This window comes from Schistocerca serialis, chromosome 3, assembly GCF_023864345.2.
Source record: "Schistocerca serialis cubense isolate TAMUIC-IGC-003099 chromosome 3, iqSchSeri2.2, whole genome shotgun sequence".
NCBI classification, from domain to species: domain Eukaryota; kingdom Metazoa; phylum Arthropoda; class Insecta; order Orthoptera; family Acrididae; genus Schistocerca; species Schistocerca serialis.
In genome coordinates, this window is record NC_064640.1 from 51435859 (window position 1) to 51580037 (window position 144179).

Here is a 144179-nt window from a genome sequence, read left to right on the forward strand (position 1 = left end):
TGCTGCTGTAATGCATGCAGCGTGCTTCAGTGATTAGCCTCGCTAGCTGGCGTACTGCAGGTCTCCAGCTCGAACCTGACCAACAGCAATTATTTCTTAGTTAGCATTTATCATTTCTGGAAGGTTCTTGTAACATTTTATGATTTTAAGGTTTTGTATTCTGGAATATTTAACTTTTTTATATAAATAACCGCATTTACGAATGTTCGGTGTTAGTATGCATAGCTGCACTTTTCGTCCAGGAGACAAGTTCTGTTTTGGCTGTACATTGGTTTCAGTAATAAAAGTGCTTTCAGTACTAACTGTTGAAATTAATGTCTGGCCCTGCCTTCAGATTTGGACTTGATTGTGGTTTAGACGTGACAGCCTTTAGTGAGGATGCCTGATGCTTCAAAACATCGACGTCACTAAACCTCCAACTGGACAATATAAAAGCCATCACCAACATCTACAGAAATTGCAATACAACCAGTACATCGTTCGTAATTTCCATATATTCATGAGGCAGATAGATTGCAAAACAGCAGTAAGTCAGCTGCGCATCAGGCATCCGTCAGTGTTTCCCGCAGATGTTGGTCAGAACCCGAAAAAGCGGCTGAAAAGATGGTACGACTATTCAGATAGAACATGTTACATGATAAGATATGTTTGGCAAATATGTACCTTTACTTGGACGGTGCAACCAAGCATTTGTTCGAGAACTACGAAGAGAACTTCAAAATATGAGACAAATTCCTGACTGAACTTCTGCTTAGCAGAAGAAGAAAGTAAAGAACGGGACCCACCGACATAGGAAAACGACACAGTCGTACATTCAGTGTTTTGGCCCCATGCCACTTCGTGAATCCTTATATGACAGAAGCAAATAAAATTTGATACGTGAAGAAGGCATGTACCAAGCTATTCTGGTAAATTCATCGAGGGTGGTAGTGCATGGGAGAAACACAAGAGAAAAGGGTCGGAGAACAGAGGTATTAGTGACTATTGAATACAGTCCCTATGGAAGTGTAAGTAGGCTGTTTAGGTTTTTTTATTGGTAACGCCACCTCTGTATGAAAATCACTGGCTGTGCTGTGCGCAGTCTGTGTCCAGTTTGCATTGTTGTCTGCCATTGTAGTGTTGGGCAGCGGCAGCTGGATGTGAACAGCGCGTAGCGTTGCGCAGTTGGAGGTGAGCCGCCAGCAGTGGTGGATGTGGGGAGAGAGATGGCGGAGTTTTATAATAATTTTTATAATAATAATATAACTGCTATATATATTATGATGATATTAAGCTGGCAGTAGTGGCGCTCGCTGTATTGCAGTAGCTTGAGCAGCGAAGATTTTGTGAGGTAAGTGATTTATGAAAGGTATAGTTTAATGTTAGTCAGGGCCATTCTTTTGTAGGGAATTTTGAAAGTCAGATTGCGTTGCGCTATTGTGTGTCAGTTTAAGGACAGTCATGTATAATTGTTCAAAGGGGACGTTTCAGAAGTTGTGGAAGACTAAAACGAATTTGCCTCCCACGTGCGACAGATAATAATAGAAGAGATACCAAAGTGTACGTCAGCCACGAATGTCACACCGAGTATACAAGAGAAAGCGACCTTAAATGAGGACCCGATACGTCTAGAGGTAATAGAGAAAGTTGAAGAAGGACCAATCGCCGCCATCAGCCGAACATGTGAGGAGTTATAGTCTCGGTCATGTCTTACTTATATCGTAGCCGTCAAAAGGCATTCCAGGAGCCGCCAACGCAGGTACAATCAGTTCTTACACGAACTAGAATCCTCCGCAGAATATCGGACATTTGGGGGACAGAGGAAGAGGGCGGTGTGATTCCATTGTGAACGCCCTGGACACGTTTTACGCTAACGCCGAGAGAGAAGGCGGGTTTTCATCGACTACCACGCCGCCAGACGTCAATTGTCACTAAAGTTCTGTTCACGCCAGTCATCTGCAGATAATTATAGCTGACCTACGGGACGAAGGTCACCGTCGTACCGTGGAGGAGGTCACTCCCCAACAACCGGAACCGTCCCACGACGGCCTGCAGCCGCTCGCGTAGCCGCTGACTCCAGCAAAACCAGGCGATGTAACCATCCGTGGCGGTGAGGCCCCTACAGATGGGGTCCTCCATGGACAACAGTCATCAAGACGTCAGGGAATAGCACTGACACCATTATCGACGGCCAGTCCATCCGAGCGCAAGTCGACTTACGGGCTTCTTTTTCTGTAATGTCGAATGATTTTCGGCTTCAGTTAAAGCAATTCAACTGAAGTTCGGAAATGGGAAATAAAGCAAGCCGACAGGAACATGTGTTGCAAGAATACCGGTCAGTGACAGGACACAGTCCTTCGAATTTGTAGTTTCACGGAATTTAGACGTCTTGTTACACTCAGATAGGAAATTTACTAAATCTCACGACCACCCACAACGATCTAATTCAAGATGGTCAGCTGTGTGCCCTTGACAAAATCCGAGCTCCGCTACCACTAAAGACAATGAAGTGGGTGAAACTACATTCGAACTACTAATAGCAACTGGGCTGAACGAGGATCATGGGCGAATGTTTGCCATTTTTCAAATCCGTAGTGGAGAAAAGTTATAACGACCCATGGTAAAACGCCGTGTCAACACTGGGGATCATCTACTAATTAGCCAGCCCTTGGGCAGGTTGTCGCCGGCCGAACGATGCTTAATTCTGTAGAAAGTTAAGAGTGTAATCTCTTGTGTAGAGGTGTAAAGGGTAACAGGATTTAAACTGGCATCTCGTTTTTTTTTTGTTTTTTTTTTTTTTTTGTAGTTCAGAAATGGGAGCTGTTACATCCATTGGCAATTTTCCCATAAATCTAAAAACATGGACATTCATAAATTTTGCCTGGAGAAGCACATGTTAGCATGTGCAACAGAAGTAAACGTTCGTAATAAATTCTTCATAGAAGTAATTTTATACCGAGCAGCTGCAGATAACTTCAATTTATTCATAAATAACTTTGAATCTTTTTAGGCGTATTTAACAGCAAAAACCAAAGAAATAGCCTTTGCTCTTGATTCTGATGTATAGTTTCCTAAAAACTCTTCCAATAAGAATTTATGACAATCAGTAACAATATCATTCAACGTAATTTCTACTGTGATTTCACTACTATTGTTGCTAATAGTTTAAAAACAGCCATTGGTAAGACCTTTATACACAGGTCTAATGAACAAAATCTTATTACGAAACCATTAGTCAAAATTGTCTCAGACTATGACATGCAGTTCGTTTGTTAAATGTTAATATTGAACAGAATGTAAAATATACTAAGTATGAGTTCGGGAGGGTAATCTGAAATAAATGAACTGAAGTGACACATACAGTGTTTAAGGCATGAGGTAATGATACGATACGTTATTTATAATGTGTTTACTCTATTCGAAAGCTGTTTTTCCCCAAAACTAAACGACGTTACAGCATTCTACAAAGATCCCATAGATTACTCAAGGAATAAAGGGATACAAACAAGAAACTGTACCTGCCAGTGAGAAACATCATTGAAATTGACGCTGTATCTCATTACAAGACATACTACAAAATGCTGAAGATAGTGATACGGACATTAAAGCAAATACATTACGGAAAAGATTATTACATCAGGTAACAAAGTAATGCAATGTCGGTCGTAGAAACCGAGGGGAAGCGTAAAAACACACATCAAGAAGGGCAGGTAGCATTAAGAGTAACTGATAAATTGTTAACACTTGTTTGCAGTGTTGCAATGACCTTTAATAAACTGCTACTGAAAATTTAGACTTGTCCGTTTCAATGGATGCTGCCATAGAATATATCAGGCCACACATTACAAATAACTTCAGAATATTACCCTCACTGCCCTAGTAGAAGCAGTGCCCACCATAGAACCTTTAAAACCAAAAAAATGTGATGGTGGTTAATTTAAATATCGACAAGATTAACTAAAGAATGTGCTTGTGAGTTTAGTAACACAGTAAGTCATCTGTGTAGACAGACATTTATTAGTGGTATATTTCGTGAATGGCTGAAATGTGCTGAATTTGAGACTTTGTTTAAGAAAGGAGATAAAGAAATACCATAAAATTTCTGGGGAGAATATGGCAAGGCGAGAGGAGGAATCGGAACAAGGCAATTCGGCACGAGGCACTATTGTCAACGAATCTATTCTACGGCCGATACTTATTCTACGGAGTCCGCCTGCTTAGTTATGTGGTAACATGCTTGCGACCCATGCACTGGGCCCGGATTCAATTCCCGGCGGGGTTGGAGATTTTCTCCGCTCAGGGACTGGGTGTTATGTTGTCCTCATCATCGGCCACAAGTCGCCCAATGCGGCACCAGCGGAAATAAGACATACACTTGGCGGCCGACCCAGAATGGCACATCCCGGCTAACAATGCCATACGATCCTTTCATTTCATTCTACAGAGAAGTATCGCTTCACGGAGGCTTGTTAATGCCTTTCGTGGCAAATTTGTTTCGAAAACTATTGCACTGACAAGAGACGACAATGAAATGAAAGTTACATTTATTTTAATTGATGAGGCTAGGAACATGTGGCAGCAAAGTATGACACATATTTGCTACTATTGATGATGGTTTATGATGAATGTCCTTTTCGCACGAAGTTTAAACTAATGTCAACATGTATTTCGTGACTATTGTATTCACACGTTGAATATAGAAGCACTGCGTGGCAATTGATACTATTTATTTTGTTTTTTCATCAATGTCTGGTACCAGCTTCTGACCACTGCTAATTCGAAGATAACCTTTTAAAGTGAAGTCCGTCAGTGAGCTTCTGTGGGTAGATTTCGTTCTCGTCATTGCGGAAAAAAGATGCTGAAACAACATCGACTTAACCGTAGCTGCAAACTTTTGAAGTTGTGGAAATGTATCTCGAAAAAATTTATCAAACAAATCAACAAGACTAACTTTATTATGAAACTAACCACTCAACCGCCCGTCACACAGCAGGTCTAAGTTCTAACAGTAGCTAGACATCCTGGACTGACCTATTATAAATTGATACTAGTGTGCGTAAACTTCGCTTTGAAGTTCCTGACCCGGTCATAATGGTTCTTTGCATAGATTTTAAAGGAGCTACTCTCTTTAAGCGCTGAGCCATTAAATATACAGGGTGAGTCACCTAACGTTACCGCTAGATATATTTCGTAAACCGCATCAAATACTGACGAACCGATTCCACAGACCGAACGTGAGGAGAGGGGCTAGCGTAATTGTTTAATACAAACCATAAAAAAATGCACGGAAGTATGTTTTTTAACACAAACCTACGTTTTTTTTAATGGAACCACGTTAGTTTTGTTAGCACATCTGAACATATAAACAAATACCTAATCAGTGCCGTTTGTTGCATTGTAAAATGTTAATTACATCCGGAGATATTGTAACCTAAAGTTGACGCTTGAAACCTCCGACGTTCAGTTGCGTGTTGTAACTAACACGGGCCACGGTCGGCGAGCAGCATCTGCAGGGACTTCTTTCTGCGGGGTACGTTAAAGGAGAATGTGTACCGTGATGTGCCTACAACCCCAGAGGATATGAAACAACGTATTGTGGCAGCCTGCGGCGACATTACACCAGATGTACTGCGGAGTGTACGACATTCATTACGCCAGAGATTGCAATTGTGTGCAGCAAATGATGGCCACCACATTGAACATCTATTGGCCTGACATGTCGGGACACACTCTATTCCACTCCGTAATTGAAAACGGAAACCACGTGTGTACGTGTACCTCACCCCTCATGGTAATGTACAAGTGCGTCAGTGAAAAAGACCAATAAAAAGGTGTTAGCATGTGGACGTAATGTGCTCTTCCTGTCTCTTCTGTACCTAAGGTTCATCACCGTTCCCTTTGGATCCCTACGTAATTCGGTGCTCTCCGATACACACGATCGAACAGCGGAGGAGTGGTACTCAAGCGTCAACTTCAGGTTACAATATCTCCGGATGTAATTAACATTTTACAATGCAACAAACGACACTGATTACGTATTTGTTTATATGTTCAGATGTGCTAACAAAACTAACGGGGTTCCATTTAAAAAAACGTAGGTTTGTGTTAAAAAACATACTTCCGTGCATTTTTTTATGGTTTGTTTTAACCAATTACACTAGCCCCTTCCCTCACGTTCGGTCTGTGGAATCGATTCGTCAGTATTTGATGTGGTTTACGAAATATATCCAGCGGTAATGTTAGGTGACTCACCCTGTATACGCATGCGTTTATAACTAGGGCGAACGTAACACGTTGCCATGGCTCTGACGACAGCGCACAGCTGCACTTCCTCTGTTCTACATAATGACGCCTGACAGCCACATTTTACCGCGAGCGCTCAGCGCTCACTACTCAGGCGCCGAGCTAGCGTGAGCGCGGGTGCCCGTCTAACCGCCTCCTCAACAGACTGTTTGAAGGGAATAAAGCATTTCTCAGCTATGGACATACAGACAGGCTACTGCCAAATCGTTGTTGACGTGACTGACTAAGAAAAGACTGTCTTTATAACACCTGAGACTCTATGTGAGTTCAAAGCAATGCCATTTGGATTATGCAACTTTCCAGCCACCTTCAAGCATGGACAATCTGATTCCAAACCTTAAATGGACGACATTTATTTGCTCTCTGGATGACAGTCTCGTTTTTTCGAAGACATCTGAAGAACATCTAAGGCAAAATGAAAGTTCCTGGCAGATCACAACTGTATGCGGGGAAATAGATGGGGTCAAGCTGTGAGGGCGGTTCTCGAATCGTGCCTGGATAGCTCAGTCGGTACAGCACTTGTCCGCAAAAGGCAAGGATCCCAGATCCGAGATCCAGTCTGGAACACAGTTTTTATGTACCATAAAGTTTCAAATCAGTGCGCGCTCCACTACCAAGCGAAAATTAATTCTGAAAACGTGTAAGCCGCTTTGCAACCATGTTGAAGTGCTTTTAGACAGTGGGGCTCCTCTTGATTCCAAAAAAGGGCCATTTCATTATCCAACAAATAAAAAATGCTTGGTACACCTACTTGATGGCGATGGAGTCTGTCCCGGCCCAGAGGAAATAAGAGTAGTCACAAATTTTTCTGACTGCTAGGAACATTCGTGATGTGAGAAGTTTTTTTTCGGAATGTGCTCATACTACCGGCGATTCAAGGAGGATTCTGTACCAAGGGACGTCCTTTGCAAGAACTGTGGAATGGAGGCACCAAATATCGGTGGAACGAGATGCAAGAAAGATCTTTCCCTGTTGTTATGGAGACACTAACATCGCCTCCATTTCTAGCATTGTATCACGAGGATGGCGAGACAGAACATACCAACGCTAGTAGCTATGGCGCTGCAAGAGAACTCCCGAAGTCTGCAGTGAACTACTCTGAAACCGAGAAACACTACCTTTATTCCGCCGCAAACAGTCCACGTTTGTGACGGACCGCCATTCTATATCCTGACTGATTCGCCTGAGGGATCTGTGAGGTCGACTGGTGAAATGACCAATGAGGCTTCAGTTGCGCGACCTAATAGTAGTATGCAAAAGCAGACATAAACACAAGGACACAGACTGCCTCTGAAGGAATCCTTTGGCAGAATTCGGAGGCACCTTGGTTGAAATTCTTTCGTCGTTAGATGACACGACACTGCTGCTGAGCATAGGGAAAATCCAACACTGCTGAAAGCCACACTAGCTATGTAGAAAGGGGAACCTACCCAGGGAGAATTCCAATCTATAATTGGAACATTATATACGAGGAACTATGATACAATGGGGCAGAAATAATTGCTCATCATCCCAGCTCATCAAAGATCATCTCTCCAGAAGTATTTTCACGACACTACAATATCTGGTTACCTGAGATTCGTGAAGTCTCTGGAGACAATCAGACGCAGGTATAACTGGTCATGTGTTAATCTGTTCATCAGAAACTGCAAGGAATGCCCGCGATGGAAGCGTGTCTGATACCAATTCCACCTGCAACACTGCCATTCCATCAAACTGGAAAAGACCTCTTGGGGATGTTCTCGAAGTCGACACAAGGAAATAGTAGGATAATGGGCTGCACTGACCTCCTCACTGTCTGCGCTGTCACCAAAGCTATGCCGACTGCGAAGCTCCGGAAATTGCAAAGTTCCTTGTAGGAGAGATCAATTTGAAGCACGGGTCGATCCGTATGATGGTCTGTACTCGTGGAAAAGTTTTTCAGTCGAAGCTAGTATCAGCGGTAATATCACGTTGTGACATCTACAAGATGCCAACAGTATGGCACCCACAGTTGGACGGCATTTTTAGTTAGATTCGAGCGGAGAGATTGTGATGCAACACTGCCCATTGTAAGATTCGCAAACAACACAAGGACTCAAAACACGGCAGACTTCACACCATTCCTTTTGCTCCACGATCGTGAGGCCGAAACGACAAAGGATACATTGTTCCCGTTAGAACCAAGATCACTACGTGAAACACATAATCACCAGGACTGAAGAAGAAAGACAGTTGGCTCGCTAACTGTCCCTGGACGTCCAGGAGAAGGTCGTAGATCACTATAACACCAAGCTTCGGCCAATGAGATGCATCCCGGGAGACTCGATACGGAGTTTTGCGCCTGTGCGGAAAGTGGGGCTATCGGAAAGTTACTAGACGCCACTGTCGGCAGTAGCGTATCAATCGTCGCTTGTCGGACGTCACATACCAAGTCGAGGATTGTGATCCTTCATCAGAAGGACGAAAGTGCAGAGTCATCGTCCATGTCCTCCGTATACTGCTCTGCTAGTCCTGAGACGCAAATACACGATGAGGGGTTTTTCGTTCAAGGAAACTGAAGTCTCACTCGATGATCGCGAAACTTCGTCGGGATTGGCTACTTCTACGCTAATCATAGTGAAGAACATGTGACAACACGATCAGATTGCGAGAAGCTTGCAGCACTGCCAAACAGATGACTGCTGACGAGATCTACATCTAGGATGGCAAGCTGTCAAACAGCGGATCGCTGATTTTCCAGGAGAAGGGGCAACGTCGGGAACTGTGGTGCGTGCAGTTTTACAGTAGTGTTTAGCGTCTCTCGCTGCCTTGCGGCGGGTAGCCAGTTTAAATCCAAGCTCCAGTAAATATTTGTTACTTAATATTTATCATTTCTAGAAGGTTTCGGAATTTATTATGTTTATATTGTTTGCATATCCTGCTACATACAATATCTGTATAAACAGCAGCACTCTCCGTCCAGAAGGCAATTCTGGTTTGCATGTATGTTGATACCTATAATAAAAGTGATTACATTGCTAAATGTTGTACTTCATTGACATCCCTGCTTTCAAATTTACCACTTTAAAGTACAAAGATATGTAGAATTGAAAAGACGAGTGACGATGTACAGCGATTTGACATAAAATATAAGTTTATAGCTGTGATTTTTGTTATCTTGATTATTTACCTGGTATTTTCTTTCATAGTGATGTGGCGGATCATTATTAACTCTGACGCAATTGGTAACCCCACACGTCATTTTACAGCTGTTTAAGAAGTGGGCGTATTTAAATTATACTGTCATAATTTTGTGTAGTTAAGCTTATGTAAATATTTCTTTCCTTTCTAGTGGAGCTGTCTGATTGCTATGGATGTAAAACAATAAAGGATACATGTGTCAACCGTGTGTGACGTTATGGTATATACTGTTTTGTCAGTATTACCCAATTTGTAGGTACAATCGACGAGCTATGTCTTTGACACCTTGCTATTGCCTGACAGCTGCTGATATGGACCACGAGTCTTGGAAAATTGTTGAGGTTTCTTAACGTATATGCTGTACTCAGTGACTGTTTTCTTCCTAATCGGTCGAGGAATGATTTGTCTCATTATTCTGCTATGCCTTGCAAGAAACAGAATTTCCTCACAGGTTCTGATCATTCTAATGACTATGATGATTGACAATGGGTGATAAAAGAGTCAAGAAGACAATTTACATGTTCCTTAATGTATAAGAATGCAGATATTTGTGGTCCGTAACTGATTAAGTGGTTCAAATGGCTCTGAACACTATGAGACTTAACAACTGAGGTCATCAATCCCCTAGACCCTAGAACTACTTAAACCTAACTAACCTAAGGACATCACACACATCCATGCCCGAGGCAGGATTCGAACCTGCGACCTTAGCGGCCGCGCGGATCCAGACTGAACGTAACTGATTAGTTTTATTGTGTTGAATCATCTAAGCCTACCCTAGGTAATCCACTATAGTTTTATTGATTAACACTGAGGTGACAAAAGTCATGGGATAGCTCTTAATATCGTGTCAGCCTCATTTCGCCTGGCATGGTGCAGCAGCTTGACGTGGCATGGACACAAATACTCGCTGAACCATGCTGCCTGTATAGCCCTCCACAACTGCGAAAGTATTGCTGGTGCACGATTTTGTTATTGAACTGTCCTTTCAGTTACGTCCCTTAAAATTTCGAAGAGATTCATATCGGGTGATCTGGATGGCTAAAACTTTCGCTCAAATTGTCCGGAATCTACTGGCGTGTGGGATGTGCAGTTGGAGTGATATGGAACCCCTGATACGTCTCGATAGGACTCTGACAGGTGACACGTACGTAAGCATCCTGTCCGATCACCTGCATCCATTCATGTCCATTGTGCGTTCCGACGGACTTGTGCAATTCCAGAAGGACAATGCGACACCCCACACTACCAGAATTGCTACAGAGTGGCTCCAGGAACACTCTTCTGAGTTTGAACACTTCCGCTGGCTACCAAACACCCCAGCCATGAACATTATTGAGCATATCTGGGACGCCTTGCAGCGTGCCGTTCAGAAGAGATCTCCACCCACTCGTTCTCTTACGGATTCATGGTGTCAGTTCCCATGAGCACTACTTCAGACATTAGTCGAGTTCATGCCACGTCGTGTTGCGGCAATTCTGCGTGCTCGCGGGGGCCCCACACGATACTAGCCAGGTGTACCAGATCCTTTGGCTCTTCAGTGTACTTAATTACTTAGTAAATTACATTGCATATTGGTGTAAAATATTTGCACAATATAGTTGTGACTAGAACTGAGTAATGGGTCAGACATTACGGATGTAAATTAATTATTTGGTTTATTACATTGGATATTTGTTTAAAGTACTTGCACAATATTTTTATGGCTAGAAATGAGCAATGGCTCAGATGTTAGCTCTCTGTGCCTCCAGAGATGGTGATCTCCTGTCATTACTGCCTCAGAAGTCCTTGTTATGTGTCGGTGTACATGATAAACAAGTGTGTGTCGTTCGTTCGCCGGTTAGGCCGAGCGGTTCTAGGCGCTTCAGTCTGGAACCGCGCGACCGCTACGGTCGCAGGTTCGAATCCTCCCTCGGGCATGGATGTGTATGATGTCCTTAGGTTAGTTAGGTTTAAGTAGTTCTAAGTCCCATAGTGCTCAGAGCCATTTGTCGTTCGTTCCAAGCAAGAATTCATTTCTTCCTACATCAGGAAAATGATTCGGTGTTCGGATACTATATTTTTTATATTTCATTTTAACCGCAAGTATAGTAGTCATTTTAACATGTTGACAATCATCACTTTCCACCGATAGAATCACATCTGAATAAAACATGCTTTTCGTATCATACGGATTTCAAATTTTTTAATTGCGAGGCATCATCAGTGGAAAATTTCGTAGATGCTGAATTACATGTGTTCTTTTCGGTTTTACGGCTGTAATTATTCTGATCACTGTCATACAAAATTTAGTTTCCGCAGACCTAGGGAATAAAATTATGGTAATCAGATAAAACTAAAAAAAGAGCGGAAGAAAGTCTCTCATTTTACGTCTAGAACACATTTTTTTCTGTCTTGTGTATTAGCGGGTTTTTTTTTACGAGAATTACAACAGAGGGTTTATCTTATTCGTTGTGTTAACCCTGCCAGAGTACACCAATGAAATATTCCCACGAACTGTACACCAGGGTTACAGCGACCCTCAATTATTTGCTGGAGAAGCTGCTTGAATATAGAATATTTTATAATGAAACTGGACTCTCATACAATAAATGCATTTTATTTCACCACTATTATGTACGTATTCAACACATATTAGTATTAATCGATCCAGAATTCGAGACTAAGTAGTAACTATCATGAACGCTTTTCAATGATGAATTTTGAAAGTGATCCATACGTAAAGACTTACTTGCAGTTTAATTTGATGACGATGCTGCTCAATTAGCGATATGGACACATCATACAAACATTTTGAGATTTTCTCAATTATTTATAATTCCATTAGTTAATTATTTCCATCCTACTGGAATGTGTACTAAAATGTTGTCTGCCGCTTGCAGACCTGTTCTATTAGGGCCAGTTGTGTTCCAGGCATGATTTTCCTTGCCGTGGACGGTCGTATTTTCTTCATCGCTGTCTGAAGATTCGGCAGACTCATGAGTTTCACCATTGTCCATAACTGATGCCGGATCATCAGCTTAAGAATCATTTTCACCTGGCAAGTCACTTACGTAACTTTCACGACTGTGTTCTTCTAACAGTGCTTCCTGTATAGCATCTGTCTTTAGTGAAATCTATTTTCTATGTGCCGTCTTCAAAAAATGTATTTTACTCCTTGTGACAGATCGGTTACACAATGAGTACTCCAGGGTCACAGTGATCCTTAAAAACATATTTCCGTGAAATTAATTAAACAGCAATGTTACACAACTAAGGACGTTCGTCATCTACTAGGTCTCACTCAATGGTGAATTTACATCGCTGGCAACTGACTGCGTATGTGCGGTGCCGCATGCACAGTAACAAACAAAAAAAATCTAGGGTCATTATAACCCTGGTGTACACTTCTAGGGTTAACATGTGTGACGGTCAGATTTGCACAACTGTTCAGGGGAAACGATATGCCATTTCGGATCCTTGGTGCAGAGGCACAAAGCACTAGATTACACAGGTTTCTAACATGGTCGGAACTGGCTACTTACAAGTCGCCATTCATCTTCCAAAATATTAAAAATAATCCACACCCGACGTCTAGGCGCCCCTCTGAACCTATAACAATAACGATACCAAAATATACGTCAATATAAAAGAGTAATCTAGAATTTACTGGGAGACGATGCACAATAAAGCATATGTAATTATTTCTTAACTTACTTGACTCTGGTACCGACATGTCTAAAATGCTCATAAAAAGGAACAGTTTATGACAGACAAAATGTGGCCACTGAAGTTAAACTTGCCGTGTCCGCGAATCAGAGGCGAACGTTATGTACCAGACTTTACAGCCTTAAGCGTCCATAAACATGCATATGGAAGCCCGCCAGAAGTGACGTAAAAATTGGATTCATCGTAAAGCTCTAGACTCAGTTTCACTTAGCCCAGAAACGCACGTAACTGTGTGGGACGAGCGCATTTCATGTCACTAACGGACCCTAGCACATGTTTAAGAGCTAATTTCGGCGCCCTGATAGGGTATCCGTTACATCAAAGATGAGTCTGCAAATAGAAAGCAAAATTACAGTGTTCAAACTGGTTTCCCTCTCTCGCTTGGTAGAACGTAAGCTTTACAACATGTTCTTTTTTGTTTCCTTGATGACCTATCGACGTGCTCCAGCACACGTTTGCGCGACAAAGTGTTTGTCCTATTTATGTATAGGAGAATTGGCTATACGTATCACTATTCATTCGTCGATCAGTTGGAAGTTATTCTTCCTTAAATAACAACATCAATGGTTGCAATTAAATTAAAGTCTTTTGTGAGTGCATTTACTTATTTCTGTTTAGAAAGAGACGTCTCAAGAACTTCTAGCGAACTTAAATTTTGCTTTAGACAATACGTATCCATTTGTCCATTATGTTAATAGGTACTTTAGGTCTGTTACTTTACACTCACATTCGTTAAACTGCATCAACTCGCAGTTAACAACCGTGACACAGTATCTGCATGATATTATTGGAAATCGTATCTTCTAGACTCCATATCGCATTCATATTTGCCACTAAATTATCTGTTGTAAATGTGCACTTTTCATCGCAGCTGAACATTCTCACTGGTGCTAGAATGTTCATATTCAAGGTCGGTGCAATGACAAGTCGCTAGGTAAGGTGGTTAAACGTAGGGTCTCACGCTACTTTACCATCACTTCAGTTGCCCACACTAGCCACATATCAACTATGCCAACTGAATAGGGAATTGTTAGTAAAAACGCGTAGTAGTAATTGATTATCAAACAATTCCGTTTAAATTCGTTCTGTTGAATAAGGGGAACAAGAAATAATCTTACTATAACCGATTGTAATTCTAAATAGTCCGCCTCCGTAGGGTAGCGATAGTGGGACTGCCTACCACGAAGGGGGCCCGGGTTCGATTCCCGGCAGGGGACTGGGTGTTGTGTGTCCTTCATCATCATTTTCATCATCCCAGACTTGCAAGTTGCCGATGTGGCGTCACCTAAAAAGGACTTACAATACTGCGGCCGAACTCCCCCGAATGGGGCCTCCCGGGCAACAATGCCGTACGATCATTTCACAATTAAAAATAGATATTACACTGTTTTCCTTGTAGTATTTTCAAAACCATCTGAAAGGCGAGTTCTGTGTGAGTAGTTAATGGACCGTATGCCAATAATTTATTATGCATAAAGACTGCAAAAAGACTACGGCTCTCGTGAAGTTTGCTGGGATGACGAGATGCACCTCTCGAAAGCAAACCGCGAACGAGTGGACGGCACGTGCTGCGAGATGAGTCGTTATGTATTTATGGTAATATTAAAACGGCGCGAACGGCTTAGCCGGTAGCGTTCACCCATAATCCATATTTACTGCTGCGCACTAGTTAAGTATTCAGAAACTCGTTAATCACGCTCATGTCTCATATTTTGCGGTTTATAGGCAGTGCGCTTACTCATAAATGGCGGAAATTTCCGCCATCCTCATGTCACTGCAGCTGCCGAGCAGACTGCACACCGGGCCTCATGTAATTTGACACTCGATTTTCATCGATTATCGATCAGCTGAAGAAGCGCTGCGTGCAACTTCAACAAAAACACTCATAAACTAGAAATATTTTGTGAAGTTCCAGTACATTTTCAAAATAATAACTGTTAATTATTCGAATCTGACTAATGACAGGTCGAAATAAAAGTTCCTCTTGCACTGAACACACGTATGGAATTCATACCAAACTACTGCATACAACAGATGTTGCCACCAAAAACAGAATGGATGCTGCTTGCTGTCAGAGCCCCTAATAGCACCCGTGCTTGACATCACATCCACCAGCTATGTACAGAGAGTACGTTCACTGCACGAATGCAATGGAAAACACATCTCTGACGACATATGTAACTACTTATTACGACAACTTGCTCTAAAGATTAGGATCGCGTGCTCCACTCACCAGACTTGCATCCAATCAAAAAGCTTACTCTAGTTCATTTCGTATACCTCCCTAATTATTTTTGCAAAGTTAAGTGGCTTAAAAAAGATGTTTTAATTTAGCTGTTCTGACATTCTGGTAACATGAAGAGCATTTTGTTTCCTTCGCCGTAACTTCTGTGTTCAGATCATTGATAAAGGCTGCTGTCGTGAACTACATCTAGCTGCTTCATTTACATTTCATTTTAATGCCTACCACCTACACAAGAATTGAGTTATGCGTGCGAGGCATATGCTACATAACTGATCAGTCAAGGGTTCACATCATCTGTCGTTACTGATAACCCGTGTTCAGAAAACAGACCATTTCGAGTCTGTTCTCTCCCAAGCACAGCTTCTTATATCTGAGATGCTGCATGTAACCGAATTATTTCGCGTATAATTCAACCGTCTGTGACGACTTTTTGTGAATTTTTAGCACTAATTACTATACCGGAAAATATTTATAAGACTGACGCGGAGCTGACCATTGTTAATGAACAAAACTGCCCATCACAGGATATGTCAGAAACTGTGATGGACCAGTCGGCTGCTGTCAAATGTCAGTGTATGCACATTTCCAACATGCTGTCCAGAGTGCGGTGTCATCAAGTTTGAGTGCGTGAGAGGAGAAAATGTGGTTAGTGGCCAGTCGAATGCAACACAAAATAGTGTTCACGATAATGTAGTGCGTGTTCGTTGCTGAATGTTATAGCAAGCGCAATTTTTGGGAACCGTGTGCGGAGTTCATTGCGCAAGACTTTGACTCAAGCTTTTCTGTCAGAATCTCTTGCAAAACTTGCAATACAAAATTTAGTGGCAAAATAGTGCGAAACAATCCCTATAGTGATTAAAAATAGTAACTATCCTGAAAGAGTTCGAACACTAGAAATCGCTGCTCGAGTCCAGGAAAGCCTCAAACAAATTCCAACTAAATCTCAACGCCGTTTATCAGTGCAAGTGGGAACTGAGATATCGACTTGTTACCAAAAATGTTTTCTACGTGTATCCTTACAAATTTACGGATGTGCTTGGGTTAAAGCGTCCAAATGAACCTTTGCAGCTTGAGTTAGGGATGTGGTTTCTGAGAGAAGTGCAATCAAGACTTTTAGATTTTCAGTTCTCTTTCCTTCATATCAGGCCTGATCAACCTATCAGGATTTGTGAATTCGTAGAAGATGCGCCATTATTCACCAGAAAATCCTCATCACTACTTTCATCAAATTGCTGATGCCAACCGGTGAGCTCAGAAGCTGTTTGATCAACATGTGGATCAATTCAGAGATGATAACAGACTGTACGAACATTTTCAGCAATGCGCCTGTGCACACGGCATTGACAACCTCGTCACGATTGCAGAGGTGTTCGGTGAGGAGAGAACAATCAGTACAGTCACTGCAATCCCCCTGGTCATCTCGATCGTCTGCTCTCTTTTCCTGCGATTTTTACCTGTGGGGCAAATAGAAGAGCCAGGTGTCCTCAGGTAAATCTCAGACACTGGAAGAGCTACAGCAAAACACCAAAAAAGCTATTTCTGCTAACCCGCATCAGGAGCTGTTGCGAGTGTCTCACTGTTTGATAAATCGATAATAGCGCTACACTGAAGTCAGCGATGGCTATTTTCAGCATCTTCTGTGATGTTCATTAACGAGGGTCATACCTGGCTCAGTCTTCCTGTAGGTATTTTCCTAGCCAGTTCCACTTTGTCCACCCTGTATTACACGGTTTGTGTTTCTAAACGTAAATTTTGAAGCAGTAATATGAACTACAAGAGTTGTAATGGTAGGAAAAACATTGTCAACAAGACGAAGAATATGATGAACAGCAACAGGTTAAATGGATGTTTCACATAGTACTAGTTGCACATTGAGGTGGTAGACATCAGTTTCGACGCAGAGAAACTAAACCCCGGTAAACAATGAGGAGCACGTCTACTGAAACAAACATAAATCTTCAACACTCTTTTTTCTGAGCATAATTAGACGACACAGGGTGTATAGTTCACAATAAATTATCTGTCTTTGAAGTGAGTGAGATGCGCAAGTTCTTTTTGGTGTCAGCCACAGAAAACTCGATAATATTACAAGATTCAAGGTAAGTGGATCACGAGGAACTTATTGTCATTAATTGCACAGAGACTGTGCCGTGCCAAAATACCGCAGCCCTATAGGTCTGCTGTGTAGAGACTAGGTCTCAGCTGCTTGAGGACCACTGCCGGCAGTTGCAGAAGCGAAATTTCCAGGAAGATCGATGGGCGCTGGACGACAGGTCGTGAGAAGACTGCTAGAGAGCTTCTAATTGAAGAACCGTTTCAGTAGCTGGCGAAAACCCAAGAGACTTCGCCAATGGAGAATTGACTAGTCGTAGGTGGGCGCCGGTCTAAATACTGTTGAGGAGCAAGGATTCAGTGAGACCTATTTTTCAGCATCTGAGCCAGCAGAACTACGTAAGTCAGCGCTGACTGTACCCTCTTGGAGTGATGTCGATGCTTCCACTACCCAAGCCGTACACTCGGAATTACCGTGGCGGTGTTTATCGTTGTAGCTCCTGCGACTTTTGGCACAATCCTATCGTGGAGCAGCGTTGTTATCCTGGAAGATAACAATCGATGACATAGCGTGCCTCCACCTATTAGGAGAGAGAGAGAGTGACAAATCTCGTGTCCTAGAAGGTGGTGGTGCCGCTGCTGATATCCTGTGGAAACGGAGAAGCTGGAAAGCCGTAAGGCGGTGGGGGGGGGGGGGGCAGTGCTATGTTAATGTCAATGAGAGTGGGCACCTGGCTCGTCGGAAGGCTGATGTACCCAGGTCCTGTAGCCTGTGGCTGAGGCAGCCAACGGTCGCCGCCGATGCTCCTGCCGTTCAGGAGCTCAACTCTGGAACACAAAGTTGTGGGAATTTTCTGTCTCGGCAGCCATTGCCCCTCGAAGGCCCAACTGACTGATACGATTTCCGCATCAGGGGCCATCAAACAGTATGCTAAGCAAACGTTCCATCACGATACCAGGCGGTACACATCGTATCTCAACCAAACGCGGTCTCTCATCTTGTGGCAACAGATGGTTCATTTGTGTGAAATGTAATCGAAAATCTTCCATACTCGCACTCTTCGCTTGTGTGATGGAAAGAAAGAGTAGATGTATTTCTTAAAACGGGTATGTTTGACTTTGTAGGCTTTCCCAGCGCAGAAATTTTGGCAGTCTCCGCGTGTCTGCTGCTCGATCCTAAAATCAAATGAATCCATATTCCAGCAATCCACTTGTGCGCCATTTTCTGGAGAACGCTGTGACTGTAGAGTGCCGCTGAAAACTGATTCCAGGTCCGCACGTTTTCATCCAATACAGGACTTAATACAGTAAGCGGCGTATTTACCATCCACCACTGTTTCTGGCCCCAAGACTATGCTGGTCGCGCAGTCCCTAATAGAACGCCAGCATCAACGATGTATCTCACGCGAAGACGACCTTCAAAATCTCGGGCCGGCTACACCTGAAAGCGTTGTTTCGATGTGAGATAGTACGATGTTCCATGTCCGGCTGAGGCTAAGCCCGTGTCTTTATTAATCAAATAATTTGCCTCTTCATAAACATTTTTCCAAAACCCTGAAGTACTAGCTACCAGAGTCTTTCAGATTTTCTCTCATGTCCCTCGTTTAAACAATGTTCGTCTATTACCGAATTTTCAGGATGTTGTAGTCTCGTGTGATAGTGGCATTCCACGCACCTCTCCTGAACTATGCGAATCGAACGGCCAATGGAAGCCTTCCCACACTGATGCAGAATTTTATACATACCAGGCATTTTAAGTCCTAAATTATCTTTGACAGGGCCGAGTAGTGCCTTAATCTTAACAGGTGGATGGAACACACTCTCGGCGTTAAAACTCCTTAAAATTCTTTAAGTTTTTAACGATATACACCCAGCATAAGGATTAAAAACCCCAGATCAGTGCTCCTCTTCCTGCACCTCCGGGGATGATATAAACTCCACAGCTCGACAAATTTGTATCTCATAGTATGCATTTTCCGTGAATACGTCCGCCAAATGTGCAAGGTCCTGGGTTAAACTGTCCGCACCGGAAATAGCATAAGCCCTGAGTTCTTAGCCTGCTGATACAGATCACTATGTGATCGCTTTCTGTAAATAATATGTCCCAGAGTAGCATTATGTTTCTTGTAAAACACGGCGTCCGAAAATGGAAGCGTCCCTCCGTTTTCGACCTCCACGGTAAATTCAATGAAGGAGTGAAGGCAGGTGAAGTAGCGGAAAAATCGGTTAAGAGCATTACGTCCATGAGCCACACTAGAACGGTATCGTCAATATATCTCCAGACACACGTTGGTTGCAAGTCGTAAGTCCTCAGTGCCCTAAGCTTCTTAGCCACCCCTTTGTTCTGCTCAAAAATGCTGCCATTAAATGGAAAATACATGGATGTCAGGACATGACGACAAAGCTGCACTAGCTTCTCATCTAGTTTTGTACTACCGAGACTCAAGGAACTTCTAGCGGGACTCGTGTGACTAGTGGTAAATCCAAAGGATTTCAGCCGTGGAATAAATTTGAACTCAGTGACATTTTTGTCTGTTATCATGAAGTAATTGTAGTGCATTGTTCTTGTATATAAGATGCATTTAACTCTCTTTGTTGGAAACGCAATTTTCCATGTCTTGAATGTTTCTATATATGAAGCTAGATACATGTGTACGTAGGAGGAATAGGTACAGTAGATGATATATAGATGATACAGGTTAATTTGTGTTTTATGTCGGATAATCACAATCTCACTAGAGCAGAATATCCAGGAAAGCTCTAAGCATACCCAGATACAAGTCCACTTCATGCACTTCACTGTCAGATCGTGCGAAATATTCATAGAAAGGCAACTATGTGCACTACTATGAAGACCACCTATTCATCACACAATCATCTCAGCTTAAGCCTCACTGTTTTTCTTGCATGTTATGCTTACAGTTTTTATGGATTTTCTGCTGAGGTGAGATTGTGATTATATCTTTTGGCTTCAGTCAGTTTAGTTTTGCATTTAATTCTGATTTATGACCTAGGAAGTGAAGTGATTTTGTAACTGATGGTTCCACTAGCGAGTTAGTGTTACATAGGCCTGAGGATGATTTTGCCAATATTTTCTGATGCATGACCACCAAATTAAGTCCTCGAGTGTGCATCAAATGTCGTTTTCTTCTGTTTCCTATTCTGATTCCGTTCTATGTCTGTGAGTATGTGAATTATTTTCCATCAGTTTGTTTGACTGAGAGTGATGAGATCAAGGTTAATCATCTGTGAAAATGTGTGTATAAATGGGAATGCTCAAAATGTTTATAAGGTATGTGTTTCTAATGAATGTGGTTAATGGCTGAATGGTTTCGGATGATAACTTGTTATAAAAGTTCATGTTGTGCATTTCTATAATAATAAGTCAGGGGAGGAATGGTCAATGAGATGATCACATGGTTCACTTCTTCGGTGAAGTCTTTCTTAGGTGTTCTCCGTTACAAGACTATAGTGGTACTAGCTGTATACCTTTGAGGTGGTTTTTGAAGTAAATTTTACTTGTTTTACTGATTCCCTGTAGGTGCGGTTGACAATGATTTTTGTAGATGTATTGGTGTTTTAGTGATTTGAATGAGTTGAATTTGTTGATTTTTCTTCACGGAGAGGTTGCAACGTCAAGAGTGCCACAGGTAAGTGACATAGAACTGTTACTATCCTCCATATGCCTAAATGAGCTGACGGACAAAGTGAGCAGCAGTCTGCCGGTATTCGCTGATGATGCCGTTTTGTACGGGAAGGTGTCATCGTTGAGTGATCGTAGGAGGATACAAGATGACTTAGACATAGTTCCTAGTTGATGTGACGAAAGACAACTAGCTCTAAATACATAAAAATTTAAGTTAATGTGGATGAGTAGGAAATGCAATCCTGTAACTTTCGAATGCAGCATTAGTAATATTCTGCTTGACAACGTATCATCGATTAAATCTTTAGGCACAACGTTGCAGAGCGACATGAAATGGAATGATCACGTCAGGTTAGCAGTCGGGAAGGCGAATGCTCGACTTCTTTTTAGTAGGAGTGTTTTGGGAAAGTGTAGCTCATCTATAAAGTAGTCGGCGTGTAGAGCGCTATTGACGTCCATTCTTGAGTACTGTTCGAGTGTTTGGGGTCCCCACCAGGTAGGATTAAAGGACGATACCGAAGCCATTCAGAGGCAGGGTGCTAGATTTTTTATTGGTAGGTTCGATCAACACGCAGGTATTACCGAGATGCTTCTGTAACTCTATCGGGAATCTTTAGAAAGAGGGCGACGTTCTTTTCTAGGAACGCTATTCAGAACATTTAGAGAATAGGCATTTGAAACTTGCTGCAGTACGATCATACTGATGCCAACATAAATTTCGTGCAAGGACCACGAACATAAAATAAGAGAAATTAGGACTCGAACGGCGATGTGCAGACAGTTGTTTTTCCCTCGCTCTATTTCCTTGTGGAACAGGAAGGGCAACATCACGTAGTGGTACAACACACCATCTGCCACGCATTGTACTGTGGCTTGCGAAGTATTTATATAGATGTATATGTTTTGAAATGATTTTTAAATCTTGGTTATTCAGTATAGTTGAGCAGTAGTTGAGAACGGTTATACACGACTTACAATTGTTCCGGAGGTTATTATGAGTTAGTATGAATATTTCGAGTGCTTGAAATAAGCGGACTGTGGCTATGTCAGAAATGTTTATAATGTATGAGTAGTTTGCCGATCTGAAATAAGTTCATTATTGAGTACGTTGTATTTTATTCTCTGATGCGGAAAGCAGTGCATCTAATTGAGGAAATGAGTATGGAGCTGGTAACCTTAAAACGATGAAGAAACTCTATGTTTCATGTAAACCTTGAAGAGACTTTCATTTTTCCACAAGTTTAAATCAAGGGTGACTAACGATGCTTGATTTTCATTATTTGATTGTCACACTTTCTACTCAAGGATTGAAAAGCAGTGTGTGAAACATACCATGACTAACTTAGTATGTTTATTAATTTGGAGACAGGAATATGAAGGTTTATCAGTTATAGGTGTAAGTATACAGGGTGAGTCACCTAACATTACCGCTGGATATATTTCGTAAACCACATCAAATACTGACCAATCGATTCCACAGACCGAACGTGAGGAGAGGGGCTAGTGTAATTGGTTAATACAAACCATAAAAAATGCACGGAAGTATGTTTTTTAGCACACACCTACGTTTTTTTTAATGGAACCCCGTTAGTTTTGTTTGCACATCTGAACATATAAACAAATACGTAATCAGTGCCGTTTGTTGCATTGTAAAATGGTAATTACATCCGGAGATATTGTAACCTAAAGTTGACGCTTGAGTACCACTCCTCCGCTGTTCGATCGTGTGTATCGGAGAGCCCCGAATTACGTAGGGATCCAAAGGGAACGGTGATGGACCTTAGGTACAGAAGAGACTGGAACAGCAGATTACGTCCACATGCTAACACCTTTTTATTGGTCTTTTTCACTGACGCACATGTACATTCCCATGAGGGGTGAGGTACACGTACACACGTGGTTTCCGTTTTCAATTACGGAGTGGAATAGAGTGCTTCCCGACATGTCAGGCCAATAGAAGTTCAATGTGGTGGCCATCATTTGCTGCACACAATTGCAATTGGGGTAATGAGTGTCGTACACGCCGCAGTACATCTGGTGTAATGTCGCCGCAGGCTGCCACAATACGTTGTTTCATATCCTCTGGGGTTGTAGGCACATCACGGTACACATTCTCCCTTAACGTACCCCACAGAAAGAAGTCCAGAGGTGTAAGATCAGGAGAACGGGCTGGCCAATTTATGCGTCCTCCACGTCCTATGAAACGCCCGTCGAACATCCTGTCAAGAGTCAGCCTAGTGTTAATTGCGGAATGTGCAGGTGCACCATCATGCTGATACCACATACGTCGACGCGTTTCCAGTGGGACATTTTCGAGCAACGTTGGCAGATCATTCTGTAGAAACGCGATGTATGTTGCAGTGCTCTCCGATACACGCGACCGAACAGCGGAGGAGTGGTACTCAAGCGTCAACTTTAGGTTACAATATTTCCGGATGTAATTAACATTTTATAATGCAACAAACGGCACTGATTACGTATTTGTTTATATGTTCAGACGTGCTAACAAAACTAACGGGGTTCCATTTTAAAAAAACGTAGGTTTGTGTTAAAAAACATACTTCCGTGCATTTTTGTATGGTTTGTATTAACCAGTTACACTAGCCCCTCTCCTCACGTTCGGTCTGTGGAATCGATTGGTCAGTATTTGATGTGGTTTACGAAATATATCCAGCGGCAACGTTAGGTGACTCACCCTGTATATGTTTACCATCACGCCACTTAAAGACTCTTGGTTATTTACCAACATGATGATTTTCAAGATAAGGTGAGTGAACCCTGATGTAAAACCTTGTGATGATGCATTTTGATTAAGTGTAGAATGTTTTCGGGAATTCTCTGTAGTACAGTACACTACGTGTAATTATGTTATGATACGAACTGTAGATGACTATGAATACTACGTTTTGTTTGGTTTTACCCCGTTGATTGAGTTGAATGTAATTTGGCCCATCGGACATGTCAGACAGTGTATGTATGTAAATCCGTTGTTCTCTAATGGTACATTGTTTCACTGTGTTGGAATGTCAAAAATGGTTCAAATGGCTCTGAACACTATGGGACTTAACATCTGTGGTCATCAGTCCCCTAGAACTTATAACTACTTAAACCTAACTAACCTAAGGATATCACACACATCCATGCCCGAGGCAGGATTCGAACCTGCGACCGTAGCAGTCGCGCGGTTCCGGACTGAGCGCCTAGAACCGCTATACCACCGCGGCCGGCTTGGAATGTCAAACACAGGGTGAAACGTAAAGGCGATTACATGCTTATGATGACAATAAACACGTGTATAAGAGGTGAGCGTAAATAATTTCTAAGTTAGATAATTTGTTATATATTAGTAGTATATTTTCTCGTGAGTGTGTAACGCTGGCATCTTAAATGACGATTTTCTGGTGGTTTACAGGTACTAATACACTTTCTGAGCGTTAGACAAATGTAATAATGTATCAGATGGACTTGCATTTAAAACGTCTGTGTATGTCCTTGTTGTGAAGTTGTGTTGTAGTTAGGGTGGGTGCTGACTGTCCCTGGTTTTGTATGGTGTTTGGCTTTTTTATTTCTATGTTTTTCTGGATTGCGTTCTTCAAGTTTGCACGTAATAACTTACACACACGGAAGTTACGACATATTAGCTCCACTTACACACACACACACACACACACACACACACACACACACACACACACACACAAACCACACAGAGCAACAATAGATACTCCCACTACCACCAAAGCAAAACGAAAAACGAGCACATCCCGAAATAGAAAAACGAAGTAAACGAAATAACGAGGTGGCAGTGTACATAAAAACTTATATATACTTCCGGCGAGCGAACGTCCTGTGTACAAAATTTAACACATGTGCGTAGAAGAACGTTAAGAATACATAATGAGTAATGATAATAATTTAATACTGTTTACAGTAGCAAATCAGTGCCTGAGAACTATACATGATCTCAGCAAACAGAATTGGAAGAAAAACCATGTTGTTACGGTGACTGCTAAAGATAATTTAAAATGAACCGAAACACATGTTGTCTGAATAAGATATTTATTACAGTCGCTACAAGCGGTACTGACCTATATAAATTGAATAAGAGAAAATATACAGCAGTGTATGACAGCTAGAAACGTCGGACCGAGTTCACAATCGATAACAGCCATGAATTTCTACCCGATAAGTCAATAGGTAATAAAGAATATTTTAGAAGAGGTTCTTTGACCTTTATCACCAATTTCAGCCACCAGCCATATGGTCAATGAAGAATGGACAGGGCAGACTCATTCTTAACCTACCGATGTCAAACGACAACCCAGCATCCGACCAGCGCAGATAGAACGAACTTTATCACCAAGTATAACACCCCGCTGTAGAACAAACTTTTCGAGGATGGAGGACCACACGCCAGTCTGTTTTTACCGCGGTCCTCCAGGAAATGTGCGCAACTGCAGAGAAAGAGTACTAAGCAGCAGGACGTCAACAAACACAACAGTCCTATTGATGCCACTCATCTGCGGAAGGTTATTGTCGATCTGTGGACAGAAGATCATCGGACGAGGTAGCTGCCCAAAGCCCCATAGCCGTTCTCCAACGCCACACGGAGGCAGCAGACGCTCTCCTAACCAGTGAGTTCCGTAAAAGTAAGCGACGGGCCGCCACAGATGAAAATCCTTCATTGACAACACTCTCAAATGACAGTAAATCTCATAGACCCCATCATCGACGGCCAACCAGTCTGAGAGCGAATCGACAAAGAGGCTTCTTTCTAAGTAAAGTCGAATGCTTATCGTCAAAAGATAAATAAACGAAAGCAATTGCGCTGAAGATCGCAAATGGGAATTAAGTCCAGCGAACAGGAATGTCTATTCCAAGAATAGATATCAATGAAAGAACACAGCCCTTCGAACATGTGACGGTTACAGACTGTAGTCATAATTTTATTCTCTGATGAGGCTCCTTTTAGAAATCACAAGCAATCATAGACTGTGGAAGATAAGAGATCCGGATCCACGAAGCTATGCCAACAAGTACACGTAACAGAGATTGCCCTGGGTGGTTGTCTGCTGTTAGACACAAGACTGTCCTGCCATCGTCAACAAGAAGTTGCCGGCAGCTGGGTCGAGCGGTTCTAGGCGCTTCAGTCTGGAACCGCGTGACCACTACGGTCGCAGGTTCGAATCCTGCATCAGGGATGGATGTGTGTGATGTCCTTAGGTTAGTTAGGCTTAGGTAGTTCTAAGTTCTAGGGGACTGATGACCTTAGATGTTAAGTCCCATAGTGCTCAGAGCTATTTGAACCATTTGAACAAGAAGTTATTGTCATCAATCGAGATGCACAACTTAACTGCGAAGCTTTTTTGATTGCAAAAACTCTCTCAGGCTCACAAAAGTAATATACAAGCCAGCGTCGATCATAAGCACTGTTTGCAGTAGTGGAGAACTTTGGATCACAAATATTTTTGACCAGCCACAACTGATCCCCAAAGGACAGGGATGGCTGAACCAGCCCAGGGCAGCGGCTTAGTGTCCGCGACAAGGTCTTGTATTGGGCTACCACTGCAGAAAACAAACAGAAGAACCTACCGAGTAATAGCGTTCCTTCGCCAATTTTTGGATAATTTCAAATCTTGATTAGCGAAGTGACAAATCAAGTGGCTCGTGATAGAACACTGAATCATCCATCAACTAGCCAGGGCTAATATAGAGCTGCGCTGACTGAAATATGGATAATACGGGAGGAATTGGAGATGGTGCTGCAAGGTGACATCACTGAACCTTTATGAAGTGTTCGGTTCTCTACAGTGGTCCTCGTCAAGGGGAAGGACGGCACATGGCGTGTATCCATCTATTACTGACGACTGAGCGGTGTCATGATGAGAGAGGTTTATCGGTTGTTGCACATTGACGACACCCAGGACTGTTTATCAGGTGCTTAGCATTTCTTTACTATGGACATGTGGACAGACTACTGGCAAATCCAGCTTGACGAGGTCGACCAGGACGGGATTGCCTTCATAACCTCTATGAGGTCAAAGTCGGGCCATTTAGGCTATATAATGCTCCAGCCACCTAGGAAAATATAATGGACAACCTGCTTCGATGCCTTAAATGGACGACGTGTCCTTACTATCTAGATGACATTACAGTTTTTTTCGAATACATCTGAAGAACATCTAAGCCACTTGACAACCATACTGAACAGTTTTCAGATTACATGAATACGAGAAAGTGCCTCTTTGTCGTCCAAGGAATAAAAATCTTGGGGCACCTAGTGAACAGCGATGGAGTCCACCAAGATCCAGGGGAAATAGCAGCAGTCACAGATCTTCCGCCCCTTTGACACATGTCAGAAGTTTTCTAGAAATGTGCTCGTACTGCAGGCGACTAATAAAGGACTTTCGTACCAAGGCATATTCTTTGAAAGACCTACTGCAGGGAGACGCTGAATTTTCCTGGAACGAGGCACAAGAACGATCTTTCTTTGTCCTTAAGAGAATATAACATTTTCTCCAGTCACTGTGCGATGAAAGCGCTGACACCGAACTCCGCACCCAAGCTAACAGTTTTGGTATAAGAGGAATTCTACTGAAAATTCGGGAAATTGTTGAAGAGGTTATATCTCATGTTTCTAGAGATCTCGGCAAATCCTAGAAAAAATACTCTAAAACAGAAGAAAAGTTCGTGCAGTTGCCTGAGCAATCAAGAAGTTCTGGCTGTGTTCATTCCTGGTCTTGTTTGTTCGGCAAACCATTCACCACTTTGACTGATCACCATTCTCTACGGTGGCTGACTAACCTGAAGGATCTATTGGGTGGACACGCGTAATAGCACTGAGTCTTCAGGACTACAGCGACATATTTGAATACAAAAGCGGACGCTAACACAGGGACGCTGACTGCCTCTGAAGGAACCTATTGGCATAACACAGCAGCGTTGACGAAATCTCAGTCATAGCTACATTAAATGTCTCTGATGCTGAAGAAAGGGAAAAACTAGTATTGCTGAAAACCACAGATGCCGTAAACCAGCCTAATGAGTATTCCAATTAATAAACGAAACATTGCTTAAGAGGAACTGTCATGTGGTGGGACAAAAATGGCTGCTCGTCATCCCAGCTCATCTGTAGCCCGTGATCCTGCAGTATTTCCTCATCGCACTAACATCTGGCCACCTGGGTCTCCTAAAGACTGTAGACCGAATCAGACACATGTATCACTGACCAGGTCTCTAATGATCCGTTACACACTATATAGACCACTGTAAGGAATGTGCAACAGAACGTGACAAGTAAATAACAGGACGTCCAGTTTAATGTCCGATGCTGTGAAAACATTCAAATCGGCATGCGGTAAGAAGCCGGTCGAAAATGGCTACCAAGCTCGGTGTGGGTGAGGGACCATAATAGACATTAGTAAAACTGAAGAAAGGAGGGTCTCGGTGAAATTCCATCTCCAGAAAGGTATTAAGAATGACAACGACGACCCACAGTGTCTGCCGCAAAGGCCAGCACTGGTCCATCCTATCTTGCCCGCTTATACAGTGCGTAAGTCCTTATGAGATAACGTTGTCGAGGTTTTACTTGCTCATAGTCATTGCATTTGTAAATTGTCCCCTGCAGGTAGGAATCTTTCCTCTGTTCCTTCGGCATATCCTCACGCAGGTGGGTAGGAAATTTTCGGAAGGGGTCTGCCTCTAATACAGCATTCTGACTTCCTTCTCTTTCTCTTTTAGCTGAAGAACGTTCACTACTTCTATAGGTAAGCGAGACGAAGCATCAGCTATGACATTTTCTTTGCCTGGGAGGTGCCTGATCTTGAACTCATATTGCTGTAGTGTTAAAACCCATCTCATGAGCCTATCATGCGTGAGTTAGGCACTGAACAAGGATTTCGTTGTTTTTTGGTTACTCAGCACAGCCATTTTCCCTCCAGATAGGAAGCGCCAGATAAGTTACATGCCCACTCTAATGCCTACAATTATATCTATGTCATCATATAATTCTGGCATTGGCTGTTAAGCACTCTGCTGTGATCCTCGGAGTTGTTTCACACTCACAATCCGTATAATTCTATACCCACGCCAATACTTCAGGTATTTGTCTCAATATGCAACTGTTGCACAAGATCTGGATGATCAGAATCAGGGCATTACATATTTCCTGTATCATACTTTTAAATTATCCTTGGTACTGTTCGTCCCACTTCCACATACAACTGTGAGTTGTGAGGGCTAATAGGTATGGAGCACTGCCATGTCAGCATGCACCTGTCAAGCAGTCTTCAGGTCAAGCCGGACGGAGTGGCCGAGCGGTTCTAGGCGCTTCAGTCTCGAACCGCGAGACCGCTACGGTCGCAGATTCGAATCCTACCTCGGGCATGGGTGTGTGTGATGTCCTTAGGTTAGTTAGGTTTAAGTAGTTCTAAGTTCTAGGGGACTGATGACCTCAGATGTTAAGTCCCATAGTGCTCAGAGCCATTTCAACCACTTTTTTCGTCAGGTCAGATGATTCCTGTATGTCCTGCAGTTTTGCCAGGTCTCTCAGTATTCCATCAAGGATGATTATGCACCGTAAAAATTTAATATTCTCCTGTCTAAACACAGAATTCCTCAGATTTACAGTCATTCCGTTGTCGAAGAGGTTCTGTAATACTCTCTCTAAGCTTTTATTGTATTTCTTCCATTCATTCGCGGGTACTGGCAAGTTGTTAATGTGCGAATGGATGATCACCTATCTGGTTAAGTTAAGGAGTCTCACAAAGTCTGGGGTAAATACCCTAATACGAAGTCGGTGTCGTATCAGTTGATGTGTCGTTCCAGTGTACAGAAAGACAAAATACTGTCGACTGAGCAATTCAAGTACCTGGGCCTGAGGTCCAGACTCATCATAGTTGGCACCCTGTCACACCTTTACAGCAACTCACCCATCAGTTCGGGCTGATCCCTTTCCTCTAATGAAATTTTGTTCAGTTTTCTAGCCTTTAGTGCCAACGGCCTGATTCGTCCTTCTCAAGTACAGGCACTAAACGGTTATCATAGCGACTCACTGGTGGTTCTATCACACCATCTTGCAACATTCCGTCCAGTTCTCTTCCTAAAGCATCACGCTTAGCTTATGGGATTAGGTTTGATTCAGTGTAGTAGCGAGTATGTGCCTTTCCCTGAAACTCATAGGCAACTCCCTTGTTCTCTCCAGGTTGAAAACACAGCTTCATGCTTGCTCTTTAATTTCTGCCAGTCATCTTCAGGTATTTATAGTGTATCAGTCATCTTACCTTTTGTTCCTTTGTTAAGACTGAAATCTTGCGATTGTTCATGCTTTTTATCTTTATCTCTTTGTTTGCAGTGCATTATGTGCATTACTAAGCTTCTGATACGGTGGAATGCATAAAAATAACCCCTGAGGATCGCATACTGCACTAAGTTCTGCCTAGTCAACCACATCGTTAGTCTGGGGCCCAGTTTGCACTGTCTTGTTAATAAATCTAATAAGTCTAATGGCGCGTGCTTACAGACACCACAATCCCATCCAAGAACAACAGGGGTACATAAACGAGGTGTTATTGGCATGCATTGCCCAAATATGACTTTCCCTAACAGAAGTTCAGTCCAAACTTGCGACTTGGTAAGCTCACTTGTCTTTCCTGTCACACCCAGAATCCTACAACCATGTAGCGCTAATACTGATATCGGACTTCATTCTGTATTTGTTGCATTGTTCCTTCACTAATCACCAATAACTGACTAACTCAGTTCAAAACTGCAACGAGCATTTTTAAAGGTATATCATATTCCACGACGGTTTTGAGTCCTCTAAGGGTAAACTTATGAGTACAAAAGGGGCTAGACAAGACCATTTGTGCTCGGATACACTTGCTTAGAGAGACGAATTTTTCAATTGGACAGTGTCTATCGGAGATAGCCGATATGAAAAACATTTTTTACAGAGTAGAGTAAAACGGAAATGATAATATAAATAAGGAGACGTCCAGTTTAATGCCAGGTGCTGCGAAAATGTTCAAATCGACGTGCAGTGAGAGTCTGGTAAGAAACAGACGCCATGCCGAGCGCTGATGATGGGCCCCAGTAGAGCTTTATAAAACTGTGGAGAGCAGGCGACCCGGCGAAATTACAGCGCTATAACGCTGCCGTGAAAGCCGGTGTCACCCCACGATGCCTGCCGAAACGGCTGGCAGACGTCTGCCTGCCTAAAGAAAACTGGGATCTGCTAGGAAACGAAATTGACAATCGCAACCCAGTAGTTGAAATGTGTATGTCCTGTTTCTATACGGAATAATTATTAATACATTCATTTCATACACACAAAGTGGGTCTGTCTTCCATTAATGCAGCGGGGGAGCAATATCACTTTTTCAAAGCCGCCGTCAACAGAAAAAGAATACTGAGCGCTAAAGTAGCGAGAGGGCGGTGCCGGTTAATGATTGCCTAATATAAACTCTCATTGTGCGTGCCAGTCTGGAGACAATACCGCTCTAAGAGAATACTTATTCCTTGACTCTCGTTACTGGAGGACACACAAAACTTCGAAATCGACAGGCTTGGGTGTAGCGAAGTACGACATCGGTGAGATGTTGTATATAAGTTACCTCGTTCGATTGGTGCACGGTCTCCTTCTCAAAGAACAGTTCGTAGCATAGTTATTTCAGTGTAAATGATTTGTGCTGGAGCTCCCGAAAAACGAGTAACCCGTCCTCAAAAGCTTTCGAGAAGATCGAGCCCAGCTCTGTGTCTCTTCAGCGTCTTAGTTTTAATTTCAGGAAGCGTTTCCGCCGCTCAGTCTCCAGTGAGGATGAACCAAGCAGCTGAAGCATAGGCATCAGGGTTCACAAGCATCGCTGATGGCATGACAGCTGCCACAGAGATCCGCCGTAGCTACCGGCTGATGCCGAATGTGGTCACTTAACCTCGCATCCCGAGCGCTGTCACTAGGCACACTTCGCTATCAGTGAAATCGTCTTAAGCGTGGAAATTGGCGTCTTTTGTCTGTTAGTGTCAACAAGTGACATTGTAACTAAGACCTACTACTAGAAGCTCTCACGAAACATCGAAAAAAGTAGAAAAATTAAAAATCAGGCCTCAACACAGACCAATAAACGAATATTATTCACTTCTACGGAGAATCACATAACAGAACCACTGAACTAAGTGCTGTACAGTCTGTAATTACTTCTGCTGCTGGCTGATTTTCACTGGTCAACAAGTGGAGCACTAGGCGCTGACTCTCTCAGTGGTGTCAGCTGCGTTATCAATCGTTGCTGGAAGCATATCTCCACCCACTCCAGCATCACTCGAAACTCTCAAATTTCCCCTTTAACTTTCGTTTACGAGTAAAGTAGGTGCGCGGTGTGCGCGACACATTTTTCGTAGATTGCCCCCAACGCGAAAAGGAGTATTCACCATACATTCGATAAAATTGTATCTGTCGAGCTACTTAGAATTCCCCAAATGTCTAGTCTGCATTGACTACTCTGTGGACAATAGATAACAACCCGATGGTGGAACACTCCATTTCGTGTCTCAGACACTCCTGACGCTGGTTTCTGGAGATGTCCTCATGATAAGAATAGTGCGCAATCAACAGATGAATCATCTGTCGGTTGGTTGAGACATGTTGTAACTTACGTCCTTCCTAGATATTAGTGAAGGATTTATAAACCCAGCGACACCTACATCAGATATTCCACCACCTTAACCGGACTCCATTAGCAGATCCGTTGCTTGTTAAGATCTCGACCTTGTTCACCTCGCTCTTCTTAAGCCAGTATAAAGCACTTCACGTTAATATGTATTAAGAATATACTAGTCACAAGCAGCGACCGGAGTGGAGTGCTTCGAAAGGACGTTGAAAGCCGTGTGAACACGTCTCACTACCGCCAATGAGCTATTTCTATATTGAGCATGGCAGGTCCCAGGCAACGAGTCAGAATTCTGTATTTCGATTTTATATGTGAAACAAAATACACTAGAAGCCAGCAATAGCGTCTGCACTCATCAGAAATTTTCTCACTTGCCCCCTCATTACTGAATAGTGTTGAAAAAGTGAGTATGGTACCAGGTTTTACACTTCTTTCACAAAGATAATTATTATTTTCAAATTCCTGTTTTGCACCTTCAGCATAGAAAGTTTCGCATTTTTCAGCTCATTGTTAATGAGACATTTGTATAACACATCAGATGAACTACTTCACTGAAGTGAATATATGGTAGTACTTTTGGCTGATGTAAGTTCTGTTTCCCAGTCTTGGAAAAGAAAAGCTGTGCCTTTACATTTCAGACAGTGACTGTAAAAAAGTGTTGCTGTAACTTCGAAGGATATTGAGCGCTTCTAGTGGAAATTCGAGGCCTGACGAAAACATACGAGACGATTCGCACCATTTTTCGTGGTTTGTTAACGCACGTCTCCTCCTCGTCTGTGAACTACGTTCTTTCGTTATGCCCATTTCAACTCGATCGGTTCACTACAGACGAGTTCCTACGCCTTACCGCAAAATGTCGTGCAGGAAGTCTGCCACAAGAGAAATGAGACTGACGCATAACTTTTCTTTTTAATTTTCCAATAACGTTGAAATACAAATGGTTGGCTTCAATTTAAGAGCAGTTTAAATCCATATAGCGTGCATTCATTCCTCCCACCGCTCCAAACATTTCTAAATGTCATTTTCAGTGAAGCTGCACCAGGGATCCTCCGATTATGCCTTCCGGCTGTGCACAAAAACACGCGTGTCGTTAACTGCCGGTCCATCGCCACTCGCTTGATGTATTTTAGTCAAACTTGTCTCAGGGTAGGGATACAGTTCAACGTCACTTGCTAGTATACCAGCAAAAGCAGTTCCGTACTATTGCAACAGTGTCGTTCCTTTTGGTTAGATCTTGTGTTGGCGATATTTTTGTAAACGACCGATACTCGAAAGTGAATCATGAATGATTTCTTGTGTGACAACATTCTTTGCACTGAGAAACATCGTTCTTTCCTAAAAATAAATAGCCTCTAGAAACGATAATTTGTTCACGAGATATTAAGAAACTAAGAATTTAGGACTATGATCCCAAGAAAACCACTGAAGCCTCTCATCTCCAACCCAGACACATTATACTATTTAACTGAAAAAAGTAATTAACCTACCAATTTCTGGAATAAGATTTTCCGCAGATTCGAAAACGGTCATCAGATGTTTTGTTCTTTTTCTGTTTGCTGTGTCTGTGCACTGAAATGCAGTCTCGAACAATGACTACGCTTCCAGTGCCTCACCTGCCTGCAGTTAGTTTTAGGGTCTGGCATCACCCACATGGCCCGACGGACCGCTTGCGGGGAAAAGCGTGTACCTTCCCCTTCGATCGTAGTCGCCACGCCAGCGAACTTGAAGCAACTCATTAGGGATGCGACCGGAGGCGCTATGGTCGAACTGGCGCTGTTACTGCCTCCAGCCCGGTCTGGGCAGACCAGCCGTGAAACCAACTTCCAGCAGGAACTCCTGATCGGCATTCAATTATCAACTTTCACAGGAAGAAAACTGTGTAACGTACACTCCAACGCGTTTTCACTCATTGTTTGAACAAACCGGAAGTTCTCCTTCTTCGAAGTGCCGCTAGTTTACCGGCGAATCTCTTCCTGCTGTTTACAACTGCCTGGACGGGCCAGCCGGATGGCGTCCTCAGTGGAACGCGATCGGATAAACATCATAGAAAGCCACCATCCACTTGTGTATGGCGAACTGTTCAGTCTGTGCCACCTCAAATTTTTCATCGATGTAGCTCGGCTCCACAGTAAGAGCGCGAGTGATTTTGTGTGGACGCACCTATATTTTGGGAGGGCTCTGAAAAATGCAGTTATTAATGACATTTCTAAAATAGACTATGATGAATGTCTTTAACATGTCTAATTATGTGAAACAGATAAGACAGAAACTCAGTTAAAGGCACATTGAAGCTCTCCCGTTCTCACTCTCACATCTAGATCCGCAACACAGCCCAGTTCTCTATGAAAGCTTCGGGTGGGAGATTTCTACCCAAAGCAAGCCGGTTGAAATCTAGGTAATGGAGCACATTTTTATCGGCAGCATTTCGCCGGAAAGGGGAGTTACCGGTATAACGTTTCTCATCATCAGATTTTGTGCAGAATTCCAAACCTCCTCACAGAGCCACTTGACGTGAGGACGCCTAATACCGTCGACGGTGGTCTGCGGCTGGTCCCGGCGGAGGTTCGAGTCCTCCCTGGGGCATGGGTGTGTATGTTTGTTCTTAGGATAATTTAGGTTAAGTAGTGTGTAAGCTTAGGGACTGATGACTTTAGCAGTTAAGTCCCATGTGATTTCACACGACGGTGGTCTGTCCGTGATGTGAAACCAGTTCGGCGGTAGCATTGTTGCTACTCTCATGGAGAAGGATGTGTGTGGCCGCTACGTTTCGACATCCTTCTTGCCTCTCATCGTCATTAATGATCACGACAAGACCGCATGCACTCATCGGCTGCCGACACTGCACAAGTCCGCATAGGACACCTCAGACAAGGGAGCCACGCTGCCGAAAAAGTGTCCAGTTGAGAGGCTCGTAGTAGCCAGCCACTTGGAAATGAGACCAGGTACTTCGAGTCACTCACCTAATGATACTCAACTATCCAGACTGTTAACTACAACCTTGCGGAGTGACCGCGTGGTTAGAGGCGCCATGTCATAGATTGCGCGGCGCCTCCCGCTGGAGGTTCGAGTCCTCCTTCGGCCATGAGTGTCTGTGTTGTTCTTAGCATAAGTTAGTTTAAGTAGTGAGTAAGTCTAGGGACCGATGACCTGTGCAGTTTGGTCTCATAGGAATTCACACACAGACTGTCAACTATACGCATAGATACCGATTAAAATGTATTCTGAAAATTCAAAGATATCGATTACATACTATGAATTCACGAACATATCACATGTTGATCAAACATAAAAAAGTGAAGAAAGGAGATGCGATAGGTACCTTGATATCAGTGCTGAAAACCTCCACGTAGTAATTTAGAAACAGGTTACACAGTTCACGAAAGGTTAGATATCGTACAGTATTAGTCTCGTCATCAGTTACAGCTGGGTTCAAATTAGCTAGTACTCTTAACCTCTGCCCCTTGTTCGAATATTAAGGAAAGTCAATCATGCTGTTAACATTTTCAGTCATTAATCCTCAGTTGATATTTAAATGCTGTTCGTCTTCAAGATAAGAAAAACAGTTACTCTTATACTGCAACTGAGTTTGGTTCAAATGGCTCTGAGCACTATGCGACTTAACATCTGAGGTCATCAGTCCCCTAGAACTTAGAACTACTTAAACCTAACTAACCTAAGGACATCACACACATCCATGCCCGAGGCAGGATTCGAACCTGCGACAATTGCGGTCGCTCGGCTACAGAGTGTAACGCATAGACCCGCATGGCTACTCCGGCCGGCAACTGAGTTTGGTTATCGGTTTTAACCACATATATTATCTAGGAACCTTCACTTGGTTTTAAATCTACTATGCTTTATGCATGTCTATTGGCTCATGTGTAAGCACGTTTGGACTCAAACTTCTTTCATACGTTTTCAACCAACTGTTTCTCACGACCATATTATTCACCTGCACGTAATCCATTGTGACAACTGCCCACCTTGACACCGAATACCGCCTGGTTGCGTTATAGATGCGTGACGCAGTAAGAATAGCATTCAAGCAGAGCATTGGCTGACGGGGAATTATTCTAACCTGATATGCACCGCAGACACGGAAATCAACTGACATAACCGACTTTGGCTAACTGTTGGCGTGTTACTTCGTGACTTTCTAGCAGCAAGTGACAGAGTGTTGGACGTCCACGCCTCTCCACAGAACGAGGAGGTCGAAGGCTTCTTAGCTCCGTAAAGCGGTACAGGCTGCGATCTGTGGTAGATATGAAAACAGAATACTATGCTAGTTTTTCGGATCACACAGTTATTCGCACATTGTTATAAATGGGGATCCGCAGCAGTCGATACCTAAGCCTTCTCACGTCTATTACGACTGGAGTCCTCACGGGATCATCAATATGGGACCGTGGGTCAGTGGAAATTCGTCGCCTGGTCGGCTGTATCACGATTCCTATTACTCCACGTCGACGGTTGTATCTGGATATGCCGCCCATGCGAACTGCTGCTCAAAAGATGCACTGCGCCGCAAACGCAGACCTGTGGGCGTAGCATTACGATACGGAGGACATTCATCTGGGCCTCCATGTAACTTATGGCAGTAAACCAAGACACAATGAATGACAGCTGTGAACTACGTCGATAATATTGCGGACAATCTGCATCCCTTCATGCTTGATGTCTTCCCCAATTGCGACTTCCTACAACAGGATAACTATCACTATTGCACTGCCAGAACTGCACTGCAGTACTTTGTGGAGTACGATAGTTAACTCACATTCATTTCTTGATCACCAGATTTGTGTGATATACCACGTCTGGCTCGCTCTCGGGCATCAGCTCTGCGTTGACTGGCTACCGGTCCGCATTTTATGAGAATTTGGCTTCACGTGCGTAGACATACATGCAGAAACCTACCAAGGACTTTCCGAATACATGATGCACAGTGACGCTGCGGCATTGCGTTGCAAAGGTGCAGTAACACTGATCATAATATTTTGGCTCATCAGTGTATGTACTTTCTGGTTTCTATATTCTAGCCCTGTCAACAGTTTATCACTCGTTCTAAATTCCTTAAGAGATAGTTGAGTAACTACTGGTTTGCGTGTTTGGTTCTTTCTTGACTTCAAGATTGGAACCGAAATTATCTTTCTTTATTAGGTGTCAGTTTATACTTTCTTCAGTATTCAATTAGGAACATATTCTTTCATTGGTTTGCTTATTAGCTTCTGTAGTGAAGAGGCCAAGCATCAGGACTCTGAGATAGTGCTGAATTTTGCTTCGTCGTGGAGAATGCTAGAGACAATCCATCGTTTTGGTGCAATAATCCGCTGTGGGCTTGGTAATGTTATCAGACACACCTGCTTCAGTCCACGTGCTATACGCGGCTTACTGTAGTTACTGGATACGTTTCTAATGTCTGTCTATACTCTTCTGAGAAATCGTTAACTTAGTTGTTGAGTGAAACTTCCTGGCAGATTAAAACTGTGTGTCGGACCGAGACTCGAACTCGGGACCTTTGCCTTTCACGGGAAAGTGCTCTACCAACTTTACAAAACTAAAAGTGAAAAAAGAATTGGATGTTCGTCGACACGAACCTATCACCTTATTATTTCACAAAACTTTCAAATCTTATATATATGTGTATAGTAAGGTGGGGTAAATCCGACCTAGTAATTTCTTGTGGCTATAAAACGCTTATCCGAGGTCGGATCTTAGCGTTATGGACGTTAAATTACATGTAATATAAAGTAACAACTCTTTGCAAGATATTTTTGTTATACGAGGTGCATTCAAGTTCTAAGGCCTCCGATTTTTTTTCTCCGGACTGGAAAGAGATAGAAACATGCGCATTGTTTTAAAATGAGGCCGCGTTCATTGTAAATACGTCCCAAAGATGGCAGCACGTTACGGCACATGGAATTTTAGCGCCAGCGGCGAGAATGAGAATTGTTTTAAATACTTAAAATAGCGACGTTTTCCTTACTAGAACAGCGTTCAATCATTCGTTTTCTGAATTTGCGTGGTGTGAAACCAATTGAAATTCATCTACAGTTGAAGGAGACATGTGGTGATGGAGTTATGGATGTGCCGAAAGTGCGTTCGTGAGTGTGACAGTTTAATGAAGGCATAACATTGTGTGACAACAAACCGAAACAACCTCGGGCTCGCACAAGTCGGTCTGACGACATGATCGAGAAAGTGGAGAGAATTGTTTTGGGGGATCGCCGAATGACTGTTGAACAGATCGCCTCCAGAGTTAGCATTTCTGTGGGTTTTGTGCACAAAACCTGCATGACCACCTGAAAATGCGAAAAGTGTCATTCAGGTGGGTGCCACGAATGCTGACGGACGACCACATGGCTGCCCGTGTGGCATGTTGCCAAGCAATGTTGACACGCAACAACAGCATGAATGGGATTTTCTTTTCGTCGGTAGTGACAATGGATGAGACGTGTATGCCATTTTTCAATCCAGAAACAAAGCGCCAGTCAGCTCAATGGAAGCACACAGATTCACCGCCACCAAAAAAATTTCGGGTAACCGCCAGTGCTGAAAAAATGATGGTGTCCATGTTCTGGGACAGCGAGGGCGTAATCCTTACCCATTGCGTTCCAAAGGGCACTACGGTAACAGGTGCATCCTACGAAAATGTTTTGAAGAACAAATTCCTTCCTGCACTGCAACAAAAACGTCCGGGAAGGACTGCGCGTGTGCTGTTTCACCAAGACAACGCACCCGCACATCGAGCTAACGTTACGCAACAGTTTCTTCGTGATAACAACTTTGAAGTGATTCCTCATGCTCCCTACTCACCTGACCTGGCTCCTAGTGACTTTTGGCTTTTTCCAACAATGAAAGACACTCTCCGTGGCCGCACATTCACCAGCCGTGCTGCTATTGCTTCAGCGATTTTCCAGTGGTCAAAACAGACTCCTAAAGGAGCCTTCGCCGCTGCCATGGAATCATGGCGTCAGCGTTGTGAAAAATGTGTACGTCTGCAGGGCGATTACGTCGAGAAGTAACGCCAGTTTCATCGATTTCAGGTGAGTAGTTAATTAGAAAAAAAATCGGAGGCCTTAGAACTTGAATGCACCTCGTACTATCAACAGTTTTTGGGGTATCCGTATTTTAAGAAACGTCCATTCTTGCCATTTGCAAAATGGTCTGGTGAATTCGACCCCCTAATTGTTTGGCTGATTTTGCACAGGAATAGTTTTAAATGAACAGTTTTTTGGGAAATATTTATAAGCAATTATGTTTCTTTCATAAATGAACAAAATGTATTCAAAAAATAACAGCGTTTAGAGTACTAAATGTGCTGAAAGTTAAATGAATGTAAATTTTAATTGAAAAAAAGATGATTTCCTTGCACCGCGGTGCAACAGCAATGTCGATCTCGGAATGTTAAAATCACGAGCGACTGCTCGTAATGACATTCCCATTTGCATTGCAGCAACTGCTCACCGAATATCGTTTTGATTGCGTTTTGTCGTTTTTCGTTTGTAATTTCGTACCATTTTCCTAAAAATAAATAAAAATTCACTTTATTTCCATAAATAAACAATTCCATACACATAAACGACAAAAAATTTGCGGTCGGATTTACCCCACCATGGCATTTTTCATTTAAAACACATAGAAACAATTTACACGAAATTTCCAGCAGAAACGATACATACACTGAATAGGTCACTAAATGAGCTACAAAATCACTTACTGTTTGTTTTGCGATCGTTTTATTTAATAAGGTAAATCTAGTGATGGAAATTGCACAAAAATTAAATTGAAACAATCGAAAACACATTTCTTGTCTTTTGAGTATCTAAATGTCAAATGCGGCCTAGCTGTCAAGGTGACATTTTCGTTGTTTCGAGTTCTCTATACAGGGTGTTACAAAAAGGTACGGCCAAACTTTCAGGAAACGTTCCTCACGCACAAAGAAAGAAAATATATTATGTGGACATGTGTCCGGAAACGCTTACTTTCCATGTTTGAGCTCATTTTATTACTTCTCTTCAAATCACATTAATCATGGAATGGAAACACACAGCAACAGAACGTACCAGCGTGACTTCAAACACTTTGTTACAGGAAATGTCCAAAATGTCCTCCGTTAGCGAGGATACAAGCATCCACCCTCCGTCGCATGGAATCCATGGTGCGCTGATGCAGCCCTGGAGAATGGGGTATTGTATCACAGCCGTCCACAATACGAGCGCGAAGAGTCTCTACATTTGATACCGGGGTTGCGTAGACAAGAGCTTTTAAACGCCCTCATAAATGAAGGTCAAGAGGGTTGAGGTCAGGAGAGCGTGGAGGCCATGGACTTGGTCCGCCTCTACCAATACATTGGTCACCGAATCTGTTGTTGAGAAGCGTACGAACACTTCGGCTGAAATGTGTAGGAGTTCCATCGTGCATGAACCACATGTTGTGTCGTACTTGTAAAGGCACATGTTCTAGCAGCACAGGTAGAGTATCCCGCACGAAATCATGATAACGTGCTCCATTGAGCGTAGGTGGAAGAACATGGGGCCCAATCAAGACATCACCAACAATGCCTGCCCAAACGTTCACAGAAAATCTCTGTTGATGACGTGATTGTGTGCGGATTCTCGTCAGCCCACACATGATGATTGTGAAAATTTACAATTTGATCACGTTGGATTGAAGCCTCATCCGTAAAGAGAACATTTGCACTGAAATGAGGATTGACGCATTGTTGGATGAACCATTCGCAGAAGTGTATCCGTGAAGGGCAGTCAGCTGCTGATAGTGCCTGCACACGCTGTACATGGTACGGAAACAACTGGTTCTCCCGTAGCACTGTCCATACAGTGACGTGGTCAACGTTACATGTACAGCAGCAACTTCTCTGACGCTGACATTAGAGTTACCGTCAACTGCACGAAGAATTGCCTCGTCCATTGCAGGTGTCCTCGTCGTTCTAGGTCTTCCCCAGTCGCGAATCATAGGCTGCAATGTTCCGTGCTCCCTAAGACGCCGATCAATTGCTTCGAACGTCTTCCTGTCGGGACACCTTCGTTCTGGAAACCTGTCTCGATACAAACGTACCGCGCCACGGCAATTGCCCCGTGATAATCCATACATCAAATGGGTATCTGCCAACTCCGCATTTGTAAACATTGCACTGACTGCAAACCTCCGTTCGTGATTAACACTAACCTGTTGATGCTACTTACTGATGTGCTTGATGCTAGTACTGTAAACAATGAGTCGCATGTCAACACAAGCACCGAAGTCAACATTACCTTCCTTCAATTGGGCCAACTGGCGGTGAATCGAGGAAGTACAGTACATACTGACGAAACTAAAATGAGCTCTAACATGGAAATTAAGCGTTTCCGGACACATGTCCACATAACATCTCTTATTTATTTGTGTGTGAGGAATGTTTCCTGAAAGTTTGGCCGTACCTTTTTGTAACACGCAGTATGGTAACACTAATGCTAAATAGCTCCGCTTTGCCTGTTTCTCACAAACAGAGGGCGGTCGGGTTTACCCACCCGGTAGGATTTACCCTGCCTTACCACTCATATATATATATATATATATATATATATATATATATATACACTCCTGGAAATTGAAATAAGAACACCGTGAATTCATTGTCCCAGGAAGGGGAAACTTTATTGACACATTCCTGGGGTCAGATACATCACATGATCACACTGACAGAACCACAGGCACATAGACACAATGCACAATGTCGGCACTAGTACAGTGTATATCCACCTATCGCAGCAATGCAGGCTGCTATTCTACCATGGAGACGATCGTAGAGATGCTGGATGTAGTCCTGTGGAACGGCTTGCCATGCCATTTCCACCTGGCGCCTCAGTTGGACCAGCGTTCATGCTGGACGTGCAGACCGCGTGAGACGACGCTTCATCCAGTCCCAAACATGCTCAATGGGGGACAGATCCGGAGATCTTGCTGGCCAGGGTAGTTGACTTACACCTTCTAGAGCACGTTGGGTGGCACGCGATACATGCGGACGTGCATTGTCCTGTTGGAACAGCAAGTTCCCTTGCCGGTCTAGGAATGGTAGAACGATGGGTTCGATGACGGTTTGGATGTACCGTGCACTATTCAGTGTCCCCTCGACGATCACCAGTGGTGTACGGCCAGTGTAGGAGATCGCTCCCCACACCATGATGCCGGGTGTTGGCCCTGTGTGCCTCGGTCGTATGCAGTCCCGATTGTGGCGCTCACCCGCACGGCGCCAAACACGCATACGACCATCATTGGCACCAAGGCAGAAGCGACTCTCATCGCTGAAGACGACACGTCTCCATTCGTCTCTCCATTCACGCCTGTCGCGACACCACTGGAGGCGGGCTGCACGATGTTGGGGCGTGAGCGAAAGACGGCCTAACGGTGTGCGGGACCGTAGCCCAGCTTCATGGAGACGGTTGCGAATGGTCCTCGCCGATACCCCAGGAGCAACAGTGTCCCTAATTTGCTGGGAAGTGGCGGTGCGGTCCCCTACGGCACTGCGTAGGATCCTACGGTCTTGGCGTGCATCCGTGCGTCGCTGCGGTCCGGTCGCAGGTCGACGGGCACGTGCACCTTTGCCGACCACTGGCGACAACATCGATGTACTGTGGAGACCTCACGCCCCACGTGTTGAGCAATTCGGCGGTACGTCCACCCGGCCTCCCGCATGCCCACTATACGCCCTCGCTCAAAGTCCGTCAACTGCACATACGATTCACGTCCACGCTGTCGCGGCATGCTACCAGTGTTAAAGACTGCGATGGAGCTCCGTATGCCACGGCAAACTGGCTGACACTGACGGCGGCGGTGCACAAATGCTGCGCAGCTAGCGCCATTCGACGGCCAACACCGCGGTTCCTGGTGTGTCCGCTGTGCCGTGCGTGTGATCATTGCTTGTACAGCCCTCTCGCAGTGTCCGGAGCAAGTATGGTGGGTCTGACACACCGGTGGCAATGTGTTCTTTTTTCCATTTCCAGGAGTGTATATATATATATATATATGTTGAGAACGCATAGGACGAACTCCAGGCGAAAAACAATTTGTGTAGTTACCATCAACAACAAAAAACAAAACAAAAAGAGAATTATAGAAATTAAAGAAAACGGTATCCTGGCAGAACAAGCAAAATGGCATCCGCGCAACTTGTGGGTAGACGCACACTGAATTCCAAGGCAGTCAGGCATGCTCCAGGCACGTCTTCACGAAGAATACTGTATTTTCACGGTACATTGGACCGATTCCTGGCATTACACAATCACACCAAAATCACCTTCCCATACCTGGGACACCCCAGCTGTAGGGGGGATAGAAGAAGGCAATACTCAAAAAGTTGGCATAATACTGACGGTATCGCGGATGGTGCACGAGAAAAGTAAAGCGATCTTGTAGGAACGTCCAAAAATCAAGAACACTCTTACCACCTTCACAGAACAAGTATGAGATCGAGAGGCCTTTTATCCAAATCACAGCACTGGTCTTCGTACGTGAGCAGTATGTCTCATCTGGGAACAGAAGAGATTTCCGTGCAATGGCATGGGGAGTCGTACGTAGAAGAAAGGCGAGCATCTTCTGAATCAGCTGCCACACCTCTGCAGAAGATCCATACATCAGTCGAGATTCGTCCGTATCAAGCGTGCGACAACGAGGACACAGAGGAGAATCTGTCATTGTTATGGCATGTAGACGAAGTTGTGTCATGGATTCTCCATTAACGACCAGATACCAGGTCGCACGAGCGCTCGTGTCGAGGAGGATATGGAGCACAGGATGCCAAACCGCGGGCCATACGATCGTAGGATGTCGGATTTCACAACATTCCGCGTATGATTTCTCATCATTAGGCGGTAAACATCACATGCGGTATGGTTTCTGGTACTAGGCAAGTCGTCATGGACATAACTGTATTCGATGAAAAAGGTCCTGATATATGAGAACGAGGAAGAAATATGGGCCACTGCAACAGGTGCCACTCGAGAGGGAGGGGCAGTTCGTCATTCAGGCTTCCCGACAATCCGGTTCGGCGGTGGGTCCATGACTTAACCCATCGTACTTACATAAAGGTCAGCTGCTCTCGCTTGGACGTTGGCAAGGCAGGGCCGCCATCTCGAGGAGTAAGTGTCAGCGTGTCGTAGCTTTCTTTGAAGATAAGACCAGCGCTTACAAATTAGCCGAACGCCGCCTAAAGTCTGTGTGCCATTGTCTTTGGCATCGGTAAAATCTGTGCTAAATGGAGTAGTCGCGAGACTAGATGAGTGTTAACAAAATACACCCTTTGTAACATGTCCAATGCTCTCAGGAGGTTGCCACGAACGTTCGCGCGGATAGCTTGAAGCAGGCGTTTATAGTTAAATGAGATCGTGTGCTGTATATCACGAGTGAAGGTGATCCCCAAACATCTGAGCTAGTCCACTAATGGCAATGGAGCCACACTCTCTGCTGGAAGACCTCTACCGACGGACATAGCACTAGATTTCGTCAGGTACACACGGCTGACCGCAGCAGTCCCGTACTGGCTCATCCATGCCCGTGTCTATCGCACTTCATCCTCCGATGGAACCTAGAACACCACGTCATCTGCATAGGCGCGGCAGATGAAATCATTCCCCCTCACAGTTATCCCTGCGAGGCGGCTCCTCAAACCGTGTAACAGTGGCTCAAGGGCGATGGCGAAAAGCAGCATAGACAGCGGACATCCTTGACGGACCTACCGCATGATATTAATAGGGCCCGCCACACGGCCATTGACCAGCACTCGCGACGTGGCACCTCGGAGCAGCCGCAAGACGATGTGTATAAACTTGTGGGGAAAACCCATCCGTCGGAGTACTTTTTCTAGAAAGGCATGACTCACTCTATCAAAGGCGTGGTCGAAGTCCACTGTCACTAAGGCACTACGACGGCGGCAGGTCGTGGTCAGGGCTATGACGTCACGGTAATCGCTGAGTACCGTCTGAATGTCACTGTCACCACCAAAGCACGTTTGATCCAGAGCGATGACTTGAGGAATGACGCGCCGAAGGTGAGCGGCAAGAATCCGGACAAAAGCCTTGAAGTCACAATTTAACATGGTCAACGGCCGATAATGCCCAACTCCCCGACCTCCAGATGGCTTGGGGACCGGGATAAGCAAGCCTTCTACGAATTCGGGTGGGAGAGGAAGGTCAGGGTTCATCAGTTCTTCATACATCGCAGTCCAGCGTGAGCCGATGATGTCGTGGAATGTGCGGTAAAACTCCAGCGGGAACCCATCCGGACCTGGAGCTTTATTCGCCGCACCCTTATGAAGAGCATCGGTGACGTCATCAGCCGTAACTGTCGCTGTGAGAATCTACACAGCAGCCTCATCCAGGGTACCGTCAAGGAACGGAGGACATCAGTCGTTACCGCTATGTTCTGGTCCTCTGCTGCATAGAACAGGTTGTAGTGATCCACAAAGGCTTTTACGATGTCATTCTGGGAAGTCAATCGACGACCATCTGGCATGTTCAGGGCGTTGACCAGCTTTCTCCGACACCTCTGCTTCTCTCGGGTAATATGATGCTTGGACGGGGGCTTTTCTAGTACAGAATCGTGACATCTTGCTCGTACTAGTGTGCCTTCAAGGCGAAGACGCATAAGAGAAATTATCTTCGCCTTAATACGTTGCATTTCAGCCTGTCGTTGAACAGAGGGGGCATGGTTTGAGATTTCCCGGAGAGTTGTGAAATAGTATTTCATGGTATGTCGTTGCCACAGAATTTTGTCGCGACCGTAATTCATCATCGAAAGACGTAAAGCCGGCTTGGTGCAGTCGAGCCACCACTGGAGTGGTGAAGGATGTGCTGGAAGGCGTCTCACACAGTTGTTCCACGTCGTCTCTACGACTTGCCTGCATTCCAGAGCCTTGAGATGCGTGACATTCAGCTTCCACAGGACTCGACCGCGCCACACTTTCTGCCTCTGGAGCGAAACAGTGCAAATGTAGGCATTATGGTCGGAAAAGGTGGTAGGCCATAACTCAGCGTCAAGCGTGCAGTTACGATTCCTTGGGAAATGTACACACGGTCAAGACGACTTGCTGAATGGCTGGTGACGTACGTATATCCAGGCCGATCACCATCACGCGGTCCCTAGTATATCGGCGAGTTTCAGTTCATGCACGAGCAGCTTGAGGCCCTGGCATGTGGTGAAATTGGGATGTTGGTCCTTCTGGGATAACACACAATTGAAGTCGCCGCCAAGAATAATATGGTCGTAGCGGCCTACAAACAAAGGAGCGACCTGTTCTGAATAGAATCGCGACTGTTCCCGTCGCTTGGCCGTGCCCGAGGGAGAGTAAACATTGATGAATCGGACACCGTGTGAAGTCACAGCAAGACCCCTAGCCGATGGTAGATAAATCACGTCGTCTACCTCAGTACCTTCCTTTAAAAGAATAGCTGTCCCACTACCTCCGTCAGCACACAGCGTGAGGTAGGACACATAGCCAAAGATATTAGGAAACATCGCCAGGTGAACTTCCTGCAAAAGAGGAACATCGAGGTCCGACGTCTTCAACATTTCACGGAGCAATTGTAGTTTGATAGGGGTGCCAAAGGTGTTGACATTGATGGAGCTAATCCTATAAGCTTGTCGTGTAATTGGGACTACTGGGACGCTCATGTAGGCACGAAGAGCAGCAGCAAACAGGAATGTTGTCCCAGTAGGCTGCACATCCCCATCCAGCAACCCTGTCGATTAGCAGTCGTGGGTTGGAACAGCAGCATTCGCTGCTGTCTCAACGGTGGGTGTTTCGTCGTCTACATCATCAGACTACGCAAAAATGAGTGGATGGTGTGCGACCGATGGAGTACCTGTGGAGTCCGAAGGCGGCGTCACGTCGGCGGTGGAAGAGTGACGCTGGCTCAGGTGCTGTTCAACGTCCATAGGTAAAGGGTCTGGTGCATGCAAAGATGGTTGTACCTCCGACGGGGTGCAGACTGGTGCTTCCACCACGGAATCGTCCATCGGGGAAACATGTTGATAGGTGTGATCCTCATCGTCTTGAGACTGCGTCCTGCAGGTGTCAGACGGGGCGATCCGCCGTTTCCGACGTCTCTTCGGCGACCGTTGCTGGCGCACGTGATCTTCAGTGTCAGAAGACGCCTAGGGATCCGGATGTTCGGGCACAGAAGCATCGGTAGGCACAACCATGGAGTCAAAGGCCGTCCTCTCTCCTAGAGATTGCTCACCAATGCGCATGGCGGGAGGAGGAGGCAAAGGCGTCGGTCCTTCCGCAACAGCCTGAGGCATTACCGGAGACGACGATGTGGCAGTAGTAGGAGCCAGTGGTGATCGCAGTCGGGGGTCGTCATGGAGAACTTCGACAAACGTCAGCGGTAGCGTCCTTGGAGCGGTCGTGGCCGGCAGGTCCCCAGGCGGTAACTGCGTGATTCTGCGTTGCAGACAGCTGGAACGGAGGTGTCCTTCTTTGCCACATCCCGAGCATGTCTTCCGCTGGCCATCATAAATAATAATTGCACGGCAGCCACCAATATATAGGTAGGATGGCACATATTTGGTTAGCTCTATGCGGCTCTGTCGCACGCCATTGAGAACCGGGTATGTAGTGAACTGAACCCACTTTCCAGCTGTATGACTAATCACCTTTCCATATGGGCGGAATGCATATACTACTACCTCTGAAGGCACCTCGAAAGGGAGTTCAAATACACGTAACGTCGGCAGTCCAAGTCCCACGTGTTCCACACTTACATCACCGATGTGTCCATCAGAGTGACGGAACTTAAGACCACTTCGAGCTGCACTTAGAATTTTGTCACATATGTCTTCGTTAGCCAATTTCACGCATACCACACTGCTTGCTGTAGACAAGTGGATGCCAACAAGATCGTTGCAATCAATCTTGACTTCATCTCTGATAAACTGTTCGATTTCCAGCGCTTTTGATCGGGCATAGTCAGGTGCAGAGCTAATCTTCAGTGTCGATTTTCTGTGGTCATAAGCCATTCTCTGTCGAAGGAAATATAGCGCGGTAATACGGCAGAATCACGTAAATAACTCCGCGAGCGAGCTGTGCAGCGAGGACGTAAACAAGACGTCCGTGCCGCTAGCGTGCCGAAAGGTTACTGCCTACCAACTGAGCTGCCAAGCACGACTCAAGACCCGTCCTCACAGCTCTACTTCCGCCAGTACCTCGTCTCCTACCTTCCGAACTTTCATTCTGGAAACATCCCTCAATCTGTGGCAAAGCCATGTCTCCGCAATATCCTTTCTTCCAGGATTGCTAGTTCTGTAAAGTTCGCAGGAGAGCTTCTGTGGAGTTTGGAAGGTAGGAGACCAGGTACCGGCGGAAGTAAAGCTGTGAGAGCAGGTCGTGAGTCGTGCTTGGGTAGCTCAGTTGGTTAGTCGGCTGTGTTAGTCGGCTGTGATGCAGTGCCGAGCAGCGCTCCGCAGGCGTTGTTTGTTTACCCGCTAGTGCGCGGTTGCGTCGTTGTATTGCCTTATCGTACCGGTACCAAAAATGGCTCTGAGCACTATGCGACTTAACTTCTGAGGTCATCAGTCGCCTAGAACTTAGAAGTAATTAAACCTAACCAACCTAAGGACATCACACACATCCGTGCCCGTACCAGTACCGACCTGCCATGGCGTTCTAATATCGACAAGCTACAATCAAACTAACGGTCAACGCATCGTACACAAGACAGAAGGACCATGAAATTGAACTGTTTCTTCGAGAGATCATGCATATAGAACCGCAAGAACAGGTAGGCATTCATCTGTCTATTGTATCTAGCACAGTGTACCTCAAAATGATTGACGAAGCGGACTGTGGCAGTCTCCTCCAACGACCTGCAAACTGCTTTCGCTTCTGCCACGCAGACGGTAATGTGTGCGTGGTAACAGTTAGCCATGCTGGTCTGGGGGTGCGTACCGTGCGCATCTTTGAACAACCGTTCGAAGTTCGCGCCAACCTCGTCGTTGATGCGCTACGGCCATATGGCACAGTACTGAGCCACACAGAGGATAAATGGAATACGTTTGAAACGTAGCCTGTCCTTAACGGGGTACGTTAAGTGCCCATCATATGTTTTCGTTGGCGGCTGCCGCGCAATTGTTATATATGATGGCCAACCGAGGACCTGCTCGGGGTGCGGCCAGGAGGGCCATGTTAGAACTGTATGCAGCGCCGCCTCGTTCAGGTGCCCCGCAATGAACTTCCCCAACGATCATCCGGCCGGAGTGTCCGAGCGGTTCTAGGCGCTAGAGTCTGGAACCGAGGTACCGCTACGGTGGCAGGTTCGAATCCTGCCTCGGGCAAGGATGCGTGTGATGCCCTTAGGTTAGTTAGGTTTAAGTAGTTCCAAGTTCTATGGGACTGATGACCTCAGAATTTAAGTCCCATAGTGCTCAGAGCCATTTGAACTATTTTTGAACCCCAACGATCTACGATGACCTCTCTCCCGCTAACGTATGTGGAGGCGGCACGACATGATGACGGATGATCTAAACCTGCTACCACCTCAAGCCGCTGCTAGCTCCGTTGGAGAGTCAGCGCCGCCGCCGCCGACGACGACGACGACACCAACGCAGCCAAACGGTGCAGAGGTTCATGCAGACTCTGCCCACCTCGGCGTCGCGGCCACCCAACCGCCTTCACTGTCCGGATCGGAGACAGGGATTCCCTATGACCGAGACCGTGTCGAGCCCCGCCCTCCAGTGGATTTCGAATCTCGGACTCGCAAGAAAAAATCACCCAAGCGACACAAGAAGAGGCGATTGTCAGTTGAAAAATGGGACAGTGATGTGAGAATGGCGGAAGATATCGACTACGTTGACGCGTCTACAGTTGCAACGGATTCCAGCCGCCTCATTCATCAGAAGGCGCCTGACGATAAGGAACACTCTCCTACATCTGGTAGCCCTGAAAATGAGGCGCATCAAGTCGAGTCCAAAATGTTGGATCCTGTGAATGTGGTTAGCCACCACCGAGCTCCCAGTCCTCTCTTGGTGATTGGACAGACGACATGGAGGCCGAGGATGCACAGCACACGTCGATACCTCCTCTAGAGCCCATGGCTGACATTGAGCCCGGAGGGCTCTGCTACTCATGGGATGAAACGACACAATAATGCACGTCATGCGGCTGGATGGCTGTGTGTTGTGCGAGCTCACCGTTGGCTTGCCCCAGCACACTACCTCCATCACTTGATATGTCTCAATCATACCGTGTGGGAACAGTCAATGTCAATGTTGTCCACTCCACTGTCAAAACCCCCATGTTACACGACACAGTCGGAGGGGCACACTTGGACATTGCCCTACTCCAGGAAGTCGGCCCCGAGCTGCTTCTAGACTTATATGGCTACACCACCTACAGCCTACCCTCTGGTGTTGGCGCAGGAGGATCGTCCATCCTTCTACGAAATGGCATGGATGCGACGGACGTGACATACTTGCCGAACGGGCGAAGCATCTCTCTCACACTTGGCGCAATCCGCCTCGTTAACGTCTGCGCTCCCTCCGGTACTTCGCACCGCGGTGACAGGCATGTCTTCTATTAGGAGGAGGTAGCCCCACTTTTGCAAGGAAATGTGGACCATTACATAGTGGGCGGAGATTTTAATAGTGTTTTGCTATCCGAAGGCCCGCATCTCGTGGTCGTGCGGTAGCGTTCTCGCTTCCCACGCCCGGGTTCCCGGGTTCGATTCCCGGCGGGGTCAGGGATTTTCTCTGCCTCGTGATGGCTGGGTGTTGTGTGCTGTCCTTAGGTTAGTTAGGTTTAAGTAGTTCTAAGTTCTAGGGGACTTATGACCACAGCAGTTGAGTCCCATAGTGCTCAGAGCCATTTGCTACCCGAGGACCAGATACCGCATTACGTCTCATGCCCGGCTCCACAAGCACTGGTACGTGACCTCGCGCTCCACGACACATCGCTATTACATCATGGGAACCAGCGCGGATATACCCACTTTACCGGTCGCTCTGACAGTCGTCTGGACCGGATTTACGTCTCGTGTGCCATCCGCACAGCAGCCCGTGAAGCAGAACTCTGGCCGACGGCCTTCACGGATCATCTCGCGTATATCTGCACTATCACCTTACCCCAATAACTCTCAAGACGCAGCAGAGGCCAGTGGACGCTGAACGTTACCCTCCTTCGCGAGGAAGCGTGCCAGCAAGTAGTTACTGACACATGGCTTCGTTGTTTCAGGCGCCAGCCCATGTATGCTTCCACGTTGCTGTGTTGGCTGGGATGTGTCAAAACCGCACTCCGCAAGACCCTGATGGCCTACGGGCGTGACAGATCGAACTGCCAAAGAACAACATCGGAATTTTACTATACAGCGTTAAGTGAGCTGGCGACGCAACCGCCGTCTCCCGAACTTCAGGTGTCCGTACAACGCATCAAAGCTCGTCTACTTCGCATCAGGGCAGAGCAGCTAGAAGGTGTCCGCATCCGTGCGTGAGTACAAGACTGCACCCCCAACGAAACGGCATCAGTCTATCACATTGTGCGTGAGAGGCGCCACCGCAAGTGACTCCAAATGTTTCAAGAACTGATCCGCCCTGATTTTATTGTCCCCAAGGAATTCACAGACGACATCTTGATCCCAGTACCTGAACCGAAAGGTGGTTGTAAGCGACAGGACTTTCGCTTATTCACACTGATCAACAACGACTACAAGATCTTCGCCCACATCCACCGTGCCCGTCTCCACACCGCTATCGGGAAAGCCATCCACACCGATCAGACATGTTTACGTGGTTTTAGCAATATTCATACAGCGTTAGGAGCATGCCGCGACGTAATTGCTTTGACGGCGACCAGCAAAATACGAGGCGCCCTTGTCGTCGTAGGTTTTGACCACGCATTCGACCGCGTCGACCACGGCTTCCTAAGCGCAGTTTTGGAACACATGGGCCTCTCTCCAGAGTCTACATAGGTGGTTCTTGGACTGGTCCACGGAGCGCGCTCCCGCATCATAGTGAACGGTTACCAGTCTGGTCACATTGTTGTTGGACGGTCAGTGCGACAAGAGTGCCCCTTGTCGGGTATAATATTTGCGGCAGCGCTTGAACCAGGTTCACATGGTCTACGGCATTTCCACGTGGGACGTGACCTTTCGTTTTAGTGCATTCGCTGATGATGAGGTGTTCCTGGTCAGATCAGAGGATGAAATGCACATGGCGCTTCAGTAGCTACGCCAGGAGCGCTATCAACGTGAAGAAGGCGAAATACATGGTTGTCGGAGGGGGCTTTCCCACGCAACGGCGGTGCCCTTTGATAAGGTGTCCGTACTCAAATGTTAAGGAGTGCAGTTCTATAGCAATGTAAGCCTCACGGCGGCGGCTACGTACCGCCGGCTCCTACACCAGATACGTGCTCTGCTGCAGGACAACAAATTGCGTCGCATGGATATGCTCCTCAGAACACGTTATGTCAACACCTTTCTTGTCTCAAAACTGAACAATTTTGCGCATGTCCTTCCCTTGACGGTTACGATGGCCTACAGATTTCTAGTAGAATATGGACATTTCGTGTGCGCCGGCCTTGTTTTTAAAGTCTGATACGCCACCCTGACATTTCCGCAGAGGGCGGGCGGTATCGGTTTAATTCATGTCAATAACCATGAGCGATCGCTTTATCTCAGCACTATGCGTCGCACGTGGACCTCGGCCCATGACACTCTGACGGGCGCCCTGATAGCTGAAGTGGCACCACACTCTCTGCATCCCCCGGTTTCTGTAGGACACATTTCAGCGGCACTTGCCCACATCAGAGAGTTCTCGATTGACCTCAGCTTCTTACGGTCAGAACTTCCGACGACACGGATGCCCTGCACGAAAGACTGTTATCGCCTCTATCAACAGCAGCAACCTATCAATAGGGTCGCACACATCCTGAATTACCTTGAACACGGTGTGGCGAGCGGTACACACGCCTTTTCTACCTACGACAGTGCGTTCATTGGGGTACGTGGTTGTGAATGGGAGGTTCGCTGTTCGTCAGGGGCTACATTCCATTCATCTGACGGACGACCCCTTGTGTCCGACATCCTCAGTCGTTGACTCGGATGCACGCCGCCTGACTTGTGCCGCGACTAGCGAGTGCTGGCTACTGACGCAGTGCATGCTGGCATTACTCTTGCGGCGATTGCCGGAGTCTGTCTCCCCTGATGATATATTGCGCCCCGAAGGCAAATACTTTCCATCGACCTGGACGAACGCCGTTAACTGGCAAAAAGGCATGGCCATTTACTATATATTTTGCGATGCTTATAAAGGGACACTCGACTTTTGATACCTACTGATGACGACACATGCAGCTTTCAGCCGCCAGCCGAAGTACCGAATCCGTGTCCCAAATTATTTAGGTTCAGTATTTGCGGATCCTCCTGCTCAATGGGGAGCATATGAGACGCTGAAAACGACGAAGAATCCTCTAGCATATTGTTCCTCTACGGACGTCATAGGGGGGGACCCCTACCAACAGGCGAGAAGACGACTCGGATGCTCGGCTACGGCACTTGTAGGATCTTTTTTAACGAAACAAAAATAAATCCATAGTACAATTAAAAAATAAATTAAAAAAATTAAAAATTATAAAAACTGAACAAATAATAAATAAAACAACATAGACAGTCCCTCTACATCCTCTGCCTGATCCTTCGATCCTAGAACACGTTGCATGGACATGCGGCGGAAAAAAGTTGGTAGAGCACTTGCCCGCGAAAGGCAAAGGTCCAGAGTTCGAGTCCCGGTCCGACGCACAGTTTTAATGTGCCAGGAAGTTTAATATCAGGGCACACTCCACTGCATAGTGAAAATTTCATTTTACTTGTTGAGTACTTAACCAGTAGCTCTCTTTTCCCACCTTTACAGGTTGTCGAACCTTGACTTCCTTACGTAAAGGTTCCTAGATAATTTAAAATTTCTCTGATGAGCATATGAACATGTTATTTAGACCCAAGAGCTTATCTGAGGGTTGTGGGATAGGTGAGTGAGTGCCGCAGTAGATCTAGTAAGTAATATTATACGACGTCGACACTGTCTCAATGGTGTAAACAGCCGGTGGGGTGCGCGATTTAGTTATTAAATTGGAGTAACTAACTGCTGAGAAGACCGCAAGGCGTGGACGGTTGATTGAGACGCCAGCTGTACAATTACCCAGTCTGCATCAGTAATGAAGTCTGTGTTGCTGACAGCTTTGGTAATACGCAACTCCTGGGACATTATGTGGATCAAGGGGACAAGTAGATGATTAAGTACATTTCATGTTACACGTCTGCAGACGCCCTGTTGGAAGAAGTGAGACAGTAATTAGGAGTATATACACTGAAGCGCCAAAGAAACTAGTGTAGGCATGCGTATTCAAATACAGAGATATGTAAACAGGTAGAATACGGCGCTGTGGTCGGCAACGCCTATATAAGGCAACACGTATCTGGCGAGTTGTTAGATCCGTTACTGCTGCTACAATGGCAGGTTATCAAGATTTAAGTGAGTTTCAAAGTGGTGCTTTAAGTCGGCGCAATAGCGATGGGAAGGTCCACTCGTGTACCCTTGATGACTGAATGACACAAAGCTCTACACCTCGCCTGGGCACGTCAACGCCGACATTGGACTGTTGATGACTAAAAACATGTTGCCTCGTCGGACGAGTCTTATTTCAAATTGTATCGAGTAGATGTACTGGTATGGAGACAACATCATGAATCCAAGGACCGTGGCCGGCCTGCGTAGCCAAGAGGTTCTAGGCGCTTCGATTTGGAACCGCGCGACCGCTACGGTCGCAGGTTCGAATTCTGATTCGGGAATGGATGTGTGTGATGTCCTTAGGTTAGTTAGGTTTAAGTAGTTCTAAGTTCTAGGGGACTAATGACCTCAGAAGTTAAGTCCCATAGTTCTCAGAGCCATTTGAAACATTTGAGCCAAGGACCCTTCACGTAAGCAGGGACTATTCAAGCTAGTGGAGGCTCTGTAATGGCATGCATTTGGAGTGACGTGGGGCGCCTGATACGTCTAGATATGACTCTGACAGGTGACACGTACGAAAGCATCCTGTCTGAGCACCTGCATCCATCCATGTCCACTGTGCATACCGACGGACTTGGGCAATTCCAGCAGGACAATGCGACAACCTACACGTCTCGAATTGCTACAGAGGAGCTCCAGGAACACTCTTCTGAGTTTAAACACTTCTGCCGGCCACCAAACTCCCCAGACATGAACATTATTGAGCGTATCTTGGATTCATTGCAACGTGATGTTCAGAAGAGATCTCCACCTGCTCGTACTCTTACGGAGTTATGGACAGCCCTGCAGGATTCATGGTGTCAATTCCCTCCAACATTTCTGCGTGCTCCCGAGGGCCCTACACGATGTTAAGCAGGTTTACAAGTTTCTTTGACTCCTCAGTGTAGTTAGCACGTGTGGGTAGCTGTATGACTGCATAGGCACCTTGTTGATAGGATGTAAACAAGGAGACGTCACAGGAATAGTGTGTCAAAACCAGACACTCTAACGATATGGAAACAGACTTAAAGAATGGCGGTGATGTAGTTTGTGTGCCAGAGAGTTCTGCTTTGGGCTGCAAACAAGTCACATATGAAGCTCTGTACAGTAACGGGGAAGTACTGCCAGCTTGCTGGCGGTCGCCGTACTTCCCATCAATCGTCTGCTGACCGGTACAATATACTAAGTTGTTTCTGTTGAAGAAGTGATTTCAACAACCTCGTGTATGTGACCAGCTTTAAAAGCGACCATTTCGAATCTTCAGTAATCTTCAGAGGAAGGTAACCAATATTAGTTCGGAAAACATCGACTTTACAAGAAAAATCCTACGACGTGTTTCCGGAGAGGGAGTTTTTGTTATCGTTAATTCGCGTAATTTTCTTTTTTTCTGAGGTCTTCTTGTACTTTCTCAGTTATACCTTAATGCTTTTTTGTATTTTTAATATTTATTCTGTTTCTTTATCACAGTACGATATGGATAGGGACTCTGCTTGCTGTAGGCGGATACAAGGAGGATTAGCTGTTGTCTATAAACAGCTGGAGGCTGCACTGACCACGATCGATTGCTTCGGGTTACTGTTCAAAGCTGCAACGTCATCAAGGAGCCGTTGACGAGACCTACGACACCTTTGGTGCCGTTGAATCCCCTGGTACCTGGTTAATGATGCGTCTTCTGATACTCAACATCTGACCAGCTCGTCTTCACTCATGAGTGAATGGCGGGCAGTGGTGGGTGGGTTCTCGTGTCACTGGGTGAAAGGCGGAAGAAGGAATGGGCCGCATGGCTGGTTCCTTATGCCTTAGCACCTGGTAGCAGACGCCATCCGGTGCTGATAATGTTTTTGGGCAAGAACGGGATACATCTCTTTGGTCTGCGACCGATATTCCTGAGCCGGCCGAAGTGGCCGTGCGGTTCTAGGCGCTACAGTCTGGAACCGCGCGACCGCCACGGTCGCAGGTTCGAATCCTGCCTCGGGCATGGATGTGTGTGATGTCCTTAGGTTAGTAAAGTTTAAGTAGTTCTAAGTTCTATGGGACTGATGACCTCAGAAGTTAAGTCCCATAGTGCTCAGAGCCGTTTGAACCATTTACCTGCATAACGTTGGAGCTCCCAGTGGCTACCATACCCACCCTTTGTACTTGTCCTGCTGGACAGGAATATCAAATGGTTCAAATGGCTCTGAGCACTATGCGACTTAACTTCTGAGGTCATCAGTCGCCTAGAACTTAGAACTACTTAAACCTAACTAACCTTGAAACGTCCCCTTTGAACAATTATACGTGACTGTGCTTAACCTGACACACAATATTTTGTTAGCGCAACGCAATCTGACTTTCAAAATTCCCTACAAAAGAATGGCCCTGACTAACATTAAACTATACCTTTCACAAATCACTTACCTCACAAAAATCTTCTCTGCTCAAGCTACTGCAATACAGCGAGCGCCACTACTGCCAGCTAAATAAAAGATTCAAACTATGGAAGGCACTAACTACTGATAGGGATAGTTAGCAAACGAAAGAAATTAATAGAGAACAAACAATGTATTTACCTTGATCATGTATAAATATAGCAGTTCATGACAAATTACAAATCTCCGCCATCTCTCTCCCCACATCCACCACTGCTGGCGGCTCACCTCCAACTGCGCAACGCTACGCGCTGTTCACAGCCAGCTGCCCCTCTACAATGGCAGACAACAATGCAAACTAGCCACAGACTGCACACAGCACAGCCAGTGATTGTCATACAGAGGTGGCGTTACCAATAAAAAAAACCTAAACAGCCTACTTACATAGCCCCCATGCTCCCCACAAAAAATTTTACAAATTTTTTTTTGGGCAGTGGCCAATAATGATTTGATAAAATTTTTCATATTTACAATAACAAAGAAATCAAATGCACACACTTATTGATACAATGTTGGTCAAAAGCTAAAAATTTCTCACAGTCCATAAAGACAGTCCTCATCATTCGTCATAACAGTAATTACAGGTTTTTTTTTTCACAAAGTCTCATTAGTAAAAGAAATTGCACACAGAAGTAGTGGATTTCCATGCAGTCTTGAAGAAGTAGTGTTGTCCTTCCAACGGAAAGACAGTGCTGACTCTTGACATGCATACAGGTAATGGGCCACAATGGAGCAAACCCACAGCAGAGTCATTCGAAGTTTTGAAGAATATTGGTAGGTAGGTCATCACAGAGCAGACCCACTGTAGTCCTGGTAGAGATTACGGTTTTGGTGGGCCACCAGAGGTGCAGACCCACTGCAGTCCTTGTAGAAATAATGGCATGGTGGGTCATCATAGATGCAGACCCACTGTAGTCCTTGGAGAGATAGCCAGCAGCCATCTGTTGTGACTGTGCAGGTGCACAATCACCGTTGAAAAGTCTTGCGGATAATATAGCAAGTCCATAAACCACCACTTGTGCACTCACAAAGTTTTTGAAATTGTACTTAGAACCAGCAATGCTGTTATCCAGTCCCTTGCTGAATCATTAACACACGTGCAAACACTATCAGTCCCTACTTCTCACGTATTGTCCATGTACTATGACCAACAGAAACGTGTGCAGTGAAATGTAACTAACAAGTTAATAATATCATGAACTGGTGTCAATTACAATTTTATAACATGAGAATACAATTACAAAGGTACAAAACACATCATTAAAAACATAATAATACAGATAACGTTTGTAGTAATAGGGGCTTTACAAAAGAAAGAAATAGACATATACGTCAGTGTTACAGGAATTATGACATGAGTACATACATAGAAGATCAGAATAACTTACGAAACATCAACTTCACACATGAGCATTTAAACAGAATGAATAATGTCTAACATCTTTACAAAGTAAATAACATATTATTAATGCCAATTATATTTGAGGATAACAGTATTCCTCATCATAGTGAATGTAGCTTAATATTAAAAGAAGAAAAAATTCTATGAAACTACACAGAGATAGGAAGAAAACAAATACACAAGGGTACACAAACACATAGTGGGATAACACCAATAGGAAAGGACAGGGTTCGTTTTCAGTGTAACATTTGGTACTGCAGTCCATCCCAAAACTTCATTCTATAGATCTTTCGTCTTATTTCAACCTTTGCTTCCACCAAAAAAATCTTATCCAAGCATGCTTTCTGTATTCTGTTCATATTTCTTTCAAAATAATTATTTCTGATTGTACAATACTCATTTGGGCCCAAACCGTTTTCATGTAACTTTCAAAGCATTCTTCCCCTATTCTCCATAGTTCCTTTCTTATATAGTCTACCCCCTCTTAAGCTAACTTAAATCTACTGAGCTCAGATATTAAACTAAGGAACGAGGCAATGCAGCAGCACAAAACAATTAATACAAACAGCAATGATAAAAAATACAAAAGGCAAAGCAAGCAGCATAAATTACAACTAATATAAGGCAATGAGCAGCAAACAAAACAAAAAAAAATAAATCTGGCTTAGCAGAGTAACACAAATTAAAGTTCAGTAGCACTATGCCTGGCAAACAGCAGCTTATATCTAAACATGACATAGCTCAAGCAGAAAAAATATTACAGTAAAAACAACAATGCAGATAAGGGAAATGTATATTCACATCTTAATATCTATGTAATTAAAGTGGTGCACCACAAATTATTCTACAAAAGAAATTACCAAGTACTTGAAAAGAAAATTATAGATGCAGTTACTGGTATTAGTCCCTTCTTATTGTTCTCTCCATTCGAAGAGCTCCTTTTTCGAAGAATGTGGATCAGAAAATAATTATTTAATAAATCTGTTGACAGAAAGTGTTCACATTAGCAAATGCATTTAATTTTATTTTATGAAACCAATGCTGCAACACAGCTGGAAAACAGATGTCAAATGAAATAAGCAATTACGCAAACCAAATCATAAAAATATCATTCAATAGTCATGTGACATTTCATAAGTTAGTAGAAATTCTCTCAACTCTCGTAGAAAGACGCTTGTCGTAATCAGGTGTGCAGATGTAAAAATATTTCTCGTCATTTCATTAGGCATTTCAGTAAATATCATAAATTACGAGCTCCACATTATACTTTCAACAAGGAAATGTCAATACCGAGGATAATGGCCTTCCCTTTTTTTTTTTCTACTTGTGCTTCCGGAAAGGCTAATGGCTTTTTTTTTCGGGCGGCTGTCGCCCAGGTGGGTGCCCGCGACGCATTATGTGCAGGTGGTCACTTAACTTTCTTACGGAAATATTTACGACACCAGTTTCCGCTACGGTGACAGTCTCACATAAAAATATTTCACAGGTCAAGAATTAGCGTTGCAAATCTGTAGAAACAAAATCCTATGAATATAACAGTGTCCAAAAAATGTTCAGTGGCATTGAGATACATTCACACATGATTCACACATGTCATAACTCTTAAAGTACGATTCTTGGTTTCCAACATCCTTTTTCACAAGTCAAGAGTCCCTACCCACTATTCATTACTCCTTACCTTATTACACATATACGTATCCATCGACACTCGTCAATATTTCGTCATTATAAATATGAAGCATAATCAAATAACTCATATAGCCTCAGCCTATTAATCATAAACATACCTCAGCAGCATAATACACATCGTCGTCGTAAAAATAACATCATAACACCTCAGCCAAATCTCAAAATCGTCGTAGCTTCCTCCAATAATTAAAAAAAATTCTCTGCTCATGTCAAAAGTGTCAGCTGCCTCAAACGTACTTTAAAAATCATGATCTCATACCAAATACATCATTCAAAGCTCTCATAGTATCACAATGATTCCAAAAAAATATGAACAGTTTACAAAGTACAGACAAAATACAGTTTCATAAGTATGAAGTTACCCAACTGTGTATTGCGTAAACATGTGTCACTGATGTATTAAAAATAATGTTTATCTCTCAGTTAAATGATCAGATAGCTGTGTAATTTGTGTGTTAGAGAAATATGGTACCGATGTGTAAAGTTGTATAAGCAAATACCATATTAGCTAGGGTTCCTTGTGGTTGCCACACACATGGTACACAAAGTAAGCGTGTACCCCCCTGAGGATTTATGTAATTATACCCTCAGGTGTTACAGATTACAGCAATGGAATGAAATGTATCACGGAAAACTTTCTTTGTAATTCAAAAATCTTTAAAAATAAGTGTTTTAAGTATAAGATTAATCACTCAAATGCGTGTCCTGTAGCGCTAAATGCGCGTCTTGCTGTAAGATAATTCTGTGGAAGTGTCGTAGTTATCGTCCTCTGTAAGCAAAGTTCTGCTAAAGTCAATGTACTTACCTCATGATACACAAAAGTGAAATGCTTTGCGTATAGATATCTTAGTTATTACGCTTATTGCCGTGATGAAGAAAGTACTGTGCTGTAACGTATTGTTGTGCTACGGAAAAGACAATCTCATTGTTGCTGTACCACAAAAGTTACTACTAAAACATGTTTTTCTTCCTAGAAGAATTCAGAAAACTGTGCAGATATAAAACAGATACACTGCAAAAGCAACATTGTAAATTGTCACTCATTAGTAGCGTCGTGATAACATCGTGTAGCTGTCACATAAACTAACCTCTGTGTCATCTGGTATCTCTCAGAAAGCACTTTAAATACAGAATGTATTTTCAGGTAGCCAAAATGTTGCATTAAAATCTCATTAGCAGTACTGGTAAATGTTCCAAGTATGTGAGCCTTATAGTCGTTACGTAATCGTACAACTAACAAGCAAGAATGTACACACACAATAACACTGTGACGTCTGTTCACTATAACAATGCATTCGTCATTTCTGTTTAAATAAGTTCTCTTGGTTCTTGACTGGATATTTCACTTCAAACATTGTTACATGTTAACAGATTCTAAATCTGACAAAGCATACTAGAAATGTGAAGTGAAAAGTTATATGGCAAAGACAAAGGTAAAAAGCAGATTATCTCTCAATAAACGGTTTTACATGTGAAATGTGGTGTAAACCTTTACTCTTCATAGTACTCAGAGTTTGAACTTGAATGCAATTGTCAGGCGGTATACGTCGGTAAAGAATACTGGAGTTTTTCTCAAGGTTAGCGTCTATGTTATTTTTCCCTGAGCCAGCCGGCGCACGCGGGTGCCTGCGGTGCGAGTCATTGTCTGCTACCTCTTTGTTGGCGCGCGCCGTTATTGTGATTTGGAGACCTAACTTCTACAAATTCATCGTGACGAGAGTGCTCTGCTCTGTTTAAAGCTCGCCAGTTCTGATGCAATTCAGGTCTGTCGTTATGATCGTATCGTCTGTCGTCATGTCGGTAGATTCCATAGTTTCTTTCTTGTCGGTCACATGGTGGAGAATTTCTCCCTGAATCGTAACAGCGCGCTGGTCCGTTGCATCTAAAGTTATTCTGTCTCCCTTGATAGTATTTATTTTGGTTCCCGTATTGTCTGTTTATCTTATTGTCTCTGTGATAGTCATTACCACAGAGAGGTGATCTTTCCCTGTAGTTATTACTACTCTGCCAACGGTTGTCATACGGGTGGTGTCTGTTTTGGTCACGATTTGTGTTGTGAGAATAGCCTTGTCGTGTAAAGTTATTACTTCTTTCATCGCGGAATTGCGACGGATGTGACCTGTAATTGCTGTGTTCCTGGTTTCGCGTTCCGCGATTGTCAGTGTCAATTTCTAATTCTTGTAAGAGTCCCTGAAATGCTTCAATGTCGTCTTTGCAACGTCCTGCCAAAATAATATGTCGTAAATGTTCAGGCAGTTTGATTAAGCAAATGCGGATGAGTTCTGAGGGGCTGTATGGGTTTGAAAGATACTGATTCTTATGCAACATGTCTTCAAAATATTTCATAAGACTGGAAAATTCAGATTGTTCGAAACGTTTCATCATTATGATGCTATGTTTTACACGGTCTTGTGTGGCTTGAGACCAATATGCTGAGAGGAAGGCATGGTAAAACTCTCCTTCACTGTGGCAATCGTGAATTACCGATCGCATTCTTACAGCTGGTTCATTCTCCAAGTAGCCACACATAAATTCTAATCTGTGTTCCAACGACCAGTTGGGAGGAAAACAATGAGAGAATTGATGGAGCCATGCTTGTGGATGAATGTCGTTGCCAGAATTCTTAAATGTTTTGAATTTACGTGTAGTAATGAACAGCTTATAGTCAAAATCATCATGTCGGCGAGTAGCATATCGGTCATTGTTACGTCGTGTCGGCGGTTCCATATCGAAATTCGGTGCACATTGCCAGTTTCTTTCATAACTTCCGAAATGCCCTGTGTTATTATTTTGCGTCTTTTTCGTATTTCTAAGTCCCTCTTCCCGTGTTGGAGCGCGAGTGTCCTCTGAAATACGTAATTCTTGTATTACCTGTGTCAGCTGATCTTGTACTTCCCGGATTTCTCTTTGGTGTTGTGTATTAATTTGATTCTGATTTTGTTTGAATTTTCTTATTTGTTCATACTCTTCTGTGTCAGTGAAGGCTACGGGTCTTGTGTCATTCAGATCATCATCTACCTTTGTAGATAAGTTAGCGACCTGATCCGAAAGTTCGGCTACTTTCTCCGATAGTGTACTTATTTCTTCAGTGTGTTTTTCTGAACCAAGTTTCAGAGTATCTACTGTGTCCTTAAAGTTTTCCTGAGTTTTTGCAAGTTGCGTAACCGAATCGGTAGATGCAACTGAGTCAAATTTAGCTTGCAAGGTCTCATGATTTTCATGAAGAATAATTTGCAGTTCTTTTATGGCTGCTTCGTGATTCTGTAATGCATTTTCATGCCGCGAAAACATAGGTTGAAAATGCTCACAAATTTGTGTTTTTACGTCATTACAGACTTTTTGACATTTCGATTCAATGTTATGTAACTCAGTAGTTAAATCTTCACGTGTTTGTTCAAGTGTTTGTTCCAATGAGTCTAACTTTTTAAGATTTTGTTCCACTGTGTCTAACTTTTGAAGCTTTTGCTGTGTTTGTCTCTGATTTTGTTCCATTGTGTCTAACTTTTTGAGATTTTGTTCCACTGTGTCTAACTGTTGCTGTGTTTGTCTCTGGTGTTGTTCCATTGTGTCTAACTTTTCAAGCTTTTGCTGTGTTTGTCTCTGATTGTGTTCCATTTGTTGCATTAATTGCAATAATAATGTATTAGCGTCTGGAATCTGTTTCTCTACGCTTTTCGGCAGTGCATTTGCACCGGCAACATTCACATTTTGACAAGCAGAAAATGTGTCTTGACTTATTTGAGAAAACGGTGATGACCCAAAACCTGAATCTACAGTATTTGCGAAATTGTGTCCTGTCATTTCGGATTCCTGAGGCGAGCTGTTGCCGACCGATCGATCGATAATGCTTCCCTCTTCACTAATTGTTTCACTGTCCACGCTATTGTTTGACGCCCGCTCCATTTCCCTATGCACAGTTACCAAATTACTACTTTGAACATTAGTAAATTCATTACTCGGCGGCGCTGATAACCTACGCTCGTCGTCACTATTATTTCTCAGTTTAGTTTGGAGCCTAGTGTTACGTTTTTCACACGCCATAATTGTCACAATATTTCACACAACAACACAGAAAAACACAATTTGAAGATCAAAAATAAGAGAACACATTAACATAGCACTGAAAATAATATCTAGTTAATTGCAGCTGCGAAATACCTGGTGCAAATCTACATGCATGCCACAACTGTTTTACTGTACAACAATGAAAGACTGCAACTACAAAGGAGATTTTCTCTACAATTACGCGCTAGCAATAAACAAAATCTACACTAATTACACAAACTACAAGAAAAAATCAGGTTTCCAGTGAGGTATCCTCGGCTAAGGGTCGACATATGAAACTTCCCCTTTGAACAATTATACGTGACTGTGCTTAACCTGACACACAATATTTTGTTAGCGCAACGCAATCTGACTTTCAAAATTCCCTACAAAAGAATGGCCCTGACTAACATTAAACTATACCTTTCACAAATCACTTACCTCACAAAAATCTTCGCTGCTCAAGCTACTGCAATACAGCGAGCGCCACTACTGCCAGCTAAATAAAAGATTCAAACTATGGAAGGCACTAACTACTGATAGGGATAGTTAGCAAATGAAAGAAATTAATAGAGAACAAACAATGTATTTACCTTGATCATGTATAAATATAGCAGTTCATGACAAATTACAAATCTCCGCCATCTCTCACCCCACATCCACCACTGCTGGCGGCTCACCTCCAACTGCGCAACGCTACGCGCTGTTCACAGCCAGCTGCCCCTCTACAATGGCAGACAACAATGCAAACTAGCCACAGACTGCACACAGCACAGCCAGTGATTGTCATACAGAGGTGGCGTTACCAATAAAAAAAACCTAAACAGCCTACTTACAACCTGAGGACACCACACACATCCATGCCCGAGGCAGGATTCGAACCTGTGACCGTGGCGGTCGCGCGGTTCCAGACTGTAGCGCCTAGAACCCCTCGGCCAACCTGGCCGGCTATGCAGGTAAAAGAACCCCCACGGAAACAGCATGAAGGGTAGGAAAGACTGCCTGTGTGCTATCGGTACGTTTGCCGGGGAGTCTCGTCCTTAACGTGGAGGATGCTCTGCTGGCGGCTATCTAGCGCACTGGGTGCAACCAGCTGCAAATACTGCCACATGTCAGCACTAACGAGGCCTACGTCGGGGTTCTGAGGCTATCGTCGTTTCCTTTCGTCGGATGGCTGATTTGGTGAATGCAACTAGCATCGCACACGACTGCAGGCAAAGCTGACTGTTTGTAGCATCGGACCCAGGGTCGATCATGGTCCTCTGCTTTGGAGTATGGTGGAATGTCTAAACCAGAGTATCAGACTACTCTACGACAGTATCGGATGCGAAATTCTCGACCTCTGCTATCGAGTGGAGAGTTGCAGGAATCCCCTTAATAGGTCAGGCGTGCACTACACGAATGTAGCTGCTACTAGGGTAGCGGAGTACGTGTGGCGTGCACATGGGGTTATTTTAGGTTAGAGAAAACCCCTTGAGACCATAGACGAATTTATTGCTAAAATAGAAGTTACTTTGACCACAGTTATCTCAGAGAATGCTCGTCCTGGCGGATCAGACACAGAAACTTTAATATGAAGTTAGTAAACTGGAGGAACGTCCAAGGAGAGGCACCAGAGTTAATATCGCTTAGTGAAGGTTATAATGCTCAGACAGTACAAGGAATAGAAATTCAGATAAGTGAACAGCTCGAAATACTAAGCCCGGATTGGAATAGGATTCTGAATGTGAATTAATGTGAGTGAAGGTAATCGTCAGCGGTTGGTCAAAATGGTAATCGGATGCTTTTATAGTTTTTAGGTTCAGGAGCTTCTGTGGTAGAGCGTTTCAGTGAGTACTTGCAGAAAACCATTAATAATTTTCCTGACCATGACGTTGTAATACGAGGTGACTTCAGCTTGCCAGGTGTAGATTGGGAGAGGACGCTAGCAAAACTGGTGCCACAGACAGGGTCTCGTGTGACATTTTTCTAAATGTCTTGTCCGAAAATTGCTTATAGCAGGTAATCAGAGAACCTACAAATGAACATAATCTCTTAGACCTCCTAGCAACAAATAGACCTGAGCTTATCGGATTAGTTAACGCAGGGGAAGGTATCAGTGATGATAAGGTTGTGATAGCTACTATGACTGTGTTTTACATGGAATGTCAGTAGAGTTAGAGAAATGTTTTGTTCAGCATCTACATCCACATCCATACTCCGCAAGCCACCTGACGGTGTATGGCGGAGGGTACCTTGAGTACCTCTATCGGTTCTCCCTTCTATTCCAGTCTCCTATTGTTCGTGGAAAGAAAGATTGTCGGTAGGCCTCTGTGTGGGCTCTAATCTCGCTGATTTTATCCTCATGGTCTCTTTGCGAGTTATGCGTAGGAAGAAGCAATATACTGCTTGACTCCTTGGTGAAGGTATGTTCTCGAAACTTCAACAAAAGACCGTACCGAGCTACTGAGCGTCTCTCTTGCAGAGTCTTCCACTGGAGTTTATCTATCAACTCCGTAACGCTTTCGCGATTACTAAATGATCCTGTAATGAAGCGCGCTGCTCTCCGTTGGATCTTCTCTATCTCTTCTATCTACCCTATCTGGTACGTATACCACACCGGTGAGCAGTATTCAAGCAGTGGGCGAACAAGTGTACTGTAACCTACTTTCTTTGTTTTCGGACTACATTTCCTTAGGATTCTTCCAATGAATCTCAGTCTGGCATCTGCTTTACCGACGATGAATTTTATAAGGGCATTCCTTTTTTAATCACTCCTAATGCGTACTCCCAGATAATTTATGGAATTAACTGTTTCCAGCTGCTGACCTGCTATATTGTAACTAAATGATAAAGGATCTTTTTTCCTATGTATTCGCACCGCATTACACGTGTCTACATTGAGATTCAACTGCCATTCCCTGCACCATGCGTCAATTCGTTGCAGGTCCTCCTGCATTTCAGTACAATTTTCCATTGTTACAACCTCTCGATATACTACAGCATCATCCGCAAAAAGCCTCAGTGAACGTCCGACGTCATCCACAAGGTCATTTATGTACATTGTGAATAGCAACGGTCCTACGACACTCCCCTGCGGCACACCTAAAATTACTCTTACTTCGGAAAACTTCTCTCCATTGAGAATGACATGCTGCGTTCTGTTATCTAGGAACTCTTCAATCCAATCACACAATTGGTTCGATAGTCCATATGCACTTACTTTGTTCCTTAAACGACTGTGGGGAACTGTATCAAACACCTTGTGGAAGTCAAGAAACACGGCATCTACCTCGGAACCCGTGTCTGTGACCCTCTGAGTCTCGTGGACGAATAGCGCGAGCCTTGTTTCACACGATCGTCTTTTTCGAAACCCATGCTGATTCCTACAGAGTAGATTTCTAGTCTCCAGAAAAGTCATTATACTCGAGAATAATACGTGTTCCAAAATTCTACAACTGATTGAGGTTAGAGATATAGGTCTATAGTTCTGCACATCTGTTCGACGTCCCTTCTTGAAAACGGGGATGACCTGTACCCTTTTCCAATGTTTTGGAACGCTACGCTCTTCTAGAGACCTACGGTACACCGCTAGAAGAAGGGGGCCAAGTTCCTTCGCGTACTCTATGTAAAATCGAACTGGTATCCTATCAGGTCCAGCGGGCTTTCCTCTTTTGAGCGATTTAACTTGTTTTTCTATCCCTCTGTCATCTATTGCAATATCTACCATTTTGTCATCTGTGCGACAATCTAGAGAAGGAACTACACTGCAGTCTTCCTCTGTGAAACAGCTTTGCAAAAAGACATTTAGTATTTCGGCCTTTAGTCAGTCATCCTCGGTTTCAGTACCATTTTGGTCACAGAGTGTCTGGACGTTTTGTTTTGATCCACCTACCGCTTTGACATATGACCCAAATTTCTTAGGATTTTCTGTCAAGTCAGTACATAGAACTTTACTTTCGAATTCAGTGGACGCCTCTGGCATAGCCCTCCTCACATTACATTTCGCTTCGCGTAATTTTTGTTTGTCTGCAAGGCTTTGGTTATTTTTATGTTTGCTGTGAAGTTCCCTTTGCTTCCGTAGCAGTTTTCTAACTCGGTTGTTGTACCACGGTGGCTCTTTTCCATCTCTTACGATCTTGCTTGGCACATACTCATCTAATGCATATTGTAAATGGTTTTGAACTTTGTCCACTGATCCTCAATACTATCTGTACTTGTGATAAAAATTTTGTGTTGAGCCATCAAGTACCCTGAAATTTGCTTTTTGTCACTTTTTTAATATTTCTATTTACAGCTGAAATCGTCGATGCAGTAACCGCTTTATGATCGCTGATTCACTGTTCTGCGTTAACTGTTTCAAATAGTTCGGGTCTGTTTGTCACCAGAAGGTCTAATATGTCTAATATGAGTGACAGGATACAAACTGCAGAGTATCTGGGTAATCAGTATCAAATATTCGGTTCTTAGGACAAATATGTGCAGCACAAACAGGAAAAATTCAAAAGCATCGTTCAATTTGCCTCAGATAAGTATGTTGTGAGGAAGGTCGTAAAGGATGTAAAAGATCCCCTGTGTCAGAAAACTGCGTCTTAAACAAAGAGAGCTTCAGCATAGATTTAAGGGAAGTCGAGACCCAGCTGACAAACGGAAACTGAAAGAAGCGAAAATAAGTTTTAGGGGGGCGATGAGAGAAGCGTTTGTGCCTTTGAAAGTGAAATTTTGTCAGTCGACCTGTGTAAAATTCATAAGAGGCTTTGGTCTTACGTATAATCAGTAAGCGTTTCAGAATCAGGTAACTAAAAGACCATACTGGCACCGAAACGGAAGATAACAGCGAGAAGGTCGAAATACTGAATTCGTTCAAATGGTTCAAATGGCTCTGAGCACTATATGACTCAACAGCTGTGGTCATCAGTCCCCTAGAACTTAGAACTACTTAAACCTAACAAACCTAAGGACATCACAAACATCCATGCCCGAGGCAGGATTTGAACCTGCGACCGTAGCAGTCGCGCGGTTCCGGACTTCGCGCCTAGAACCGCGAGACCACCGCGGCCGGCACTGAATTCGTTCTTCCGAAATTGTCTCACCGCAGAAGATCGTAACACAATCTCTTCTTTCAATCATCTTACGAGCATTGAAATACCAGATACTGAAATAACCGATCGCGGAGTAGAAAAACGGCTACAATTCATTAGTTGAGGAAAAGCATTGGGGCCAAACTGGATACCTATAAACGATAAAAAATTATGCTAAAGAACTTGCTCCCGTTGTAGCAGTAGTTTATCATAGATCGCTGGAGCAACAAAGGGTACATAGCGACTGCAAAAAAGCCCAGTCATTCCCGTTTTCAAGAAGAGTCTTAGAACAGAGGCACCTAATTATAGACCTACGTTACTGACGTCAGTCTCTTGTAGAATTATGGAACATGTTATATGTGCAAGAATTACGATGTTTTTGTAGAAAGGAAATCTTCTCTATAAAAATCAATATCGATTCAGCAAACAGAAATCTTGTGAAACTCAGCTCGCTTTGTTCCTCTATGAGATCCAAAGCACTGTAGACAATAGAATTCGGGTTGATGCCGTGCTCCTTGACATCAGGAAAGCATTCCATACTGTCTGTGCAGCCGTTTAATGAAAAAATACGAACTTACGAGTATCGGACCAGAATTGCGAATGGATTCAAGACTTCCTCACAGATAGAACTCAACACATCGGTCTTATAGGAAAAAAATAGACTGATATAAAGGTAATTTCCGGAGCACCTCGAGGAAGTGTGATAGGAACGTTATTGCTTCCAACGCATATAAATGATCTAGCAGAAAGTGTCTAGTGCTCTTGAAGACTGTTCTCAGATGATGTGGTTGTCTACAATAAAGCATCAACGCCAGACGACAGCACAAATTTGCAGAATGACCTGCAGAGGATTGATTATTGAATGGTGCATCATCTGGCAGTTGACCCGGAACGTAAATAAGTGTAACAGAATGGGCATACAATGGAAAAGGAATCCACTAGAATGAGATTTTCACTTTCTTCTAGGAGTGCTAGTTCTGCAAGGATCGCAGGAGAGCTTCTATAAAGTTTGGAAGGTGAGCTGAGTACTGGCAGAAGTAAAGCTGTGAGGACGGGGCGTGAGTCGTGCTTGGGTAGCTCAGTCGGTAGAGCACTTGCCCGCGAAAGGCAAAGGTCCCGAGTTCGAGTCCCGGCCCGGCACACAGTTTTAATCTGCCAGGGAGTTTCATATCAGCGCACACTCCGCTGCAGAGTGAAAATCTCATTCTCGAAACATCCCCCACGCTGTGGCTAAGCCATGTCTACGCAATATTCTTTCTTTCAGGAGTGCTAGTTCTGCAAGGTTCGCAGGAGAGATTCTGTAAAGTTTGGAAGGTAGGAGACGAGATACAGGCAGAAGTAAAGCTGTGAGGATGGGGCGTGAGTCGTGCTTGGGTAGCTCAGTCGGTAGAGCACTTGCCCGCGAAAGGCAAAGGTCCCGAGTTCGAGTCTCGGCCCGGCACACAGTTTAATCTGCCAGGAAGTTTCAAGGAATCCACTATTGTACAATTGCACTATTGATGACAAATTTCCATAAACAGTACTTATCGTAAAATTAGTAGGAGTAACTATCCAGAGCACCTTAAATGGAACAAACACATAAAACAAACAGTAGGAAAATCAGATGCTAGACTGAGTTCATAGGAAGAACGTTACGAAAGTATAGCTCATCCACGAAGAAAGCGGCTTACAAGGCGCTTGTTCGACTGATTGTTGAGTATTGTTCATTAATCTGGGATCCTTACCAAGTAGGACTGGTAGAGGAGATAGAGAAGATCAAACGAAAAATGGGCGTTTCGTCACGCCATCGTTTACTCGCCACGAGCGTATTACAGAGGTGCTCAACGAACTACATTGGCAGACACAACGAAAGAGGCGTTGTGCATCACGGAGAAATTTACTCTTTAAATTCTGAGACAGAGCTTTCCGGGAAGCATCTGACACTATGTTACTTCCTCCCACATGCATTTCGCAAAATGACCACAACGATTTAATACACTGACTTACTGACAATCCCACGAGCCATTCGCGAGACGAACAGGGAAGATGGACTCAGTTAGTGATACTAGAAATACCATCCGCCACACCGTTAGGTGTCTTGCGAAGTATGATGTAGATGCAGAACGAAATTTAAATGAAACTAGCTGAAACAATCCATGCTTTAGTAAAGAAACCGCACTCGTATGGGCAATGGAGCATGCATCGTGGGTCAGGCTGGCATCGGGTGCATTAAACACCGGTAAAGGCGACCAAACGCCGAAATTTAACATTACTGTAACATAGAAAGGAAACGGGAATTACAACACACCAACACGGCAGTAGGGAGTGATCTGACGAACAAGCTCAGCAGGAGATGTAACACCCAGACGCACAAACATGGAATCAAAAATGATATCAGTTGTAGCGACATTCTGACGGATTTTCTATCAGATCATAAGCAGTAAATCGTGTTCACCACAATTACTGCACCAGCTAGGAACAAAATATGGGCATTAGCACTCGGTCAAATCAGACTTCGCGGCAAAATGTTGAGTTCAGAACTGAAACCGAGTTTGCGTATGGAATTAGCGATGGCAAATGCTCCTGACACAACAGACAGATTTCAACGTTTGGAAATGGAGGTCGTAGCCCTAATGGAAGAAAATCGAAAATTATCAACTGAAACGAGGCCAACACCATTGACTGTCGATGGAATCGCGGCAGGTAGTCGGGTCACCTAGCCGAAAATGAAGATTGAAGACCAAATTGAACTAGCAAAATATAAAGAGGCAACTGTCCACTGTTTTAAATCAGAGAACAACTAGGATCCTAAACCTGTGAAGGAAACCTTAATTAAAACAATAAACCCTAGACTCGACAAAATAAAATTTAAAGACCTAAGGCATAAAGCAAACACAGTAATTCTTGGAACTTAGATACAAACTGACAAGAGGAAGATTATTAGAAAAACATCGAATTTATAGGACATTCTATATGAAGAACATCAAAAGCTAAGACCACTACTGGCAGTATGCAGCGTTACAACAACACTTACAAACCAAAAATTTCTAGAAGAACTGTTTGAAATACACGTTAGCGATCACATCAACAAAGACGAATTTCAAGAATAAGTCAAAATACGATTCAAAATAGATCCCAAAGGGATAAGAATGGTAAATAATAATCTAGGGGTGACACCAAAAGTGAGGTTACTATTATTACAGGGGGCAGATTGTACATACTGTTTGACTCTTTACACATTATGGACTATGTGTCTGTGCAAAAGTGCCTCAGTTGTTGAGATTTTGGCCATCGTCGAAAAAATGTGACACGGAAACTATCTGAGGGAAATATGCGAAATTTGGTCACAAAAAATGCGAATGTCATGAAGAAGCAACTTTTGATTGTGTTCTTTGCAAAACAGGAAAATAATATATAACAAATCTGGGGGAGTAGAATACCTTACTTACAAAGAATTCTACAAATGACAAATAGAAAGAAACGGAAAATGAAATCTCTAACAATGCCTGCTAATATATACCTCAACAAAAGCAATGAGGCGACAACACGCTTTATAAATTTAAGTAAAGATATGAATACAAATATCAACAACAGAAATGAACAGAGATTCTTTCAACAAAACACAGTCATGAACACAAACATCCCACTTCACAGAAGCAAACACAAATTACCAGCAGCCAAAACAAGAGCGTGGCGACGTGCAGTAGCCTGGAGGCGACAACTTGGGCCGTGCTGATCATAGACTCCCCAACAGACATGAATCCACTCAATAGTGGAATATTGCGCAAGAAAAATACTTGCCTAACAGATAACGTCGGCAATGCACGTTACTACGGCGCCATGGACTACAATGCAATGAGGCACACCAGACACGAACTTTTCCTGCTGGCAACACTCCAGACGACGACATTTAGAGTATAGGAACTGGAAGACGGAGCCCTCAGAAAAGGACGCGTTAAAAACAACGTACTACACTCAACAAAAGTACATAAAAATGATGGTAGATACCCAGTATACCGTGATGCTCAGACCCATCAAGGACAGGATAATGACATAGTTGTTAGATACAACATACCACTCTTAACAGAAGTACATAAAAATGACTATAGATATCAGAGACACGGCCAGGCCCATCCAGAACAGGATTATGACATAGACGAAACAACAGTACATGTGGAAATTACGAAGCAACATAAAAGCAAATTAATTCTTCCCTCACCAGAGAACAGGTTACCGTATAATATAATGACAACTACAGAAAAATTTTAATATGAAACATCAAAATGTAAACTATATTTGCATACTGTACATTTCATCTGTAGGAGAATACACACGAAAAGACAACTCAAATGCAAGAAACAACTATCAATGCGAAACAATTGCAAACAGAAGACTTCAAACAACAAATTGTGACCACACACTATAGGATACTAAAAACAACATAATACACAAAAAGCTCACACTGAAAAAATCATAATCTTCACCTGACGAGACACCACATCACCGAAAAACGGAAATACATCTAGAGAAAAACACTGCGATACAATACATCAGACAGAGTTACAAAGCCATGTAGTAAGAATCAAAGTAGACTACGATGACATCGAAGAGAACTAGCGCCTAAGTCGACTGTAAAACACAGAAGTTTTTAAAACTCCACTAAGACTAGCAACAAGACTGAATGACCCACTGGACGACGCTATATGCTACCCCACCACTCAACAAACAGACAGAATGACACTACGAAGCGAAAACCCACCAAAAGGTTAATGCGAAATCAGTAATCCTTTACGCAAATAATATGAACGTAGAAATGAAAGCAATAAGCTGAACGATGCCTATAATAACCTAGCAATGGCGCATGGGTACGTGTACCTCGATCACACCCAGAACGCGCCGAAGTGCTTCGTTTTTACTAAATTCCCATAGCGAAAGTCTTGCAGCTAAACTGTATGGGACACACGTGGACGCAGAGCTTGGCAAGCTGGTAAACGACATATGCGTGGACATGTGCTACAAGAACCGTACACATGAGGTGGAAGAATTCCAGGCCTTACGAGGCAGTACATGCAAATCACAGGGGCAGACAAGGCCGTGGCTGTAGTCGTTGTAGTAAACACTAACATTGCAAAAACACAAATAACGCTACTATGTGCACAACTTAAGGTTACAGTCTAAATACCTTCAGGCAGGGAAACATGGATCGTCTCGTCGATCAACGCCCAGCATTGACTGGATACAGCGCCATTTGCTGACGTAACAAAAGAAGTCGGGCAGTTTACAAATGACAGACGACTACTTACCTCGACAGATATAAATGTGAGGTCAACCCTCTGGTAGTCTGACAGAACGGACGCCAGAGGACAAATAATAGTAGACGTTACAAATGAATGTAATGTTTTCGTTTTAAACAAACCCGACCAACGACCAACTTACCGCGGAAATAGCGGTGTAGGCAGCAACGTAGACATTTCTCTGGCAAACGGAACATCGTTAACACAGCTAGCGAATTGGCAGGTGCTCGATAGGAGAATACTCAGTCATCATAACGCAATAATTATATACACTAAAACAAACACCGCCACAGTCACATCACAACACCCAAGGTTGCTGCCACGCAAGCAAACTGGCAAAACTAAGGCACGTGATTGAAGATTTTCCTATATTTTGCCACCCAAGGAAGCATAAATTGCAAAGCAATACCTGCAGTACCCGACGCACGCAAATAAACGGCACTATGGTCAGCATATTTTCTAAAATATTTGAAAAAGCTATGTATTCAAGAGAAATCTCACATTTAAGTGAAAATAATTTACTCAGCATGTCACAATTCGTATTCCGGAAGGGTTACTCAACTGAAAATGGTATCTACACGTTTACCCATCATACAGTACAAAGCCCTCAATAACAAATTATCGCCAGTTGGTATTTTTTGTGATCTTTCCGAGGCATTTGACTGTGTGTATCATGCTACACTCTTAGAAACACTCAGGTTTTATGGAATTGAAGGCTATACAAACAGCTGGTTTGAATCATACATAACGAACAGAAAGCAAAACGTTGTGCTGAATAACACAAATAATGTTGGGAGGGTGGTAAATTCTAGTGAATGGGGGGTTATCACAAAGGAAGTCCTACAGGGTTAAATTCGGGGTCCTCTGCTGTTCCTTATCCATGTGAATGACCTCTCACTTAACGTTCAGCAAGCAAAACTAATAATTTTGCAGATGACACGAGTGTTATAATAAATCGCATTCAAGAAAAAACAGCTGAAGACATTGTTAAGGTAGTCTTTCAAAGAATTATTAAGCGGTCCTCAGAAAATGGACTCTCCCCTAATTTTAAAAAATGTCACTATATCCATTTCTGTACACTGAATAGAGTTATACCGACAACTGATATAGCATATGAACAGGGCTCAGTTAACAGGGTAGATTTCTCCAAATTTTTGGTTGTTCACATTGATGACAACTTGAACTGGAAGAAACATATTACTGAGCTTCTCAAACAATTAAGTTCAGATTCTTTCGCTCTTCGTATAATCGCTAGTCTTGGAAAAAAACAGATCAGCCACCTAACGTACTTTGCATATTTCCACTCAATAATGTCTTATGGAATAGTTTTCTAGGGTAACTCACCACTTGGACATAATGTATTGATTACACAAAAGAGAGCAATGAGAATAATTAGTGCTGTTCACCCAAGGATGTCATGTTGGCACCTATTCAAGGAGTTAGGCATTTTAACTGCACCATCAGAGTACATATATTCGCTTATGAAATTTGTTATAAATAATCCATTTAAATTCGCGAAGAACTGTGAAGTTCATACGTACAACACTAGAGGGAAAAATGATCTTTCCTATTCCTTATTGAAGCTGTCAGTTGCTCAAAAAGGAGAACATTATTCAGCAACAAAACTCTTTGATCATTTGGCCGACAACATAAAGTGTTTGGCAGGTAGCAGATCAAGTTTTATCATTGCTTTTGGACAACTCCTTCTATTCCATGGACGAGTTCCTGTTTCAGAACTTGTAAAACAAAAATGTAGCTATAAATGTAGTTGCATGTGTAGAACTAAAAATTTCAGAAATATCAATATTATCACTATTCATTTGTGTGTATATATCTTGTAATCTGACTTGTTCCACATCATATTGATAAAATAATCGTGAAAATTATCTACGGAACATGACATAACTAAACTAAACTATTAACAAGACTAAGACTAAGAAGTCAGCACAGGAGAGAGAAATTAGACTTCAATATTACCACGACGCTAAAACACGATACAAAAATGAACTACGTAAGACAAGGAAAGACCACTAGCTTACATATGTTAGGACAAACTTAAAGAACAATATTTTTGGGAAAGCCGTTTAAACTGCAGACTGAACGTATGAAACCTTCGACAGTATTATTAAAACTGAAGAAACCAGTTAGCGCTACCACAAGCGGCTGGAAACGCACAGTACAGTGTCTCCTCAACAAGCTACTTCCTCACTGCGACCGCATCCTGGACAATCAACTTCGCACTGACCTCCGCTGACTACTAGATGACAAATACGAAAACTAGGGTATCACTGTCCCCTTTGCTCGCGAGGAAGCTACACTGGTAATAAACAAAAAAAGAACAAACAGGCTCCGAGCCCGGATTGCATCCATCCCGAAACCGTCAAACAAACTGATCCACCTATCGCACCATACCTGCAGACTTACTGAATGACGCTCCACTGTTGTTGTTGTTGTTGTTGTTCTGATCTTCAGTCCAAAGACAGGTTTGCTGCAGCTCTCCGTGTTACTCTATCTTTTGCGAGCCTCTTCATCTCGTAATAACTACTGCATCTACATCTCTATGGATCTGCGCGCTGTATTCATCCTACGGTCTCGCTCAACGATTTTTACGACCCACAGTTCCCTACAACACTAAACTAATGATCCCTTGACGTCTTTCCACCGATCCCTTCTTTTTGTCTAGTTTTGCCAGAAACTCCTTGTCTCCCCAGTTCTGTTCATTTACCTTCTCATTAGATGTGTCACATCTACCTACCCAATCTTCAACATTCTTCTGTAGCATCACATTTCGAGAACTTCTAGTCTATTTTTATCTAGACTGTTTATCGCCCATGTTTCACTTCCATACATGGCTACACTCCAGACAAATACCATCAAAAAAGACTTTCTAACACTTAATTCTATGTGCTGTTTGAGGCTTTCCCGGCGCTGCATCTGCTTGATAGGTTCCCGGGAATTACGCCGGATAATATTGTAGAAACCGCACAATATTTCAGCGAGACAAGTGCCCACCACCTTCATGTGCTACTATTGCGTCGCTGAGAAGCTCGCCAATTAATATGCTGGCTTTCTAGAACAGCGCAGGCGCCAGCGGGGCATAACGTCATCGAAGACCAATCGTAGACAGCGTCAACGCAGATGGATAGCCTTAGCGCAGATGCTTAAATCGCGCGCCAACAATTCGCGCGTGCGAACGGGGTTCGTCGCTCCCGGCCGCATTTTCCCGCGCAGCGGTGCGCTTCCGCAGACCTCCAGCAGAGGGCTCTGGTATTCGACGCTGTCTACGATTGGTCTTCGATGACGTTATGCCCCGCTGGCGCCTGCGCTGTTCTAGAAAGCCAGCATATAAATTGGTGAGCTCCTCAGCGACGCAACAGTAGCACCTGAAGATGGCGGGCAGTTAGTTGTCTCGCTGAAATATTGTGCGGTTTCTACAATATTATCCGGCGTAATTCCCGGGAACCTATCAAGCACTTAATTCTATATTCGATGTTAACAAATATCTCTTCCTTAGAAATGTTTTTCTTGCCATTGCCGATTTACATTTTATATACTCTCTACTTCAGCCATCATCATTTATTTTGCTGCCCAAATAGCAAAACTCATCTACTACTTGAAGTGTCTCGTTTCCTAATCTAATTCCTTCAGTATCACCTGATTTAATTCGACTACATTCCATTACCCTTGTTTCGCTTTTGTTGATGTTCACCTTTCAAGACACTGTGCATTCCGTTCAACTGTTCTTGCAAGCCTTTTGCTGTCACAGACTAAATTCCAATGTCATTGGGAAACCTCTGAATTTTTATTTCTTCTCCCTGAACTTTAATTCCTACTCTGAACTTTTCTTTGGTTTCTTGTTCAATGTACATATTGAATAACATCGGAGGCTAGATCGGAGTCTACAAGACTGTCTCAGTCCCTTCTCAACGACTGCTTCCCTTTCATACCTCTCGAATCTTATAACTGCCATCTGGTTTCATTACAAGTTGTACATAGCGTTTCGCTCCCTGTATTTTACCACTCCTGCCATCAGAATTTCAAAAACAGTATTCCAGTCAACATTTTCAAAAACTTCCTTTAAGTTCACAAATGCTATAAATTTAGGCATTCCTTTAATTAAACGATCTTCTAAGATAGGTCGTAGAGCCAGTATTGCCCCGTTTGTTCCTACATTTGTCCATAATCCAAAGTGATCTTCCCCAGGGTCGGCTTCTACCAGTTTTTCCATTCTTTTGCAAAGAGTTCGTGTTAGTACTTTGCAACCTTGACTGATTAAACTGATTGTTCGGTAATTTTCAAACATGTCACCAACCGCTTTCTTTGGAATTGGAATTGCTACATTCGTCTTGTAGTCAGGGGGTATTTCACCTATCTCATACATCTTACTTACCAGATGGAAGAGTGCTGTCATGGCTGGCTCTTCCAAGGGTACTTGTAGTTCTGACAGAATATCGTCTACTCCCGGGGCCATTTTCCGACTTATATATTTCAGGGTTTTGCCAAATTCTTCTTGTAATATCATATTTCTCATCTCATCTTCATCTACGTAGACTTACCTTTCTATAATATTGCTTTCAAGTTAATCTCCATTCTACAGACTCTCTATATACTCCTTCCATCTTTCAGCTTTCCTTTCTTTACTTAGGACTGGTTTATTATCTGTGCTCTTGATATTCATTCAGCTGCTTCTCTTTTCCTCGAGAGCCTCTTGAATTTTCCTGTAGGCGGTATCTATCTTTCCCCTAGTGAAATATGCTTCTAAATCCTTACATTTGCCCCCTAGCCGGTCCTGCTTAGCTATTTTGCACTTCCTGTCAGTCTCAATTTTTGAACATTTCTATTCCCTTTCGCCTGCATCATTTGCTGTATTTTTAAATTTTCTCCTTTCGTCAATTAATTTCAATATCTCTTGTGTTAACAAAGGAATGCTACTAGGGCTTGTCTTTTTACCTATTCGATACTCTGCTGCCTTCACTATTTCGTCTCTTACAGTTGTCCATTAGTTTTCTACTGTATTCCTTTCCTTGTTCTGGTCAGCCGTTGTATAATGATTCCTCTTAGGCTCCCGACAACGTCTAGTTCTTTCAACTTATCCAGGTCCCATCTCCTTAATTTCCTACCTTTTTCCAATTTCTTCAGTTTTAATCTACAGTTCATAACCAATAAACTGTGGCCAGAGTCCACATCTTCTCCAGAAAAGTCTAACAATTTAAAAACTTGTTCATAAATCTCTGTCTAACCATTATGCAATCAATCTGAAACCTGCCGGTGTCTCCAGTTGTGTTCCACGTATACAAACTTCTTTTATATGTATTAAATGTAATGTTAGTGATGATTAAATTATGTTCTGTGCAAAATTCGACCAGGCGGCTACCTCTTCCATTCCTTTTCTCTAGTCCATATCCACCTGCTATTTTTCCTTCTCTTCCTTTTCTGCTATCGAATTCCAGTCCCCCACTCTCCACTAGAAGCGCGAATACCGTGCATATGGAGGGGAGCAAGTGCAGTTATAATCAAGAAAGCAGAAGACTAAGATCTGACTTACCATAAGACATACAGACCAATGTGCCTCATTAACATTGTGGAAAACGTGCAGGAGAGATTGCTGTGCTACAGGCTTCAGTTGCACCAGCAGCTCTTCGGCCTTAGCCCGCAACTTAAGCTTTCGTCCACGTAAATCGATCGACGATGCAGTAAACAGGGCCATAGAAATGACACAGACAATATATGACAAAAACATATTAGCAATCCTAATTGACATAACTGGTGCTTTGGACAGTCTTTGGTGGACGCCGTTGTTTGCAAGACTTAGAGAGATGCGTATTCCGCTGGATCTATACTACATTCTTGCAGATCGTTGGTGAAACAGGACAGTGGACTGGAAGACTGGTCGGCAGATGGTTATAAAGACGTTAACCAGGGTTCGACCACAAGGATCCATATGCGGACCGACTTTCTGGGGTATAGCCATAGAATCTCTACTAAGTGCACTAGAAGACAACGACGAGACAAACCGGATGGTTGCGTACGCCGTTGACCTTATGGGAATGGTATCTGCAAACTACAGGTCCCAATTAGAGAGTAAAGCCACTCGTCTTCTCGTGTTCATCGGTGAATTGTGCTCGAATAACAGACTCACAATAGCAAACTAACAAAACTGTTTACCTACTTCTAAGAGGCACACTGAATAAAATCGAGTTATGAAGTTAAACAACATGTCTATAAAAAGGAATGCTGTGACAAGATGTCTCGGCATTTATATTGACTAACTTTTACACTTTTAATAAACATGATAGCCTAGCAATTAACGAAACAACGAATCTCATGCACAAACATGCAAGACTGAACACTATACGATACAGACTACCGCTACAGATCATGAGGGCATGTTACACAGCGCTCTTTAAGTCAATAACTTGTTTTTCTGCTAGTGCTTGAGCATATTGATTATGATTAGGTGCTCACAAAACCAATGTGAGACGCTGCCGGAGACTCGTTCTGCTCGAGTTTCGTGAGCTTCCGGCACCATCTCGGATGACGCACTGAGGTCCTACTCGGAGTTTTACCTATAGATATTACAATTTGCCACACAGAAGCGGCCTGCTGTCTGAAGAGGGGAAGGGAAATAACTGGACAAAACACAGCCTACAAAGGAAACTGAGGTTCAAAACCGACACATGGCAGACAGAATGGGATATAACTGACAATGGAAGAAGTGTCAACTCTTTCTTTTCCAGTGTCCGGGAGTAGTTGTATTTGATGAATATAAACCTAACACGCGGCATGGCAGACTTTCTCACGGGCCACGACCCGTATCTTTTGCACCTCCACAGGTCTGGCCTAAAACAGACTCACAATCGTGCCTGTGGTGAGACTGGCTCACCTGAACACAGAGTGCCCATCTGCTCCCATGCTCTAGGATTCATAAGACCGACGTGAGGGAACCAGGACATAGGGGAGGCAACACGCGGACAGGACGAATGGAACTCTATAAACAACTTCGGAGACGAAGTATCGAGAGCTCTACGTGGGGCATAAAAACAGGAGACAACATATGCTAGGACAAGACAGAATCCACATTTGACACATCGGCAGCACATAGTAAACGACACAGATGCAGACACAGACAATGACTCAGATGCTATATCACACACCGGGAGTGAAGACGAGACACACACACACACAAACATTGTAAAAATAAGCTAAGGATTTCCAACAATAAATCAAATCAGTCTGAATATGTAACAATGTAGTTTGTTGTTATACCATTTCACAGTATGTTAAGCTGTCTGAAGATCTGACATTTCTTCTTCTTTCGTTGCATCAGATGAGACTAGGTCGAAGTTTTACCGAGCCCTCGCATCTGATGCAGCTAATTCCATATCTCCACTGTTACCTTAAGTTCGGAAAACACTGTAACGTAATTAATCAAATACATTATTAACTGAATGTAACCACAGTCAAGACAACTTATCTAACAGACCTATACCAAACACATAGAAGGTATCAATGGAAGAACTGTCAAGTCATATCTAAATCAAATTTATTGTCACCTCTTATTTCTTCCATTAAATACAGTTTTAATTTTAACTTAAAATACATTCACAACTTATTATGTATCTTATTTACTATCACTATCTATGTTAGCAACAAATTTAAACGAAATTGCATGTCTACATCAGTAATTTTTCCATTTTTTCCTCTAGTTTTATCGTTTTGTAAAATTCTCAAAAACGTACTAGTAATGAAACTGAATTTGTATGATATAACATGTAAGATCTCAGAATGTTCAGCCTGCTGCATAACAACAGGCAGCATATCTTTACACGAGAAATAAATAATAATAATAACGTCCTATCGAAGAAAGGTTTATGTAAGACATCATATTAAAAAAAAATTATTTCAAATTAAACTCTCATTTAATATGAAGGTAGAATAACATTCCTTTGTATATATTTCGTGTGCAGAAATACTGTGTTTTTGTCAACGATTTCTTTTTGGAGCAAAGTAGTGTACAGAAGATAAACGGCTTATTTATAAAGCGTATCCAGTGAAAAGTGTCCTCCATAGAAGACATATCCTTGCTTGATTGCTAACAGCCGACACATAATTATCTTGACTATAGGATATCAGGTATCCAAATAGAGAAGGAATTAAGATGTTTCATCGAAATATAAGAGGTTTTGGAGATAACGTTAGTGAACTGCTTGTATACGTTGACTCTGACATTATTGGTATACCGGAGCACCACTTAAATAATTTGACAATTCAGAGGATTTCTTTACCAGGATATAGATTAGCTGGCTGTTTTTCAAGAAGTTCTTTGCGGGCTGGGGGAGTGGCCATGTGCATAAAAAATTTAGTATTCCAATTGAGTCCGTAAACGTATCACGGCACTGCACTGAACAGATATTTCAATGTTGTGCAGGGTAGTTGAATTTCGTGAAACTAATCTTCTAATTGTTGTTGTTTGTAGGCCCCCTAATTCTGACTTCAGAACATTTCTGCTCAAGCGAGAGAGGGTTCTTGGTTAACTTTATAGGAAGTACCAAAAATTGGTTATATGTGGTGACTTCAATATCAGTTTTTTATCTGAATGTGCAAGAAAAAGGATTATGGAAGATCTAAACTCATATGAACTGATGAAGACTGTTTGTTTTCAACCAGGGTGCAGGGCGACATTAGCACAACCACAGAAAATATTTTTATTCGTTCTTCATTACTAGATGGGCATTCTGTTACTAATAGGGTAACGGCCTTTCAGACCATGATGTACCAATTTTAACACTAAAAGGTTTTTGTACTCAAATAAATGTTATATATAATTACTAACTATCTATAAAACATAATCCAACCTCAATAGAGAGTTTTTTAAACCTCGTTAAGGAACATGAGTGGCAGGATGTATATAGTGCCAATAACATAGATGAAAAATATAATGTATTCCTTAACACTTTTCTCATGCTATCTGAAACTTGTTCTCCATTAGAACTTTCTAAACAGGGTAGTAGCAGTAAAAGGCAGCCTGGGTGGTTGACTAGTGGGATAAGGATAACATATAGAACGAAATGCGAATTTTCAAAATATTAGAAGTAGTCACACTCAACCTAAAGTAGCCCATTAGAGACAGTATTGTAAGGTGCTTAAAAATGTTATTAGGAAGGCAAAGAGTATATGGTGCGCAATTACAATAGCTAAATCACAGGATAAATTTAAAACTGTATGGTCAGTTGTGAGGGAAGTGTCTGGTCAGCAGCACAAGGTCGACGATATAAAGTCAGGTCACAGTGAAAATATATCTGTTACTGATAAGTCAGATATATCTAGAGTATCTATTAGTCATTTTCTGAACACTTCCGGTGAATTAAATAAAAACTCAGTTTCTACAGGGATATATATATAACTCTCTTGGAAAATGCGTTTCTGAGACTGATGTCTGAAATACTCTTCTGTGATACTGACAAGGGGGCGACTGAGTCAGTAATTAAATCACTGAAGACTAAGGACTCTCATGGATATGATGGAGTGCCTACACGAACATTAAAGTACTGTGCTGCGCATGTTAGTCCTGTATTTAGTCATATTTCTAATTTTTCCTTTAGGAATGGTCAGTTTCCTGAACGATTAAAGTACAGGGCAGCAAAGCCGGTTTATAAAACGAGAAAAAGGGATAATGTAGGCAGTTTTAAACCTATTTCTATTTAAGTGTTTGCTAAAGTTATTGAAAACTCTACGTATGTAAGGATAATTGGTCATTTTATTTCACATAACTTGCTATCAAATGTACTGTTCGGCTTCAGAAATGGTTTAACAACTGCAAATGCTATATTCTCTTTTCTATGTGAGGTACTGGATGGATTAAACACAAGGTATACAAAGCTAAGCATCTTTTTTTATTTAACTATGGCGTTTGATTGCGTTGATCACAAAATATTTCTCCAGAAGTTGGACCATGATGGAATATGGGGAGTAGCTCACAATTGGTTCACCCCTTATCTTAACAACAGACAGCAAAAGGTCATTATTCAGTGTTGAGAATGGCTATGATGTGGGGTCTGAGTCGGGCACAGTCAATTTCGGGGGGGGGGGGGGCATAAGTTCAAGGCTTGTAGAAAATAAACAAATGCTAAATCACAGTAAGACACAGTTTTTACAGTTTCTAACACAGTTCAACAAAACCTACGTTTTCATTTCACAGAATTCAAAGACTTAATGCTGCCATTTTTACTATTCGAACGGTATCTGAAGTAAGAAATAGTTCGACACGAAAAGTAATCTACTTTGCTTATTTTCCTTCGCTTATGTTGTATGGTATTATTTGGGGTAACTCTTCCCATTCTCAAACGATATTTGTGTCTCAGAAAAGGGCAGTTGTGGCAATAAGTGGCATAAGTTTTCGAAGCTCCTGGCGACCCCTGTTCACTATCCCGGGTATTCTGACATTAACCTCTCAACATATATTTTCTCTACTATCGTTTCTTGTTAACTGTATCGCCATATTCCCAAGAATTACCAGCTTTCACTCAGTTAACACTACGCAGAAATCCAGTCTGAATTTGGATAGCACTTCTCTGACTCTTCTGCGGAAGGATGTGCTGTATACTGCTGCATCCATTTTCAGCAAGCTACCAGAATAATTTAAAAAATCTTAGCAGTGATCCACACGCTTTCAAATCGAAACTGAAGCGTTTCCTTATGGGTCATTCCTTCTAGTCTGTGAAGGATTTCTTTGGAAAAGTAATCTGATTCCAATGTTATATTCTTGATTGCGTTTGGTTAAACTTACGGCTTGTCTGTTTTTGGGCTCATAAACACTTTATTTTGTCTGTTGTTACTTTTCTGTGCTAATTTTATGTACTCACACGTTCCATGACCTTGGAGATTTGCTCCTCAATTTGGTCCTACGAAACTATAAGTGTAAAATAAAAACAAAATAACTGATACATATGACCTCTACCGATTACTGTACTTAGGTTCTTTGGTTCCTGGAATATGTACAACAAACATTTTCTAATGTATGTATGTTGCATCTAGCATTTATGTTTCAAAATCGCTTGGACTAACACAGAAATATTCTACTATACTGTTTCTATTACAGCTGCATGCCTCTATGCTTTCGTTCAAATGGTTCAAATGGCTCTGACCACTATGGGACTTAACTGCTGAGGTCATCAGGCCCCTAGAACTTAGAACTACTTAAACCTAACTAACCTAAGGACATCACACACAGCCATGCCCGAGGCAGGATTCGAACATGCGACCGTAGCGGTCGCGCGGTTCCAGACTGTAGCGCCTAGAAGCGCTCGGCCACACGGGCCGGCTATGCTTTTATTATCTATTATTTCTTTGTTTGCTCCAGCAATACAGTAAACACAAGAAAACGCTCGAGAAAAGAACGAGAAAAGCGTGCAGCATGTAATACAAGCGAAAGAAGTGTATGGGCATATTGACTAAGTCATACACTTACGAGTAACTATCATAGGCAATAATTTCGATGATTCTTGAGGCTAACCTGGCAGGTACAGTATAAGGGGATTATAGAGTTTTGGGTGTAGCTCTCACTTCTCTCAATGAACACAAGACGCCATTGTCGACTGTGGCTCCCCAGTGTGTTGCCTGTGTGGCGCGTACTGATGGACTCCGCTAATTTCCAACACTACTATCGTGTTATCTTAAAACATTGAGTCGGGTCGGCGGAGATATTAGGATGATGAAAACTTGTCTTCCAGTCCAGATCCTGCATAAAGGTTTAAATGCTTACCACAGTCTATAACCCACCAAGAGGATGTATTTATCATCTCACACATACTTTATTGGAACAGCTCAGCAATATACGTATCTGAATGTACGTACGTTTTAATAAAGGTTCAGATCCACTCGTTTTTTAGAGATATGAATACATAAGGTACTTATGAATCAGAGAATATGAGTAGCGTGAGCAATGCTGGTAACTTGTTTGCACAATTTAGGAAAGAGGAACGTAATGAAATTGTACTTCTTAACTTCACATAAATTTCAAATTCTGCCTCTATAAGTAAATGTTGCTCATTGACTCAGGGGTTAGCTGAATACCACACTACGGATGCAACGGGCAATCACTTATCACTTCTTTCACCTCTGGCAGCGTTTGTCAGTGTGAAAAAAGGCCGAGTTACACCGTTATTTGCAGTTCTCATTCAGTTGTAGGTCACTCTATAACTGCCTGGATAGGCCAATTCAAAGGCAACATATACCACTCGGATCTCTGTATTGTTAAAACTAACTTTCGAGGTGATGACGGTTTTACCTCTTCTTAAGCAAAATTTAAAAAAATTACTACTTAATAGGTTCACCTAATTTTCAATTTTCTATCATTCACTTCTGTAAGCGGGCGACTAAGCTACCAAATAATATGGTGATTATGCACTGGTGGTTACAACACAATACCAGTCGGTTTAATATCTTATTCCCAAATAATGTGTCCACTTGTACATATTGCTCAGGATTTACAAAAACATGCAAGTAAGCATACCACTGCCAATTCTGTCTGTAACTGATTACAGGCGACTCTTTTTCCATGGCTCGTAGCAGATATAGTAACCTTTCACGTCATCTTGGCATTGTTCCAGTGCTCGAAAGGTCAACCGCAGAGTCCCACTACGAATCAGCGAACATTACACGTCTGCTCTGATCCAAAATAAATTTCACTAAAGAGAAATCATTTTACGGGGACGAAAGGCTGTATCAAAGTTTCAGTGGATATAGAAGTGATGTGTTTTCAAAACTCACTGAAGTCTATGTGCTCGATTTAACAATAAATGACGTTACAGAAAGCAGTGAAGTAGTTGAATGAGGTTCATTTCGCACTGAAAATTTGACATCAACGCTAGATTGCTTGTAGATCTAAGAATACACAAACAACTGCCAATAACAAAAAATTCATCGATCTTTTTCAGTTTTTCTCTAGTTATAACTATTTGACTTTTGGGAATTGAAGGTACAAGCAAAATGAAGACCCAGTAACGGTTTCAGGTATTACAGTCACTTTACCTGATATCCACAGTCACTAACTCGAGCAGAAAATATGAACGAATTTAGTTCTTTGATAAAATGAACTAATATATACAGGAGTTAAGTAGAAGATTCATTGCAACTCATAGAGAGACGAAAGGAAACAAGTCTACAAGGGTAGGCATTCGAGACGACTGTCAGTTTCTCCGAATCACTAAAACTTTACCGGGTCGTCATCGGCCATCGTACCAGCAGCTATTACATATGGATTTTATTAAGGTAATAAACCGGTTCTGATACCATATAGAAGCGCTCACATATCGGGAAACTTCCATCCAAAAAGGATACTCCTAACATATCAGATATACACGTATACAGTAAAATATGTAATGACAGAAAATTCACTGTTTAATATGACAGCAACAGAAAACTAAATTCCTCTGGTCTGTAGGTAACATATTACAACATGTATGAAGTACAAATTCCCACAGTACGTGCTGACAGAAACAAAAAAACACAGTTCCTTTAAGTCAAACGAGGGCACGCCGGAAGTATTACATTCGTGATAACCGGCAACACTTTTTTAATAGAACAAATCCAGACAACTATAGAGGAATTTCCCTTTTGGACTGCACGTATAAGATCATGTCAAGAATACTATACAACCGCTGTAAAGATCAACTGGAACTGGAACTGGGAGAATATCAAGGAGGATTTAGATCCTGGAGAAGCTGCCCAGAACAGATAATCACCTTGAAGTTAGTTATGGATGTCTACAAAAGAAGGCAAAAACAACTAGTCATAACCTTTGTAGATTTCAAAAAGGCGTATGATTGCATCCATAGATCTTCAATGATGAAAATATTAAGGAATTTTGGACTTCATCCTAAATTAATAAAAATGATACAGTTAACCTTAACAAACACCAAATCCAAAGTAAAATTTAGAGGAGAAATATCTGAACCATTTACGATTAAAACAGGGTTGAGACAGGGAGAGTGTTTATCACCATTGCTATTCAATTGTGCTCTTGAATATGTAATGAGAGAATGGTACAAGGAAAATCCTATGAATATTAAAATTGGAACTAAGAAAGATAAAATAAACCTAAATTGCTTGGGATTTGATGATGACCTAGCATTACTAGCTAATAATATTCAGGAAGCCACGAAACAAATAACAAGCTTACAAAATATAGCACAAAAATTAGGACTCCAGACATCATTTGAAAAGACTGAAATAATGGTAACGGATCCACTTGTAATAGATCACATCACAGTGAACAATAGGGAAATTAAAATAGTGAAACAATTTAAATACCTGGGTGAAATTATAACACATAAATTGGACGAGAAACCTGCATGGCGAGCAAGAACTAATAAAATGATAAAAGCTCAAAAACTAACATGGTCTACGTACAATAAAAAATGTCTATCAATTAAAACAAAATTAAAACATTACAAGACGGTGGTTCAACCAGAGGTTACATACGGAAGTGAAACTCTTTTTAAAGTCACCCAGAAAAACAGAATTGACAAAATTTTAAAAGTAGAGAGAAGAATTGCTAGAACATGCATAAATAAGAAATATCAAAAAGCTGGGCAATGGCGAATAGTTCCAAATGAAGTGGTATACAGAGAACTGGAGCCCATCACCGATACTATACGAAAGAAAAGGATCTCTTTTTGTGGTCACATTCTGAGGACACCAGAAACCAGATTATCAAGGAAAATTATTGAGAAACTCTGGAATTTGAAACAACAAGGAGGATGGCTTAAGGAAATAAGAGAGGATATGGAAGAACTGGAAATAACTCTGGATGATTTGCAGAACAAAACGCCAAATTTAAAGAAGTTGAGGGACACAGAAATAAGATTTAAACCAAAAATTGACAAACGACATACAATGAAAAGGGTGAAAATGAAGATGAGGAACGACGAAAAGCATCGGAACGAATGAAGAGATACTGGGCCACTCGGAAGGGGAAAATACCAAAGAAGAGGACCAGAAATGATTGACTGAAGTGGTCCAATGAGGCCGTAAAAGCAGAAGAAGAAGAAGAAGAAGAACAAGAACAAACGTTATCAATATTCTGCATCTTTGTTCTTCATGTGTACATATTTATTTCTCAACATAGTCAATCTGGTGACCTATACATTTCTCCCAACGAGAGACAAGGCTGTTGATACCGTCACTGTAGAATATTTGACTTCGTTGATGGAACCAAAATGTCGTATGTGCTTCCATTGCTTCATCACTATCCTTTGAGTTTTGGAAGCGGATGAAAACCGGATGGGACGAAGTCGGTACTGTATAGAAGATGATCGATGACAGTGAACCCAAGGCGTCAGACTGTTGCAGATTTGGTAGCGCTCGTATGTGTTCTGACGTTGTCATGCTAACGGAGAGGATCTGCATGGGTGGACGGCATCTTCGAATCCGAAACTCGATAACAGAATGCTGTTTCTCACACAGGGCGTCATGGTTACATTTCACATCGCCATGTTACACGCAAAATTTCGGATCTCTCAAACGGCAGAGGGCCGCAAATACGTAGACACGAAGAATAACGATGTAGAATGTTAATAAAGTTTTATTAATTTAAAAATCTGCTAGAATTTTCACATGAAAAATTCGAAGGCATTACTTTTCAGCACGCACTCGTAAATGACCACCAAAATATTTAGCGTAGTGTGCTATGATCGCTAAAGCCTTAAGACTCTCACCAAACCGATCTGTACTTTATAAATAATGTAAATTAATAACAATAGCGACACATTCAGCCTCCCTGTCAACTTCGCCAAGAATCAAGAATGATATGTCAGTAGCGACAGAAAGATACACAAAAAGGGGGACTGCATATATGAGGGAAGTAGGAAACATCTTGTAGAAACACCGATAATCTGTTTACCTATTAAAGTTTCAGAACATAACTAGGGGACCCGTGTGAAACTTTCACACTTTTATAGTTATAAATAATGACGGAGTTTGTAATAAGTATAGTCGTTGCGATATAGGTAGTTGTGGGAATGTTCCCTTTCTGATTCAGCAGGTGTCTGAGCTGATGCCACCGTTTTGGAGCGACGCTTCTCACTGATAGCTTGTATTATTCTTTTTCTTGGCATCATAAAGATGTTATCTATTGTCTATGTCAGTAGTACTTACAGCCGGCCGGAGTGGCCGTGCGGTTCTAGGCGCTACAGTCTGGAACCGAGCGACCGCTACGGTCGCAGGTTCGAATCCTGCCTCGGGCATGGATGTGTGTGGTGTCCTTAGGTTAGTTAGGTTCAATTAGTTCTAAGTTCTAGGCGACTGATGACCTCAGAAGTTGAGTCGCATTGTGCTCAGAGCAATTTGAATTTGAAATTTGAAGTAGTACTTACACCACCCTGTTGGTGACAAAGTTTAATAATTAATGAGCAAATAAAAACACAAAATAAAAAGTAATGAAATGTAATTTACTGCTCATGACAATACTTGACTGTCACCAGTTGGTTGTAATTTCTAACTTTAGACCGTAATATTTACATTTTCTCTTGTTGTGGAGAATTTTAATAAGAAATACAAATATAAAATACAAAGAAGCAAACACACGTGAAACGTGTAGGTTAGAACGTAGTGTTCGCTTCTTACCTGTTATATCACTAAGGCCACACCAACTTCCTACTGTATTATGAGACTTTAATTGCACTTCACACTTTATGTGAGCACGTTAGGCCGTTCTAGCAGTAGGTAAATCATAATTAAAGGCGACAATGACAAACACCTTTGTAGTTTCGTAAAGTATATTCCTTACCTAAGCCTGCTTGTGCGACGATCAGAGATAATGGACTAGCGCTGTGGTCACGGTTATTATCTGTGGCAATGCAATAAGTACTTAAAAAGAAAAAGAAATTAAGTGTTGACGAAAAGAAATCTAGACCTGAGATATAATATACATGATTTTCAGCTAAACACTGTAAAAGCTAGATTCAACATAACAACTAACGATCAGAGATACAACAATCAGTACTACTTACAAAAAAGAGACTTATTTCCACCAGTGGGTTGTGGTATATTACCAAAAAATCAAAGGATGAAAGTCCTGTTTGATCTGTTTCGTGTGTACATGTTTGTATATGGATACTTGAGTGTATGCCGGATCTTATTAAGTTTTTTGTCAATGTTAGCTGTAGCCGGATGTTACAAGAGCGATTTTTTGATACCTGCGAAAAAGAAGTGAAGCGTATTCCAACCCATCTCTTTTTTTCTGTTCTTTAGTAAACAGCGTAGTAGGTTTCACCTCATTTCTTCCTGCCAACAGTTTCGTCGTCAGCACGATTTTGCACCACCAGAAGTCCCCAACGGCTTCTTTAGTAAACAGCGTAGTAGGTTTCACCTCATTTCTTCCTGCCAACAGTTTCGTCGTCAGCACGATTTAGCACCACCAGAAGTCTCCAGCGGCTGTGGAAACGCTGTTCTTGGATACCGGCGTGCTGTTGAAATGCAACTACACACAGGAGGATAGGCACCTATCAATAAAGATGCCTCCATATGTCACAGTCTCACAGCTAACAGTGGTGTACGGCCTCACAGCTAACAGTGGTGTACGGGTTTGTCAACATGTTTAACAACTATTAAATCAGATTCAGTCATAACTGAGTCAGGTATTTGACGTCCATGCAGTCATCATACGCCGATAGCAATTTAAGTATCTATACCGTACCACTACTTCAAGCTAAAACAGGACTATGCGCAACGCATACGGATAAAGAAATGGTCAGAGAAATGTAATACCAATTCCGATTTTTCCTGGAGATATGAAAGATATTCTCAACAGTCCTGAGAGGGTGAAGACCTCTTCGACCGTGTCTTACTACACGGCTCCGGCCTATTGTGACGGTAGCGGAGAGTGCTCCCTCATCGGAGAAAGCGTTGGATGTCCTCTCTAAACATGTGTTGCCATTTAGACACTGGTGTGCAGTACTTAGGAGTAAAGTAACTTTCCCATGACGTGTCATTGACAAGTAACACATGTCGATGAAACTTGGGCCATACATAGCAATAACAGCTACAGCATGTTATAGAAAGTAAATGAAATAAATAAGCAGTGAGACGAACAGAAATTACGCTTTTATTCAAAGATAATTACTACACAAGTGCAAAATGGCAAAGCACGGAAGGCTAGAGGACAAATGTAAGGATGTAGAGGCATATATCACTATGGGTAAGATAGATACTGCCTACAGGAAAATTAAAGAGACCTTGGGAGAAAAGAGAACCACTTGTGTGAATATCAAGAGCTCATATGGAAACCCAGTTCTCAGCAAAGAAGGGAAAGCACAAAGGTGGAAGGAGTATATAGAAGGTCTGTACAAGGGTGATGTACTCGACGACAATATTATGGAAATGGAAGAAGATGTAGATGAAGATGAAATGGGAGATATGATACTGCGTGAAGAGTTTGACAGAGCACTAAAAGACCTAAATCAATACAAGGCTCCGGGACTAGACAACAATCCATTAGAACTATTGATAGCCTTCGGAGAGCGAACCCTGACAAACCTCTCCCATCTGGTGAGCAAGATGTGTAAGACAGGCGAAATACCCTAAGACTTCAAGAAGAATATAATAATTCCAATCTCAAAGAAAGCAGGTGTTGGCAGATGAGAAAATTACCGAACGATCAGTTTAATAAGTCACGGCTGCAAAATACTAACACGAATTCTTTACAGACGAATGGAAAAACTGGTAGAAGCCGACCTCGGGGGAGATCATTTTGGATTCCGTATAAGTGTTGGAACACGTGAGGCAATACTGACCCTACCACTTATCTCAGGAGATAGATTAAGGAAAGGTAAACCCACGTTCATAAAATGGTTCAAATGGCTCTGAGCACTATGGGTGCGGTCGCGCGGTTCCAGACTGAAGCGCCTAGAACCGCACGGCCAGCAGAGGCCGGCTAAACCTACGTTTCTAGCATTTGTAGACTTAGGGGAAGCTTTTGACAATGCTGAATGGAAAACTTTCTTTCAAATTCTGAAGGTGGCAGGGGTCAAATACAAGGAGCGAAAGGCTATTTACGATATATACAGAAACCAGATGGCAGTTATCAGAGTCGAGGGGCATGAAAGGGTAGCAGTGGTTGGAAAGGTAGTGAGACAGGGTTGTAGCCTATCCCCGATGTTATTCAATCTTTATATTGACCAAGCAGTAAAAGAAATAAAAGAAAAATTCGGAGTAGGAATTAAAATCCATGGAGAAGAAACAAATACTTTGAGGTTTGCCGATGACATCGTAATTCTGTCAGAGACAGCAAAGGACCTGGAAGAGGAGTTCAACGGAATGGACAGTGTCTTGAAAGGAGGATATAAGATGAACATCAACAAAAGCAAAACGAGGATAATGGAATGTAGTCGAATTAAATCGGGTGATGGTTCAAATAGCTCTGAGCACTATAGGACTTAACATCTGTAGTCATCAGTCCCCTAGAACTTAGAACTACTTAAACCTAACTAACTTAAGGACATCACACACATCCATGCCCGAGGCAGGTTTCGAACCTGCGACCGTAGCGGCCACGCGGTTCCAGACTGAAGCGCCTAGAACCGCACGGCAACACCGGCCGGCTAAATCGGCTGATGCAGAGGGAATTAGATTAGGAAATGAGACACTTACGGTGGTTGATGAGTTTTGCTATTTGGGGAGCAAAATAACTGATAATGGTTGAAATAGAGAGGATATAAAACGTAGACTGGCAATGGCAAGGAGAGCGTTTCTGAAGAAAAGAAATTTGTTAACATCGAGTATAGATTTAAGTGTCAGGAAGTCGTTTCTGAAATTATTTGTATGGAGTGTAGCCATGTATGGAAGTGAAACATGGACGATAAATAGTTTAGACAAGAAGAAAATAGAAGCTTTCAAATTGTGGTGCTACAGAAGAGTGCTGAAGATCAGATGGATGGATCATGTATCTAATGAGGAGGTACTGAAAAGAACTGGGGAGTAATTTGTGTCACAACCTGACTAGAAGAAGGGATCGGTTGGTAGGATATGTTCTGAGGCATGAAGGGATCTCCAATTAAGTACTGGACGGCAGCGTGGAGGGTAAAAATCGTAGAGGGAGACCAAGAGATGAATACACTAAGCAGACCCAGAAGGATGTAGGTTGAAGTAGGTACTGGGAGATGAAGAAGCTTGCACAGGGTAGAGTAGCATGGAGAGCTGCGCCAAACCAGTCTCTGGACTGAAAGCCACAACACAGCACAATTATTAAATTGAAATCACCACGATTTATGATGGCCACATGGACATTTCAAGAGGCAGAACATGGTTCTATGAATTTTTACCTCTTTGCGTGAATGATTAGTTTACGACTAACTGTTAAGAACGGCACGTAGCTAGAGAATCACACTAACTTTCGTGCCTTGTTACTGCATATCCATTCCCGATACTTCGACGCTTAAGACTTAGAAATTCACCACGACATTTGATAACGTTTGATACTACGGTTTAATTAATATTCCCTACAGTAAATATAGTTCTAGTTCCAACATAACGGACAATATGGTAGTCAAACCTACTAACGATGCTGGCGCACATCGCCTTTTCTTTCTACCCATAGGGATTAAGCCTTATGCCCGACTTTAATTCAAGCTGGCCAATACTACTTGATGAGATCTTGACGCCAATTAAAGCTAAGTTTAATATTTGTGCAATATGGTTTAAAATATTCTTCCATAGGCAGATAATTTTGACTTTGTTGCTGTAACGAAGCTTGTTTAATGAAAACTATAGCGTTGCCCGCGTAGTTACGCTGTATACAATATAACCTTTGAGGTATTAGTCCTATCAATGGCTAGTTTGCAGACTATATTTTGTAAATGTTTGACGTATGTCGGTCAATACTACGTCAGTGTGATGACGGGGGCGTTGTAAACACAGTCACACCCTGCTTTAAATATTAGATTCTGATTTATCCTATTAACCTACGTGAGACACTTATACTTTACTCACTATTAGACCATATACTTAATTTATGTTCCCATTCAAAAGAGAAGAATACAACTCATGTTCATGTTATTAGCTTGACATTGGTCGGTCAATAGTATATAACTGTGTTGGCAGTGGCGTTGTACTCCCTGACAAACCTTACTTTAAATACCAGATCCTTATTTCTGGATAGTCTATGTGAGAATTCCACCACGTTCACAATAATCCTTATACTAAATAGTTAATAGCCTTATAGGCAATATCCTAAATAGGTAATATCTGATACAGTAGAGTGTGTATTTCGACAATTAGGGTGGCATAACCTATTTAAATGCACAAGGGCTTGAACCCACTATTAACTAATAACTAACCTTCTCCCTTATGAGTTTTGTTCCACGTCACCCTTATGACTACACATAGTGGACGGTCGTACATATTATATTTATAGTTAGTGTATGTTTGGTTAAGTTATTATAGGTTTCCTAAACACAACGTTGACTATCTGTGCATGAAGTCATAAATGATGATGCCGGCCGCGGTGGTCTCGCGGTTCTAGGCGCGCAGTCCGGGACCGCACGACTGCTACGGTCGCAGGTTAGAATCCTGCCTCGGGCATGGATGTGTGTGATGTCTTTAGGTTAGTTAGGTTTAAGTAGTTCTAAGTTCTAGGGGACTGATGACCACAGCTGTTAAGTCCGATAGTGCTCAGAGCCATTTTTTTCATAAATGATGCCCTAAGCTTTACACACCCAGTCAATCACAAATGCGTAGTAATATAGTGCCATAATATAACAACGTTAGTCAAATTTCGCGTTAACAAATTTACGTATTACTCCCTGCATAATGGAAATTATTTTATTTCCGCCTTCTCCTAACCCTGAGAAGTTCTCGCGTTACCGACATATTACCTTGTTCACTCCCTTGCATGGGATCGTGCGGAACCATACAACATAACGGTGATCATATGTGGTTTTTAATCTAACAAGCTGAACTCAACGTTTAAGTAAATTTCTTATCAGTTAATAAGGTTTCGGTTTACAGTTAACGCTCATCGGGATTCTATCTACTTAGTGCCTTGTTCTCTTACAAATTTACGGTTTAACATTGTAGGTAATCTCCCAGTACATAACATAAAAACAGCCACCTTCGACTTTCCGTGCTCGCATGCGCGTGACCCGCCGTCTTGCTCGGTACATATCCGTGTGCCACAGTCAGTTCCAACGTAGCGTCCGCGACTAACCGACCGCTTTCCGCAAATTGGGGCCGGAGCTGTCCCTCAGCTAAGTAACGTAGCTTGACATGGTACCATGGTACTTTAGCTTTTTATGTTTGACCGTGCCTTATTCTGGCATGTAATAGTTTATTTTATGCTTCTGAAGAAGGCTAGATTACTCTAGCTGAAACCTGGGTAAAGACCACCAACATTTCACAACTGAGGCGGATTTTTGACATATTAGAACATGGTTCCTTAAAAGGTTGTGTGATCGCGAACGACGGCAACGCATGCTCTGCAAAGTGCACCCAAGTTGCCCACAAGGTTGGTAGGAAGTTCTCGTGGTAGTGCGTTGCAGTTTTACACCAGCGCAATTCACAGCTGATGGTTAGTTGTTCGTGCCTGTGGACTTGTGGCAGTACCCATCCCCCCTCCTTCTCCCCCCCCCCCCCCCCCCCCAACACATCCTGTGCTGATGCCTTTTAATCATCACAGCCACTGGTGAATCATATTCATTGCACTCTCATATGTACATGAGTCACCTTTTTCGAAGCTATCCTCTAAACACCCAATACAGCAAAACCCCAGCGTGGTTTTAGACAGTCTACATCTACATTTATACAGCGCAAGCCACCCAACGTTGTGTGGCGGAGGGCACTTTACGTGCCACTGTCATTACCTCCCTTTCCTGTTCCAGTCGCGTATGGTTCTCGGGGAGAACGACTGCCGGAAAGCTTCCGTGCGCGCTCGAATCTCTCTAATTTTACATTCGTGATCTCCTCAGGAGGTATAAGTAGAGGGAAGTAATATATCCCATACCTCATCCAGAAACGCACCCTCGCGAAACCTGTACAACAAGCTACACCGCGATGCAGAACGCCTCTCTTGCAGACTCTGCCACTTGAGTTTGCTAAACATCTCCGTAACGCTATCACGGTTACCAAAAAACCCTGTGACGAAACGCGCCGCTCTTCTTTGGATCTTCTCTATCTCTTCCGTCAACCCGATCTGGTACGCATCCCACACTGATGAGCAATACTCAAGTATAGGCCGAACGAGTGTTTTCTAAGTCACTTCCTTTGCTGATGGACTACATTTTCTAAGGTCTCTCCCAATGAATCTCAACCTGGTACCCGCTTTACCAACAATTAATTTTATATGATCATTCCACTTCAAATCGTTCCGCACGCATATTCCCAGATATTTTACAGAAGTAACTGTTACCAGTGTTTGTTCTGCTATCATGTAATCATACAATAAAGGATCCTTCTTTCTATGTATTCGCAATACATTACATCTCACACGATCGCTGTTTCCGGAGTCCATGTTGATTCCTACAGAGTAAATTCTGGGAGATGTTAAGGGTCAGTTTCCACTCCCTGCACCAAGTGCCTATCCGCTGCAGATCTTCCTGCATTTCGCTACAATTTTCTAATGTTGCAACTTCTCTGTATACTACAGCATCATCCGTGAAATGCCGCATGGAACTTCCGACATTATCTACTAGGTCATTTATATATATTGTTAAAAGTAATGGTCCCATAGCACTCCCCTGTGGAACGCCAGAGGTTACTTTAACGTCTGTAGACGTCTCTCCATTGATAACAACATGCTGTGTTCTGTTTGCTAAAAATTCTTCAATCCAGCCACACAGCTGGTCTGACATTCCGTAGGCTCTTACTTTGTTTATCAGGCGACAGTGCGGAACTGTATCGAACGCCTACCTGGGAGCCTGTATCTAGTATTTTCTGGGTCTCATGAACAAATAAAGCGAGGTGGGTCTCACACGATCGCTGTTTCCGGAGTCCATGTTGATTCCTACAGAGTAAATTCTGGGTTTCCAAAAACGACATGATACTCGAGCAAGAAACATGTTCTAAAATTCTACAACAGATAGATGTCAGAGATATAGGTGTATAGTTTTGCGCATCTGCTCGACGACCCTTCTTGAAGACTGGGACTACCTGTGCTCTTTTCCAATCATTTGGAACCTTCCGCTCCTCTAGAGACTTGCGGTACACGGCTGTTAGAAGGGGGGCAAGTTCTTTCGCGTACTCTGTGTAGAATCGAATTGGTATCCCGTCAGGTCCAGTGGACTTTCCTCTGTTGAGTGATTCCAGTTGCTTTTCCATTCCTTGGACACTTATTTCGATGTCAGCCATTTTTTCGTTTGTGCGAGGATTTAGAGAAGGAACTGCAGTGCGGTCTTCCTCTGTGAAACAGCTCTGGAAAAGGGTGTTTAGTATTTCAGCTTTACGCGTGTCATCCTCTGTTTCAATGCCATCATCATCCCGGAGTGTCTGGATATGCTGTTTCGAGCCACTTACTGATTTAACGTAAGACCAGAACTTCCTAGGATTTTCTGTCAAGTCGGTACATAGAATTTTACTTTCGAATTCACTGAACGCTTCACGCATAGCCCTCCTTACGCTAACTTTGACATCGTTTAGCTTCAGTTTGTCTGAGAGGTTTTGGCTGCGTTTAAACTTGCAGTGAAGCTCTCTTTGCTTTCGCAGTAGTTTCCTAACTTTGTTGTTGAACCACGGTGGGTTTTTCCCGTCCCTTACAGTTTTACTCGGCACGTACCTGTCTAAAACGCGTTTTACGATTGCCTTGAACTTTTTCCATAAACACTCAAAATTGTCAGTGTTGGAACAGATATTTTCGTTTTGATCTGTTAGGTAGTCTGAAATCTGCCTCCTATTACGCTTGCTAAACAGATAAACCTTCCTCCCTTTTTTTATATTCCTATTAACTTCCATATTCAGAGATGCGCAACGGCCTTATGATCACTGATTCCCTGTTCTGCACTTACAGATCCGAAAAGTTCGGGTCTCTTTGTTATCAGTAGGTCCCAAATTTTATCTCCACGAGTCGGTTCTCTGTTTAATTGCTCGAGGTAATTTTCGGATAGTGCACTCAGTATAATATCACTCGATGCTCTGTCCCTACCACCCGTCCTAAACATCTGAGTGTCCCAGTCTATATATGGTAAATTGAAATCTCCACCTAAAACTATAACATGCTGAGAAAATTTATGTGAAATGTATTCCAAATTTTCTCTCAGTTGTTCTGCGACTAATGCTGCTGAGTCGGGAGGTCGGTAAAAGGACCCAGTTATTAACCTAGCTCGATTGTTGAGTGTAACCTGCACCCATAACAATTCACAGGAACTATCCACTTCTACTTCACTACACGAGAAACTACTACTAACAGCAACAAACACGCCACCACCGGCCGCATGCAATCTATCCTTTCTAAACACCGCCTGTGCCTTTGTAAAAATTTCGGCAGAATTTATTTCTGGCTTCAGCCAGCTTTCTGTACCTATAACGATTTCAGCTTCGGTGCTTTCTATCAGCGCTTGAAGTTCCGGCACTTTACCAATGCAGCTTCGACAGTTTACAATTACAATACCGATTGCTGCTTGGTCCCCGCATGTCCTGACTTTGCCCCGCACCCTTTGAGGCTGTTGCCCTTTCTGTACTTGCCCCAGGCCATCTAACCTAAAAAAACGCCACAGTCCACGCCACACAACCCCTGCTAGCCGTGTAGCCGCTTGCTGCGTGTAGTGGACTCCTGACCTATCCAGCGGAACCCGAAACCCCACCACCCTATGGCGCAAGTCGAGGAATCTGCAGCCCACACGGTCGCAGAACCGTCTCAGTCTCTGATTCAGACCCTCCACTCGGCTCTGTACCAAAGGTCCGCAGTCAGTCCTGTCGACGATGCTGCAGATGATGAGCTCTGATTTCATCCCGCTAGAGAGACTGGCAGTCTTCACCAAATCAGATAGCCGCCGGAAGCCAGAGAGGATTTCCTCCGATCCATAGCGACACACATCATTGTTGTCGACATGAGCGACCACCTGCAGATAGGTGCACCCTGTACCCTTCATGGCTTCCGGAAGGACCCTTTCCACATCTGGAATGACTCCCCCCGGTATGCACACGGAGTGCACATTGGTTTTCTTCCCCTCTATTGCTGCCATATCCCTAAGGGGTCCAATTACGCGCCTGACATTGGAGCTCCCAACTACCAGTAAGCCCACCTTCTGCGACCGCCCGGATCTTGCAGACTGAGGGGCAACCTCTGGAACAGGACAAGCAGCCATTTCCGGCCGAAGATCAGTATCAGCCTGAGACAGCGCCTGAAACCGGTTCGTCAGACAAGCTGGAGAGGCCTTCCGTTCAGCCCTCCGGAATGTCTTTCGCCCCTGCCACACCTCGAGACGACCTCCCAATCTACCACAGGTGAGGGATCAGCCTCTATGGGGGCAGTATCCCGGGCAGCCACAGTCGTAGCCCGATCGGGGGATGAATGGGACGAGCTGGCCGTCCCCGACAAACCCCCATCTGGACCCGCACAGTGATGCCCATTGGCAACAGCCTCAAGCTGTGTGACCGAAGCCAACACTGCCTGAAGCTTAGAGCGAAGGGATGCCAACTCAGCCTGCATCCGAACACAGCAGTTGCAGTCCCTATCCATGCTAAAAACTGTTGTGCAAAGAACGTCTGAACTAATCTACAGAGAACGCAAACAAATCGACACAAAATTTAAACAGTTATTAAAATACAAGATTGCCTAGTAAGTGCAGTAATGCTGCTACTTGCGCACTGCTGACACACTGCTCGGCGGCGGAAGGAGACTACGCGATTTTACACTATTCAGGTACTAAAACGCGATGCTACAACTCTCAAATACTATAATACGCCCGAAATTTATGAATTAAACGATGCAAGTACCAAAAACACGCAAAGAAATTAAGAATTAAACTATGTAACAAATAACTGAGCTAGGAGTATGCGACTTTCTGCTGGCAACTGCTCATCTAACGGCGGCATCTTACAACTGCTCCTCTGTATCTATGCCGCCCTGCCTGCAGCTCTGTCCATATCATCATTCCAATTTAAAATGAAACTGAGTGGAAGTCAGAGAGCGCCATATCTAAGACCTTCTGCACCCAATGGAGAAACGGGGTGAGCTGGGTTAATACGACAGAACTATGTTTTGAACACTCAGTGGAAGTGAGGACATGTTCTCATAGCGCCACCAAACATGTGCAATGTGTAAGGCCACTGCCAACCAGCTTTCTCCTATAACACGAGGTAGTACAAAAGTTAGCAGAAGTAGTGAGAGTGGTGTTTATTATCAGCAAAATTAGGAAGTCTCCACATCATACAGAAACTGGTAGAAGAAAAGGATTTTGCTACTGCATTTCAGTGTGTCACCGTACTACACACAGGTACCGCAGTCCAAAGGAGATATGCATCCCTCAGGGTTCATTCATACCTCTCACCCACACATTCCCTCCATCCTTGCTATTTTGCACCATACAATAGAGAAAAACTATGAACAATAAAATCTCTGCTAACATCACCCAGAAGAAAACTCAATAACATATTACCACATCCCTTTCCTCCAATATATCAGAAACAAACACCGTCTTCTTGCTGACATCGAGCATATATCCTATTAAATATACAGGTATTGGTCCACTTGAGCAGTTGGCCAGTGATCGAAGTGTAAGGTATTGTCACCCATACTGTAGGAGGACCATATTCCTCGTACCATCAACTGCAAGAGACGGTCCCTGTGTTGTTCTTTCATAAGCAGTTTGATACATGTTTTTTTCTGCTGTAACACGTCCAAGTAGTGTATGACTACAGCTTTGTACACCACCATACATTTTATTTTTCCACCAAGACTTCAAGGTCTGTGTCAGGTGCTAAACCGACATTAATACATTTTGGTCCATTAGCTCTCACATGGTGTGAACTATGCTGCTCCCACCACACACAGGATGGTTGAAATAAAAGACAGAGGCTGTGTTTCTTATTATCAAAAATGTGAAGACACCACAACATATGGAAACTGGAAGACTTTTAGAAAATGTGGAGTATTTCCAAATGGCTGGCTGAAGGTGATGACCTCTTCATTCAATTTCATCTTTCACAAGTGAAGGTGTAGCAGATGTCTAGGTGTTGTGTTTTGAAGAGATCAAGGGAATTGATTCCTTATATTGCAGCACATGAACTGCTTCAGAAGTCATCAGAAATACTGCTGAAGACAATAAATTAATTAATTTCCTCTTACATGACCCTGGTGTAGGAGATATAATATGGGTGCAGTAGCTCACTGGTTCCACTTGCAGTCAGCCTCTGAAGAAGAAGAAGAACCATGAAGCATCAACAGCAGCAGTCGAGATCGTCATCTGCCTCTCCATCGCAGAAAAAGCATTAAATTAAGAACTCATTACATTCCGTTGCTACTATACCTGTTCTCTGTCAAGTTCCCTTTCTTCGTTTAACTCCATATCACTGTCTGTGAATAGTTATTGTTTCTTCTTCTTCTTCTTCCTCTTCTTTGTTCAGCGGCCTCAAATGTGTCCAGACCATCAGTGACATCCAGAGAATGTGGCCCAGCAGCTGCCACCATCGGCTCATTGGGACCTGCAGGAAACTGTGGCTTGTCAGGACCAGCAGCAGTAGCAGCACCGTGGGATCGTGTGGCACGTCTGACCAGCATGTTGGAGCAGGACTACGAGCTACTATTATCCATCCCACTCATTGATTTAGACACCCGGCAAGTCCCTGACTCCCAGAAGAATGGTGCTGTGGGCCCTACACCACAGTAGGTCAGTAGTGGTCTCCAACAGGTGAAACCGTCCCAGAATATTTCCATGTTACTGCAAGGACAGAGTGTTTATGTGGTGGATGAGAAGTTGCTGATTCCTCCTAGTGCTCTACTGCTTTTCACTTCAGTATATAATTTAACAGCTAGCGGTTCAAATTGTTCAAATGGCTCTGAGCACTATGGGACTTAACAACGGAGGTCATCAGTCCCCTAGAACTTAGAACTACTTAAACCTAACTAACATAAGGACATCACACACATCCATGCCCGAGGTAGGATTCGAACCTGCGACAGTAGCGGTCACGCGTTTCCAGACTGAAGCGCCTAGAACCGCTAGGCCACTCCGGCCGGCGCTAGCGGTTCAAAGCGCCTAAATATTGGTATGGAAGCCTCAGTGGACAGTGACTGGCGTGTTGTGTTAGAGATGGAAAATGCATCGAGAAGTATTAAACTGCAGTTTTTTAGAATGGTATAGACTGTATAATGGAGAACACTACATCAATCATCAGATGACCTCCGAGTACTCTCCATCTCCATCCACCTTTACCGTGCTGGGCTGATGCTACCTATGACATCACTGTATGATGGTGTGACACTCATGGTGAGATTTGGAGGTCGATCGATTTATCTACAACAGACAAACGTTACAAACTTGTTTGGCTTGCGGATGGTGCTACTCGTTGTGCTGGTGAGGCTGAAAGTAGGGTCGCCGTGTGTTCAAAGTGTTCAAACTGTGTATAAAGACATTGTGAACTATGTCCATGTCCGTACATATAGTGTACATGCAGATGGTTTAGAACAGTCTATTAATATGTTGTCAAAAGAAGAAGCTAAAGTAGCACCTATCAGTTTGAGAGAAACATTTGCGGAATTTACTGCATGCAAGAAACAGTCGCTCGGGAAATACTGTAAACAATTAATCAGATATTTTTGTTTTTGATGTAATGCAGTCTATGCGTTAATGCTGAAATGTAAATAAAATATGTATAATAGCAAATCTTTGTGGTTCTTCTTATTTAACTACCTCGTAATTTTATAATGTAAGGTGTAGCCATTGTAACTCAGTCGATAAGATGTTTGCACTATAGTGGCTACATATATTATTATTATTACAAGCTTTTATAATGTAAGGTGTAGCCATTGTAACTCAGTCGATAAGATGTTTGCACTATAGTGGCTACATATATTATTATTATTACAAGCTTTAAATTTCTCTATAAAAGCCTATTGCACGCCAAAACCTGACGTAGTCAGCATCATGGCCGTGTGGGTGAAGCATCAGGACTTTTTTGGAAGTGACTAGTCATGTTTTGGTGAATAAGAAAACCTGACGAAGAAGAAGAAGAAGAAAGTAACATAACAACGAAATGGCAAGACAAATGTTATCATGTCACTACTAACATACCGAGGTGGTGTCCGCTTTGAACATGTAGCTGTGGGTATTGATTGTGTAACATACAAGCAGTCAAATTTCCCCATCTGAAAAAGTAAATCCTAATACAGTGATCGTATTTGACGATATTGTTGTGGAAAACCAACACAAAATTCTAAAATATTTCTGTTTTGGTCGTCATACGGGTATTGACATATTTTATTTGACTCAGACACATTCCACAGTCCTGAAACGGTTGGTGAGGGATAATGTAGATCTCATTGTAGCTTTCAGACAAGTCAATCTAAATCTAAAACACATTTACCAGGCAAATGTAGGAACTGACATGACATTCAGTGAGTTTGTAAACATATGTGCAGGTTGCTGGAGCCATATAGGTAAGAAGTGAGGGTTTCCTTGCCTTCAGCTACTTAGTTTCAATTACTTTTCAAGGTCACCAAGCTACTCACGTCCCACACAAGCAGATAATCGTAAATAGTACTTTTATTTTTAATTTTTGGCTGGGTAGAGATAATCTGAAAACAAATACTCTTGTACAAAATTTTGCTGTGCTTCTGCATATACGTTTATACACCGAAAAGAACTATTTCTTTATTTTTGCTTAGTGGGATTTTAATAACATCCACCTTAATTTTTATTTTATAATTTAAATCTACATTGGACTCCTCTATTTCCTTCTCCAACCAGTAATCTGACAGGTAAAAAGAAGGAATGTTCTCGAATTCCAAAACATATCTCAATTTTTTTCCTGTGAACTATGTCTTTTATGACTTTAACCATTAGCTCTGTTCCTCCTAGCAGTTGTTCTAGACGAGAGCATTCGGAAGTTTCAATTTTGCCCCTTATTTCTTGCTTAATAGTGTTGTTATAACACTCCACATCTTCCTGGGTGTACGCTACCGGATCTTCTGCCGCACATTTTTGAGGAATTTCCATATAGAACATCATGTTTACTACATTTGCAAATCAGTGGTCATTAAATGTCGTTATGCCGTCGGCTGTAAGCACTGCAAACGGTTATTCCTTGCTAAATGTGCAACATTCAGCGCAGCTCACTTAGGTGTAGTGTAGCCGTCCTCTTTAAGAAGATCCAGTGGCGAATAAAGCTTTACAGACAGGTTTTTTCGTTTGTCGCAAATAGCAGTCTGTCTCCACCCACGGACACCTTCTGCACAAAATAGCACAACTGGGCTGGGGGTTTACAGTTTAATTGCAAGTACAACCAAATTTAGAATGTATGAGCGGAAGACCATGTGATCGGAAGTATTAATTATGTACCTGGAAACTCTGCAGAGGTTCTTAACACAGATTCCAACAATGACAATATAAGCCTCATACAGAAGTGCTATATTAAAGCAGAAGGAACATATTTCTCCCAACCCAGGGCATTGTTCCCTACAATACAGTCAGATACACAGGTAGATACCACCGAATTAGGACTGGTACCCGCAAGTCTTAAGGAAAAGAACCAATGTGTCGAACAGACTTACGCCATTCCCCATTAATGAAATTATGCCTTTAAGTGCAGTTAATGTGGTGTGCGTACGAAAAACAAAACTGAAAATGGAACAGATCGCAGTTAAAAACAAAAACTAGAGTACATGGCGAAGACAACTGTGATAAACGAAGAATATTAACTGAACCAGGAAAGGAATAAGGTATTGCAAATTGACAGGAAAAGCTTACATACTGCTTTAAACATAATATGTCGCGAAAACTGGCTACCACTGGGTAACATAAAATAACTGCATTTACTGTTAATAGCAATGTTAAGTGGTCTTATGTTGGAGTTCTGAGAGAAAAAGATGGATGGAAGCACGTTCACTACACTAAAGGACACACGAAAAAACCTGTTTTAAAGCTCTGTTCCCACCTGGACCTGCTTAAAAAGTATGGTTACAATGTATGTAAGCGTTCTGGGCTGGATTTTGTGCATATACCAACAGAACAACCGTTTGCAGAGCGTAAGACCGATGGCATAGCGAGATTTAATGACCACTCATTTGCAAAAGTTGTAAACATGAATTTCGGTACAGAAATTCCGCAGAAATGTGCGGCATAAGAGCTGGCATCGTATATGCAGGATGATTTGGAGTGTTATATCAACAGCATTATATGCAAGAAGGGCCAACAGCGCCTTCTGGTGGTGGTGTTGTGAAGTATATCAGTTGGTCTCTGGGCCTCAAGAACAAAACACTGGATACAGCCACTGTCTAGTGCTGGATCAATGGCAACTCAAATTATTTAAATAAACAGTATACCTCACTGTATACAAAATAAAGTCTTACTTCCATCCTATCTGTTAGCTCAGCACAGAGTCCTTTTCCCACTAATTCCAGATGGGGGAGGGTGGCGAAGGGGAAGGGGGAGGGGGTAGAGGGGAGTGGGGGAGGGCCAACAGCACCCTCTGGTGGTGGTGTTGTGAACTGGGTCAGTTGGCCTCTGGACCTCAAGGTGAACGTACAAAATTTGATACTCCTGCCAATAAATTTAAATTTCCCATCTAAATTTCAATTTTCCCCCATATCAAGGGGTGGGGGTTGAGGAGGAAGGGGAAAGGAGAAGTGAAGGGAGGGTGGGGAGGAGAGGGGATGGGCAGGGAGGGGAGGGGTGGGTGGAGCAGAGTGGGGAGGGGAGGGGAATGGGACCCACGTGTCAGCTGGAGAAAACCCATGACATCATCAGGGGTTGGGGGATGGGGGAGGAGGGAATGTGAACATGAATGTATGCAAATCGCACTAACAAATGGTATAGAACATTGTATGTCCCACTACTCGTGGTGTCTAACATCACAGTCTTTTCTGGTTTTGGCTCGAGCCGAAGAATGGGCTTCTATTTCCCCACGTCTTTGAAAGTGTTCCCAGCAGAATTAAAGTCATCATAAAGGCGAATAGTTAACATCCCCCTATTACTATCAACTAACAGATGTCCTGATACGTTTGATGAAATATTGTATAAAGAGGAAGAGTATTGTCCTAAATCAATACTTTATAAATACTATTACACATCAGAATGGCTCTTTCACTCTCTAGCGGTTTGTCCTGTTTGTTGCACTTCGCTTTGACGTGGCTGATAACTATGAACCAGGAATGCAGAGGTCCTGAGTGTAAGTACCAGGCAGAGCGCGCTGTGAGGAACTGCGAGCGGTCCACTAACGAGCTGCGCAGTCTTCCCTAATAGCCGCGGAATGCATTGCGCCAAATCCCGCCTATCTTGGCGCCGTCAATCGATACTGTAATTCATGAATACTTAATGTGGAAAGGCAGCAGCAATACGTGGGCTTAGCGGCGCCGCTGGCTATACCGTGTCGAAACACGCCAGCTATTCACCCTACATGACGCCCAATTCAGTCCCAAGTTATTAACCTGCTTCGCAACAAATCAACTGTGAGCTTCATGATTTTGGTACAGTTAGGATTTACTCTCTCTACACTCTTTCTGTAGTAAAGTACATTTACCGGCCAGACGATACGTGGAATAATTACTGTTGTGCGTCATTTTTTACCACACTAATGAATTCTTACGAGGTTCTGGAAAACGTTTTTAGAACAATTCTTGTTTTTTAAGTAAAACTATAAATGAACTTAGCCCATGAATTTGAGAAATATGACCAAATGTGTTTTGAGTCCACAGAGATAGAAAACTAAACCAATGACAACGAAGGTAAGGAAGCAGAGAGAAAAACAAGAGATAATATAGGATAGAAAAAACTACTGCCAATACATAGGTATGAGGTAGATTATTGTTTAATGTCGCTTTACGATGAAGTCAATAGAGACTGATTCTTGACCCAGATGGGTGCAAAAGTGCCTGTTTCTGTTTCAAAAGAATTGTGCCTCCATTCGCAACAGCTGATTCTGGGAAACCACGGTAATAACTAAATCTGGACCGCTATCTACATTCAACTAAAACCCTTCTCTTCTTGATAGCAATTCAGTGTCGTAATCACCATGTCACCTCCATTAATGTGTAGACAGAATACGTACTCTGTAAATACGAATATCTGAATGGATGCTGCTATATTCAGATTTCTTATTTCCAGGAGAGATTTTGACTTATCCAGAGATTCACTGGCTATACTGTATAACCGAGTTTCAGAAAACTATTACAGATTTGAGGAAGTTAATCCAAAGTAGCTAAATTAATACTGTTGTTTAGAACTTCTCCGGTAAATAAATACCGATAAATCTGAGCAGAAAAGCATCCTATCACCATTTGCACCTAACATGTAATCAGAAATGTGTGTCTCGACTGGTCGGGATATTCATGTGTCACGTGAGATATAATTTTCGATTGATTCTTCGTCTGTAATGTTGCAAAAGCCAAGCAACGTCATCCTCAGGATCCGCGACTCTGCAGACAACAAGACGTTGAAGCATGCGGACAAAAAAATGCCAGAGCTGAGAAGTTCATGTGAGATATAAGGTGTGTTAATGATGTCACATCTGCACCAAATTTCACCACAATTATTCCCAGCGCCATCGTGGACGTGTCAGATGACTGGAAGGACGTCACACCTCCTCCTACCCACATTTCACCCTTCTTTTGCGACGCCGTTCCTCAGGATGTATATATTCTCACACATTTCGAGGTCAAAAACTCCACCTAAGTTTTGGCGAAAGGGTTGCCTGCCCTCAGGCACTCACAATTTCGAGCCTTTACGAATATTTTGTCGCTGACAACCCAAACAAAATGAGGGAAGAAAAAAAATTGTCGCTTACTACGTTTTCGCTGTTCATGCAGTAAAACTGCCGTATGAAGCATTGTGGTTTAATTTTTTACTTCTTTACTACTAACTCTGTTCGTAATACATCTTGCAGACAGTATTCACACATACCACATAGTGTGCCAGAAAATTATATTGCTCTAAGATACATAGTTAAGGAGATATCGAGTCATAAACACTGAGATGTGTGAAAATGAAACAACAGGTCGATATTCGGTCCACATACATATAAAATATGTGTGCAAACATACTTGACAAACGCGTACGCGTTAAAATCCACATGTAAAACGCTCATCCGTAACCGGTCGAACGATATCACATCTAAAGTACACACATTAGGTCCAATCGGGAAGGAAATACTCTGCGTATAAGAACCACCAGCCTCCTATTGGGGTGGCGCTGATAACGTGGAGAGGGAAGGGGAGGGGGGAGGACAGAGATGGACAGACAGAGATGGGGGAAGAGGAGATGGATAGAAAGAGGGAAGGAGTAAATGAACAGAGAAAGGGAAAGAGATGAGATGGGAGAGGTGGAGATGGACAGAGAAAAGAAAAAGAAGGAGTTAGACAGACAGAAGAGGGAGGAGGTGATATACAGCGAGAGAGGGGAGGTGGAGACGAAGAGGAAGAGGGGGGACGAGTTGGACGGGTATAGGAGGTGGAGATGGGATTATAGGGGTGAGGAGGACAGAAAGGGGAGGAGGAGACGGTGACGTAGCGGGGAGGGGGGGCAAGAGGAAATGTACTACTACAAGACCAGAATAAATACTTCCATGGGCAACGTCGGGTACTCAGCTAGTAACGCATAAGCGAAATCAGACGAATGCTAAAAATATTGAACATTACTTATTTCAAATACTAGAAATTTCCTCAGCCTCATTTATTTTCTGTGAAAGCTTATAACTCAGTCTCAATGTATTTGGACGTCCCCAAAATTAAAGCCGCTGCCGCGCTGGAGTGTTTACGTAATGGTTCTTTCTCATGTGGCGTTCTGAAATAATGATATAGAGGAAATCTGGTAGGTCGTTCGTCTTAACAATAGTGCCGTCTGTCACAAAAGGTTCTTTTGAGCGCTTTGTGGCATTAATTTGCGCAGGTCCGCGGTGGGACTTTCTGTTCAGACAATGTTTGCCAAGCGGGAGAAGCCGACAGCAGAGTCGAACAAGGACAAGCGTGGCCGCAGACCGCGGCTGTCAAGCAAATACGTCTTCCATCGCATTGCAGCTGCAATAGTAAACGACCTACAGCTTTGTTACGACTTTATTGTTGTGTTGTAAACTTACGTGTACGGTGTGAGGTTTTTTTTTTTTCCTTAGAATTTCTTAGCGTGATCTTTTCTCAGACACGATTATTTGCTCCTTATCCTTAAAATGAGCTCTTATCTGACTTTTTATCTTCCTTTAACTTCCTGTCGATATTGTATATTTTTACTTTGTAACAATAGTTGCTGTTTACTACATTATTACAACTACTTATCTTAACAGAACTCTGAGGATGGCCAAGGTTTCCCAACACGTGTAAATGACGAAGACCACTGGACGACATGACTGCACATGTGCTGTATCACTCCATACACGCAACTTACTACTTATAATGTGGAGACAATCCCCTTATAACACTCGTTTTAGCGTTTATATTTTGATATCTGGTCTAATAAGACTAAGAGATACAGTATGTGGCTGTGTAACAGGAAGGGTTATGTAAAGGTGTTGTGCATGGAGATCACGGTCTTCATGATGGAATGTGCCTGAGTTAATCAAACAAGCTAACTTTGAGGAAATATGAAACTATATACTATTGAGATATATTATATACTCAGTTGGCGCAACTGTGAGAGACGTAATAAAGGAGCGACGACATCGCGACTGAGGGTGTACTAGGTGATCCGATGCTGTCAGTTCCCCTTCAAGGAGCGGCCGAGGTTCAGATTTAACCTGTAAACCCCCAACATGATGCCACTGTAGGTGCAGCAGCTGTTCTTTTTTTAATTCGGCGAACATCTTGGATCCTTAAAGGGGCGTTACCCACTCGTTCATAAAAATCACGTAGGAGAGACTAATAAAATTCGTAAGTTTTCCTGAAGTCCCTCGCTCGAGCAGTACGGTACGATATTAAGGACTGACGAAGCTTCAGCTTCGTTAAATCTATCCACTAATTCAATAGCGAAAAATAACGATAACAGAGCGGAGGCAACGGTCGCACACTGCATCAACCATATCAAGAAGCACGAGGTGTGAGCATTCAGCATCTATTGCGGCCGAAACATTTTCGCCGGTTGCCGTTCAAGGTTTACAGTAGCCATCACAGCACAGTGGTCAGAAAAGGAAACGGGAATAACGTCAACCGCAAACGTCCTATCACATAAACATCATCGTCAATATCATCATCATCATTTAAGACTGATTATGCCTTTCAGCGTTCAGTCTGGAGCATAGCCCGCCTTATAAAATTCCTCCATGATCCCCTATTCAGTGCTAACATTGGTGCCTCTTCTGATGTTAAACCTATTACTTCAAAATCATTCTTAACCGAATCCAGGTACCTTCTCCTTGGTCTGCCCCGACTCCTCCCACCCTCTACAGCTGAACCCATGAGTCTCTTGGGTAACCTTGCTTCTCCCATGCGTGTAACATGACCCCCAGCATGTAAGCCTGTTCGCCCTGACTGCTATATCTAAAGAGTTCATTCCCAGTTTCTCTTTCATTTCCTCATTGTGGACACCCTCCTGCCATTGTTCCCATCTACTAGTACCTGCAATCATCCTAGCTACTTTCATATCCGTAACCTCAACCTTGTTGATAAGGTAACCTGAATCCACCCAGCTTTCGCTCCCATACAACAAAGGTGGTCGAAAGATTGAACGGTGCACAGATAACTTAGTATTGGTACTGACTTCCTTCGTGCAGAAAAGAGTAGATCGTAGCTGAGCGCTCACTGCATTAGCTTTGCTACACCTCGCTTCCAGTTCTTTCACTATGTTACCATCCTGTGAGAATTTACATCCTAAGTACTTGAAACCGTCCACCTGTTCTAACTTTGTTCCTCCTATTTGGCACTCAATCCGTTTATATTTCTTTCCCACTGACATTACTTTCGTTTTGGAGATGCTAATCTTCATACCATAGTCCTTAAATTTCTGATCTAACTCTGAAATATTACTTTGCAAACTTTCAATCGAATCTGCCATCACAACTAAGTCATCCGCATATGCAAGACTGCTTATTTTGTGTTCACATATCTTAATATCACCCAGCCAGTCTATTGTTTTCAACATATGATCCATAAATAATATGAACAACAGTGGAGACAGGTTGCAGCTTGTCTTACCCCTGAAACTACTCTGAACCATGAGCTATATTTACGGTCAACTCTAACTGCTGCCTGACTATCCATGTAAAAGTTTGCCTCCTATTCCATAATCTCGTAGAACAGACAATAACTTCCTCGTAGGAACCCGGTCATATGCCTTTTCTAGATCTATAAAGCATAGATACAATTCCCTGTTCCACTCATAACACTTCTCCATTATTTGCCGTAAGCTAAATATCTGGTCCTGACAACCTCTAAGAGGGCCAAACCCACACTGATTTTCATCCAATTGGTCCTCAACTAATACTCGCACTTTCTTTCAACAATAACTGAGAAAATTTTACCCACAACGCTGATTAAAGAGATACCTCTGTAGTTGTTACAATCTTTTCTGTTTCCATGTTTAAAGATTGGTGTGATTACCGCTTTCGTCCAGTCTGATGGAACCTGTCCCGACTCCCAGGCCATTTCAGTTATCCTGTGTAGCCATTTAAGACCTGACATTCCACTGTATTTGATGAGTTCCGACTTAATTCCACCCACCCCAGCTGCTTTATTGCACTGCAATCTATTGACCACTTTCTCCACTTCCTCAAATGTGATCCTATTTCCATCATCATTCCTATCCCATTCTACCTCGAAATCTGAAACATCACTGATCGCATTTTCACCTACATTGAGCAACTCTTCAAAATATTCCCTCCATCTGCCCAAGGCATCCACAGGATTCACCAGCAGTTTTCCTGACCTGTCCTATATACTTGTCATTTCCTTCTTACCTCCCTTTCGAAGACTGCTAATTACACTCCAGAATGGTTTTCCAGCAGCTTGACCCAGAGTCTCCAACCTGTTTCCAAAGTCTTCCCAAGATTTCTTCTTGGATTCTGCAATTATCTGTTTGGCTTTGTTTCTTTCTTCAACATAACTTTCTCTGTCTGCCTGAGTTCTAGTATGTACCCATTTTTGGTACGCCTTCTTTTTCCTTTTACAGGCTGCCTTGACTGTCTCATTCCACCAAGCTGTTTGCTTCATCCTACTTTTACACACTACTGTTCCAAGACATTCTTTAGCCACTTCTAGTACTGTGTCCCTGTACCTTGTCCATTCCTTTTCCAATGACTGCAATTCACTACATTCAACTAACTGGTACCTTTCTGAGATCGCTGTTATGTACTTGTGCCTGATTTCCTTATCCTGAAGTTTCTCCACTCTTATCCTCCTACATATGGATCTGACCTTCTGCACTTTCGGCCTCACAATCCCAATTTCACTGCAGATTAAATAATGATCAGTGTCATCAAAGAATCCCCTGAATACACGTGTGTCCCTCACAGCCTTCCTGAATTCATGATCTGTTATTATATAGTCAATGACAGATCTGGTTCCCCTGCCTTCCCAAGTATACCGGTGAATGTTCGTTTGTTTAAAAAAGGAGTTTGTGATTACTAAGCCCATACTGGCACAGATATCCAAGAGTTGTTTCCCGTTCCTGTTGGCCTCCATATCGCCGGCCGTGGTGATCTAGCGGTTCTAGGCGCGCAGTCTGGAACCGCGCGACTGCTACGGTCGCAGATTCGAATCCTGCCTCGGGCATGGATGTGTGTGATGTCCTTAGGTTAGTTAGGTTTAAGTAGTTCTAAGTTCTAGGGGACTGATGACCACAGATGTTAAGTCCCATAGTGCTCAGAGCCATTTGAACCATTTTTTTTGCCTCCATATCCTCTCCAAATTTACCCATAACCTTTTCATACCCTTCTGTTCGATTTCCAATCCTGGCGTTAAAATCGCCCATGAGCAGAACACTGTCCTTGCCCTTTACTCTAACAAGTACATCACTGAGTGCCTCATAAAAACTATCCATCTTATTTTGATCTGTCCCTTCACTAAGCGAATATACTGACACAATCCTAATTTTCTTGCTAGACACTGTCAACTCTATCCACATCAGTCGTTCGTTTACATACCTTATTGCAACTACGCTGGAATCCATTTCTTTCCTGATCTAAAGCCCTACACCCCATTGAGCTATTCCTGCTTTGACCCCTGACAGGTAGACCTTGTATTCTCTCACTTCCTCTTCTTTCTCACCCCTTACCAGAATGTCACTAATAGCTAAAACGTCCAGCCCCATCTTACCTGCAGCCTCTGCCAGCTCTACCTTCTTCCCAGAGTAGCCCCCATTGATATTAATAGCTCCCCATCTCATTACCATTTGTTTGCCGAGTCTTATCTTAGGAGTCCCTGGTTTGTCAGTTGGAGGTGGGACTCCGTCACCTCCAAAGGTCCGAGGCATTTTGCACTGATTGTTGTCAGCATCATATTCAAAGTACCAGGGAAGCAGGTTGCTAGCCTTACTTGCCCCGAGTCCCATTGGGTATTACCCCTAACGGCTGAGGGACTAACCGGTGGATTTGGTAGCCTTTGCCGTATGAGCACAAAGGTGACCACGTCTCAGAATATGTCCGAGATGCCCAGCCTTATTCCAAAGTAACTGGTATCCCGACTGTCGGAACCACTTACTTGGCCACTCATACGATGCCCGTGGTTCATGAACTAGGACATGACTACAGGAACCCACACCATGAACCACATAAACAATCAGATAAATAAAACCTGTCGATACGACTACAATAGATGGGATCAAAGAACGTGTATGTAACCAAGGTGGGACAGTTCTGTTCCCATACCTCACGAAAACGTGTCGAATGAACCAGTTCACTAAATTCTTAAATACAAAATATAATTTGGGGACTGATCGCAAGGCACTATAAAAATCATCACCTAACGTGAGACACCGAGGACTGTTGGGCAAAAGATAGACAACCACTTCTTTGTAAAACCGCGATAGCGCCGCTGTGTGACCCAAACCAGATGGTGCATATAAAGCAGCCAAGGCGAGGTCAAAAAGACGACACCCTATCCTCCTACCATAATCAATTATTTCAAAATTGGTAATGGGAATACCCTTACGAAAGAAAAGGGCGTAACCCATCACACATTCAGAAGCCACAATGAAAACAGTCAGAAATTCAGGGACAGCAAAACTGGGGAATAAAACTTCCTGTAAAAGTACAATATCAGCACAGGAATCATAAATAAACTGATGTAACGAACCCAAAGGAAAATCTCGTTAAATTATATTATTATTTGGCGTAATAAAGGTGTAAGCTTGAGTCATCAATTAGAATAAGAGCAGGTGAAAACGGCTACAAAATACGTATTTTTTAAAATCCCTCGAACCTCACAGTTCATCGCCGCATCCATAGACGAACGTGAGGAAAGGAGGCTAGTGCCGCGTCCTGCGGAAACTTAATGCTTCGGTTTTTCTTTGCAACCGCACGATCCGGCTGGATTCGCTATTTATGCTGGCCGTGTGGAAAGCTACCCTTCGCCGTCGGCGAGTGGGAGGACAATTCACCGCATCCAAGTCAATCACTGCCGGCCCTGAATCGGAATTGTCTACGCAGGAGGAAGCCACAGCGAAAGCGACCGACCCACGTCAGCAAGACCGGGCGTAACGGGAGACAAGTCATGTGAAACTACCTACGGGTTCAGCTTCTCTAAGAGCAAAGAAGTAGGGCCAGCGTAGGGAGAGTGAGGAAAGGGAAAGGGAGCTGCAGTGATTCAACAAATGGAATGAACGGAACAGGCGACAACGGAATGTACAGAAAGTGTTCCCTCCTCTTGAGAGGTGTAGAGGAAACATCGGTGGAAATCGAAAGGGCACGAGAACCACTCATCTCAAATGCTGCTCAATAGTCCTGACTTGATCCCTACGAGGTTCAGAGTGGGTGGGGGGGGGGGGGGGGCAGGACAGGTGAAAAGACATCAGTAGTTTCCTCATCCTGTGTATGGCGCCTCTTACTGTGGATCACTTGTGCATCCGCGTGATGGGCAGTCGCATCAAAACCCGTTTGCGGTCGTAACGGCTGAAAATCGCTCTCAGTGAAATTCAAATCCACACGGTGGGCGTCATTAGTAGAAGACTGGCCAGCCCCTGAATCAGTTCTATTGTTAACGAGCTCTGACACCGTTAACTTAACGCCGCTATTCAAAAGAAGCTTGCAAAACATAAACCGTTCTCAGACAAATAGTCCGAAGGTGACCACTCTTGTTGCACAAAAAACTCGTCCCCACCTTGCCACTGTATGTAACGTATATACGGTAACTACATACTTGTAAATGAGACGGGATATTCTGTTTCACCTGTATTTCTACTGAAAGAATTCCGCTGTAACATGGAAATCTGTTCTGGCTGGACCATAGTTCAATGTGAATGATGTTAACCTCACCTTACTTAAGCAAAGCGTCTTTAAGGTAAACATTATTTACCTCGGAAGGCTGGTTAAACATAAGGACATTCGTGTAATCAGTGTCAACGTTCGCAAGGAAAATAGTCCTGAGTCATCTCTGTGACGGAAAGGAAACTGGGACCCATGTTAAAGCATTAATTAGTCTGCTTGTAAGGAATTCACAAATTTAACAAAGACAACATGAAGTTCGGTGTCAAAATACGCTGCGTGTACCTGAACCGAAGTCAAACCAAAATTATCAACTAACCATTCGCCGATTTCCAGAGAAGTTGGCTGCATGTGACAGGTCAAATTACGAAAAGAGAAACTCAACCTACCTTTACGTGGAATAGACCTGGACGCCAAGGAAACAAAAGAAGCTGACAACGCCACTACCAAGTGTACAGTTAAAGGAACACAAAGACAAATTCGACACAGGGTATACACTCAAAAAGCACAATAGTTCACGTGACTTTCAATACTCGTAGCGCTTTGACGGAGCAGAAGTAAACAATGTCTTATCCGTACGGCATCGCAACGTAGCTGGCCACTAGACCACCAGCCATGACACATAATTGTTAATAAGGAGATGTTAAATAAAATCAGTGTTTTAACGAGTGCAGTAAAATGCTAAACAAGGAAACAATACTAGAAACCATGACAAGCCGTATAAAGTATATGTGGTACATGCAAGACTTGCTCACAAAGCAACTGATAGCGTTATGTGAGACAGAATAACAAACAAAAATCCAATTAAGAAATCACACAACGTTCTGAAACGTGTACATCTAAGACAAAATAAACTAACTATGTCTTGTATAATGCTGAAAACCACTCAGCTAATAAGCCAGGGGGTCTTATTTTTCATCAAAGCAGACCGAATCTTCCAAGGCATATATATTCCAGTTGTGTGAATGTTTGTGCTGTCATTCCGCCGGTAACCACGCTTTCTGCACTGCACTAATTTGGTAGCCTGTGTTGGTTATTCCGTTTGACGTGACCGTAGAAGCTACTGAAAGCAAGACATAACCAAAGATAATCTATCCCAGTCGTTACGGTAGGAAGAGACCTCTTCGTGTTCTCTCGAATCAGGTACTTCCTGTAGTAGCAAACTTTTTTCGTTAGTTATGACTTGATGCTGCTTATATCACCGAACCTTCTCTCCACAGTCATGTGATTTACAGATGTTTACCCGGAACACCTCTCCATCAAAAATTTTGTTTTTGCCGCTACCGTCGCAATGTTTCCGTTAACAGTGTATTGTTAAACCCCACATGTACTCAGTAATTTGCTTCTCGATAGTGGTCATACTTTCGGCTACAGTGCTCTTCATTGTGCTCCTGCCTGTAGTCGTTGACCTATCACAAGAGTGAAAGGGACTCTGAACGTACAATTTGACATCTGCTGCAAGCGTTGTCATGATACAGCAGCTAACAAGCCACCGACCATTTTTCCTGTCTCCAACCCCGTCTGACTTGACGTCAACATAACACAGACCTTCTGGAGGCTCAGAACATGATAAGCTTGATCACGTCACAGCCAACTGAGAAACTAAAATTCGAAAATTAGATGTTCATATCAGGGTGTTCAACTTTTATTTAATGCTGTCCTAATATTTTATTTCACGATTAAAAATGTTGAAAATTTCTCTCATGCTGAGAATTTACTTATTTTAGGCAATGAAAAACTTACATAATGGTCGTCGCATGAGACTGCAGTAGGTCGAAGAGACAACAGCGGCTTGAGTAGGCGAGCCTTCCATACTACCAGAAACAAAGACACGTTGCAGCGTTCAACAGACAACTATACAAAAATGCTTGATGGTAGATGACTGCACCACTGGTTAAAAGTGTGTGTGTAAGCTCATAAAAGGTAGTCTTTGCATGACGTTACTTAACTAGAAAGTCAGTTTCCATATATGGTATTTAAATATCCAAATTTTTCACAAAATCTGTATTTACGACGTAGTAGTATGTGAACTAAAAATTGTTGTTTGTGTCTATAAAAATTCTGTAATATACAAGTGCTAAAATAACTGGCCTCACTTAATTTTTCCATCCCAAATGCATTGGACGTGACGAAATAAGTATTTCGAGTTGCAATCTTTCTATTTCATTCTGTGTACAGAGTAAGCAACTCTTAAGCTCTCGTGGCGACAAAAGAAAGTTAAATGACGACCTGGGTGATAGAGAATGATTTAAGGCAAACAACAGTGATTGTTCGCCGACGGTGTTTACTAACTGTGTATACATGTACCGCATGTGCATATTACCACCACCGTCGTTATTTGTGCATTTTTATGAATCGTAACCGATTACAACGTCAATGATATCAAGAGACGCGCAATAGTGACGCAAGCATATAAATTTCATCAGTCGCTTGAGTCCCTTGCCTAAATTCAACTTTGTGCTCTTTAATTTTCTTCGTTAAGTGGTGCCAAATTGTATTCAGTAACAGCTGTAGCTAAACGTCTTTATGCCTCTAACGACATATCTGGACATTTCAATTCATCAGTACATTGACTTCATCACCACTTGCTTACTAAAGTAATTAAAAAACGATGAATAGTTTTGCTGACGCTATATGGAGACATTCAAAGAGTAGTTACTCAATCAATGCATGTAAAAGCAAATTCTTTTTTCTCTTTGCTATGTCCGATAGAGTCTCTGCAAAGTACGTTGTCATTTCGAACAACTCGCTCAATCCACAAACTACTCACATAAAACACAACACCACATACCGAGCCAACTTTCTGTCAAAAGAGAACCTTCTTGATTTTTTACTCTTGTTCTTTCACTTTCATAGTGATAGAAAGTGAGGATTATTTTAAGTTCTAGTGATACTTAAGTACTGAACCAAAAAGAAATCCAATGCGAAAGTGTAGGCTGAAATTTTCTTACGCATAGCTGCATTCTGACACCGGTAACAACTTTTTAGCTACAGAGTTAAAAGGGTCTCAAATTCAGCTCCACCAAGAGGTCTAAATATTCAGTATTTTCTGAAAAATACAAACTCTAACACTGTTATAGGAATGTATTGAAAATCATTAGGAGATAGGTTATTTGTACCTCACTTGGCGGCGAAATACGACGATAGCTGGATTTCTGTACTCCATTTGGTGCAAGGCACAATGGATCCTCAAATTAAATATCACAGTATTATTTCCACATATAAATTCTCTGGATTACTGTTACATAGCGGTACAAAATACATGTAGCTCATTTATTTGCATTACTGTTGTAACTTATAGCTTAAGATACACTTTATATATACAACACGACTGTGTGTTCTCAAATTAAGTGACTTAATGTAAATTCCATCTCCAAATTGTCTATAATACTCATCAAAATACCTAAAGATATTGGCATTTTGATATCAGACTGTAAGTAGGCTGTTTATGTTTTCTCAGGCTGTTTATGTTTTCTTATTGGCAACGTTACGTAGCGCTCAAAATGAAATCACTGGCTGTGCTGTGTGCAGTCTGTGGCTAGTTTGCATTGTTGTCTGCCATTGTAGAGGGGCAGCTGGATGTGAACAGCGCGTAGCGTTGCGCAGTTGGAGGTGAGCCGCCAGCAGTGGTGGATGTGTGGAGAGAGATGGCGGAGATTTGTAATTTGTCATGAATTGCTATATTTATACATGATGATATCAAGAACATTGTTTGTTCTCTATTAATATCTTTCATTTGCTAACTATCCCTATCAGTAGTTAGTGCCTTCCATAGTTTGAATCTTTTATTTAGCTGGCAGTAGTGGCGCTCGCTGTATTGCAGTAGCTTGAGCAGCGAAGATTTTTGTGAGGTAAGTGATTTGTGAAAGGTATAGTTTAATGTTAGTCAGGGCCATTCTTTTGTAGGGAATTTTGAAAGTCAGATTGCGTTGCGGTAACAAAATATTGTGTGTCAGTTTAAGCACAGTCTTGTATAAATTGTTCTAAGGGGAAGTTTCAAGACCTACTTCAGGATATGTTTCACCGGTGGTACTAAAACAAACTTGTGTAAATTGTGTGTTAGAGAAATATGGTACCGATGTGTAAAGTTGTATAAGCAAATACCATATTAGCTAGGGTTCCTTGTGGTTGCCACACACATGGTACACAAAGTAAGCGTGTACCCCCCTGAGGATTAATGTAATTATACCCTCAGGTGTTACAGATTACAGCAATGGAATGAAATGTATCACGGAAAACTTTCTTTGTAATTCAAAAATCTTTAAAAATAAATGTTTTAAGTACAAAATTAATCACTGAAATGCGTGTCCTGTAGCGCTAAATGTGCATCTTGTTGTAAGATAATCTCTGTGGAAGTGTCGTAGTTATTTTCCTCCGAAAGCTAAGTTCTGCAGAAGCCAATGTACTTACCTCATGATAAACAAAAGTGAAATGCTTAGCGTATAGATATCTTAGTTATTACGCTTATTGCCGTGATGAGGAAAGTACTGTACAGTAACGTATTGTTATGCCACGAAAAAGGCTGTCTCATTGTTGCTATACCACAAAAGTTACTACTAAAACATGTTTTTCTTCCTAGAAGAATTCAGAAAACTGTGCAGATATAAAACAGATACACCGCAAAAGCAGCATTGTAAATTGTCACTCATTAGTAGCGTCGTGATAAAAATCGTGTAGCTGTCACATAAACTAACCTGTGTCATCTGGTATCTCACAGAAAGTACTTTAAATCCAGAATATATTTTCAGGTCAACCAAAATGTTGCCTTAAAATCTCATTAGCAGTACTGGTAAATGTTCTAAGTATGTAAGCCTTATAGTCGTTACGTAATCGTGCAACAAACAAGCAAGAATGTACACACACAATAACACTGTGACGTCTGTTCACTATAACAATGCATTCGTCATTTCTGTTTAAATAAGTTCTCTTGGTTCTTGATTGGATATTTAACTTCAAACATTGTTGTATGTTAACAGTTTCTAAGTCTGACAATGCATATTAGTAATGTGAAGCGAAACGTTTTATGGCAAAGACAAAGTTAAAAGGCAAATTATCTTTCAATAAACGGTTTTACATGTGAAATGTGGTGTAAACCTTTACTCTTCCTAGTACGCAGAGTTTCAACTTCAAAGCAATTATCATGTTGTATACATCGGTAAAGAATGCTAAAATTTTTCTCAAGGGTAGCGTCTTATGTAATTTTTCTCGGAGCCAGCGGGCGCACGCGGCTGCCTGCTGTGCGAGTCATTGTCTCTTTGTTGGCGCGCGTCGTTATTGGGATTAGGAGACCTAACTTCTACAAATTCGCCTTGCCGAGAGGGCCCAGCCGTGTTAGAATCCCGCCAGTTCTGATGAAATTGACGTCTGTCGTTATGATCATATCGTCTGTCGTCATGTCGGTAGATTCCGTAGTTTCTTCCTTGTCCGTCACGTGGTGGAGAATTTCTCCCTGAATCGTAACTGTGCGCCGAACTGTTGCGTCTGAAGTTATTCTGCCTCCCTTGATAATAATTGTTTTGGTTCCCATATTGTCTGTTTCTCTGATTGTCTCTGTAATAGTCATTACTACGGAAATGCGATCTTTCTCTGTAACTATTATTACTCTGCCAGCGATTGTCATATGGGTGGTGTCTGTTTTGGTCACGATTTGTGTTGTGAGAATAGCCTTGTCGTGTCCAGTTATTACTTCTTTCATCGCGGATTTGCGACGGATGTGACCTGTAATTGTTGTGTTCCTGGTTTCGCGTTCCGCGATTGTCAGTGTCAATTTCTAATTCTTGTAAGAGTCCCTGAAATGCTTCAATGTCGTCTTTGCAACGTCCTGCTAAAATAATATGCCGTAAATGTTCAGGTAATTTGATTAAGCAAATGCGGATGAGTTCTGAGGGGCTGTATGGGTTTGACAGGTACTGATTCTTGTGCAACATGTCTTCAAAATATTTCACAAGACTGGAAAATTCAGATTGTTCGAAATGTTTCATCATTATGATACCATGTTTTACGCGGTCTTGTGTGGCTTGAGACCAATACGCTGAGAGGAAGGCATGGTAAAATTCTCCCTCACTGTGGCAATCGTGAATGACCGATCGCATTCTTACAGCTGGTTCATTCTCTAAGTAGCCACACATAAATTCTAATCTGTATTCTAACGACCAGTTGGGAGGATATGTTTCACCGGTGGTACTAAAACAAACTTTCGAGGAAGGCTGCGACATTTAAAATAAGAGCTACGATGTTACGACTTTTTAAAAAGTTTACAGACTCTGTATCCTTTCGTTTTAAATATTAAGTTGTAACAGCTAAGTCCTAGGTCAGATCTAGAACATATTCAGCCAAAGATTTACCAACACTTTAGCGCAACAAAGCTTACTAAAAATGATGTGTTTTGGAGAGGTTTTTAATGTAGCAGTTAAACTGCATATTTTCGAAATACGCAAGTGTAACTACGAAAAGCACTAAATACAACATGTTAACATCGTAAGCACTTAGCTCAACATGGCGGAGCTCGGCCTGCTTTACATGATACTGTAAGTCTCAGGACTAGTAATGTCTTTGTGCAATGTTCCGCATAGAGGAGAGTTCGATCTCTGCTCACGGACGAAAATTTGACCTATGCATCAATATAAAATAGCACCTTAAAAAACCCAAACAGTGTGTGCAGTTTTTATATAACGGTACAAAGCACACGTTGTTGGTACAACTGCCGTAACTTACAGATTAAGCTTACGACAATAGTACGATTTTTGTGGCAAGGGAAAATAGCAATTTATCTTTATCCTCATCATCATCATTAGTCACTTTACTCTTTGCTGTATACCTTCACCTCATTTCTTTATTCATGTCTTAAGTAACGAAACCTTCGACTAGTCGTCACCACACCTCGAAGGCATCCAATCTTCTCACTAGCTTTCACAGTCCAGGTCCCACTGCCGTAAAAGAACTCAGGGAACACGAATGATTCCATCAAGTGCATCTTAGTTGTTTTGGACAGTACCTCGTACTGCAACGTCGGTGTGAGTTGAACTATTGTGGGTCAGCCAAGAAAGTTTCTTCGTTTTGTTTCATTATCACACTTTCCTGTGCTACTGATCGGAGATACTATATATACACAATCAAATACCTATTCCTTTAAGCATCCTTTAAGTTGGATTTTATCTAATACTTACAGGTCAACAACCATCAGTTTGGCTTTTTTCATGAGTATCTTTAGAACTAAATTTAAACTGACGGTCTTCACTCTGCAGAACAGATCATTAATTCTTTCCTCACTTTCTACAATGATGGCAGTATCATCGGCAGGGATCGATGATTTTCCTGCTGCCAATTGAGATTCTATCATCCCAGCCACCCACTGCGCACTTTACGACCAAAAATTGTATATCTAATTTGTGAAAACAGGTAAGGATTTCTCTATAATGTTGTACAACATGACATGTCTCACTTCTTCGAATTTCTGATCTAACTTGCAGGTTAAACTACACATGACGATGGCTGACTTATATTGTTGCACAGTGGAAACTACACGGCACTTGAATAAAATAACATATTGAACAGTAGTTTCAAAAGATGAATTTGGTGCATATTTGTATAGCTAATAAACGGTTTTGCCGTTCTCTCAACTAAGTACTTTTAACTACTTTTCAAAGTCAGCTAAACATAGTGACCCCATGCTAGGGTACTAATCTCACCTTGCAGCAGAAAACGTTTGTCACATTTTGCTGATAATGCCAACTTATGCAGTCGCACAGTCAAAACTATGTGCACCTTGAATCTAATTAAATACTGAATAGTTGATTTATCAACGTTATTTTGATCAGAGTCGTATAGGTAAGGAACTAAGGTAGCTATGCCTTGAATTATTCACTCTGAATTGCTTCCCAATGTCAGCCAAACATTATAGAGACCCAATGGGAAGGTATTAACTTCATCTTTCAGTACTAAACGTTTGTCATATTCTCTGATAATGCTTGCTAATGCTGTTTTACAGTGGAAACTACGTAACACATCAATGAGAGAACATAAAAAACAGTGTCTTTAACATCTGAATTTAATATACATACATGTAAGTAAAAAGCGAGTGTTCCTTTACTATCAGCTTCACACTTTAAATTACTCTTCAACGCCAGCCAAACATTATGGTGATTACATGCTAGGGCATTAACTTCATTTTTCAATACAAAACGGTTGACATATTCCTCCGATAATGCTAACTTACGATGTTGCACAGCGGAACTAGATGTCCACTACAAGACCACCACATTTATACATAATCTTGCAATCCTTTTTAAGTACATTCAAATGTCCATGGAGGCTTTTAAACAGAGTTTACATGTATCCTCTAATATAGTAAACTTCCCTTGATCTACCATTTATTGCGAGTACTCCAAATGCAGTCACTTTCCTTTAGTATCTACAGTACATGCTGGTATCTTGTATTCCCCAGACCTATCCCTATTACCGTGTTTAAAGTAATCCTTAAGCCTTTCTTTTGCATCTGTAACGGCTTGTTCCTTCTCCTATATCAGTTTACATTCTTCCTTTATGGTAATTGTTCTCATAAAATACTCCACTTTGCGTTTTCTTACATCGACGTTTTCGCTTCCCACTTTTCTTTCGTGTTCATGTCACGCACAACTTCACTTAAAAAAATAACTTCTGTAATAGGGAATGGATTAAGTCCATTCGATCCCTTTGTTCTTTTTCTTGAGATCTGCAGAATAATATTATTTTTGGGAGCCAGTTCTAATTTGGCAATATCTTTATTTTATGGTATTGCGGAGAACAATGTTCTGGACTCCAAAAAAATATATTTCTCCAGCAGTGATATAACACCTACATTGCCCTACTGGAGGTTACTGTCTGAACCTGTGTTGACAATTACCACATAGTTCACAGGTCAGTAATTAAAACTGTAGGTAGACGTGACACGTTTATAGTATTTTATCTCACTTGATGGTCTCGAAAGCTTTCTTGTACACCAACCGAATTTCATGTACCCTTCTTGCCTGCCCCAATAGGTAGAAAACTGCAAAACACGACACAGCTACTGTTCTGTAAGCTATCCGATTGTTTACACTGAACAGAAGCTATTGGCACAAGGAACAGCAGAGTTGATTTAGCGGTTAACACACATAGACAGTCCTCCACAAGATCAAACACACCATTCGTTCCCTAGTTATAAATCGTTACCTCCATTCTCGTAAAATCAAATGAAATGAAGTGATCGTATGGCATTATTGGTCAGGAGACGCCATCTCAGGTTGTTTGACCACCTAGTGCTAGTCTTTTTATTTGATACCACTTAGGCGAGTCAGGTAATCGTATGTTTTTTACCCCAGGAACATGTAAAAGCGCCTCATAGAGGTATGCAACGGTAAACTTCATAAAACTGAAGGTCTACCACATTAAATAGTCTATTCCAACTGTCTTATCCTCATTCAGAGCTACAATACCGTTTCCTTCATAGTCTCTATTTATTTACATCACTCGAGGATCATCTCACAATCATATAGGAGATGTTACAGTAATACATTAAAAACCAGTACTTCAGAATATAGATAAACGATACACAGAACATTTACATGTGGTCTGTAAAGATAGGGATGGTGGTAGGTCGTAGCCTTAATGCACAAACCATCCTGGTGTTTGCCTGAAATGATTCAGGAAAACCATGGGAAACCTCAATAAGGATGGTTAGATAGAGTGAATTCCTTCCTCGCGATTATGAGATCAGTAGCTTAACTGCTGTAGCACCTTATTCATTTGGCCCCTGTTGTCCTTGTTCTTTGATTTACACGCAAATACACTACGGTGGCAAAAGTCGAAGGATCCCTCCTAATATCGCATCGGACCTCCTTTTTCCCGGCGTAGTTCAGCTACTCGACGTGGTATAGACTGAACCAGTCTTTGGACCCAGTAGAAATATTAAGCCATGCTGCCTCCGTAGCCGTCCATAATTGCGAATTTATATACGAACTAACCTCTCGATCATGTCCTATTAATGTTCGAGGGGATTGATGTCGGGTGAACTGAGTGAAGGAACTACTGTGCAGAATGTTCTGAGGTAGAGCATTGTCATCCATAAAAATTCCATCGTTGTTTGGGAACATGAAGTTCATGAATGACTGCAGATCGTCTCCAGGTAGACTAGCTTAACCATTCTCAGTTAATGACGGTCAGTTGGACTAGAGGACCCAGTCCATTCCATGTGAACACAGCCAACACTGCTATGGAGCCGCCACAAGCTTGCACAGTGCCTTGTTGACGACTTGGGTCTATGGCTTCATGAAGTCTATGCCACACTCGAACCTTACTATCAGCTCTTATCAACTGAAATTGGGACTCGGTTTTCCAGTGGTCTAGTGTCCAACAGATAAGGTGACGAGCCCAGAGGGGTGCCGCAGACGGTGTCCTGCTGTTAGCAAAGGCTCTTGCATCGGTCGTCTGCTGCCAGATCCCGTTAAAGCCAAATTTCACCGCAATCTCCTAACAGATACGTTCGCCGTAAGTTCCACATTGATTTCTGTGATTATTTTACCCCGAGTTGCTCGTCTGTTAACACCGACAACTCTACGGGAACGCTGCTGCTCCCGGTCGTTAAGTGTCGGCTGTAAGCCATTGCATTATCCGTGTGGTGATGCAGTGCCTGAAATTCGATATTATAGGCATTCTATTGACCCTGTGGATCTCGGAATACTGAATTGCCAAATGATTTCGGAAATGGAATGTCCTAGGTGTCTATCTCCAACTCCTATTCAGCGTTCAGAGTCTGTTAATTCCCGTCTTGAGGCCATAAACGCATCGGAAACCCTTTCAAATCAATCACCTGAGTACGAATGAAAGCTGCGTCAATGCACTGCCCTTTTATACCTTGTGTACGCTATACTACCGCCATCTGTATACATGCATATCGCTATACATTGACTTCTGTCACCACATTGTATATTCTGTTATCTAATAACAATAGTTTGGTCTTCATCGCCACACACACTAATGAAACCTACTGATGACTTCAGGGTCGCGAAGATCCTGCTATGCCACTGTGATAAATCCAGCCCGTTTGGACCTTCAGTTCCTGATCTGCCAGCATTCAAGTACGTTCCAAGTTTCCTTCCCGCCCTCCCCTCTCTTCATCCGAAAAAGCTACATTTGCAAGACATTAGTAACATGCGCATTAGTTATGCAAAATATTTTAGCTCCTTTCCGGACGAATATATTTCAGTAGTGTCTCTCATACTGGCTCTAGTTCCATGATTATGTGTAGAAGTATTAGTCGAATACTAAGCCAAGTTGTCCCTGATGTTCACAACAGATTGGTAGAGGTACTTACCTGGTGCTGTAAGGATTCCCACTTCTCTGAATAGTTATTCACAATGAACCGGTTACTGAGTCCCGTTATTATTTTCATGCCACTTTTCTACAAGCTGAAAATTATGTTCATGTTTCGTGCCTTAAATCCCCAGAAAAAATTCCCATATCTAAGAACTGAATGTATGTAGGTATAGTATGTCACCAGAAGACAGTGGCTGTTAAAAACTGATGACAGAACCCTGGGAGCATAAATGCCAACTACATTAGTTATGCCAGTGTGAACTGGTAATATCCATCCCATAGGCTTTGTCCTTGTTACACAATCTATAGATTTATCGTCTATGCATGATGTGACAGAGTTTTTTACCATTTTATGCTAAGGTGTATATGATCAGTAGATAAGTGGACTATCTCTACCTTTTGCACCCTGCGGTCTAGGATATACTGGAACCATTTGTACTTTATTACTATTACACCTGACGCTTCTAGCTTGTTTAGCAGCATTTAATTGTTATGAGTATGGTTCTGAGCACCATGGGACTTAACTACTGAGGTCATCAGTCCCCTAGAACTTAGAACTACTTAAACCTAACCAACCTAAGGACATCACACACATCAATGCCCGAGGCAGGATTCGAACTCTGCGACCGTAGGCTCCAGACTGTAGCGCATAGAGTTCGCTCGGCCACCCCGGCGGCTTAGGAGTATGAAAAGCCTTCGAAAAGTCTATGAATATGCCTGAAACACAGTCATCCCTGTTGAGCGCTTCAAGTACCAGGTTTTTGAACTCAGTAGTGGCCGATATTGTACTACTCTCAGTTCAGAAATCAAACTGCGCTCCGTTCTACAGTCTGTAATTTTGAAACGTTCTACGTTACCTTTCCCTAGTACGGGCACAAATCGTGCATGCTTTATGATCGCTAGAAAAATATCTGAAGTAAAATACCCAATTATTACGTTTCTAAATGAGGCTGGTTTGCTGTCGGATGCACCTCTTTAGAACAGCAACTGAAACCTCATCTTAACCTGCTGACTTCTCACTTTTTAAGTTCAGTATCTTTCTCCTGACTTCAGACACTGTTATGGCAAACAACATCATCGTGCTTGCTAAGTGGGTCATTGTGGCTGGTACGTGTGTTTTAGGAAGATTTTGCTGCAACTTCTTCGCAGTACGAGAGAAACTGTCATTCACAAAATTTTCAATTCCTAAGAATCTTCTATGACGCTTCAGATATCTTTAATTTTTATGTTATTAAACTTGTGCCTGTCTTTTCGGTTTCTTGTCTTATGACATCCGTCACTACTTTGCTTTTATTATCTGCATTAAATATTTTTGGCATTGATTGATCTTTTGCGGCAAGTAGTAACTTCCTTTATATTTTTTATAGCCATGATAGTAATCTACGAGCAGTGGATTAGGGCAGTGCTTTTTCAAGGAATTTAAGTGTCTGGGAGGGCTTGCTAATATCCCTAGTTATTCATTTATCTCCTCTAGCGGCTGTTGTAGAAGTGGTTATATATGGAAACGTCTCCTCACAGAAGTCATAGTTGGATATTAGGTAGTCACATAACTGAATTTTGTTAAAAGTCTCTAGCAAAATTTTGAATTATATTAACCCGATCCAGAAGGTAATAGTCTTTTACATGCAGTTGCTGCAGTATCCCAGGCAGCTCATCTCAGAGAAACAAATAAGTGGTTAATTGCTAATTACACAACACATTTTCTCCTGTAACACAGTTTCTGTAATTGCTCTCGGCAGTGCACTTGTACACAGCCGTCATCCTCTGGCTGCTACTTGATACATGTGCATTACGCATCTTTGTAATACGAGAAGAAAGATACATGGAAGTCTTAGCATATCAACAAGCCTCGAGTTTTGTGAGACCCTGACGATTATACATACGTACCCATCTTAGCACAGTCCCCCTGACGTCATATGTGTGCAGTTCCCCTCCCCTCCCCCCCTCATCAGCAAGCCGCTTCATTTCTGGGGTTAAAGTATCGGAAAATGTGGTGTCTGTTGCTAAACATGCAACACATATTATCTTGGATGTAGCTGTTACTAGTATTTAGAAGATGATTATGAAAAAAACAAGATATATTTCATAAAATTTTAGAGAGCCCTGCTAGTAAGTTAGATAGTTACTTTTTCAAATAGTTCAAATGCCTCTGAACACTATGGGACTTAACATCTGAGGTCATCAGCCCTCTAGAACTTAGAACTACTTAAACCTAACTAACCTGAGGACAGCACACACATCCATGTCCGAGGCAGGATTCGAACCGGCGACCGTAGCGATCGCACGGTTCGGCCTAGTTACTTGTTCCAAGGTTCAAATCACAATGAAACTTCTGTTGTGCAATGGTCCAAAAAAAAAAAAAAAAAAAAAAAAAAAAACGACATAGAACTCTTATATTCAAGTAAACAAAAATATAGTGTTTATATGGGCGCATGGTGGCTGTTTACAGGATATATTTGGGACTACTTACGTCTACTCAAAAGTTAGTCTGTGGTACAGGAGGAGCAGTTAAGAGAACAATCTTCAAACCGCATTTGAAAACACATCTGTCGCCTATGAGACATTTTATTTGGATGGGGAGATTGTCAATGTGTTTATAACTACATATTTCGCCCAGCCAGACAGATTGATGAAAACAAATTTCATAAGTGAGTAAATGTGCTGTGAGGCTGTGGGTAATATTCCCAGCTGATTGAAGATACAAGTGCAAGATTGTGTGTATGAACCCCAAACATGGTTCTAATTATTTTATTTTTTGCAATGAATAATTCTTGCCTGCCTGTAGAGCTACCGCAGAATGTTATACTTTAAGATAACAGTGAACGGAAATATGCAAATAAATAAATAAACAAAATAAAGTAAAAAAACCTTAATTTGCTGACTTCTGTAAATCGAAAATCGGCAATTATTCTTATGGCGAAAGCAGCCTTACCTAAACATTTTAGCAGGTCCACTACATGGCCTTTACAGTTTAAGCTGGCACCATCGTTCTGGTCAGTAAATTTTGCAGCCGTCCTCGAAACTTTGTTTTCGTACCACCAATGGTAGGCAGCCTCAATTAGATCTAAGATCAAAATGCCTATGTCTTTAGGTTTTTTGATGAATATTTCATACAGTTTTGACATGGGGCCACATTATGTCTCCTAATTTGAGGGCAGATAGGCACACAGTAGTGTTAAGCGTACCTTAACCTGTAAGTTACAGCAGTAGTGTCAATAAATGAGCCACATATATTTTGTACCGTTATAGAACAATAAAGCTGAGAATTTAGGTGTCGAAATAACATTGTGATATTTAATTTGAGGATCTATTGCGCCTTGTACCAAGTAGAGAGATAAGGTCGAGTAGTAGTCGTATTTAAGTAACAAGTGAAGTGCACAGAACATGGTGGCCGACTCGGAGAACAGGATGATTGGGTGTTCCATTTTAATGGCTGGGAAAACGCTGGGCTCTGATTATGAGAGCAGTTTTAATGGTTGGTGAAACGTTCCTATTTCCAGCAAAGAGCTGTGGCTTAAGAAGGAGCCTGCACCAACACCAACTCTCCCTCTCCCCTCACTGTCCAACCTGCAGCTACAGTACGCGTAGGCAGCCAGGGCAGGCGATGTCAGGAGGGCGGTAGCATGTGCACCTCGGCACTGTGGGAGCCTAACGAGAGCGAGAAGCCCCGTAGACGTACTACTCAAACTCACCACTTCTTCCTGGCTATGCCAATTTCCTCCACTACAATCAGATCAAGAGTCAAGGGGCAACGATATGTTTTCCTCTTAAATTGACGAAAAGAATTTCCATATTGCCTACGAGAGATTTTCAGCCATTTTGACACTATTTCTTGTCTCCGTTGGAGATGTTCAATCAACGTCAGACTGGTAAGCACCTTGACGCAGTCCTTATTGAAAGATGGGTTAGTGCACTCATCAAGTGTCTGCATATAATGGTCGATGTTCTGTACATAAAAGCTATATCTCAGCTCTTCGTTAAATCTCTAGTACTGCTAGCACTACGACTCTAAATAGGAAGAGGTCGTCGTAATGCCATGCAAATGGTTAAAGTCATATGAATCATATTTTGAACAGGTAATTTTTTGCTGATTAGGGAGCAAGTTTTGAATCCAAGTACATTTTTCATGTAACGAGATCTGAGGAAGTATGAGATAATTTCAATAAACCGCCTGATGAGAAATTAGTATTTATTCTTTAAACAACACTACGACCGTTTTCCTCATTCTTGCACAACCTGTGTTCTGTCCCTCATAATGTTTAAATCGGTGTCTTCCACACGAAGTAAGCAATAAAGTTAAAGAGTACGTCCTTATACAAGTGCGTGAATCTTGTACGGCTGCAGACTTTTCCGCATTATAAAAGCACTGCAGAATGCCGCTCCGCTGGCAGATGACACGCTAGGGACGCTGCTGCGAGCAGCTCCGGACGTGACGTCACGGCGCCTCGTTACGGAGCACAGCCTTCTCCTCTCTGCTGTTAAAAGCCGCTCCTGCCGCACAAAGCTCTCAATAGCCTTAGCGAAAATAGCCTACTGCACACTGCTAGGGCACCCTTCTACGGCTGGCTCGTACAAATTCTGCGCGCCAATTTCATCCGATTTTATACACAGGAGAGAAAGAATATTGGAAGTTGAAGTCCTTTCGTATAAGGAACACGAGCTCGGACATATGATGAACAATATCGGATGTGGCATTGTTTAAGGAACTATCCTGCCTTTCGCTTCAGATGATGAAGGGACATCCTGGAAACCTAAAGGGGATCTGAAGCACGCTCATCCGGAATTTTAACCGCAGAGACACGTCACTCTACATAACAAACAGCTGCTCATGAAAATGTCCCATCTTGCCACCTAGTGGCACTGCTTATGCCTAGATGCCCACATTAGCATGTTAATATGAAAACAATGCATTTTGTGTTTCCCCATACGGTTCATAAATGTGGGAGCTGATACTCCATAAATAAATAATGGGACATTTGTGATTACCACGATTCCCCTTATTGAGTTGCAAAGAAAGGTATCCAATCAAATTACTATGACACTTAACTGATGCATGTGGCTTCAGTTCTCACCGGATGATCTTACCGCTAATAATTCTTCGGTTTATAGTACACCGACATTTTACAACACTCCTACCTTGAAGTATGCAGTCGTTTAAATGTGTGAATAGGATCAGTTACCGATAAACGCGTTCCTATTACGTTTGAAGTGTCATTGTAGGTGTTTTTTCCTTATACAGTATAAGTTATAACCTCGCATGCTAGACTTTTCATGACAATTACTAATGAAGATATCAGACCAATCAAATGGCACAGTCACTACGACACTACACTCGTATCCAGGAGGTACAAGGTTACACCCATAAACCACCTTTACTGATTCAGGTTTTCCTTTGTTTCCGTAAGCTACATGAGAAGAATTTGGGTGAGTACCTTCATTAAAGCACACTTCTTCGATAGCCATGTCAATGCAAGCTAGCGCATACTCTCCATTACGCAGTAAAATCCAATGTTCCTTTTATCCTACCTTCAAGATAAAATATATGTCCTGCTTTCCAGAATCCACATCCATGAGCCACAAATGTGGAAATACTTTTCTCCAGACACCTCTCAGCTGATAATCACAGAACTCTGTAGCATTACAGTTTATTGGTACAGAATTTAATTTTCATACCCTCTTGTATTTTGCAGATTTGACTTGAAGACATCTTAATGTGTCTTACGTGATCCAGGATAAGATTTTTACATTTCAGTGAATCAGTATGCGCAGACGTTTGTTCAAATTTTCATTACAGTGTCACTAAGATAATATAATAGGCAATATACGTCCCTCGTATTTTCCGGGGACTTGGGCGCTAGCCCATGCTTATGCTGCTAAAGGCGCACTCTGTATCTGCATCCACGTTTACATCCACTGTATAATAGTAAAGAAAGACAGTGCTTGTAAATACAGAGCTAAATTAAGAACGGGTAAATGCGCTTCTGAAGGTGTCCTTCCGGAACAGTGATTGTAAACTGAGTGCTCATAAAACACAAGAGGGACTTACCCATTTGAATACGCCGGAATGTTGCGACTAGATATTTTGTCTGCCACGAGCGTAGAGACAATATGTTACAAGTACATGTGCACTCAACATGGGAACACGTCGTGAGTTAACCGACATTGAACGTGAAATGACAATCCTTGCAAGACATATTGGTCACATTGTCTTGGGTAGATCTTTAATATTTCACAGAGAATTTGACCACACGCGTAAACCGCTGCACACGACGATTTCCAGTGTTTGACCAACGGACGCGACGTCACCTGCGCACAGCCATACATTGCCTATTGATACTCACACCTCCGTCGGTTTGAATGTGGGGATGAAGGAACACATTGTACGAGGAGTGTCTACACCGCATGCGCTACAGCAGCCGACGTGGTGCAGTAGCTTCCGGTCGTATTAGGCCACTCGGTGTTCGTACAGCATAAGGGTCTGCATTCAGAATTTGATGTAATGTACTTGAAGGTGTGAAACCAGTTCGCACACATCCGGTGGTCGAATGTCCACAGTCAATGTCGTTTTACACAGACCGTAGAGTTCTGAAAGTAATCTTGCCTTTATCCTAGTGGGAGAAATATCAGTAGATGTGATGTACATGTACAGACAAACATGTCACTACAATTTCAGAGAAATTGCACGGTTTATTCAAGGGAAAGAGATTAAAAAATTAGGAAAGTGAATGATGCGTTGGTCCACCTTTGGTCCATATGCAAGCAAATATTCACCTTGTCACTGACTGAAGAGTTCTTGGTTGTCCTCCTGAGCAACATCGAGCCAAAGTCTCTTCAACTTTCAGTTAGACTGACAAAATCCGGAGATGGTTTAAGGGCCTGCCCGTAATGCTCCAAATGTTCTCAACTGGGGAGAGATCCGGCTACCTTACTGGCAAACGTAGGGTTTGGCAAACACGAAGACAAGCAGCAGAAACTCTCGCTGTGTGCGAGCGGGAAATATCTTGCTGAAATGTAAGCCTAGGATGGCTTGCCACGAAGGGCAACAAAACGGGGCGTAGGATATCGTCGATACACCGCTGTGCTGTAAGTGTGCCGCAGCTGACAACCAAGAGGGTTCATCTATGAAATTAAATGGCGCCCCAGACCATCAATCCTGCTTACTGGGCCGTATGGCGGGCGATAATCGGTCTGGTATAGTACAACTGTGCGGGGCCTCTCCAGACACGTATTCGCTGGTCATTGGGGCTCAGTTCAAAGCGAGACTCACCACTGACGACAAGTCTACTAAATGCATTGAGATTCCAGGCCGAAGACGCCCCGAAGAGCTATGGGATACCAAGCAGACTTCGGCCCAACAAGCACGAGTGATGACCTGTGATGGACCCCCCCCCCCCCCCCAAATTCATTGTCATCCTCGGCGCCCTTACAGCACATTGCTGGGTGGATGATATTTTACTCCTCGGTTTGTTTCCCTTCGTGGGAAGCCATCCTGGGCTTACATTTGAGCAAGATAATACCTGGGCGTCAGCAGACGGTGAGAGAGAGTTTCTACTGCCTTCCTTCGTGCTTGGCCAGTAAGGTCGCCACATCTCTCACCAGTTGGTAGAATTTGATGCATTATAGGCTCAGCACTTCAGCTAGCTCGCGATTTTGACGATCTAACGTGCCATTTTGAGGCAATTAGGCATGATATCCCTAAGAATGACACACAAAAATACTACCAAACAGTGCCAAGCCGAATACCTGCTTGAATTAAGAGTCAGGAGTGGATCTACTCTTTATTGACTTTCCCAATGTCTGAAGCTCTTCCTCTTGAAAGAATCACCCAGCTTTTCTGAAATTATACTAATTTGTTTGTCGCTTCATGTACGTCACATGTATCGAACTCCGTTCCATTCAGATAATTCCTTCGTGGTGCGTCGCTTTTTTTTTGGCTTAGGTTGTATATGTGGTCGTTCTATGCGTTCATACAAGTTTCCACTATTGAGTTCTCTTGTAATTTAGAAAGTCTCCACGTCTCGTTACGTTAACCTGGACTAGGACGAGGCGCTGATTTCTGTCAGAACTGTGCTGACTGTGTAAAATGACATGGACTGTGGAAATTCGATCACTGGATGTGTGGTAGACACCTTCTAGTACATTATATCATCGTGTGTCGTTAATTCTGACTGCAGACTAAGAAAAGCTTGTGCAAACAGTTTTGTTGTCCTCCAGTAGCAAGAGCTTATAGGATTTCTCCCACGTACAAACCGGAAGTGATTTAACGCCTATGCCCCACCACTAGTTCCTTACCCTGTCTGAACACTGATGGTTGGTACGATGACAGGAACAGCGACTGCTTCGCGAAAGTTACGAAACATAGCATACGGCTATAGATACAGAGGCGCAAAAGTATTTTAGAAAATACAAAAAGTAATTTACTAGGCCGTCAACTGCTGTACCATATGCACATAGAATGACGCATCACAATCTGAATGAGTCAACTCAAGCAAATGCCTCAGTGTAACACTTTGTATGGATGTGAAATTGACAAATCACTTAGAATATTGCTCAAGAGTGAGTGTCTGTGTGTGTGTCTGTGTGTGTGTGTGTGTGTGTGTGTGTGTGTGTGTGTGTGTGTGTGTGTGTGTGTGTCGTAGATATCGTTAAGACAAAATTACACTAATTAAAGAGTGCACAGAGTCTTTTAAGCAGTAATTCATGGGCAGGTCTCCGGGTTCGAGCAGTTACACAGGAACTCTAACGTTAGGTGCGCTATGGAGATCTTTAGGGAACCAGCGTCCTCCTCATCCAAGATTTTGAGGAGCCATGCCTGCGGCTGTCGAGGGTGCAGGGTGCAGCAGCCTGCAAGTCGCTGCCCATGGCGGCACCAATGAGGCCTGTTACTTGGGTTCTAAGGTAATCCTCAGTTTCTGTGGGTGGCTGGCGGAGGTGGTGAAGACTACTGGCCTCACTCACGGGTCGCAAGCAGAATTTACAATTTGAAGCATACAACCTATGGTCGATCTGGGTCCCTTGTTTTGGAGCCGAGTGGAGAGTGTCAAGCAGTTGGGGGGGAGACTGGTAGGACTCTCCTTAATAGGTACGGAGTGAACTACACAATGGAGGCGCTTATATCGTTCTCGGAACCAAATATTTAGTGAGATATGGAAAGTATATCGAAAATATAGATTAGACGACATAGTTGGGGGAGTTTTTTGCTGTCGGCAAAAATATTTAGTTTATCAAGATCGAAACCGATTTTTTTTACAGGCCACCTGATCCCTCCGCAACAGTTGTAGGAACATTCAAGGGAAGACTACGCGCTCAGTAGCGTGTAAATATAAATATCATGTAGTATTAGTTGGAGGCGGATTAGTACTTAGTATATACTGAGATTCTGGATTAACTGCAGGTGGTATGGCCAGACATACTAGTGAAATACTTTTTGAACACGTGTTCCGAAAACTGCCTTGAACAACTAGTTAGACAACCCACACACACACTGGAAATGTTTTAGACCATGTAGCTAGAAACAGCCCTGACATCGACAGTGCCAGTATAGGGAAAGGGCTTAGTGATAATGATGCTATCATGCTGACGATGGTTACTAAAGTTAATAAATCTCTCAGGAAATCTAGGAGAGTATTTACGCTGGAAAAATCAGATAAGCGGTTATTAGCATCCCAGTTAGACAATGAATGGACGTCACTTGACTCCAATATGACGGACGTTGAGGATTTATAGGCAAAGTTTAAACTGTTTGTAAATCGCGCTCTGGAGACGCATGTGCCAAGTGGATTAAGGAAGGAGAGGGACCTCTGTGGTTCAGTAATCAAATTCGGATAGTACTTAAGAACCAGAAAGTAGAAATTCGTGCGTCTGTAAGAAGATCAATGCGCGAAGCGTACAGCTTCCATAGTCATACACTATGTGATCAAAAGTATCCGGACACCTGGCTGAAAATGACTTTCAAGTTCCTGGCGCCATCCATCGGTAATGCTGGAATTCAGTCTGGTGTTGGCCCATCCTTAGCTTTGATCACAGCTTCCACTCTCGCAGGCATACGTTCAATCAGGTGCTGGAAGGTTTCTTGGGGAATGGCAGTCCATTCTTCACGGAGTGCTGAACTGAGGAGAGCCATCGATATCGATCATGGGGGCTTGGCACGATGGCGGAGCTCCAAAACATCCCAAAGGTGTTGTATAGGCTTCAGACCAGGACCCTGTGCAGGCCTGTCCACTACAAGGACGTTATTGTCGTGTAACCACTCCGCCGCAGGCCGTGTATTATGAACAGGTGCCCGATCGTGTTGAAAGATGCAATCGCCATCTCCGCATTGCTCTTCAACTGTGGAAAGCAAGAAGGTGCTCAAAACACCAGTGTAGTTCTGTGCTGTGATAGTACCACTTAAAACAACAAGGGGTGCAAGCCCTGTCCCTGAAAAACGTGATCACACCATAACACCACCGCCTCAGGATTTTATTGGTGGCACTACTCATGCTGGCAGAAGACTCGCCATACCCACATCCTGCCATCGGATCGTCACATTGTGCACTGTGATTCGTCACTCCACACAACGTTTTCCACTGTTCAGTCGTCTAATCTTTACGCTCCTTACACCAAGCGAAGCGTCGTTTGTCATTTACCGGCGTGAAGTGTGGCTTATGAGCAGCCGCTCGACCATGAAATACAATTTTGCTCACCTCCCGCCTAACTGTCATTGTACTTGCAGTGGATCCTGATGCAGTTTTGAATTCCTGTGTGATGGTCTGGATAAATGTCTGCCTATTTCACACGACGACCCTCTTCAACTGTCGGCGGTCTCTCTCAGTCAACAGACGAGGTCGACCTGTACGCTTTTGTGCTGCACGTGTCCTTTCACGTTTCCACTTCACTATCACATCGGAAACAGTGGACTTAGGGATGTTTAGGAGTGTGGGAATCTCGCGCACAGACGTGTGACACAAGTGACACCCAATCACCTGACCACCTCCGAAGTCCGTGAGTTCCGCGGAGCACCCCATTCTGATCTCTCACGATGTCTAATGACTACTTAGGTCGCTGACATGGAGTACCTGGCAGTAGGTGGCAGCACAATGCACCTAATATGAATAAGGTATGTTTTTGAGGGGTGTGCGTAAACTTTTGATGACATGTGTACCTTAGGGAAAGATCTTGCCCAGAACGCTAGAAAATTCTGGTCATATGTAAAATCACTACTCTTCCACCAGTACGGGGTGGTAATAAAAGACAGCGAAAGGAAAGCTGAAATACAAAATTTCACCTTTAAGAAATCATTCACGCAGGAGAATCACACAAACATACCGCCGTTACACAGTCGCACAGACGCCTCGACGTAGAAATAGACATTAGTGGCGCAGAAAAGCAGCTGAAAGAGATGAGAACAAATTAATCGCTATATCGAGATGGAATCCCATTTCAGTTGTACAGAGAGTACTCTGGAGCAATGGTTCCTTACGGAGCTCGCATTTATCGTGAGTCTCTCGCCCAGCACCAAGTCCCAAGCTACTGGAAAAAGCACATTTGAATCCTGTACATAAGGAAGGTAAAAGAACGGTTCCACATAATTACAGACTATTATCGTTAACATCCGTTCCCTGCAGAATTCTTGAACACATTCTGAGTTACAATATAATAAATTTTCTCGGGACATAAAAGCTTCTATGCACAAATCAACACGATTTAGAAAGCTTGCACTTTTCTCACATTATATCCTACAAACTATGGATAGAGGGCAACAAACTGATTCCATATTCCTAAATTTCCGAAAATCGTTCGTCACTGTACTCCCCCCCCCCCCTCCTCCCGCAGAGTGATGGTGAAGGTTTAACCATACGGATTATTTTTCCAGATATGAGTGGCTCGAGAAATTTTAAAGTAATGAAACCCAGTACGTTATCCTCGACGGCGAGTGTTCTTGAGAGACAAGGGTATCGTCATGAGTGCCGCAGGGAAGTGTGATAAGACCGTTCGTATTCTCCATATACTTAAGTGGCCGGACGGATACGGTAAGGACCAATTTACGATTATTTGCTGATGAGTCTTTGGTGTGCGGGAAGATGTCGTCTTTGAGCGTCTGTAGGAGGATGCCAGATGACTTACACAGAATTTCTAATTGTTGTGATGAATGGCAGTTTGCTCTAAATGTAGAGAAATGCAAGTTAATGCGGATGAGTAGTAAAAACTATCGCCTAACATTCGAACACAGCAGTAGTAAAGTGCTGCTTGATACATTCACATCAGTTAAATATCAAGTCGTGACGTTGCAACACGATATGAAATGGAATGAGTACGTCAGGTTCGTGTTAGAGAAAGCTAATGCTTGATTTATTATTGTGAGGATTTTGGGGAAGTGTAGCTCATCCACAAAAAAGACAGCATATAGCACGCTCGGATTGGAACCATTCTTGAGTGCTGTTTGAGTATTTCGGATCGCCATCAGGTCGGTTTAAAGGGAGACGTCGAAGTAATTCAGAGGCGTGCTCCTGGATTTGTTATCTGTAGGTTCGATCAGCACTCAGGTACTACGGAGATGCTTCATGAACTCAAGAGGGAATTCCTGGAGGGTGTACGACGCTCTTTTCGCGAGGAACTCTTGAGGAAATTTGGAGAATCACTATTTGCGGCCGCCTGTAGAACTATTCTACTGCGTCAACGTAAATTTCGTGTACGGACTACAAAGATAAGATGTAGAGAATTAAGGCTCGTACGAAGGCCTTAAGACGGTCGTTCGTCCCTCACTCTGTTTGCGAGTGGAGCAAGAAAGATATGACTAGTAGTAGTGTGGCACGTGTTACATTCCGCCAAGCACCGCGCAGTGGCTTGCGGAGTAAGTACGTAGATGTAAATGTAGAAAAAAATACGTTTCCTACATCGGCTGTTATTTATTTCCATTTTATTTTCATTTTGTGCACTAAATCGTTTTGGCTGTGTACCTATTCTCAAGTAACTGCGTCTTATTAGAAAATCATAATTTTAATACAGATTAGGAGGTTGTCATAGCTTATTGTCGCTAAAATAAAATCAGACATAAAGCAAAATAGAAAAAGCACTTAGAATGTTTAACTTGTTAACTACATATGCTTTGGCATACAGTCGTTTTCATCAGCAGTCCATACGACGGCTATACGCTCAGGCACGCTGTTCTTTACATTTTCACGTGCAAATGACCGACAACAACAAGTCGTGTGCGTGCGCATACTAATTGCCATCATGCCCCGCGGCCAGCCGTGCAGTTTGAACGTCCTAACGCAAACCTCAGAAGTTATGTGGATTTCATTTCATCTTGTTCAATAATTGTCACACTATAAGATCAATGTTGCAAATTGTGTTGTAAATTTTGGAGTGTATTCTTATTTTTCTTTGCTTCACGATTTCACTACTGCTGCTTTAAATAGAAAACGAAGAAATCTGTAGCAGATATATATAATAGTGTTTATTAATTTCACCATTTGTAAGTACCTCGCTTATATGTTAGTGTTTCTCATCGACTCAGTTTTACTTCTCTCTTGGATGAAGAGTAGGTTGAATGGTCCCCACCACGCTTGCCTTCCTATATGGGCGAGATGGGATGAAATAACAATAAAGAAAATAATGAACACTATATCCAAACGTAACACTATTTCTGTGACATTCTAGTTTGACATGGTATGTAGTAGTGCATACAGGCGAGGTCCACGTTCATGCTTCCGCACACTTGTTTAATATAGCAGTCAAGGGAGAACCTCTGGTTAAAACTACCAAAACTATGAGGATAACAATATAAAACACAAAAAACCTAAACGCTATGAAAGGTGTAAAATACAAAAACACGTATCTGTAGGCTTCCTCCATTAACGCCTTGACCACGTTGTTTGAACATATTGAACCAACCTACATGTCGTCATTTATTCCTCTTATCACTTAGCAGCTCTAGCAATGGAACCCTCGCAATAAGATGAAGGACAGGAATAAATAACATAATTAATGTAAAAGATAGAAGGTAGGTGGCTATTTGCTAAAGTAAGACATCACTTATCAGATCCTTAATGTCACAGAGAGACAGAACAAGGGGACCCAAGATCAGAAAGCAGCAATCGTCACGTGAACTGACTACCAGTTGGTGAGAAACATGATAATGTGCCATGCAACCAGGTCACTGTTGTTCGCGATTGGTTTAAAGAACATCTGGACAATTAGAATGAATGATTTGGCCACCCAGACGGTTGAACATGAATCCCATCGGACATTTATGAGACAGCATCGAGAGAAAAGTTCCTGCACAAATTCCTGCACCGGCAACACTTTCGTAATTGTGGACGGCTGTAGAGGTATCAAGGCTCAATATTTCTGCAGGGGACTTCAGGTGACTTGTGGAGTCCATGCCACGTCGAGTTTCTCCACTACGCCGGGCAAAAGCATGTCCGACAAGATATTAGGAGGTATGCCTTGTCTTCCGTCACCTCATTGTAATACTGTATGAAAACATTACAGTTTCAAGTATCGTACTAGGCAAGGGAGAAACGAGAAGACGAAGATAGGATGGAAACCTAAGGCACGTGATTTTGCATACAGAGCTAGTTTTGATACAGCAAGAATACAGTATCATCATGAAGTAGCATAGGAATTTAAGACGTGTGCAGCAGAAATAATGTAGGCTTGATCCGTATTTATTATTTATTACGATGAAGAACATTTAAGTCTCACGAAAGTACTGTAATGTACGGTTACATTGGTTATCATTTTATCCTAATGTTGCTAAATGATTTTTTAAGAGGGAAGGTGGAAATATGTTCATAACACCATTTCATTTTATATTTGCAAATTGTGTCTAACGATTGTCCTAATGACACTATTTAACTCCTTGTATTTTCGTAGTATCGGTTCCGATCTTTGTGCACAGAAGTTAGAGAAAATAGTCTTTCCCTCCATCCCTTCCTAACGTTTACGTAAATATCTTAGGTAGCATAGACCACACATAGATCGAACATGTCCACACAAGTTTATCTTTGTCTTGTTTGCCAAGAGAGGTCATTGCATGCAGTTCACTACTTCTTAGAAACAGTAAATGACGTAGCTGTGCACGAAGTATTTGCTATACCGATTATCGTGGCTACATCTTTGAAGCCCGGTGATGAGGTAAATCATTTTATTAAATACCATTCTGACATGTTAATGATTAATGATACCCTTCTCTGTCGTGTTGTTACAAACTTGTTGCTTTACGAC

At 42.7% G+C, this 144179-nt stretch overlaps 1 non-coding gene across 1 annotated transcript; it reads left to right on the plus strand.

The window, feature by feature from the left end:
* Positions 1-71255: 71255 nt before the first annotated feature.
* Positions 71256-71330, plus strand: Trnas-cga (transfer RNA serine (anticodon CGA)). The gene has a single exon. It is a non-coding gene; the product is annotated as a tRNA-Ser (tRNA).
* Positions 71331-144179: the final 72849 nt, after the last annotated feature.